The following is a 144179-nucleotide window of genomic DNA, read 5'->3' on the forward strand; positions in this document are numbered from 1 at the left end:
CCTTGGACCTCCAGAAAGTGCCCACAGCAGAGGTGATTGATAAGATTGTGGCCTAAGGTAGAAGCAGATAAGTTATACAGCTCTCGTTACATGCACATGCAGGTCAACCCTTTGAGTGATCATGCAGAAAGTTTGAAGTTAATAACTCATCTCCTTCTACCTTAGGCCACGAACATATCGATCACCCCTTGTAGTGTTCCCCACTCTTGATGTGGTCAAAAATAGAATTATTACTTCATGTCTTAGAACTGCAGCATTTTCCTCTTCCAAAGATGCTGACTGACTTGTTGTGTTTTCAGCACAACATTTTTATTTCATGGTTACAGCATCTGGAGTTTTTTTTTATTTTCATGACACATTCTCAACTAGAGGATAGATCAGTGTTGTGTCTAGGTGGAGCACCCAATCCAGTTAAGGAGTGGCAGGGCAGTCTGATCCAGAGCAGCCCTGTCTAGGTGAGGAGGGGGCAAGGGAGGGCAGTCTGATCCAGGGAAGATTTTTGCAGATGGAAAGTAGGACAGAACAGTGCCATCCAGGTAAAGGAAGGCAGGTGAGGGGAGTCTGATGCAGGTGAGGATGGGGTAGGACAGGGCTTTAGTACAATCAGCTTGTATTATAAAATAAATACAAAACTAGGATTTAAATGGGAAGTAAGGGTTCAGTGACATTATTTGGATAAGACCAACTATAGAATATAGAATTGGGTACAAAAATTACTTCTGAGTGGGCAGATATAAAAAATCACTAAATATTGTGTAGTTATTAAACTATGGTGATTCACTGACTGTGGATCTACAAAACCAAGTTTCACAAACATAAAATCACAAAATAACAAGAATCCAATCGGAGCATTTATACTGTGTGCTGCATTGTTCAAATTGACAGTTAACACCCACCAGTTTAATTTCACTGATAACATTTGGGTTACATTGTCTATTAAACTGTCAATGGCTTCTGCATCAGCATTGTGCACAGTATGTATGGATGAGCACAATGTTTATTTCATTTTTATTTCTGTTTCGTCATGATGCAAAAATCACTGGGTCTACATTCACTTTTATTCTTTAAGGATTGTTTTATGGTTAGCTGGAGAAAAGATTAGCAGAAACTACAGTGCTTAGGTAACTAATTCAGATGCTTATGAGACTGGAACGGAGCACAACCAGCCAACCATTAAAAGCTTTACATAACAACCTGATCCTTGTTTTACTTCCCCTAACCTAAAGCACTGGTTATTAATCAGGAGTGTGAGCTGTAACCCTGGTTATAATCACCTAATACCCTGGAGACTTTGATAGGAAGGTGATGCAGAGTCCATGTTCGGATGGAGCAGCTATGATCTGATTGAATGGCAGAGCAGGCTCAATGGGTTAGATGGACGACTCCTGATCCCGACTTCTTATACTTCTTATTGCTGAATTGAATTGAACTGAATCGACTTCATTTCTTACATCCTTTACGTACATGAGAAGTAAAAATCCTTACATTGCATCTCCGTCTAAATGAGCCATGTGCAATCTTAGGAATTTACAATAATTTATAATGAATAGAACAGTCAATGTAACATAGAAATACACTCAAATCGAGTGTGAGTTAATCAGTCTGATGGCCTAGTGGAAGAAGCTGTCCTGGACCCTATTGGTCCTGGCTTTTACGCTACGGTACTGTTTCCCGGATGGTAGCAGCTGGAGCAGTTTGTGGTTGGGATGACTTAGGTCCCCAGTGATCCTTTGGGCCCTTTTCACACACCTGTCTTTGTAAATGTCCTGAATAGTAGGAAGTTCACAATTACAGATACGCTGGGCTGTCTGCACCACTCTCTGCAGAGTCCTGCGATTAAGGGAGGTACAGTTCCCATATCAGGCAGTGATGCAGCCAGTCAGGATGCTCTCAGTTGTGCCCCTGTAGAAAGTTCTTAGGATTTGGGGGCCCATACCAAACTTCCTCAACCATCTGAGGTGTAAGAGGCAGTGTTGTGTGCACAGACCACGTGAGATCCTCGATGATGTGGATGCCGAAGAACATGAAGCTGTTTACCCTCTCAACCCCAGATCCATTGATATCAATCTCCATTCCTCCTGTAATCCACAACCAGCTCCTTTGACACTGAGGGAGGGGTTGTTTTTTTGACACCACTGTGTCAGAGAGAAGAATTCTTCCCTGTAGGCCACCTCGTTATTGTTTGAGATAAGGCCAATCAATGTAGTGTCATCAGCAAATTTAATTAGCAGATTGGAGCTCTGGGTGGCAACACAGTCATGGGTATACAGGGAGTAAAGGAGGGGACTTAGTACACAGTCCTGTGTGGCTCCTGTGTTGAGAGTCAGAGGGGTGGAGGTGAGGGAGCCCTCTCTTACCACCTGCCAGTGATGTGACAGGAAGTCCAGGATCCAGCTACTCAAGGCAGAGTCAAGGCCAAGGTCTCTGAGCTTCCAGTTGAGCCTGGATGGAATTATGGTGTTGAATGCTGAACTGTAGTCCAAGAACAGCATTCTCACATAAGCATCCTTCTCCAGATGTGTAAGGACAGTATGTAGAGCTGTGGCTATTGTGTCTGCCGATCAGTTGTGTCGGTGGGTGAATTGTAGGGGGTCCAGTGTGGGTGGTAGTAAGCTGCAGATGTACTCCTTGACCAGCCTCTCGAAGCAGTTGCTTATTATTGAGGTATGACAGGACGCCAGTCATTCAGGCATGTTACACCTTGGTCTTTTTTGGTACAGGGACAATGGTGGATAATTCGAAGCAGGAGGGCAGGTTGTAGCAGTGGCTTTCCTCGGAGGCTCAGAGTTAGCAACATTGAACCAAGTGTAAAAGCGATTGAGCTCATCTAGGAGAGAGGCCACGATGTTGGCGGCACCACTATGTTTGGCTTTGAAGTCGCAATGGTGTGCAACCCTTGCCACATGTCACGTGTGCTATTCGTTGTGAATCTTGACTCAATCTTGTCTCTGTATTGCATTTTGCAGCCTTGAGAGCTTTGCGCAGATCATAGCTGCTTTTCTTGAGCTCCAGCTGCTTGCTGTCAATGTAAGCTCTATGTCGTGCGGTAAGTGCTGCTCACACAGAACTATTGATCCAGGGTTTCTGGTTCGGGAAGACCCTGGCCAATTTCTGGGGGAAAACATCATCGATGCACTTCTAGATGAAGCACGTGACTCCATCCATCTAACTCCCCCTGGTTAGCCTCTTGCCCCTGATATATGTATACAATGTCTTGGGATTTGCTTTAATCCTTCTTGCCAAGGACATTCATTGCTTTCCTAATTCCCTTCTTGAGTTCTTTTCTGGTTTGTTTATTTTCCTCAAGGGCTCTGTTTAATTCTAGCTTCCAAAACTTACCATATTTAACTAAATTCATCACCTCTCTCAATATCCAAAGTTCTCTTGTTTTGTCATCCTTGCCCTTGCTTCTGACTGGAACAGTTACTGACTTATGCTGCTGGTGATTAGGGCAGCAATGAAAGTAATCCTTCTCTGTCTATCCTTGGTCACCTTCTCTATTGTGCAACAGGTGTGGTTCAGGGTCCTTATTTCTGCCTCCACTGTACGGCGCCAAGTTGGCTTTGGTGTTCCTCATTTCTTGCGCCCTTCAGGGGTCCAATGACGTGCTGCCTTGATGACAGAGTTGGCCTCTTCTCATCACATGTCCAGTCCACCTCTGTTTCCTCCTGATGATTGTGGCCATATCCTCTTGGTGACACTGAAGGAGTAGGGTGTGATTGGAGATCTTTCTTGGCCAGAAAATACGGAGGATCTTCTGAAGGCTCATGGTGTGGAATGACGACAGCTTGGCAAGTTCATTCTCTGTCACATGCCAGCATTCTGACACACACAAGAGTGTCGACAGAACACAGCTCTGGTACAGCTTCATCTTGGTATGGACGGTGTACTTGGTTGATTCCTATATGTTGCACATTGATCTGAAGAATTTTTAGCTTTGCTGAGCCTACACTGGATGTCATCCTTGGTCTCACTATCCTGCCGAATGATGCACCCAAGTAGATGAATTTGCTGGTGCTGGGTAAGTTGATGCTATGTTCCTTGATGGCAGGAGACTCAGCACTGAGGGTCATGGTCTCAGTCTTTCCCTGGCTGACTTTGAACCCACCCTGTCCACCAAAGGTACACAGGCACTGAGTTTTCTCTTGCATGTGCTGATATGTATGTAATAGTAGTGTAAGGTCGTCCGCAAAGTCACGGTCTACTAAAGTAGTGAATAGAGTCCACCTAATATCTCTCGGTTTACCTTTTGTTAACCCAGTCAATCACCAGGTTAAATAATATCACTGACATCACACTGCCTTGCCTGACTCCAGTCTTGACTTCAAAGCTCAGACTGCAGTCCCCAACTGTGCAGGTGAAGTTAGCGTAGAAACTTTGGATAAGCTGGACAATTTTGGAAGGGATTCTGTATGACCCGAGAAGTCGCCAGAGGGTCTCCCTGTGGATGCTATCAAAAGCCTTTTCAAAGTCCATGAAATTCACATGCAGCATCTCTGCCATTCTTGCACTGTTCTATAATGTTACGCCACATGAAGATCTGGTCAACACAGGCTCTGTTTCTCCTGAAGCCAACTTGCTGCTTCCTCAAATACACATCGACAGCATCTGTAATCCATTGGACAATGCCTTTGGTGAGAATCTTGCTGGGCACTGACAAAAGTGTGATGTCACCCCAGATGTTGCAATCACTTGGCACTTCCTTCTTCAGAATCCAAACAGCAACTCCCTTTGTCCAGATCTTGGGTACTTGTCCCTGTTCCCAGATTAAAGTAAACAGTGGTTGCAGAATGGCTGCTGCAACTTTTGGTATAGCTTTGAAGAGTTTGGCATTCAAATTGTCACGTCTTGGAGCTCTGCTGTTCTTCAATGATTTAACCGCAGCAAAAATCTCCTTTTTCTTGGGTGGATCTGTGTTTATGTCAAGATCCTCTGCTGCCTCTTGTTTGTCAGTTTCTTCATTTGGTGGTGATCTATTTAGTAATTTTCTGAAATACTCCATCCATCATGCTTCTTGCTCTTACTCAGTTGGCAAAAGCAAACTGTTCTTACCTCTCATGGGACCACTGGATCTGGTCGGGAACTTTCTACATACCAATTTTGAAATCTTGTATATACAGTATTTCCCTGATCTCCTCGATTGGCTGCTTTGGCCTCCTCTACAATGTCTTCCATGTAGACTCCCTTATCCTTTCTTACAAGTTTCTTCATTTTCTTATTAGCTTCAGTTTATGCTTTTGGAGTTCCTCCTTAATTTGTGTTGACTTTGCATCTAACACTTCCTTCTTTTTTTTATCTTTCTTCTAAGGCTGTCCATGTTTCTTGCTGTATTCATTCTTTGGTCTTCTTTCCAGCTCTGTATCTTAGGCAAGCCTTGCTGCTCTCCTTGAAGACTGAGGCAATCCGTTTCCACATTGTGTCAATCCTGTCTACTGACATGTTCACGTCAAGGTCTTGCAAGGCCTGGAATCTGTTCTTAAGCAGAATGGTGTAGGCAGATCTCACACTAGTCTCCTTGAGCTTTACAACTTCAAAATGTCTTTGTACATGTGTTCTGGTCCCAGTGCTCCTCAGCTCAAGTTTCATCACAGCTCTAACAAGATGGTGATCACTTCCTATATCTGCTTCTCTCTTCATCTTTATATCCTGCAAGGATCAACTCCAAATACCATTGATCATTAAATGGTCAATCTGGTTCTTGTCATGTCCATTGGGTAGCACCATATCAGCTTCTGGATTTCATGCTGTGGAAAGGACTGCTAACATTGCATTTAGCTTCCTCGCCACAGACTCAACCTGAAAATTAACCATTAAGGAATCCTGCACTAGGACTCCCAAGTTCCTTAGCACCTCAGATTTTTTAAATTTCTCTCCATTTACAAAAGAGTCTACCCCTTTATTTCTTCCACCAAAGTGCATTACCATACACTTCCCAACACTGTATTACATCTGCACCTTCTTTGCCTATTGTCCTAATCTGTCTAAGTCCTTCTGTAGTCTCTCTACTTCCTCAAAACTACCTGCCCTTCCACCTATCTTTATATTATCTGCAAACTTTGCAACAAAGCCATCAATTCCGTCATCCAAGTCATTGACATGTAGCGTAAAAGAAGTGGTCCCAACACAGACCCCTGTAGAACACCATTAATCACTGGAAGCCAAACAGAAAAGGCTCCTTTTATTCCCAATCTTTGCTTCCTGCCAACCAGTCACTACTTTATAGTATCTTTCCTATAACACCATGGGCTCTTAACTTGTGAGGCAGCCTCATGCGTGGCACCTTGTCAAAGACCTTCTGAAAATCCAAGTACACAACATCAACCAATTCTTCTTTATCTATTCTGCTTGTTATTTCTTCAAAGAATTCCAACAGATTTGTCAGGCAAGATTTTCCCTTGAGGAGATCATGTGCCTCCCAAGTACCCCAAAACCATATCCTTCACAATCCACTCTCAACATCTTCCCAACCACTGAGGTCAGAATAACTGGCCTATAATTTGCTTTCTTCTGCCTCTCTCCCTTCTTGAAGACTGGAGTGACATTTGCAATTTTCCAGTCTTCTGGAACCATTCCAGAATCCGGTGAATCTTGAAAGATCATTAAAAATGCCTCCACAATTTCCTCAGCCACCTCTTTCAGAACCCTGGGGTATACACCATCTGTTCCAAGTGACTTACCTGCCTTCAGACCTTTCAGTTTCCCAAGAACCTTCTCCCGAGTAATTTCAATTTCACACACTTCTGACCTCTGACACTCTTGAACTTCCACCACACCAGCAGTATGCAGGATACTTACTTTTGTTCACCATTTCCTTGTCCCCACATTATTACCTCCCCAGTATAGTTTGCCAGCGGTCTGATATCCACTCTCGCCTCTTTTACACTTAATGTATCTTAAACAACAGGAATTCTGCAGATGCTGGAAATTCAAGCAACACACATAAAAGTTGCTGGTGAACGCAGCAGGCCAGGCAGCATCTCTAGGAAAAGATGCAGTCGACGTTTCAGGCCGAGACCCTTCGTCAGGACTTTTTTTTTAGAAGTGTCACGAACATAGGTCGGAAGGGATTGAACAAGGGTGGATAAAACAGTGTCGAGGTATGCAGAAATGAGTTCGGTGGGGCAGGAGCAAGGTGAGACAATAGGTCTGCCAGGACAGGCAGGTTTGTGGATCTTGGATAGGAGGTAGAAACGGGAAGTGCGGGGTGTGGGAACTATAAGGTTGGTAGCAGTGGATGGGAGATCCCCTGAGCGGATAAAGTTGGTGATGGTGTGGGAGACAATGGCCTGGTGCTCCTTAGTGGGGTCACGATCGAGGGGTAAATAAGAGGAGGTATCCGCGAGTCGTCGCTGTGCCTGGGCAAGGTAGAGGTCAGTACGCCAGACTACAACAGCACCCCCTTTATCGGCGGGTTTAATAATGTTAGGATTAGTGCGGAGGGAGTGGAGAGCAGAGCGTTCCGAAGGAGTGATGTTGGAATGGGGACAAGGTGCGGTGAAGTCGAGACGGTTGATGTCCCGTCGGCAATTAGCGATAAAGAGATCCAGAGCAGGCAGAAGACCAGAGCGGGGTGTCCATGAAGAAGAGGAGGGTTGAAGACGGGAGAAGGGGTCATCGGTGGGGGTGGAAAAGTCCTTGCCGAAGAAGTAGGCTCGGAGACGGAGACGGCGGAAGAAGAGTTCCTCATCATGGCGAACACGGAACTCGCTGAGGTGTGGGCGATGGGGGACAAAGGTGAGGCCCTTACTGAGGACAGAGCGTTCTGCCTCCGACAGTTGAAGGTCGGAGGGGATGGTAAAGACCCGGCACGGATGAGAGCTGGGATCAGAGGGAGGAGGGGGGAGGCTGGGGGTGTCAGTGGAGAGGGGATGGTTGGGGTGAGAGGAAGTTGGAGCCTCTGAGGGCCCAGGAGCTGACGGTGGGATCTGAGGGAGACGGGGTTGCAGAGTATTGGTGGGGGAAGGGGAGACGGGAGTCACAATAGCAGCACATAAAGACCCGGCCTGGAGTTCAAGGCTGGAGTCGCAGTTGGTGGTTGCGCAATCACTTTGAATGTCTCCATGGTCGTTGCTGGAGTCCGGGTTTTGAATATGCCCTGAGGTGTTGGAGCCGGCGAGATCAATGGCAAGTACCGCAATCTGAAGTTCATGCCTGCTAGTTTCATGGCCAGCAGGCTCTGGAGTCCGTAGATGTAGGATCTTGCGATCTTTGCCTAACATGACAAAGTCAAAAAAACGGCGATTGCAGGCGTGAATCCGACGGAGGATGAAATAACGGGTAGGACCATTACAGACGGCGAAGAAAGTGTCCCGAAGGTGTGGAAGGGTCTGGGATAGGGACACCAAGTACCTCCTCATGGCGGAGAGAGTCGCCTTCAGAACTTGACGGGGGAAGCGGCGAGAGGCAGAGTCAATAAAATGTGAGTACCTGGGATCCTCAGAAGGTCCAAATTGAGAGGCTTGGAAACGAATCCTAAAGCCAACTGGAGTAAGTTGGCGACGGATGCACGCTCCAAGAAAGGATATATGGCTGTGATAGCGAGTCTGAGTCAAAATGTGGTCGAAAAGTTGAAGAGCCGAAGAAATTACAGATGGGGAGCAGTGAGAGATGGTTTCACTGAACTCCCGTCGAAGAGAGGATCTAAACTTCTTCGGTGTAGGCATCACCGGAAGAGGCTTCGCAATAGTGAATTTAAACGCAAACAACAGGAATTCTGCAGATGCTGGAAATTCAGGCAACACACATAAAAGTTGCTGGTGAACGCAGCAGGCCAGGCAGCATCTCTAGGAAGAGGTGTAGTCGACGTTTCAGGCCGACTACACCCTTGGTGGTCTCGGCCTGAAACGTCGACTACACCTCTTCCTAGAGATGCTGCCTGGCCTGCTGCGTTCACCAGCAACTTTTATGTGTGTTGTCATGTATCTTAAGAAACTTTTGGTATCCTCTTTAATATTATTAATTAGTTTACTTTTGTATTCTATTTTTACCTTCTTAATGGCTTCTTTAGTTGTCTTCATTTAATTTTTAAAAGCTTCCCTATCTCCTAATTTCCCAATATTTTTGCTCTATTATATACCCTCTTTGGCTTTTACTTCTCATTAGTCAGTTGTCATCTTGCCTTTCGAATACTTCTTCCTCCTTGAGATCTATACATCCTGTGGCTTCCAAATTGCTTTCAGAAATTCCAGCCATTGCTTATCTGCCATCATTCCTGTCAGCGTTTTTTCCCCCCCAATTTTGGCATTGGATGGAGCATAGCACTGGATCATTCATTTTCACTTACTTCCCTTTCAGCCTCTCATCTGCCTACTGTTGATTGTTTTCTACGCCAATAAGCACTTTTCAGTCCTTTTCCTCTAAATGACAGCTACACCATGATGCTATTTCCCTTCTGAAGTATAAAAATGTTTCACCATTTGCTGCCTTTGATTTGCCAGGCTCTGTCCATCTGCTTTCACTGAAGTCTAGTATACGTAGGCTGTAATGACACATTTCTGCAGTTATTGTGCCAGCTTGCCACTGTTGTACATGGTTAGTCCATTCCAGAAGACAATTTTGAACTTGATCTTGGCAGTGTTCAGGGCTTCCTTTGGTTTTACTATTGTCAGTCATGCAATTTCTGGGTGGGGACTCTGAAATACCATCACACACAGATATAGGACCATTCATTGTTGTTTCCTTAACAATTTATTTTGACCAGTCCTGAGCTAACCCCCAAACCCAGAGGACCATTCAGTCTGGCCTCTACCCTTTGACCTGTTTGGCATAGGTGAACCTACCAAGACTTAAAGCTCAAGGCCCTGACTCCAGCCAACATAGCTCTCCAGGTCATGGGGGTCCCTGTTCCCAATGAACTCTCCTTAGTTTCTGCCTAATGCTCTCATAATTTGCCCTGATTCAGTTTAATACTTTCTGACAAGGTCCATCCTCATCCCTATCTATAGCTGCCTTAGAACTTAAGTTGTGGTCACTGTTCCCAAACTGCTCACCCACTGGAAGATCAGTCACCTGGCCAGGCTCATTACCCAACACCAGATCCAGTACAGCCCCATATTTACACATTGATTTAAGAAACCCACTAGGATGCACAAATTCTGTTCAGTCCACTTGCATGAAGATCCCAGTTTATACGAGGCAAGTCCCCCATGACAACAATCCTAATGTTTTTATGCCTTTCTGCATATCTTTTATGTCAATGTCCCAGTGGCTTTTATTTTCTGGGGGGGGGGGGGGGTGGTGGTGCTGTAATACAATCCCGGAGTAATTGCACCTTTCCCATTTTGAGTTCTAGTTCAGTTCAACCATACATATGTATACTGCCAAATGAAAATGTTCCTCTGGATGAGGTGCACAACACAGTATTAACTCACACATAATACCTGAAGTACTATTACCACATGAAGTAAGAGAATAAGGTGCATTTATAACAAGTTAAGAAGTAGGCAGTATATAACACCGCTAGGGCTTCAAACACAATGAGACCTTGGTGGCAGTGAGTTTACTTACGGAAGAGACTATTTCCCATCCTAACAGTTCTTGTCATAATGCTACAGTACCTCCTGCCTGATAGTGACGAGAGGAAAATCAGGGATGTAAAGAGATGTTGCCTGGATGGGAGGGATCATTGACCCCTTTAACTTGAAACCATCACCAAATGTCAGTGATAAGGTAACCAGCTGAATCTATTGCTTTGCTTTCTTTGCCGTATTTTCCATTTAATTAAACCCAGTACAATATAGTTCCATTTATAAAATTTGAAAATTATTTAATTACTTCATTTAAATTCCTGTTATCAAATATGCCTACAGTTGCCACAAGAGGCCTTGGACAGCAACATCAACGGGCCTGGTCTCCAGCTAGTGTGCTCACGTGGTACTTGTACATCCATAAACTACAGGAACCCCCAGGTCATGTCGTTTGGAGTAGGTAGTTTCAGCATCGACTATGGACCAAAGGGCCCATTTCTGTACAGTACTTTTAACAACTAAGTTGCAGATCATCAGGAAATGGGCTTTTATTCTCCCACAATTACATAAATGTAGGTGTTCTAGCCCTTTGTTCCTGCACCCAATAATGACTGATTAAAATTTTTCATCTTAATTCATAAGAAGCCAGTTGGAAAATATACTAGAAAGCCGCCAGCAGTAACAGAGCCCCACTTGTAACCGGCCCAGCAAGGTGGAAAGGTGCTAATGAACACACAAAATTAATACAAAATGAGAGATAGACATTTATTCAAGTTTATAGCAATTATGCCATGAACTCATATGGAATAGGCTCCAGCAGCTGTGGCATGTTGGCCTTCGTTCGCACAAAGTGTGCCTTCCTGGGCTCAGCAGGCTGAAAAGTAGAAAAACAACATTGGTTTCCTGGAATTAATTTTATATTGAGAGTTTAGAATCTAATCCAAACTGAAATCATCACATTACCCATAACAAAATTAATATTCCAGGTCACACTGGATTGCTTCAGAAACATTTTCTACATAAGGTTATTATACACACGCAGCTCAAAAAAGTTATCCAACTCTGTTCCTTACCACCAAAAAATCATGGTATACAAGGTTTGAACATATGCAGGTGTTTCAGTATCAACTTAAACATAAAGCTGTGTGTCACTGGGCGTGGAGAATGCACTTGCATTTTGACAAAGTAAAATAAATGATGACCAAAACAAAATCTAATGTCCATTGTCGAAGGCCTAATGAAAATAAATTCCTAACCATCACCCCTTTCAAAGTAAAACCTTTTACTTAGTTTTACACTTTAGTTTAACCTTGCTGGATTGACCGCACAATTCAAAATATCTGTTACAGTGACAATTTATGCCTTGAAATAGCAGCGTTATCAATAAAATGAAGTGGCCACTTTATTAAGTACCTCCTGTATGTTCCTATATTCTCTGACCTCTCTCATTAACAAAGTATTTTTGCCCACAGAACTGCTGTTCAGTGGATTTTTTTTTTTGTTTTCTGCACCACTCTCTGCAAACTCAAGAAACTGCCATTCAAAACCACCCCTCTAGGCACCAAATTCGTTCCACGGTCAGTCACTTAGATCACATTTCTTTCCCATTCTGATGTTTGATCTGAACAACTGAATCTCTTGACCTTGTCTGCATTTAAGCTGCTGCCACACGATTGGCTTTTTTAAGTGCACTTGTGCATTAACAAGCAGATGCACAAGTGCACTTAATAAAGTGGCCACTGAGTGTAAATAAAACTAATTCCAACCATTCAAATATTGATATCCCACTTGTGCTTTGAATGGTCACCTAAAATTTAATTTGCACGGGCATCTTACCTTCCGCTTCAGATCAACCCAAGTCCCCTTTTCCTTTGCCTCTTTCTTTGCCAGTTCATTTGCTTTCACACGAAGCAGAAAACTGTCTCTGCTTTTTGAATGTTTAATATGCTCCACACGCACATTAATTCTTTTGGCAAGGATCTTGCCCCTAGGATACAAATCAAAGCAAATGAAACAGAGTGCCACTACAACCAAAACAATTTTAAGATGTGTACAATGTTATATGATTGAGCATATTATATACAAGAAACTCTTTAAAGATAAAAGCAACTGCTGGAAGAACAGAACAGTGCATTATAGCGGGGAAGTAAATGTAAACATTTCAGGTTGAGACATCAACTGAAAACATTGATAATTCTTTCCACCTCTGTAAATGCCGCTCTGATGAATTCTTTCATCAGTTTGCTTTTTTGCTCCACATTCCATCATCTGCACTCTTATATCTCATTTGTTTAACAGAAAGCTACTCCAAATTTTAACTAGTAGAATGCACTTCAATTATGCAAGTTGCTTCAACTCTTTAATGCTTTAAGCAATGGCTGTAGACTCAAGCCAGTTCTATCATAGGCACAACCCTGCTTGCCAGAGTACACCTTCAGGAGGTGGTGCACACATCATTAAAGACCCTCACCACCCGGGACATAACCTCGAGGTGGTACAGGAGCCACAAGACCCACACTCAATTTATTTATTTTTAAAAGAACAGCTTCTACCCCTCCACAAGTTTCTGAACAGTCAATGAACCCACAAACACTACTTCATTAGGTCTTCATACTACTTGCTTTTGTAAATTTTAACAATTTTGCCTTGCACCGTACTGCCGCCACAAAACAAATTTCATGACACATGATAGTGATAAGACTGATTCTGCAGAAACAATGAATAATAACCGATATTTTAGAACTCAATTTACAGCTACACAAAACAAGTACAATAGTACTAACTGGGCTTATGGCACAGAATTCTTTGCATGTTTTGGACACAACTTAAAATATATTGGGGAAAGCCGAATTTTGTTTATGTTTTCCCAAGGACAGACCAAAAAGTATCACACGATTCTTCCTGTCAACTTCATAAATGTCCCCTGTGGTAGAAACCAAGTAAAATACAGTATACTTGGGTTTTATAAAAGGATACTTTACTCTACCCCACTTGAATGACCAATGAAGACACATGTCTTATTGGCAAAGTGAAAGGGGCAACATGAAAGTTTACATTTATGCCACAAAATTTAAAATTTATATCTGCGGCAGTTCATCTGTTGAATTCTTCCAGATGCACCACTCACTCCCTTGCTGTCTACATCTTGTTTCTCACACTTCTCTCCACACACCCCACCTTCTCTCAAGGCTTCCTTTCCTGGGTTCACAATATGGATGACAACAGAGACCATACAACCCTCTCCACCAATCTGTCAAAGAACTTCACTGGGCACCCAACTGTTCAGATTCTGATGGAACAGCATTTGTCCCATTAGTTCAGAATGAGATCCTGGGGTGCAGGGTGCAAGCTGTTATGCAGCTAAAGCCCAGATGTGTGCTAAGTATGCAGCCAGAACTAGGGTAGGGATTCAGAGCACCAGTGCCAGGAACATGGGTAGATCTGTAGTTAGAGCCAGAGAATTTCTATTCCCAAAGCTGAACCGGGAAATTAAAAAAGTAAAAGCACATTTGGGTATTAACAGGAATAATACCCAATCCCAAAAACAATCCAGCAGTAAAACAAAGGATGCTGAACTACCACAAGTTTTGTTTATTTCCCACAGAACAGTCCACTATTTCTCCAGTCTTTCAGCAGTTTAAAAGAAAGACAGCACCAACTTTTACACTTAGCTGCATCTCAGCCAATCCCAATGCCATAATGGATTCGAACCAGTTGCATTATTTTTAAACACTAGGAAAGCCAATCTACTGCCTAGAAAATTTCAGTGTGACGTCAATATAACTATCACACTACCTCTTACTGAAAAAAAATTGTTTTCTATCTTGTATTCTACTTATTAATCCCAAACATCAAATCAAAATAATTTCCATCTTTATCAGAAAGACTAAAGTACACATTTACCTGGTTCTGCACCCATTAAAACCCACTTATAGCAGGCAGGAACCCTCAACAGATTTCCGTGTCCAGACTTGCATCATTCACTCATCCTTCACTAATCACTTCATCACTAGCCTTATTTTCCTCCCTGCTTTTACATCTCTTCATGGTCCCAATCTACTCTAACTCCAACACTTCCATCTATATCAAACCACATGCCTGAAAGGGATATACGAACACATGAGATCACAGCCAACTGGTTTCTCCACCCAACATGGTCCTTTAAGGAATGGCCACCCAATTCAGCAAACTTTCACATAGACTGCCAAGTAACTCATGACTTAATGTCAAATCTCTGATCAAACTTCTGTAATGTTGAAATGTCTTCCAACGTTGAAATAAAAACACTGAATTTTTAATACTCACTTGACTTGCTTGTTGATAATAATGCCCACAGCATGTTGTGTAACATTATAAACTCTTCCAGTCTTCCCGTGATAACATTTGTGAGGCATGCCCTTCTGAACAGTACCTGTGCCCTAAACAGCAAGGTAGTTTTTTGTTATTTCTGAAGATCTATGAAGCAAAATTCAATTAAGGTCCATACAGAAGACAGCTTATACAAATAAAATACATTGCTCAAATCTTTTCATCTGCTTTTCTACATTTAATGGGGGGGGGGGGCAAAAGATGCTTCTCCATTGTACAGATGAACTAATGTATAACTGTGCTGTAGAATTGGCTTGTAAACAGAATGAAGAGGAAGCAGGGAATAAGGAAAGAATTCCGGTTTGCGAGGTTTGTTTACGGGGTGGGGGGGGGGGGAAGAGAGGAGGGAGGGACAGGGGACGATCATCACTAACAGCAAGATTCAAGAATGCAGCAGCGCCCAGTATTGGTGGAACCCCAGAGCTTTCAGCTGCAGAACTCACAGGATTGGTGGTAAGGAGAATCAAACTTGCAATAAGCAAACAGCAGCTGCAAATTGAGCAATCCCGCTTAGTAACCCTCAAGGTTTATTTTGTGCAATTAGCCACATGGCCAATATATACATCACAAACCAAGTAAGAATTATTCATCTCAGAACCACGTCTCTGGAGACTGGGCTTATCACTGCCATTTGCAATATCTATTAATTTTTAGGAATTGTGACAATTAAAAAGTTGAAATGTGAACATTTAGAAAAAAAGGCACAATCTAAATGGAATTTTCAGCACAAAATCATTTAAAGATCATTAACAAGTAAACTCAAACCTCAGAGCAGCATCTGATACTTATTAAACTCAGACCTCAAAAACAATTAAGTACATTAATATTTCTTCAAAAATATTTTAAATGCCCTTTTTTCAGGTATAACTCCCAATTAAAAATGTAGAATTTCTGCACTGAACTAGCTTATTTTACCAGACCCTACCAAGATTCCACTTAACAGCAATAAAGACAATAAATACCTTGATGTCAACAATATCTCCCTTCTTGTATATACTGAAATAGGTAGACAGGGGGACAGGTCCTAAAAGACAGAATTTACAACAAATTAAATACACATAGAGGTTACTATAATAAACAATCCAATACAACGAAATAACAGTTTCATTTCACCATAGTTAAACGGAATTTCCTAGGTGTCCCCAAACAGCAGATGTAGGATATACTGGCCTGTGGCCATCAAACTTTACAACTCCTCCCTTGGAGGGTCAGACATCCTGAGCCAATAGGCTGCTCCTGGACTTATTTAATAATTTACTGGCATAATTTAACTATTTATGGTTCTATTACTATTTATTATTTATGGAGCAACTGTAACGAAAACCAATTTCCCCCAGGATTAATAAAGTATGACTATGACTATATTTCTGTAGGCATTTCAATGCCAGTCTTGCAGCACCAGGCGCTAAAACCCAATCTCATCTTCATGAAATTGCACGTTTGCTCTGCGTCCCTGGGTTTCTTGCAGGTGTCTAGTCTCCTCCCAGACCCCAAAAGGCATGCAGGTTGATGGGTTAATTGGCCCCCATGAATCACCCCTAGGGTATACAAGTGGTAAAATACAAGGACAGTTGATGGAAAACAGAAAATAGCATTAATGGTTGATTGTCAGTCTGGATTCTTGTGGGGCAAACAGCTTATTTTTGTCCTGTAATTCGCTCCAAGGCAAAATGATTACCGCAGCTTCCAATTATCAGAACATGTTTGAGAACTGTACACACGGTGTTGCTCAATCGTACTCCAACACAAGTCAGATATGCATAATCAGAATGAGCAAAGAGAGATACACTTCAAGCAAGAACTGAGAGAAAATAAATTTAATGTAGGTAGGTCATGTTTCACTTGAGGGCTAATGGGGAAGTGAAATTCCTACAAAGCATTTTGTATTTCAATTTTCTGGACAGCCAGTTGAAAAGAAACTTTTTTTTAAACCTTTAAATCACACCAATTCCACGACAGCAAATTTCATTCTGCATCTTAATATGTGCATAGCAATTTGTGAATTCTGTAACATTCAATTCCCATTACTAAATGATTAATACAGGACATCAGTGCAACTGCACCTGGAGTACTCCGAACAGTATTGGACTATGATTGCACTGGAAGCAGTTCAAAAGTGGTTTACTAGACTAGTACGTGGAATGAGCACTTTGACTCACGCGGAAAAGCTGAACACGGTAGGTTCACATTTGTTAGTGAGTTCATATACATGCCTCTCCGAAATGATATTGTATTTGTAAGTAGGATGCCGTGCACAATCCTGATTTGATGGAGACAGACATGAGAAGCACGGAGGAACATCTGGAGAAACTTCTGAGATGCCCGCTTTGCTGCTGCTGCTGCTACTGTGCGATCCAGAATCTCCAGAGGGGAAGGCCCCAAATCCTCGGCTTTGCCTATTGCCAGGGTTGAAGGGCTCAGCAGAGATGATGCTCGGTGTCGGAGGCTCGAAGTTTTTCGTCGGACTTAAGAGTCGACTGTGGTTGGGCGCTTCCAGGGTGCTGCATCGGCAAGTTTGCCGTGCTGGAAGCTCATGGCAGGGAGTTTTTCTTCTTCCTACCGTCTGCGGAGATAATGGGACTTTCGAGAGACTTTGAGACTTTTTTTTACCATGCCCATGGTCTATTCTTTATCAAATTACGGTATTGATTTGCATTGTTGTAACTATATGTTATAATTATGTGTTTTTTTGGTCAGTTTTTCAGTCTTGGTTTGTCTTGTGTTTCTGTGATATCATTCTGGAGGAACATTGTATCATTTCTTAATGCATGCATTACTAAATGACAATAAAAGAGGACTGTGTGTCCTCATAATCTAATCTAAGTGAGCTGGTATTTTATTGAAAAAAAAAGACCCCAAGAGTGGACATCGAGAGAATGCTTCCTATAGTGCAAGAATCTACAAATAGAATCACTATTTAAGAATAATTGACTGCCTATTTAAAAAACAATGCTAGGCCAACATTTTTTTTTGTAACAGCTGTGTCTCGGGAACACTTCTTCACACACCTGTGGATACAAAGTTTTTGAAAAGTAAGCCACAGGTAAACAGATACTTCATTAAAGGGGTGAAAGGCTAGTCCAAGTAGAATCAAACTAAAAATCTTCACAAATGGTGCAGCAGACACAAGGGCCTACTCCTAAATTCTGTGCACACGAATCATCTAATTTTCTATGAAATATTGAAGGGAATAAGATTTTATTAGTCAATTTCCAGAATATTCATTACCTTTAAACATTCCACTAGGTCGATTTTAAATCAAAATTAACCAAAAACTCTAAAATGCCAAATGTTCTAGTTGCTCTCAGTACCGGTGAAATAATTAGTTCAACTTGCCCCACAGGGCAATCAAAAGAGGTTAATCATCATCGAGCACTAGTTTTTTTTTGGAATCTACATAATGATATTGTCTACCAAATATAAAATAAAAAAGGGTAATGAATCAGGAATTATTTCATTGGTCTTGAATAAAAAAAATCTTCAAATGAGTGAAGGAACACCATGTGGTGTACTTTCGATTTATCTTCCTCTGTTCCCCAACAGTTGATTTCAACTTACAATTGATGTCAGTTTCTGTTTGTCATTGCATAGCACAAAATAAGAACCTCTGCAACTCAGGTTTTCTCACAAAGCGCTTGATAGAACGATCAGTGGTTGTTTAAAAGAAAACAAAGTTCTCACCATGCTTGCGGAAAGGCCTTGCGAACATGTATCGCGTTCCGCGCCTTTTACCCTTGGTGTTAGTCATCTTGAAGGTTCACTGAAAAATGAATGAACGAGATTTAATTCATTGAAACCCCTCGAGAGGTACTGACAAAAAAATACATTTTATACTGAATGGTTTCAACGAGCGAATAAATTAAACGAATCGAGGGAACGTAGTTAACCCTAATCAAGGCTAATCTCAGTACTCCATCCTTACCAGCCCGGGTCCCGATGTTTGGCCCGGACGACAGATACCCCCATCGTTACCTCTCCCAAGTTAACCCAGGATCGACCATCCCCCCCACCACCCGCCGCCACATGTCTGGGCCTCTGACCCAGTTCTCCAGCGCAGATACCAGCAATCAGGCCGAACCCCGATCACCATCAATAGTCCGTCAAATTATAATATTATAAAACTTCATCGAAGCCAAAACCCCCACTTCTTTGCTATTTTTCGACTACTTTATCCTCTTTCAAAGCCCAGCTCCTGCCGGCCACTACCTGCGAGATGGCGCCGCTCCGCGGAAAGGGCAGATGGGGACCTCATACTCCTTACATGGCAACTGGTGGCTGGCCATTCTCCGCCTGATCAGGAAACCCTATTCATTGGAGACCCTTTTGGTTTGAAATTTAATATTATGTGTGCAAATGCACATAAACCTTTGCTCGTATTTCAACACCACATGATTTTTTTAAAAAAACGTCGCAGGATGTGTTTTCAGAATCCAGCTAGTCGGGAGTCACATGACTCGTGGTTGGGGTGGGGTTTGCTTTACTTGTGCTGAGATGGCTCACTTGGAGATGGGAATACTCAAAGGATTGTGTTCAATATAAAATGCGACTTTTGTGGCCGTGAATAATCTCAGAGTCAGTCTAGGTGTTTCCTTAACAAGAAATATCTATGAATATTCTCGTTATAGAAGATTTATTTAGTATGAGTGGGCTTGGACTTTACAAAAAAAAACAAAAATCTGAGGTAATATTTAATTAATCTACGTGAAATGTACGAAATCAAACTAAATATGAATATAGAACATCCTGTTTCAAGTTCATATTGCAATAGTGAGAGTGCAATCGTGTGAGTTTTAATGTAACTGAATGATTTCATTGGTTCTTTAGAATCAAAATTCAACTCTGGGTGAGAGAAAGCCCAACTGAGTTCAATATGCTCTTGCAGCTGCTCACAATGACATACTGTATAACAAAAACAACTTAACTTACACAGACCCTCTGACGTTGAAAAATATCCCAAGGCACTCTGATGAAAGCTAATCAAGCTGAAATTTTAATTGTTGTTTCTCTCTCCAGAGCTGCTTCCTGGCCTGCTTTGTATTTTCAGCATTTTCTGTTTCATCCCAAGACTCTTAACAGGAATATTATCAAAAGTTCACAACCAGCCATATATTAGATCACATGCTAAAAATCTGTCAAAGAGATCGTTTCTTAGGGTATTCTTAAAGGAGGAAAGACAGGTAGATAGTGTTTGGAAGGAAATTACAGAGCTTGGTCAATTAGGACTTGACTTCTTAACATGAGAACAGTACAACACAGGAAAAGGGCCTTCAACCCACACTGTGTGATACAGAATTAATTTAACTAGTAATTAAATGCCCAGCTAAACTACTCCCTTATGCCTGTGCTTTGATCATCTCCTTACATTCTTTGCACATTTGTGTGCCTATCCAAGAATCTCTCAAATGCTTCTAACATATTTGTTTCCACTACCAACCCTGGCAGTACATTGCAGACAACGACCTCTCTGTTAAAAACTTGCCCTGCACATCTCCTTTGGACCTACCCCTCTCACTTTAAGTGCATGCGCTCTAGTAGACATCTTGATCCAGTGAAAAAGATACCATTTGTCCATTTTATCTATGCCTCTGATAATCTTATAAACTTCTGTCAGGTCATCACTCGGCCTCCTTCACTACAGAGAAAACAGCCCAAGTTTGTCCAATCTCTCCTTATAACATGTGCCCTCTGATCCAGGCAGCATCCAAGTAAACTTCTTCTGCACCCTCTCCAATACCTCCACATTCTTTCTATAATGGGAGTACCTCCTTTACCTAATGACACTTAGGGGACCTAAATCCTTCTGTTCGAGGCCTAGCCTGCAGATTTTGATAGAGCTCGTTTTATTTATAATGCCAGAGTCTCCAAATAGACATAATAAACTTACTGTCATACAAATAGTTTAAGTTCCTAGCTCTATTTTCCACCTAATGCTTTCAGTGAATCCATAAAAGATAGCAAACATATCAAGGATGTGTTCTGCTTTGTTATCAAGTACCCATAGAGTCAGAAAAAATGACAGCTACATTTATGCATACAGGAAAATGGTAAATACACCACTTTTCACAGACCTATGGCAGAATCTAATGCTGGATTTGGACAACTGTTTTTCAACTAAAGTAACAGCTTTCTCAAGAAGACAGTGTGATATATCTTTATTTCTTGCTGCAGGAAGCCTTGAAGATTTTCTGCTGCAAATGCCAGCCTCCAGAACGAGAAAGTTCCTCAGTTCAGTCTGGACCATGTCTGTTATTTGTAAATGATCCCAATGCCAGAAATACATTTGAGGTTATTTTAAATTTAGCCCCCATGGATTAAATTTAAAATAACTATTACTTCCAAACTCAAATTAACTGAGAGGGGTACATCTGCCCTACTCTATCAAAAGATTAGTCCATTCTCAAAGGAACTCCATTCTCAAAGGAAGCTGTGCCTGTTCTTTCTGAAAGCACCGAATCATGATATACCTGAAGCTACATAAAGGAAACCAGTATTTTGCAATTGCTCAGAAATTGTAGGATTGCATCAACCAGACCTATGAGGTATGATGCATTTCATTTGATTATGGCAAAACACCTTTACAGTACGCAATGCGTTCTTTTCTAATTTGAAGATAAAGTCTGGTTGACAGCTTTTCGGAACACCATTACTCAGCCCCTCAAGCCTGCACCAGCTTTTCAATATGATCATAGCTGATCTACCAGACGCCTCAAGTCTCCTTCACTTCTCCAAAGCCCTCAGTTCTCTGATCTTTCAAAAATTGATCTATCTTCTTAAATACTTCCAATAATCTAGTCTCTACAACCTTACGGGTGTAGAATTCCAAAGATTTACCACCCTCTGTAGCTATGGTTCCAAAAAGTGGGTGGTATCATTTCTAAGGTGGGAATAAAGATAAAGGGGGTGGTGGCGCTTGGTAGCAAGGTGGGCAGCTGAGGGATTGCAGGCTTAATTTAAGAAATTAATCACTTATTATAAGTGTTCGATCCTCCATGCCTCATAATTGATTACAATGATCACATAATCACCTCATATCTTTCTAACCCACCATTCACTTGGACTTTCCTCGAAGCATTAAAAGCAATGTGACACTTCTGACTTGGTATATCATGAGTAATCTGGATTGAAGAAATTGTGTTATTTCTGGGCCTAGCCCGCGCATTATTGCTGTTTACTACTGTAATATAGTGTTAACTAGTATGATTCACATTCTCTAACAACACAGTGATGTAATTCCTGTGAACTGGGGTATGGCATTGGATGGCTAATGTTCAGAATCTGCCCTTTTGAATGGCCTTGACCACATTTCTCTAGCCCATAGCCCAACTGAGATATTGCTACGCTTCTTTAGGTACCTTCCATCAGAGAGTCAGGCTTTGCCTGATATTTGATGACATTACAGACATCCCAGAAGTTCTGGGAGTTTCCCACATATCGATAGTGGCTCCCTGATGCTTGGAAATTATATACAATATTCTGGAAATCGATTTTTTGAGAAAGAAAGGGAGAGGGAGAGCAAGCATCCTGATTGGTCTCTCTTCGTGCTAAGAGTGGTCCCCAACCACCAGGCCGCAAGGAAACAATATGATTTGGCGATATGAAACAATATGAGTCAGCTGCACCTTTCCTCGTTCCCTGCCACGCCCACTGTTGAACGAGCGCACGCGAGGTCATTACCCACGCATCATCCATGTCAGCGTGGGAGGATCAACTCCTCGAGCTTGCAAATGACAGCAGGCTGAAAAGTATGTTTGACATAACGTCTCTGCCGGCATTCCAGATCAAAGTCAAGGCTGAATATCCTGAGGTAGCCACGAAAGCACTGAAAACGTTGCTTCCATTTCCAACATAGCTCTGCAATGAATGCAACGAAAACTAAATTGTGGAGTAGACTGGACATAAGGAACCCACTTCGAGTATCGCTGTCTCCCATCACCCCTCGATGGCACCGTCTTGTTGCAGGGAAACAAGCCCAGGCCTCCCACTGATTCAGCGATATTGGTGTGTTGCAATGATTTTATATGTTCAGACGGGGAAAATATGCGCTGTGTGTTTAATATCCAAACATAACTTAAAATGTGATGATGCTATTGACTTATAATTGACTTATCACTATATTCATGCGAGGAAAATATGCGCTGTGTGTTTAATATTAAATTCGTTAGATAAACCCTTTTAGAAACAAAATTGAGTGTATTAGCCACTTATAAATGACTCATAGTTGACTTATCACCTATATTCCGGTTGTGATTAACAACCCCCCCCCGGGTCAGCCGGTCTGCAAGAATATTGTCAATATTAAATCAGTACGCAGTGCAAAAAAGGTTGGGGACCCCTGTCCTACGTGATGAGGCCAAACTCCCTGTAGACTTGCTTAAAGTTGTAATAGAATAAACATGATAAAGTACATATTTTAATGTCACATTTTCTGCATATACCCAACTTGGTTTACAGATTAGACAAAATCACTAAACAAAGTATTACATACACCCTTGGAGGTAGACCGGGTGGGGGGGGAGAGTATGGAGTTCCAGGGGGCGGAGGTGCTACCTCCCTGAAATGAGTTTTTGCAGGGAGGGATTTCTGACATTATAACCTTCCCTTTATTGATTACAGTGCTTGAGGTTGGACTTAAACAACAGGCAATAGCCAATGTGTCTGTTGTGTGAAAAAGTTTTTTCAAATGAAGCAATGAAACTGTCCAAACCTTTCTCCTCAAACCTTTGAAGAGAATACACTCTGACAAAGAAAGCAAGAAACTTGCTTATTTTCAGTTACTTCGTGAACATTTCCAGAAATGGAAAACACTTCAAAACATGTTTGCCTGCACTTCACAACAAAACAGTGAATATTTGTGTGCTTCATATAACATTTCATTGCTCATTGCTAAATCTGGAAAGCCCCATACTATCGGAGAAGAACTGGTTCTGCCAGCAGTAAGGGAGGTTCTGAGTGCAATTTTGCATAAATCACCAGACCAAATGATTAAAGCGATTCCACTCTGCAATAACTCAGTTCAAAGAAGAATTGATGAAATGTCTGAGAATGTTGAAGACCCATTTTGCAACATACTTAGGACAACAGAATTTTCTCTGCAGTTGGGTGAGTCAACTTTGCCAGGCAACAAAGCTTTGCTTCTCGGTTATGTTCACTTCATAAAATATGAAAGCATGGTTCAAGAGCTGTTATTTGCAAGGGAACTAGAAACAGGTATGAACAGGGAGTCAATATTTCAGGTTGCTGAGCAATTTTTCAAAGAGGACATCCCACTCACCAACATTCCTGCTTGTGCAACAGATGGTCACTGTCAATGATAGGATGCCACCGTGGGTTTATTACTTACTGGAAAAAAAGCTGTCCTAATATATTTACAATTCAATGTGTAATTCATAGACAATATCTTGTCACAGAAAACCTAAGCAATTGGCTGCACAAATCATTAAATACTGTTAACACAGTGGTAAGTAAAATCAAGTCCCATGCTGTCAATTCTTGACTACTTCAAGAGTTTTGTACTGAGAATGATGAACAGTTTAAACACTTTCTGTTCAGATGGCTTTCAAAAGGAAACTGCCTGAGATGCTTTTACGCACTTTTTGAAACTGTGATAAAATTCTCTGAAGATTCAAAATCTTCATTCAGTAATCAACTCAAGAATATTAGGCACAACAATGCTTATTTGTCAGAATTATTTGCGGTGTTTAATGAAATCAACTTTCATTTGCAAGGAAATGATGTGAACCTCAAGTCAGTCATCTTCACATTTCTGTCCAAGTTAATCCTGTTTAAGTGCAACATTTTCCAATTTCCCCGCATCTGAGTAGGAACAGAGAGAAAGAATATCAGATGCTGTATACTGTGCCCACCTTGGTGAGCTGCAGAAAGACCTGAACCAGATTTCAGGATCTTCTCTTGATCCATATTCTAGACTGGGTAATAAATCCATTCCTGAAGACTTACAATGAGGAATTAACAGGAAGAATGAAGGAAAAACGTGTCTTGCTACAAAATGACTTTGAACTAAAACCGAGGTTAAAAAATTATGTCATCTTTTGGTTGCAGAAAGAAATCTCTGAATGCCATCCTGCACTGTGTCAAAATGTTCTTTATTGCCTTTCCAACATCATACTTAGCAAAGTATTGTTTCAGTGCAGTTGCCTAACTTCTTTCAAAGCAACAAAACAAACTGCAAATTATGGAACATGGGGGTCTGAGACTTCTTCTCGATCAGAGGCTCATTCAGCTTGATACTGAGAAGCTGATATCACTGCACAAAGCCCATGCATCTCATTGAAAGGTAAAAAAGCAATGAAGTAGTGAATAGTTGGACTGCTAATGTACGCTCTAAAAATTGTTAATGAAGATTGATTTACCGTGATGAAATAATGAAATAATTTTATTTGTAGCTTTAAAAACCACTCCACCTGGAAGTTGCATCCAAGCTACACTATGCTCTGTTATGCTCTAATATATCACTGTTTTGCTGAGTCAAAATCCTGGAAATTGCTCCATTACGGGCAATCCACCTCAAGGACTAATATCTCTCTGTTTTGTTTGACCAGTCAGGGTTGTTAGCCCTAAGCTGAACATCCAAACCTGGAGAACAGGTGGACCACTCTTAGTCTGGCCTCTACCCTTTGACCTGTTTGGCATGGATGACCCTACCAAAAACCAGAGCCTAAAGCCCTGAATCCAGCCAACATAGCCCTCTGGGTCATTGAGGCACACAAGCCTCCAAACCCTATGACAAGGTTGTGATCCTCTTGGAGGCCAAGGATTAATGTTGTCCACCAAATATAGAAATATGAAAGAGTCTTTGGGGTGACGTACTAAATCCTCTCAAACACCTTACAAACTAGAGCCACTAGTATGCATTCTTCATGATCGCATCAATGTGTTGGAGCCCAGGATAGATCCTCTGAGATGCCTGACACCCAGAAACTTAAAGCTTCTCACACTTTCCATAGCCTCAATAAGGTTCGGTGTGGGTTCTCCCGACTTTAACTTCCTGAAAGCCCCATTCATTTTCTCTGTCTTGCTGACACTGAGTGTGAGGCTGTTGTGACATCACTCAACCAGCAGATATATTTCATTGTATGCCTGCTCATAGGCATCTGAGATTTTACCAACAACAGTGGTGTCATCTCTGAAGTTATAGATGGTATTTGAATTAGCCACAAAATCAATAGTGTAGAGAGAGTAGAGCAGTGTGCTAAGCACACATCACTGAGGTGTGCCTGTGTTTATCACCATTGAGGAGGAGATATTATCACTGGTATCGCTGACTCTGATTCCCCAGTAGGAAAGTCAAGGATCCATGGCAAACTGAGGTTCAAATGCCCAGGTTTAGAAGCTTGGAGATTAATACTGAGGGGATGATAGTATTGAAGCTGAGCTGTAATCTATAAACAGCGGGCTGAGCTATATTTTACTGTTGTCCAAGTATTCCAAAGCAGAGTGGAGAGCCAGTGAGATTGTGTCCACTGTAGGCCTGTTGTGTCAGTAAACAAATTGCAGTGAGTCCAGGTTCTTGCTTAGGCAGGCGTTAATTATAAAATATCCACCTTCTCTAAGTACTTTATTGTGGGAGATATGAATACCACTGATCAATAGTTGTTGAAGCCGTACACCCTGCTCTTCTTGGGCATTGGTATGATTGCTGTCCTGGGAATCTTGGACTGCAGCACTGAGAGGTTGAGGATGTCCTTGAACACTCCAGTCAGTTGTTTGGCACAGGGTTACAATACCCAACCAGGTCACAATTGGGGTTGATGCCTTGTGAGAATTCATTCTCTTACAGGGTGCTCTAATTCAGTCTCTGAGACAGAGATCATAGGGTTGCCAGATGCTGTGTGGATTTACAAAGGCATCATGTCATTATCCCTTTCACAGCATGCATAAAAGGTGTTGAGCTCACCAGGGAATGAAGCAGCACTGTCATTTAAATTGTTAGATTTTGCCTTGTAGGAAGTAATGGCATGCAAAACCTATCTCAGCTATTGTCCATTTGAATTTGTCTCTAACTTCACATGGAATTGCCTTTTCACTCTCATAATGGTCTTTAGTAGATCGTAACTGGATTTCTTATAGTTTCCAGACTGCTGGTGTTAAATACCAGAAATCTAGCCCTCGGCCGACTGTGAATTTCCCGGTTCATCCAGCACTTCTGGTTTGGGAAAAGACGATATGTTCTCAGAGGCACACATTCATACAGTCAGGTCTTAATGAACTTGGTGATGGCCATGGCATTTAAGACCACTGATCCAGGATCCTACAAGAATTCCAGGTTTGTCCCTTGGAAGGTCACCAGGAGAGCGAAAAGGCAATTCTGTGTGAAATTAACACAAAGTCTACAGAAAGTAGTGGACACAGCCAAGTCCATTACAGGCAAAGCCCTCTACACCATTGAGCACATTTACATTGAGTGCTGGCACAAGAAAATAGCATCTATCATCATGGGCCCCACCATCTGTAGCTCTCTTCTCTCTACTACCATTGGGCAGGAGGTACAGGAGCCTTAGGTCCCACACTACCAGGTTCAGGAACAGTTATTACCCTACAACTATCAGGCTCCTGAACCAGTGTAAATCACTTGACTCACCACAACTCTCAACTGATTCCACATCCTACAGACTCACTTCCAAGGACTCTACAACTCATGTCTTCAGTAATTTTTTTATTTGCACTATTTGTCACCGGAGATCACAGAGAACGCTCTTTTTTCTCCTCTCATATATGGAAAATACTACATATATCAATATACTGCATATAGATTAAAATTTACTGTCAAACTTAATTTTCATGAGAATGTACGAGTAGGACACAGCGAATCCCTTGAAGTAAAACTGATCCATCAGTGTTAAAAAAACTTCCTTTTAACACATTTATTTTACAATTTGAGGTGATGGAATTCTGAAATGAGCTGGATGTTTGTAAATCAGTGGGTGGACCACATGACTCTTCAATCCACAGATCTGGACCATACATGACATTCAGACTGAATAGCAAGAGCTAATACTGTTGACTTTTTGATATCCTTACCTTTGCTTACAAACATATCTTGGAATGCTTTGGATAGCGCAATAGAACCCAGATCCAGTGAGGGATCTGTTAATGTTTAGGTAATAATGCATACTGAACGACAATATCTGTAAAGGTCAAATGCCAAGTAAAAAATACAGAATCAGAATCAGGTTATTATCACAGGCATATATTGTGAAATTTGTTAACTTTTTATATTGTGAATTTTTTAAAAAAGTAGTGAGATAGTGTTCATGTGTTCAATGTCCATTTAGAAATCGGATGGCAGAGGGGAAGAAGCTGTTCCTGAATCGCTGAGTGTGTTTCTGTACCTCCTTCCTGATGGTAACAATGAGAAGAGGGCATATCCTGGGTGGTGAGGATCCTTGATGATGGAAGCATTTTTCTGAGACACCACTCCTTCAAGATGTCTTGGACACGATGGAGGCTAGTGCCACATGATGGAGCTGACTAATTTTACAAGTTTCTGCAGTTTACTTTGTTCCTGTGCAGTAGCCCCCCCTTCCCCCCCATACCAGATGGTGATGCAGCCAGTCAGAATGTTCTCCACGATACATCTGTAGAAGTGTTTGAGCATTTTAGGTGACAAATCAAACCTCCTCCAAACTCCTATAGCCACTGTCTTCCCTTCTTTATAGCTGCATCAATATGTTGGGACCAGGTTAAGAACATAATAACATAAGAATGTCTTCAGAGCTTAGGAGGACAATGGCACCTAACAACAACTCCTTTGCTTGCATCTTCAGAAATAGCTCTATTTCTATCTTTGATATCTCTTTTTTTCCTTTTCAAGGTCCCTTTGAAGGCCCTGACCTGGAGTTACACGCTGACTTTGGCTCTTTGCAGAAATGGACCCGCTCTCGGGGCCTCACGACTGGCTGTTTCTTGATATGCCAAGGATGCGGCCTGGAAGACTAGGGCGCCTTCAAGGTGCTGGATTTTCGTGGTTCTAGAGACGGGTGGATTCAGGGCCGTGCCACCGCCTGATGTGTCGTGGGAGACGGAAGATCGTAAGCAGTGAGCTGGCTGCTGGCCGTGATCCCAGAGACCTGAGTTCTTTGGGCACAGAGCTCGGAAAAAGCGACGTAACAGATTTTTAACACCATAAATCAGTGAGTTGATTTGCTCTGTCTCCCCTGTCGCTGTGAAACGGGGACACCTCTTTTTCCCTTATTAGAGAGAGAGGGAGGGGGAGGGGGGGGAGAGAGAGAGAGAGAGAGAGAGAGAGAGCGCGCGCGCGCCTTTGGTATTTCGAATACCAGGTGAACGAGTAGTCTTTGGGGTACCACAAGTCTGTGGCTTTATTGATGTTTTGCTGCACGCTTAAGTGCCTGATGGGGGGGGGCGCCAATGTTGGGGAGGGGGTGTTGTTGCTTTGCTGCTGCTTATGCATGGGAGGGGCGAGCTGGGGGGGCCTTTGGGGTTCTACCATTCAACTATCATTAATTCTTTGGGGCACTCCTCTGTTTTCATGGGTGTTTGCAAAGAAGAAGAATTTCAGGATGTGTATTGTGTACATTTCTCTGACATTAAATGCACCTATTGAAATAGGAGCAGGAGTGGTCCATCTGGCCTGTCGAGCCTGCTCTGCCATTCAATGAGATCATGGCTGATCTGACCATGGACTCATCTCCATCTACCTGCCTTTTTCCCATAACCCTTAATTCCCCTACAATTTCCCTAAGAGATATTGACAACCAGGAACTTGAAATTGCTTATTCTCTCCAATTCTGATCCCTCTATGAGGATTGGTTCGTGTCCCCTCATCTTACCCTTCCTGAAGTTTACAATCAGCTCTTTGGTCTTACTAATATTGAGTACAAGGTTGTTGCTGTGACACCTCTCAACTAGATGGTATATCTTACTCCTGTACACCCTCTCATCACCATCTGAGATTCTACCAACAATGGCTGTAAATGCCAAATTTATAGATGGTATATGAGCTATGCCTAGTCACACAGTCATGGGTATAGGGAGAGTAGAGCAGTGGGCTAAGCACACATCCCTGAGGTGTGCCAGTGCTGATTGTCAGCAAGGTGGAGGTGTTATTACCAATGTGCAGAGATTGTGCTCTTCTGGTTAGGAAATTGAGGAACCAGTTGCAGAGGGAGGTACAGAGGCTCAGATTCTGTAGCTTTTCAATCAGGACTATAAGAATGATGGTGGTAATCGCTGAGCTGCATCCTGAGATAGGTATTTGTACTGTCTGGGTGATCCAAGGGCCTGTGGAGAGCCATTGAGATCACATGCGCTGTAGACCTATTGTGTCGATAGGCAAATTGCTGTGGGTCCAGGTCCTTGCTGAGGCAGGAGTTGACTCTAGCCATGACCAGGCCTCAGAATGTTCAAAAAATTTGCAGTGAGAAATTCCATCCACAAATCCGCATGTTTATCTTGATATCAATGAAGAACAGGATTGAGTGAGGATCTGAGAGACATCATAACCATAACCATCCTTGAGAAAGGTGACAAATCTCACTGTAGCAACTGCAGAGGGAGCTCCTTGCTGTATGCCACAGGGGAAGCCATGGACAACCAAGGTCATCTTCAGCTGTCACCTCCTAATGGCCGAAGAAATGCTCTTCAAATGACAGTGTGAATTCCATCTAACTTTAGGCATCGTGGAGATGATGTTCATATTGTGATGTTTCCAAGAGAATTGCAGACATCACCAACAACCAATTGGGCTTTACTTTGCCACATTAGATTAAATTCAATTCATTTATTGTCACATACACAGGGTGCAATGAAATGCCTTGTTCGCACGAAGCTCAGAGTAAACATTATACATGGTGATAATAAATACTAAAAATAAATCTGATAGCGAGTGCAAAACAGCAGAATGTAGACACTGCCCAGTCTAGCATAGGTTCATCACATCCTTCCTTCCATTCAGTACATACTCATCTGCAAAGTTGACAGCAGCTCTGAGGATGTCACCCACCCTTTTTCTCACCATTTATTTTTCTTTCTGTAACTTTCTAGGGGAAGATACAAGAGCTTGAAAGCTTGGATAAACAGACGCAACAGCAGCTTCTTCCCCACTGTTATTACCTTTTTGACCCAATCAGCTCTTTCACACCACCTTTCTGGTGTGGCTGCCGCTCCTCAAACCCTGAACATTGTCACTTTGCACTACTTCAGCTTTCACTGCTATATGTGTGTAGTGCACCATGCCATAGTTTTACACCCGTCCCTGTATTTATAGTTGTAGTTATTATTACCATGTATACCATTTACTCTCTGAGCTTTACGCATGCAAGGAATTTCGTTGCATTCTGGTGTATATGGCAGTAAACTAATCTGAATGGTGCAAAGTTCGTAATGAACTCTGAAGTGGTAAAAAAAGAAATGCTAAATTTAGAACAATAGAATGCTTGACAATAAATACTCACTGGAGCATTTCAACCATGAGAAAATCTGCTGGAGATCCAAAGCAGCACACACAAAATGCTGGAGGAACTCAGCAGGCCAGGTACCATCTATGGAAAAGAGTAAACAGTCAACGTTTCGAGCCGAGACCCTTCATCAGGACTGGAAAGGAAGTGAAGAAGTCGGAGCAAGAAGGTGGTGGGGAGGGGAGGAAGAAATATAGGGTGGCAAGTGACAGGCGAAACTGGGAGGGGGAGGGGTGAAGTAATTGGATGGGAAGTTGATTGGTGAAAGAGATAAAGGGCTGGAAAAGGGGAATCTGATAGGAGAGGAAAGAAGGCTATGAAAGAAAAGGAATGAGGAGCTGCACGAGAGGGAGATGATGGGTAGGTAAGGAGATAATGTGAGAGAGGGAAACTGGAATGGGGCATGGTGAAGGAAAAAGAGGTGCAATTATGGGAAGTTTGAGAAATCGATATTCATGCCATCAGGTTGGAGGCTACCCAGTTGGAATATAAGGTGCTACTCCTCCAACTTGAGTGTGGCCTCATCATGGCAGGAGAGGAAGCCATAGACTGACATGTCAGGATGGAATGGGAAGTAGAATTGAAATGGGTGGCCACAGGGTTGTCGCACTTTTTGAGGCGGGCAGAGTGAAGGTGCTGGATGAAGCAGTCTCCCAATCTATGTCAGGTCTCACCAATACACCCCACCGGATGCAGTAGATGACCAGATGATCCCAACAGACTCACAGATGAAGTTTCACCTCACTTGGAAAGACTGTTTGGGGCCCTGAATGTTAGTGAGGGAGAAGATGTAGGGGCAGGTATGGCATTTCTTCTGTTTGCAAGGATAATTACCATGAGGAAGATCAGTAGGGAGGGACAAGTGGATAACGGAGTTGCATAGGGAGCAATCCCAGCGGAAAGCAGAAAGTCGGGGGGGGGGGGTGGAATAGAAGGATGTGCTTGGTGGTGGGATCCTATTGGAGATGGCAGAAGTTACAGAGAATTATGTACTGGATGCAGAGGCTAGTAGGGTGGTAGGTGAGAAACCCTATCTCTGGTGTGGTGATGGAAGGGATGGAAAAGGCAGATGTGTGTGAAATGGAAGAGACACTGGTGAGGGCAGCATTGATGGTGGAGGAAGGGAAGCCCCTTTCTTTGAAGAAGGAGGACATCTCAGTTGGTCTGGAATGAAAAGCCTCACCCTGAGAGCAGATGCAGTGGAAACAGAAGAACTAAGAGAAGGGGGATGGCATTTTTACAAGTGGCATATGATGCCATTGACCAGGCGGGTCTGTGTAGCATCTTCTTCAAATCTACTACTCACAAGAATTCATCTTCAAGCCATGATCGTAACTAACTGATGCACAGTGGCACCAATCTCAGTACAGGCCAGTGTGATACAAAACTGCCATTGTCCTAAACTTCATTCCAATCTTTGATGTTGCACTGTTGCACTTTACTTCCCACTAGCTCATGCTGACGTGAAACTAATCTACAGAACCAAGAGGAAGCTTTCAGACTTTACTCCTTAAAGACACACACCTCAACTTCAGTAACTGAGCTGATGTACACTTGGAACATTTGAATTTACTCAGATTTGGAGGCTGAGCTCCAAATGATAAATGACTGAAGCAGAGACAGGTTGGCACCAACACTAATATCCACAAAGCAAAGATCCTCTACCAACCACTGTACAGCAATACTCTCTGTCATTAACGTCCTTTATCTTCAGAGCCAGTTCTCAGCGAGGAACATCTGTAATTAACTTTTACTTTCAGTATACAATCTTAGCCTTTTACTGTCTGAGAAAAAGGGTGTTTGAAGATCAAAACCTCTGACCTAGCACAAAACTCATATTTTTCTGGGCGTCTGTGATCTCTGCCAACCAAAACCAGAATCAGAACTAGGTTTAATATCACTGACATATGTCATGAAACTTTATTTTTTGCAGCAGCAGTACATTACATTACATAATAAAAAAGCTGTGAATTACAATAAATATATAAAAATTAAACGAGTAATGCTAAAAAAAAGCAAGAAAAAAGAAAAGAATGGGGTAGTGTACACATGTTCGTTGTCCATTCAGAAATCTGATGGCGACAGGGATGAAGCTGTTCCTAAAATGTTCAGTGTGTGTCTTCAGGCTCCCATGATGATAGCAATGGGAGGAGGGCATGTCCTGGGTGATAGGGGTCCTTAATGATGGATGCTGTTTTTACGAGGCATTGCCTTTTGAGGGTGTCCTCGATACTGGGGAGGCTAGTGCCATGATAGAGCTGGGCTTGACTTTGCATCTTTCTGCAGCTTTTTCCAATCTTTTTCAATGGCGCCTCCATTACAGATGGTGATGCAACCAATTAGAATGCTCTTAATGGTACATCTGTAGAAATTTGCGAGGGTTTTTGGTGACATGGCAAGCTAGATCCATCATGGGCACTAGCCTCCCCGATTCGAGAACACCTTCAAAAGGTGATGATTCAAAAAGCCAGCAGACAGCATCCATCATTAAGGATCCTCATCAGTCACAATAATGCCCTCTTTTCATTGCTACCATCAAGGAGAAGGTACAGAATCCTGAAGACATACATTCAACATTTTAGGAACAGCTTCTTCCCCTCCACTGTCAGATTTCTGAATTTCTGAATGGACAATAAACCCATGTACCCTACTTCACCACTTTATTCTTTTATTGCTCTCTTTTTGCACTATTTATTTAATTTAATTTTTACATATTTTTGTACTTTATAGCTTTTTTATTATCAAGTATTGCAATATACTTGCTGTAGCAAAACACCAAACTTCACCACATATGACAGTGATATTAAACCTGATTCTGAACCATTTGCCAGGCCTGGTTTAGCCACTAAAGTGTGTTATCCCTTGGGAAGCCAGCAAAGTGGAGCCACTTCAAACACAGGGTATATTCCCAGGAGAATTGCTAGAACAGAATCCAGTGCCAGAACTCCCCTGTTTATTATTGACTTCAATTTTTTTTGCAGGCTCTTTTAATTACATATTTGAACATATTTTGCCATGATATCAAAGGCAGTCACTTCAATTACTTCTTTGGAATTCACATCTATTTTTTGATAACAGCTGTAATGGAGTATGTTGTGAATTGAAGTTGAAGTTCTAGGTTGGCATGAATGAGAGAGTTATTTGTTAATAAGTGGTACTTAGTATCACTGTCAACAACTGCTCGTATCATTTTTCTGATAACCAAGAGTAGGCTGATGGGCATTCATTATTTATTTTGGATTTCTCTCTGCATTTCTTTGTTGTGAATTTCTATGAAGAACTTTTTCAAACATTATAAATCATTTTGAGTGATGTTATTTGAGAGATATGCATAGGTCAAGCGCTAGCGTATACTAACTCGTAATATCACTGAATCTTTTACGTCTGAGAGAAAAGAAGAGTGGTGATTTGATGTTTCATCTACCACCTTCGTTTTAGTTTAGATATCTGATTTCAAGTCTCCGAAATGGGGCATGGAACACATAATTTTCTGCCCCTGGCTATAGGCCACAGTCGACATTTTGGATTGAAACCCCTCATCTCAATAGTGAGTCTATATTTATTTAAAGGGCCTCAACCCAAAATGAAGACCAACCATTTCTCTCCATAGATGCTGCCTGACCTGCTGGGTTTCCCCCAGCATTTTGTGTATACCTCCAGCTTCCAGCACCCTCAGTCTCCTGTGTCCCTACTAACAAATGATGTGTGCCAATATAACACCATTGTGGCTAATTAGAGTCTGCTTTGATTTAGATAAACTAATTCCCCTGCTTTATTTACAACTGATTATTTTTTTCTTCATATCATGGCATGTGTCAGTGTGATAGTAAACTTGATTCTGATTCCAACATTTACCAAAATTCTTTCTTAGCTATTTGAAAGATACGTACTGCTCCTATATTTTGGAAACTAATGACCGGGGGGGGGGGGGGGGTGGTGGTGGAGGGGAACAAGTTGAATGTTTTTAAAACCTCCCTGGAGGACACATTATGTATCGTCCCCACTGACTACTGGGAGTCCCGTCTTTTGACCGCTCAAAGTAGAGAAGGAGCACTGGAAACGGCAGTAGGAACATCGAAGTCCACAGTAAATGACAGAAGGAGCGCACCGCCTCACGAAATACCCTCTCGTCTATCTCGATGGACACTTTCTGCCCCATCCATGGCAAAGTCTGTAGGTCCCACATCGGTTTCATCCGTGTGAACTTAACACCGATTTGGAAGGAGGTATCACGGCTCCCGAGGGACGACCTGAAGAAGAGCATGTGTATTGTCAGCCAATGAATCACAAGCCCGCATTTAATACTTACAGATGTCACTGAAATTGCTTACACTTGCTCTCTGTTGTTTATCTCTTTTATGAATGCATGTGCTTGAGGAATGCGTTTGCAGTGCATGGGGCGGGTGTTCAGCAGCACCACGGCCTCAGCGTCGTCCACACTGTCCCCGCCCATAATTGGAGCCGAGTGAGCGGATGAAACATGGCGCTGGACGGATGGAAATACTAATGACAGTCGGAAAACTCGCTTCCATTTGTACCATGGTAGGTGTCCTGCGGGGTTCACTCGCTTCTGGTTCTACAACAGCGGCGGCTTTGTCAGCGGTTTCCCGGTGTCGAGCAGGCCCCGGGGCCCAGCCGGCTGCTTGGCTGCCAGGTCACTGCTTCACTCCCAGTCCAGGGCTCCACTCCGGCCTGATGGCTGCTGACGGGCCAGGGAAGCAAACGAGATAGGCATAGTCATTAAGATACATGGAGGAAGGAGGCCTAGCCCCTTGCAGCCGGGGTCCTCAGTCCCGCAGTCTCTCCCCGTGTTCGATCTGGCCTTCCCGGAGCCAGGCGCTGCAGGAGTTTCAACCAAGGCCGGGAGGCAGGTGCAATGAACGGGCAGCCTAGCGCATCGTGTGTGGACCTTACCCGCCAATAGTCTGGCTGCAACCCTCGTGTTGGAAACTTGGCTGTTCTGTATTCAGTTTTATAAAGCTTGGGGACGCTTAGAAAGTACAAAACGTATTTCCCCGGGTCTGCCAAAGTGCAGGGTTGAATCTACAACAAGACTGGCACTTTCCTAATGGAACCACCCTGTCAAGCTCCTCCTGATAACCTTATTTTGGATTGTTCATGAAAGTTCTCAAATTCAATTGGAAACCATCTGTAATTGATTTAGTTTGCATTTTCGCAATAGAAAAAGCATATACCAGCAGTTTTATTTGTGTCTTGGGGTTTATAAATTAAACTCAATTTTACTGTTATAAGTTGCAGTATAATTTGTGGTTTTAGTCAAACAGGACCTTTTTAAAATTTTCCAACATCAGTGCTATCACTTTCAATTTTTGTAATAAAAATTGTCTAAATTTACTTCGTAAATAGAATATCACGTGGTTTGGTACCTTAAATTTTACTCCCCAAAGTAGTTGGTTGGTGTGAAAGGTTCAGCAAGTTCACTGCGCTATGTACACGTGACAAAGTACATTTGAAGATAATCTGATAAGCGATTTTACTAATGTACTGTGTCATTGATAGGACAAGTAATTGGCTGTTCAGGATTTAGGACACATCCTGAGGATTTCACACATGACATAGTAGTTCCTAATCAGTTTCTTTGTTCACTTCCACTTTAAATATCAGCATATATTTTGAGATGTGATTCTGTTCTCTCTTAAATGGAAACAATTTATAGTTGGTTATCATAGGGGACTGGCACATGCCACTAAGAACAGCACCACATTCAAATGTGGAACTTAAACTGTAAACTAGATACTCATGGAATGCATTGAAAATCAGGCATTTTAGCACAAACGTTGTCTTTTAAAGCACCAGAATAATATGCTTTGTAGTCATAGACTTTCAAACCATTTTTAAAAAAACAGTCACTTTCTCCATGGTGAGCTCAAATTGTTTCAAATTGATTGGAAGAATGGGCATTGTTGTGGGATAAATACTAAACTTACTTCGGTTACTGCATGATCCTACAAAATAACTCATTGGTTAGTTTAGTCCTTTAATATACTTGAAATAAATTTTTTTCTTTTTAATTATTTTTGAAAAAATATTTAAAAAAAATCCCCCCCCCCTTCCCTCGTTAGTTCCACACTCTGGCTCCCCTCTTATCTCTTCTCACCTGCCTATCACTTCCCCCGGTGCCCCTCCTTTCCTTTCACTTGTGGTCCACTCTCCTCTGCTATCAGATTACATCTTCTCCACCAATCATCTTACAGCTTGTTACTTATCTCCCTTCCCCCACCCACCTGGCTTCACCTATCATAAAAAGTGCTGGTGAACGCAGCAGGCCAGGCAGCATCTATAGGAAGAGGTACAGTCGACGTTTCGGGCCGAGACATGGCGTTCACCAGCATTTTTTATGTGTTTTGCTTGAATTTCCAGCATCTGCAGATTTCCTCGTGTTTGTGGCTTCACCTATCACCTTCTAGCTTGTACTCCTCCACCTTCTTATTCTGGCTTCTTTCCCCTTTTCCAGAACTGTTGAAGTGTTTCGGCCTGAAACGTTGACAATTTTTCATTTCAATAGCTGCTGCCTGATCTGAGTTCCTCCAGCATTTTGGTGTGTTGCTGTGGATTTCTAGCATTTGCAGAATCTTTAGTGTTTAAAAATATAACCTGTTCAAATACAGCAGTTCCATAGTAGCACTGTACCAAGCATGTTTGAATTCACAATATTTTGTCTTCGGTACAGGACTTGTTGAAAATGTTTATAGTTAATATATAGGATCTCTCCAAATTCCTGATATTTCTGTCATACTTTAAATTTTTACTGTCAAAATTAATTTCATCTCTGTCATTTTTTTCTCTGATTGTTGGTTGACAGTTTTACTTGCCCTCAAGGTACTTTCAGATGTGATGGAGGCCTGGTGCTGATGGATTCCCAATTTTTATTGCCATTTAGTATCTATTTTCTCCCCAATTTGTGGGTTAAATATATATCCACTTTGCATCTGTGTTTCTCTGAGCTGTATCCTAGTTGGTGTAACCAACTGGTGGTTTGAGGTTTCCTGAACTAAATATTCTAATTAAAAATGTGTTGTAAAAACCTGTCATAAATTTAAATGGTTTTATTTGCCTATGTTTCTGAAGATTTATAGATAATTGAAGGGTACAGTAGTGCCAGTGAATATTTTTTAGTTTTCAGCAGTACAGGTATCCCCCGCTTTTTGAACGTTCGCTTTACGAAACCTTACTGTTATGAAAGACCTACATTTGTACCCTATTTTCGCTTTCAGAAGGTGTTTTCACTTTTACGGAAAAAAAATTCAGCGCGCGATAAAAGGCAGTGCGCCCCGAGCAGCGCCTCTCCCCCAGATTCTCGCCGGCATTGCTTAAACACGAGTCTGTGAGCAGCCGTTTGCAAGATGAGTTCTATGGTATTGGAAAAGCTTGAAAGAGCTTGTAAGGGTACACTTACGGTAAAACTAGACATAATTAAGCATTTTGATCGTGGTGAACGAAGTAAGGACAACGTGAGTTTGGCTTGTGGAAGCTGACGAAGATGATGTTGAAGAGATTTTGGCATCCCATCACCAAGAACTGACAGATGAAGAGCTGATGCAATTGGAAGAGGAAAGGATAACAATCGAAACTGAATGAGTGATGATAAAGTACGACTTTAATTTTGAAAGGGTACGTTGGTTTAGGGGATATTTGCAGAATGTTTGAGTCCTTATTAAAGAACTGTGTGATAGAAAAATACGCGAGGCTCAGCAGTCAAGCAAGCCTTCCACATCAGCCACAGCAGACGACGAACCTCGACCTTCGACATCGAGGCGGGCAGTCATAGGAGAAGATGAGCTGCCTGCTCTAATGGAAACAGATGACACCCCAGTGTCCCACCACCCCAACCCCCAGGCCACAGACAGATACCGATTCGCGAAGAATGCAAAGGTAGCCGGGAGGCACACAGTACATCTTTAAGAAAAAAGCCGAAATAAACATGCTAATTAATTACGTGCTGCCGACAATTACGGGCGGCACCTAATTAATTAGCATGTTTGTTTCGGCTTTTTTCTTAAAGATGGGCTGTGTACTTCCTGGCTACCGCTGGACCCCTGCATTCTTCGCGGCAATGTATCGCTCAGCGGCCTGGAAGGTGGGGGGGCCGCTGCACCACCCAAACTGCAACGACTCAGTCTAACGCACCAACATCAGTGTGCTCGGTGCTGTCCTGATTCCCATAAGTGATACTACACTGTACATACATTATTTCTACTTTATATCGGAGGTGTATTTTTACGTGTTATTTGGTAGATTTGGCAGCTTCATAGTTTAAAGGTCACTGGAGAGCGCTTGCGCGTGTTTTTGCCAACAGCGCTTGCGTGAGATTTTCTGCCGACGGCGCTTGCGTGAGATGTTTGCTCCGGAGACCAGTTCAGTAATGATTGTGGGAAAGTATTTCTACTTTATATAGGCTGTGTATTTATCATATCATTCCTGCTTTTACTATATGTTACTGCTATTTTAGCTTTTATGTGTTATTTGACATGATTTAGTAGGTTATTTTTGGGTCTGTGAACGGCTCACAAAATTTTCCCATATAAATAAATGGTAATTGCTTTTTCGCTTTATGACATTTTGGCTTACGAACCATTTCATAGGAATGCTCTACCTTCGGATGGTGGGGGAAACCTGTGTTAATCTGGAGAAACTGGTGTTATATTTAACATAAATTTCTTAACTAAGTTTGAGTTATTTCATGTATCACCACGTAATTTCTGCAATAACACGAGAAAACTAGCCAGTTCTTAGTGCTCATAGTCTTGGTCACCTCCCACCTTCCCTTACTGGCCACCAAAACTTTACCCAGCTGTTGTCACAAACAAGAGAAAATCTGCAGATGCTGGAGAGTGCTGCCGAGCTGTTGTCATATGCTTTTCTTAGTAATGTCATAGTGTCTTTCATGTATACTCAAGTGTGGAAGTTCTCCCATTCCAATGTTTCTGGACACCATATTATCAAAATGCTCTAATTGCAGCTAAGCCCCCTCTCCCAGTATTCTGGGCTTTCCTCCCTTCTGCTAAATCCTTGCACGGTTTTTCCATTTACTAAACAGATGACAATTCTTATCATTTTTTGTGTATATTACAAGATTTTATAGCCTCAACTCATACATCTCGTAGACCTTCATGCTCCAAAACCTCATGGCACCTTTCCTAGTGTTGCAAGCCCTCGGGTACCTGCAAAATAAAAAGAGCTAATGTAACAAACAATGTTTTTGAAGGAACTCAGCAAACTAAGCAGCATCTGTTGTAAGGAATGCAATTGTTGACACTTTGGTTTGAAGCCCTGCATCAGGACTAATAACCATTATAAAGAGGAGAGGGGGAGTGTGCAAGAGGAACAGGTGATAGGCGAACTGAAGGGAGTTGAAGGATGGTGGGCAATTTGAACCAGGTGGAGATTGTGTTGAGAGATGTGAATTTGTCTCTCTGTATCTCTTCCATTGATATGGTATTTTGGAAGGTTTTTTGTCATTAAGGTAGTAGAGCACCTATGTGGGATTTTCATTTATTTATTCAGTTTTTTGGGATTGTGCATTTTGCTGGTAAGGCCATTGTTCTTACTATCCTTAATTGCCTTTGTGCTGATGACAATAAGCTACCTTTAAATGCTGCTGTTGTATTGAGGTTTTCCCAGAATGCTATTGGTGGGGTGTTGATGAGCTTGCATCTAGTACCAATGAAGACATTATTATTTATTTCTAGGTTTGAATGGATTGCATTTTGCAGGTAGTGATCGCAAATGCCTTTTGCAGAGGTTGCAGGTTTGGGCCGTAGCCTGGATGAGTAACAGCAGTACATTTGTAGATGGTACAGATCTCAACCATGCTGCAACAACGATGGAGAGAATAAATGTTTAGGATGGTGTATGGTATATCGCTCAATCTGGCTGCTTTATTCTGGGTGGTGTTGAACTTCCTGAGTGTTAGAGTTGCACTCTTCCATGCAAGTGAAGAGTGTTCTATCACAGTCTTTCTTGCGTCTTTTAGATGGCAGAAGGGCTTTGGAGTGTCAGGAAGGGAGTCGTGCAAACCTTTGAGCTATCTCTAGTGTAATTTTGTGGCAGGTCCAGTTGTAGTTCTGGTCAATAGTCTCCCCTTGGTGGTACACTGTGTGTTGGAGATGATTTATCTGGCACTCCTGTGGCATGCGTACGATTTTTCTGTAATCACCCATACCTGTATGTTGTCTAGATATAGCTGCATGAAGGTACAGGCGGCTTCATTTACTGAGGAGTTGTGAAAGTAAACCATTGTGCAAACATCCCCATTTAAGACCTTTTCAAGGAAGGAATGTCATCGATTAAGGGACTGAAGATGTTGGGACTTTCGATTCTGTCAGTGACTTCTGCAATGATGTTCTAGGGTTGGGATAACTGACCTCTGACAGCCATGACCATCTTTGTCCATGGCGTCATTACAACCATTAAAATGATTACTTACACTTTTGCCAAGGTTCCCAGATGCCTCTTTCTATTAGGTACAGCCTGATGTCGAGGGCAGTGGCTCTCATCTCACATCTAGAATTCATTTCTTATTTGGACCAAAGGTGAGATAATGTCTGGAAATGGTGATCCTGACTGAACAAAAACTGGACATTGGTGGGCAGGTAATTGTGGAGCAGCTAGTGTCAATAACATCTTCCATTATTTTGATAATTGTGGAACAGTCTGATTAGGTGATCTTTAGCAGGATTTGATTGTCCTGTCTTTTTGCAAACAGGGCATAACATAGGCAGTTTTCCACTTGTTGGGTAGATGTCAGCTTGGTAAATGTACAGGAGCAGCTTGGTTTGAGGCACAGCTGCTTCTGCAGCATGCCTTCAGTATTTTAGCCAATTTATTTTGTGGTTCTATATTTTAGTTTATTTTTGTTATATCCGGGTCTCTCAGTTATGCGTGATGTCACATTGAATCACCTTGTTTGAGGATGAGCTTATGTGTTAGTGGGGAGCTCCAGCGAGGCTGAGTGAAAAAATCCTCTTGATACTTCTGAACATAGTTATGAATGATTTAGTTTCACCTTCACAGTCACGTACTGCACCCCATCATCGCTGAGGTTGCAATGTGCTTGGAGCTGCTTCCTCCTGTTAGTTCGGTGGTTGTCCACCACCTCTCTTGACTCGGCGTAACAACACTACAAGCTTTGGTTGTGAGATTGCAATTGCTGATTTGCATACTGTTTAGCCTGCACATAGTCTTGTGCCTGCAGCTTCATCAGAGGGACACATTACAGTATCTTGCTGTTACTGCTGATGTGCCATTCCATACATGTTGAACCAGCACTGATCCTCTTGCACCATAAAACATGGGAGTAGGATTTGGCCATTTGGCCGATCAAGTCTGCTGATTGTAATGGTGGGATAACAGATACACTAGGATGTAGTATGTTGTGATGTATTTATTTTTAATCATTGGATTCCTAAATTTGGACTGCCTGTTCTGTTCTGCCACAGAACAGAACTGCTCTTGGTATGAAGACAGCATTTTATCTCCATAAAGGTGGCACAATGATCACTTTTATCAGTGCTGATATGGATTCACAGTTGGGTTTAGGAGGAAGTCCAGTTGATGGAATCATAGAGAAGTACATTACAGACACTGGTCCTTGCTCACCTTATCATGCCAACTCTGATCTCTTTCTACACTAATTCTGACTTCCCGCATTGATCTTGTAATCCTAAACTCCTTTTCCATTTAAGTACCCGTCCAAAATACCTTTTAAATATTGTAATCATCCCTGTCTCCACTTCCTCCTCCAGCAGCTTAGTCCAAATATTCATCACCTCTACATTGAAAAGATCTCTAAACCTCTCTGTCCTCACTATAAACCTGTGGAAGCTGGATGGTGCAGATCATACCGCTGCCTGCATGAGAGGCATTGGAGGGGGTGAGAGATGGAGGTATGCAGTTGAACAGTGAGTGATCGTCTCAGTCATTTGTAATCGCAAGACATGTTAATGTGGAATGCTGCAAGTGTGATTCACCGGTTTATTGGCGTGGTGGTGGGGGGAGTGCTGCGTAGCCTCAGACATAGTGAGGACTAGGCCTCAGGCCTGGGTGTTGCCTGTTTGCAGCTGCCCGAGAGAGACACCAGAGTCGGTGCACTCCACCAGAGTGACGGAGGCAGTGTGGCACAGCATACATGCTGGAATTGGTGCTGTCTTCCAGTGTTCACTTGGCAGAAGACAAGATGTATTATGTTCGACTACAGACTGCTGCAACATTCATGGACTCAGGGACAAGGACTATATATATTTTTTGCGATTGTATCTGCTAACTGTGCCTTGTGTAGTGTATGACATTTGGAAATGTGTTTTGCACCCTGGACCTGGAGTAAAGCTGTTTCATTTGGTGGTATTCATGCATGAATGATAATTAAATTTGAACTAGGGCTCAGTAAGCTCTGTCATTGGTGATACTACCAATCCATTTTAGGTGATGTTGTTTGATTATGGTTTTTCCAGGAGCACTAGTGTTTCAGCTGAAGAAGAATAATGGGTGGCCTCATGCTATAAAACCTCATGCAGTTTGAAGTAAATACTGAGAATTCTCAAGGCAAGTCTATCCCACCTATGGAGTGTTGTCTTCTCTTCTGGCAGTGGGATAGGACATGTATAAAGTTTAAGCTAGAGCAGGAAAAGACAGCAGATGCTGGAAATCCTGAAACAAAACAGAAAATGTTGGAGGTAGCATCTGTAGACAGAGAAACAGAGTTAGTACTGAGATTAGATTAGATTATGAGGACACGCAGTCCTCCCTTATTGTCATTTAGTAATGCATGCATTAAGAAATGATAATGTTTTTCCAGAATGATATCACAGAAACACATGACAAACCGATTTAAAACTGACAAAAACCACATAATTATAACATATAGTTACAACAGTGTTAAGGAATACTGTAATTTGATAAGAACAGACCATGGGCACGGTAAAGGTCTCAAAGTCTCTCGAAAGTCCCATCATCTTACGCAGACGGTGAACCTCCAGCGCCGCAAACTTGCATCCTGGAAGCATCCGACCATAGTCTGACTCCGAGTCCATCCGAAAACTCCCAGCCTCCGACCAGCTCTCCGACGCCGAGCACTTCGACCCCGGCCCCGGCAACAGGCAATAGGCAAAGCTGAGGATTTGGGGCCTTCCCCTCCGGAGATTCTCAATCGCACAGCAGCAGCAAAGCGGGCATTGCAGAAGTTTCTCCAGGTGTTCCTTCGTGCTTTTCACGGCTGTCTCCATCAAATCAGGATTGTGCACAGCCCCCTAGTTAACACATATCGATATCAATTTGGAACGGCCGCGCGCGCTGTGTTGCGCCGCCATCTTCTCCTCCCTCTTCATGAGATCAGTGAAGTCATGAAAGCTCAAATTGCTTCTGTCTGACTTGCTGATTGTCAACAGTATTTTCTATTCCTTGACTAATCCATTGGGCAAATCTAGACATGACATTCAAATGTTTATGATAGTAACTTTTGCTGAGCTGGAAGTGACTGTGTCTGAATTTGATAATTTAAACTGATGTTGGCGATCATTACAGATTTATTCTTCCAATTCGGCTTTCGTACTTTTACTGCATTTGAGTAATTTGCATTTCAGTCAATCACGTAACTTATAGATCTGAAGTCGCATATAGGCCAAGTAAGGATGACAGATTTTCTTTCTGAAAGAACTTCAGTCAACCAGATATTTTTTTATGACAGTCTAATTTAGTGATCATCATTGCTTTTTTTTAAGTTCGAGTTTTAACTGAGTTTAAATTCCATAGTCAGAATAAAAGATAAATCCCTTGTTAATTGTTCATCTAGGTCTCTGAGATACTAGTCTGGTATTTTAGAGCATGTCACCACTTTTCCACTAATGAAAGGGAAATATTGATAGCATTCCAACTGTTCCAGTACTATTATTTGCTGGCTACTTGAGACTTTGCAAAAATTCAGAATATTTTTGTTCATTTCAGTTCAGTCTTAATAAAGTAGATTAAATCAGTGAAGTCTGAACCGGTGAAACAAAATTCTTTATAAACGGGGTTTAAATAAGAGTTTTAAAAACATTTCAGTTATCTTAATATCTTATTAATATGATTACAATATTTAATAGAAATAAGGAATTTGTATTTCTTTTGAACAAGGGTGGAAATATTTTCCTGCTAAGGCAATCCTATGAAGGATGAGATCCATGGAAACTTGGATGTGTGGAATTGGAATTGGTTTGCCCACAGAAGGCAGAGGGAGGTAATAGATGGAGCATATTCTGCCTAGAGGTGTTCCACAAGGATCTGATCTGTGACCCTTGCTCCTTGTGATTTTTATAATGGCTTGGATGAGTAAGTGGAGGGGTTGGTTAATAAGTTTGCAGAAAACAAGAAAGTTGGAAGTGTTGTGGACAGTGCAGAAAGTTGTTGTAAGTTACATGCAGATATTGGCTGGATGCAGAGTTAGGTGGGGAAGAGACAGCTGGAGTTTTAATCCAGAAGATCAAACTTGAAGGCAGGATTTTTAGTATCAGAATCAGGTTTATTACCACCAGCATGTGACGTGAAATTTGTTAACTTAGCGGCAGCAGTTCAATGCAATAAATAATCTAGCAGAGAGAGAGAGAGAAAAAAAATAATAATAAATAAATAAATCAATTATGGTATACATGTATTGAAGAGATTTTTAAAAAGTGCTAAAACTGAAATGCTGTATATTTTAAAAAGAAAGTGAGGTAGTGTTGGAAGATTCAATGTCCATTTAGGAATCGGATGGCAGAGGGGAAGAAGCTGTTCCTGAAATGCTGAGTGTGTGCCTTCAGGCTTCTGTACCTCCTATCTGATGGTAACAGTGAGAAAAGGGCATGCCCTGGTTGCTGGAGGTCCGTAATAATGGATGCTGCCTTTCTGAGACACCACTCCCTGAAGATGACCTGGGTACTTTGTAGGCTAGTACCCAAGATGGAACTGACTAGATTTACAGCCTTCTGCAGCTTCTTTCTGTCCTGTGCAGTAGCCCCTCCATTCCGGACAGTGATGCAGCCTGTCAGAATGCTCTCCATGGTACAACTATAGAAGTTCTTGAGTGTATTTGTTGACATGCCAAATCTCTTCAAAATCCAAATGAAGTATAACAGCTGTCTTGCCTTCTTTATAACCACATCGATATGTTGGGACCAGGTTAGATCCTCAGAGACCTTGACACCCAGGACCTTGAAATTGCTCACTCTCTCTATTTCTGATTCCTCTATGAGGATTGGTATTTGTTTCTTTGTCTTACCCTCGCTGAAGTCCACAATTAGCTCTTTCGTCTTACTGACGTTGAGTGCCAGGTTGTTGTTGCGACACCACACCACTAGTTGACATATCTCACTCCTGTATGCCCTCTCATAATCACCTGAGATTCTACCAACAATGGTTGTATCATCAGCAAATTTATAGATGGTATTTGAGCTATGCCTAGCCACACAGTCATGTGTATATAGAGAGTAGAGCAGTGGGCTAAGCACACACCCCTGAGGTACGCCAGTGTTAATCATCAGCGAAGAGGATATTTTATCACTAATCCTCGCAGATTGTGGTCTTCCGGTTAGGAAGTCGAGGATCCATCTGCAGAGGGAGGTACAGAGGCTCAAGCTCTGCAACTTCTCAATCAGTATTGTGGGAATGATGGTATTAAATGCTGACCTACAGTAGTGTGGAGGAATGGGGATTTTCGGGTCCAAGTCCATAAATCCCTGAAAGTTGCTGTGCAGGTTGATAGGATGCTTAAGGTGTATGGTGTGCTGCCTTTCATTAGACCGGGGATTGAGTTCAAGAGCCTCAAGGTAATATTTCAGTCTACAAGACTCTGGTTGGACCACAGTTATGATCAAAATGGTGCCAGTGAACTACGGGGATGTTCTGAGGGTTATGTACGATACTTTTAAATATATCTCTTTTGAATTGCTCTCACTGAAATCTGCAGCATGTAATTTTCCTCCAAGCAATGTATTTTAAAATCAACTTAATGATCGACTGATTTCATGGTCATCTGAAGGACTTGGCAGACCAAGCAAGTACAGTACCTTTAAGCACACAAAAGCTCATTGTCATGGCCAGAAGCAAGGCAGGAAGGGTGGGGTGGGGGGGAGCTCCAGGCCAGGCTGAAACGTAGAGGGAAGAGGCCCCCTCTACCCAGCATCTTGTTAGAAATGTGCAGTCACTGGAGAATAAAATTGAGGACCTGAAGGCAAAGTTGCTGTATTGGAGGGAAATGAAGGATTGTTGAGCGAGTGTAGCTATGGTCTGAGTGAAAGCTATGCCTGAGTGAGATGTGGCTTTCTCCCAGCATGCCAGATACAGGAATCAAACTGGAAGGCTTCTCAGAACGGATTGAACTGTTGATTCGGAAAAAGCGAGGTTTGTGTTTTGTGATAAACTCTTGGTGGTGCTCCGATGTGCAGATTGTCGAACTCGTGCTTCCCCAACTTTGATCACCTCATGGTCAAATGCCCGTCCTTTCTACTTACCCTGAGTTCTCCTCCATAATCCTGTGCACAATTTACATACCACCAGTAGCCAACTATAATCAATCACTTGAGATAGAACATAGAATAGTACAGCACAGTACAGGCCCTTCGGCCCACAATGTTGTGCCGACCCTCAAATCCTGCCTCCCATATAAGCCCCCCACCTTAAATTCCTCCATATACCTGTCTAGTAGTCTCTTAAATTTCACTAGTGTATCTGCCTCCACCACTGACTCAGGCAGTGCATTCCACGCACCAACCACTCTCTGAGTAAAAAACCTTCCTCTCATATCCCCCTTGAACTTCCCACCCCTTACCTTAAAGCCATGTCCTCTTGTATTGAGCAGTGGTGCCCTGGGGAAGAGGTGCTGGCTATCCACTCTATCTATTCCTCTTATTATCTTGTACACCTCTATCATGTCTCCTCTCATCCTCCTTCTCTCCAAAGGGTAAAGCCCTAGCTCCCTTAATCTCTGATCATAATGTATACTCTCTAAACCAGGCAGCATCCTGGTAAATCTCCTCTGTACCCTTTCAAATGCTTCCATATCCTTCCTATAGTGAGGCGACCAGAACTGGACACACGTACTCCACAAGTGTGGCCTAACCAGAGTTTTATAGAGCTGCATCATTACATCGCCACTGTTAAACTCTATCCCTCGACTTATGAAAGCTAACACCCCATAAGCTTTCTTAACTACCCTATCCACCTGTGAGGCAACTTTCAGGGATCTGTGGACATGTACCCCCAGATCCCTCTGCTCCTCCACACTTCCAAGTATCCTGCCATTTACTTTGTACTCTGCCTTGGAGTTTGTCCTTCCAAAAAGTACCACTTCACACTTCTCCGGGTTGAACTCCATCTGCCACTTCTCAGCCCACTTCTGCATCCTATCAATGTCTCTCTGCAATCTTTGACAATCCTCTACATTATCTACAACACAACCAACTTATGTGTCATCTGCAAACTTGCCAACCCACCCTTCTACCCTCACATCCAGGTCGTTAATAAAAATCACGAAAAGTAGAGGTCCCAGAACAGATCCTTGTGGGACACCGCTAGTCACAATCCTCCAATCTGAATGTACTCCCTCCACCATGACCCTCTGCCTTCTGCAGCCAAGCCAATTCTGAATCCACCTGGCCAAACTTCCCTGGATCCCATGCCTTCTGACTTTCTGAATAAGCCTACCTTGTGGAACCTTGTCAAATGCCTTACTAAAATCCATATAGATCACATCCACTGCACTACCCTCATCTATATGCCTGGTCATCTCCTCAAAGAACTCTATCAGGCTTGTTAGACACGATCTGCCCTTCACAAAGCCATGCTGACTGTCCCTGATCAGACCATGATTCTCTAAATGCCCAGAGATCCTATCTCTACGAATCTTTTCCAACAACTTTCCCACCACAGACGTAAGGCTCACTGGTCTATAATTACCCGAACTATCCCTACTACCTTTTTTGAACAAGGGGACAACATTTGCCTCCCTCCAATCCTCTGGTACCATTCCCGTAGACAACGAGGACATAAAGATCCTAGCCAGAGGCTCAGCAATCTCTTCCCTCGCCTCGTGGAGCAGCCTGGGGAATATTTCGTCAGGCCCCGGGGACTTATCCATCCTAATGTATTTTAACAACTCCAACACCTCCTCTCCATTAATATCAACATGCTCCAGAACATCAACCTCACTCATATTGTCCTCATCATTATCAAGTTCCCTCTCATTGGTGAATACTGTAGAGAAGTATTCATTGAGGACCTCGCTCACTTCCACAGCCTCCAGGTACATCTTCCCACCTTTATCTCTAATCTGTCCTACCTTCACTCCTGTCATCCTTTTGTTCTTCACATAATTGAAGAATGCCTTGGGGTTTTCCTTTACCCTACTCACCAAGGCCTTCTCATGCCCCCTTCTTGCTCTTCTCAGCCCCTTCTTAAGCTCCTTTCTTGCTTCCCTATATTCCTCAATAGACCTATCTGATCCTTGCTTCCTAAACCTCATGTATGCTGCCTTCTTCCACCTGACTAGATTTTCTACCTCACTTGTCACCCATGGTGCCTTCACCCTACCATTCTTTATCTTCCTCACCGGGACAAATTTATCCTTAACATCCTGCAAGAGATCTCTAAACATCGACCACATGTCCATAGTACATTTCCCTGCAAAAACATCATCCCAATTAACACCCTCAATTTCTAGCCTTAATAACCTCATAAATTGCCCTTCCCCAATTAAAAATTTTCCTGTCATAGAGATGCTGCATGATATCTCCAAACAAGAAACAGTCCATCACAATGCATTTCAAATTGTATTCGGGGACTTCAACCTGGCTTGTTTGAAGAAAGCCCTTCCCAATTACCATCAGCCTGTAATCAGTAGCACAGGAGGTCCCAACTCACTAGACCACTGTTATATCTATCATTCCATGCCCAGACAGTAGTTCAGTAAATCAGATCACTTGGCTGTCCGTCTCCTAGGTGCGTTCAGGCAGAGACTAAAGAGCAAAGCTCCAGAGATTAGGACAAGGAGGTGGTCGCAGGAGACAGGAGCAGCTATGAAATTGCTTCAAGTCGGTGGGCTGAGCCGTGTTCAAAGACTCATCTGTGGATCTGAAAGAGTACACCATGTTTGTCACAGACTTTATTAAAACAGTTGTGGACGAGTGTCCCCCCACAAAGTCATTCATTCTTCCCCAACTGAAAGCCCTGGATGAACCATGAGATCCACAATCTGCTGAGGGCCAGATCAGAGGCATTCAAGTCTGGTGTGGCTAAGAAAGGTCCAGGTACGACCTCCGGAAAGCCATCTCATGGGCGAAGTGGCAATTCTAGACTAAACTTGAATCAATAAAGGATGCTCGACAATCGTGGCAGTGCTTGAATACTATTACCTTATAAGGTTAAAACAAGCTGTATACAACAACAGAGCTTTGCTTCCAGATGAGCTCAGTGTCTCCTTTGCTCACATTGATTGTAAAATCATGGAGGAACCATCACAAACTCCTACACCTTGGGACCAGAGGGCATAGCCTCAGAATAGAGGGATGCCCATTTCGAGCAGAGTTGAGCAATTTGTTTAGCCAGAAAATGGTGAATATGTGGAATTTGTTGCCATAGGTGGCTGTGGAGGCTCTGTCATTGGGTATATTTAAGGCAGAAGTTAATAAATTCTTGATTAGTCAGGGCATGAAGGGTTACGGGAAAAGGTTGGAGATTGGGGTGAGAGGAAAATAGATCAGCCAGGATGAAATGGCGGAGCAGGCTCAATGGGCCAAATGGCTGCATTCTGCTCCATATTTATTAGTCTTATGGTCTCAGAGATGCAAATATCAGGATGCTCTTCATTGATGATAGCTCATCATCCCCTCAAAACCAATCAATAAACTTCAAAACCTTGGACTCAGTACCTCCTTGTGTAATTGGATCCTTGATTTCCATGCTTGCAGACTCCAGTCAGTTTGAATTGACAACATCTCCATGTTCTCCCTCAGCACAGGTGTGCTTTGTCCCCTGCTCTACTCAATTTATACTTGTGGCTGTGTGGCTAAGCACAGCTCCAATGCCATATTCAAGTTTACTGATGACACCACTGTCATAGGATGAATCAGCATATAGGAGGGAGATTGAGAATCTGGTGCCTCTACTTCCGTAAGAGTTTATGTATATTTGAGATGACATCTAAAACTTTGACACTTCTATCGGTGTGTGCTGGAGAGTATTTTGATTGGCTGCATCATGGCCTGGTATGGAAGCACCAATGCCCTGAACGGAAAATCCTACAAAAAGTAGCAGATACGGCCCAGTCCATCTCACTGGTGAAGCCCTCCCCACCATTGAGCCCATCCACATGAAATGTTGTCACAGGAAAGCAGCATCCATCGTCAGGGACCCTCACTACCCAGGACATGCTCTGTTCTTGTTGCTGCCATCAGGAAGAAGCTCCAGGAGCCTCAGGACTCTTACTACCAGGTTCAGGAACAGTTAATACTCCTCAGCCATCAGGCTGTTGAACTAAAGGGGATAACTTCACTCAACTTCACTTCATCATTGAAATATTTCCATAACCTATGGACTGACTTCAAGGACTCTTCATCTTACGTTCTCGAAATTTCTTGCTTATTTATTATTATATCTATCTTACTGTATTTGTATAGTTTGTCTTTTGCACACTGGTTGAATGCCCACGTTTGTGCAGCCTTTCATTGATTCTGTTGTGGTTATTATGGATTTATCAAGTCTGTCCACAAGGAAATGAATCTCAGCATTGTATATGATGACATAAATGTACTTTGATAATAAATTTACTTTGAACTAAGAGGATTGTGTTCGGCCCTAGTCGTTACATTATAGAAAAGATATGGAAGTTTAAAGAGGGGTGCAGAAGAGATTTACCAGAATATTGCCTGGATTAGAGAAAGTTTTTAAAAGAAATGTTGGGTGAGGTAGGATTTTTCTTTTTGGAGCAACAGTGGATGGAAGGTTATTTGATAGAGGTTTATAAGAGAGTGGACAGCCAGTACCTTTTTTCCAGTGCAGCAATGGTCATACCAGAGGGCATCTATTTAAAGTGAATGGAGGAAAGTTTAGGTGAGATGTAGAAGGTAAAATGCAAAAGTGTGGTGTGTTCCTGGAACGCACAGCCCAGGATGGTGGTAGAGGCTGATACAATAGGGACATTTAAAAGATTCTTAGATAGGCACATGGATATTTAAGGAAAATAGAGGGTCATATGCTGCGTCGGAGGAAAGAGACTGATTGTGAAGTAGGTTAACGCAAACAACAGGAATTCTGCAGATGCTGGAAATTCAAGCAACACACATCAAAGTTGCTGGTGAACGCAGCAGGCCAGGCAGCATCTCTAGGAAGAGGTACAGTCGACGTTTCAGGCCGAGACCCTTCGTCAGGACTAACTGAAGGAAGAGTTAGTAAGAGATTTGAAAGTGGGAGGGGGAGGGGGAGATCCAAAATGATAGGAGAAGACAGGAGGGGGAGCGATGGAGCCAAGAGCTGGACAGGTGATTGGCAAAGGGGATACGAGAGGATCATGGGACAGGGGGTCCGGGGAGAAAGACGGGGGGGGGGGGACCAGAGGATGGGCAAGGGGTATAGTCAGAGGGACAGAGGGAGAAAAAGGAGAGTGAGAGAAAGAATGTGTGTATAAAAATAAATAACAGATGGGGTACGAGGGGGAGGTGGGGCGTTAGCGGAAGTTAGAGAAGTCGATGTTCATGCCATCAGGTTGGAGGCTACCCAGACGGAATATAAGGTGTTGTTCCTCCAACCTGAGTGTGGCTTCATCTTTACAGTAGAGGAGGCCGTGGATAGACATGTCAGAATGGGAATGGGACGTGGAATTAAAATGCGTGGCCACTGGGAGATCCTGCCCCCTCTGGCGGACAGAGCGTAGGTGTTCAGCAAAGCAGTCTCCCAGGATGAGGCTTTTCATTCCAGGACGAGGGAGATGTCCTCCTTTTTTAAAGAAAGGGGCTTCCCTTCCTCCACTATCAACTCTGCTCTCAAACGCATCTCCCCCATTTCATGCACATCTGCTCTCACTCCATCCTCCCGCCACCCCACTAGGAATAGGGTTCCCCTTGTCCTCACCTACCACCCCACCAGCCTCCGGGTCCAACATATTATTCTCCGTAACTTCCACCACCTCCAACGGGATCCCACCACTAAGCACATCTTTCCCTCCCCGCCCCTCTGCTTTCCGCAGGGATCGCTCCCTACGCGACTCTCTTGTCCATTCGTCCCTCCCATCCCTCCCCACTGATCTCTCTCCTGGCACTTATCCATGTAAGCGGAACAAGTGCTACACATGTCCTTACACTTCCTCTCTTACCACCATTCAGGGCCCCAAACAGTCCTTCCAGGTGAGGCGACACTTCACCTGTGAGTCGGCTGGGGTGGTATACTGCATCCGGTGCTCCCAATGGGGCCTTCTATGTGTTGGTGAGACCCGATGCAGACTGGGAGACTGCTTTGCTGAACACCTACGCTCTGTCCGCCAGAGAGGGCAGGATCTCCCAGTGGCCACGCATTTTAATTCCACGTCCCAGTCCCATTCTGACATGTCTATCCACTGCCTCCTCTACTGTAAAGATGAAGCCACACTCAGGTTGGAGGAACAACACCTTATATTCCGTCTGGTTAGCCTCCAACCTGATGGCATGAACATCGACTTCTCTAACTTCCACTAATGCCCCACCTCTCCCTCGTACCCCATCTGTTACTTATTTTTATGCACACATTCTTTCTCTCACTCTCCTTTTTCTCCCTCTGTCCCTCTGACTATACCCCTTGCCCATCCTCTGGTTCCACCTCCCCCTTGTCTTTCTCCCCGGACCGCCTGTCCCATGATCCTCTCGTATCCCCTTTGCCAATCACCTGTCCAGCTCTTGGCTCCATCCCTTCCCCTCCTGTCTTCTCCTATCATTTTGGATCTCCCCCTCCCCCTCCCACTTTCAAATCTCTTACTAACTCTTCCTTCAGTTAGTCCTGACGAAGGGTCTTGGCCTGAAACGTTGACTGTACCTCTTCCTAGAGATGCTGCCTGGCCTGCTGTGTTCACCAGCAACTTTGATGTGTGTTGCATGAAGTAGGTTAATGTTGGTTAGCACGACATGGTGGGCCGAAGGGCCCATACTGTACTGTTCTGTGTTCTAAACTGATGGTGTCATACGCCAGTAAGCTAAGTTAACGGGTGCCTTCTGATGTACTTGCAGCTGTATAATCTATCAGTGTTGCTCAAGCATTATATTTATTGTACTATTGTCTTTCAGCTTCAAGTTAAATACATAATCAAATTGCTTTTCTCTCTTCCTCATGGCTGCACCGGGGTAAATTAACATTTGTACTGATCTTTCATGCAAGGAAATTCTTATTTTAAGTAACTTTTTTGCCGAAAATATTTTATCCCATGGAATTCTGAAAGACTTTTACCAGAGAATATTTGTGAAATGCTCTTCAGAGATCAGCAAACAGAACATTTTGATTGAAATATTATTGTATTGCTGTAAGTTAAAACCTGATCATCAGCTTTGCTGCTGTAAATTGTCCTTTCTTTTAAAATTTAATAATGCTGCATCTTAAGGCACAACTTGTCCATCTATGTAAATTCAAGCTTTCAGACTTAACAGTTTCAAGTAACCGCATTTCTGTTGGTCCACAGAAGAGACTGTGCCTTTTTCTGTTTCAGTTTGTATCTTTTGTTCTTTTGTCACCATCTCGTTTGTAAAGTAGTTGTTGATTTTCACCCTAGCACAGACATTCCAATTGTTCTGTTCCTTTCAGGCCGTGCTTATTTTCTCAATTTTCCAGTTCTGACTCTTCTGGCCTTGACTCTTCCCGGTTTTTAAAGTAATTGTTGCCCTGGCAACTTTGCTCTGCAAATTATTGCAAGCATTCCCTTTGATTTCTCTCTTTTTCTCTTTTATTGTTCTCTACTTCTTCACCTACTCTGCTGAGTGCTTCCAATATTTTATATTGTCTTCTGGGATCTCTTTGCCTATTCATATGATGTGCCCATGCCCTTTTGTTTCACTTTGACTGAGAACGTGTTTCAGACTTTTCAAAATGAAACCTGATATGGGTTTGGTGGTTCATCTTTTCATGGCTTAGTTCTGATTCTTGCTAAATTCCTTTGATTTATCAACATAAATGTTGATATAAAATTGACCATTCCATTGTTTGACTTTTGAGAATATGTAGGCATATGTCCAGATGATGTGATTTTTCCCCATCTGTGTGTCAGTCCAGTAGGCAGGTAACAATCTTCTTTTGTTGATGCCTACACTATGTGTAAGAGAGAGCAAGCATAATTCTTTTCCTTAAAAATGCGGAAAACAGCCTGATTTCTGTTCAATAATTCCCCCTAGAGTAGTGACCTGATTGGCAAGATTTTGAATTTTAATCTAAGTTTCATAAGGTGTTTATTTCCAATAAAAGAAGCTAGGTTATTTACCATTTGAATAGAACAAAGAAAGACTAAGATAGAATCATTGCAGTGCAGACAAGAGGTCTGTATGATTAAGTAGAACACCATTTTCCTGCATCTTACAAGCAAGGCCAAACCGTTTTTGTACTTGGTTTTCTTTGAGATAGAGATAACTATAATTCAAAAAGGGCTGGTGCCTGTAAAAGTGACCATTAAACTGTTTTGTAGTAAAGCTCCAGCAGGTAATGTACCCTTTAGAAATTGCTGCCTGTTGATCTTGTCCGATGCAGTTCCAAGGTGACTTAATTTCCTCATCTTAGTTGGTTTAACTGTCCACACGAAATATCAAAAGATCTGATCTAGATAATTGAAGTAGACAGTCAAATGGAAAGGATTAACAGGGTTTAATTCAACATGTGGTGACCTGGCTTTTGTGTGGATGGGAGAAACGTAATCACATCCTCTGAGTGGCTTGGAAGTCACATTTAAAAAAAAGGTTGAAAATAGGATATTATTTGGGAAGTGAGGCAATATCCCTTATAGAGAACAGAACAAAGGAAAACCAAGTGGGAAAGAACAGAGAAACAATAGGAAAACAAAATTTAAAAATCATTACTAATGAACAAGGCTTTCAATGTATCTGAAACTTTATTAGTGTGTACTAATAGAAGAATTAGTCATACTAATAGAAGAAAGAAAATGGAAACATACCTACATCACAAACATGAGAATATTTGCAGATGCTCGATTCCAAAGCAACACACAAAAATGCTGGAGGAACTCAGCAGGCCAGGTAGTATCTATGGGGAAAAACGTACAGGTGACGTTTCGGGCCGAAACCCTTCAGCAGGACTGGAGGAAAATAATGTTGAGGAGTAGTTTTGAAAGGTGGGGGGAGGGGAGAGAGAAACGCCAGGTGATAAGTGAAGGCCATGGAAGAAAGGAGGAGGAGCACCAGACGGAGGTGATGGGTGGGCAGTTACTTAACAAGGGGATGGGAAATGGTGAAGGAAGGGGAGGGGTGAGGGGCATTACTGGAAGTTTGAGAAATCAAAAGTTCATGCCATCAAGTTGGAGGCTACTCAAATGGAATACAAGGTGTTGTTCTCCAACCTAAGTGTGGCCTCATCACAACAGTGGCGGAGGCCATGGATGGACATATAGGAATGGGAAGTGGAATTAAAATGAGTAGCCTCTGGGAGATTCCGCTTGTTCTGGCAGATGGAGTGTAGATGCTCGGCGAAGCAGTCTCCCAGTCTATGCCGGGTATCACTGATATACAAGAGGCTACACCGGGAACGCAGTATATGACCCCATCAGACTCACAGGTGAAGTGTTGTCTCACTTGGAAGGACTGTTTGGGACCCCGAGTGGTAGTGAGGGAGGAGGGGTAGGGGCAGGTGAAGTACTTGTTCGGTTTGCAAGGGTTAGTGCCAGGGGGGAGATCAGTGAGGAGGGACGAATGGTCAAGGGAGATGCATAAGGAACGATCCCTGTGGAAAGTGGGGGAGGGGCAAGGAAAGATGTGTTTGGTGGTGGGATCCCCTGTCCCCCTCTGATGTTATTTCCTTGTCTGCCCATCGCCTTCCTCTGGTGTTCCTCCCTCCCCACCTTCTTTCTTCCATGGCCTTCACCTATTGCCCGCCGTTTCTCTCTCTTGCCCCCCCCCCCACCTTTCGAATCTACTCCTCAGCTTTTTTTTTAACTAGTCCTGCTGAAGGGGTTTCGGCCTGAAATTTCGACTGTACTCTTATCCATAGATGCTAGCTGGCCTGCTGAGTTCCTCCAGCATTTTGTGTGTGTGGTTCGGATTTCCAGCATCTGCAGATTTTCTCTTGTTTGAGGAGCCTACCTATGTGGCCAGCAAATTTCTGAACTAATAAAGGAGGATGAACTGGATATTGAAGTCCAGTTTTAAAGGTTTGGTTACTGAGAAATTACCCTAAGCTGGTTTCTCCTTTAAGTCAGAGACATATCACCCATATAGCTACCCATATCACATTGTTCTATGTACACTATGATTTTTATTAATTGAATATTCACACTAATGCTATCCAAAATCACATTGGAACATAGACAAGCCTTTTGGCCCGTGTTGTTGTGCCAACCTTTTAACTTTGTTTAATCTAATTCTTCCCTTCCATGTAGCCCTCTATTTTTTTCACCCCTGTGCTGATTTAAGTCTCTTAAATGTCCCTAATGTATCTGCGTCCACCACCACCATCAGGAGTGCATTCATTCCATGCACTTACCACTGCCTTCTTATCAAAACAAACTTACCTCTCCCTCCCCCATAAACTTTCCGAAATCACCTTAAAATTATTCCCTCTCGTATCAGCCATTGCTACATTGGGGGGGGGGGAGAGGGGGAGAAGCGGGTGAAAGGCATTGGCTGTCTACTCTATCAATGCCTCTTACCTTGTACACCTCTATCAAGTTACCTCCCATCCTCTCACCCAGAAGAGAAAAGCCCTAGCTCACTCAATCTTTCCGCTCAAGACACTACCTCTAATCCAGGCAGCATCCTGGTAAATCTCCTCTGCACCCCCTTTAAAGCATCCACTGTTTTCCAATAATGAGGCAACCAGAACTAATTGCCGCCCCACCTCCTTGTGGTATACCAAAGTTCTATATTACCTTGTGGCTCAATTAATAGGTTTAGACCGACGTGAGACAGTCTAGTTTTACCATACTGATAATGTGTTGTTGCAACAGTAATCCTGCTCAGTACGAGAGGAATCGCAGGTTCGGACATTTGCTGAGGAGCCAATGGTGCGAAGCTACCATCCGCAGGATTATGACTGAATGCTTCTAAGTCAGAATCCTACCTAAATGCAGTGATATCCTAGCGCCAGGGATCACTGGTTGGCCTCAGGTAACTGGCCCCCTCGTGCGGCCGGCGAGAAGTGCCATTGCTACTGGCCTGGAGCGCTGACAGATGGGCGCCACCTCTAAGCCTGTTTAGCACACCCAATGTTCATGGGGAACCCGGTGCTAAAATACTAGCAGACAACCTAATTCGGGCTCAGGGTTTCGTAAGTAGCAGAGCAGCTACCTTACTACGATCTATTTGAAAGTCATCCCTCGAACCAGACTTTTGTTTTTTGTGCGTGGAATGGACTCCTGGCAGCGGTGGTGGAAGAGGAAACAATAGGGTCTTTTAAGAGACTCCTGGATAGGTACATGGAGCTTTGAAAAATTGTGGGCTATGGGTAAGCCTAGGTAGTTTTAAGGTAAGGACATGTTCAGCACAGCTTTGTGGGCCAAAGGGCCTGTATTGTGCTGTAGATTTTCTGTTTCTAATACATACAGTAAATTAATAGAATATATACAGTATCTAATGAATATTGTGATTGTACATAGTTCATATTGCAGGCATAACTCTCCCCACACTTCACCTACGAGACTTGCGTAATCTGCTATATATTGATGAGACTGCTCCACCGAGCACTTCTGCTCTGTACGCCAGAAAAAGTGGGATTTTCCGATGCCCTTCCGTTTCAGTTCTACTTCCCATTACCATTCCGACATCTCAGTCTACGGCCTGCTCTACTGCTACAATGAGGCAACAGTCAGATTGGAGGAGCTATACCTTGCATCCTGTCTGGGTAGCCTCCAACCTGATAGTATGAACATCGGTTTCTCAAACTTGCAGTAATTGCCTCCCCACCCCTTTCACTATTCCCCATTCCTATTTCCCTCTTTCACTTTACCACCTTACATGCTTATCATCTCCTTCTGGTGCTCATCCCCTCTCCTTTCTTCCATTGTCTTGTATCCTCTCCAGCCCTTTATCTCTTTCATCAATCAACATCCCAGCTCTTTACGGGGATGTTGTATATTTGGACTTTCAGAAGGCCTTTGACAAGGTGCCACACATGAGGCTGCTTAATAAATTAGAGCCCATGGTATTACAGGAAAGTTACTGGCACCTGGTCAGACCCCACTTGGAGTACCGTGCTCAGTTCTGGTCACTTCACTACAGGAAGGGTGCAGAGGAGATTTATAAGGATGTTGCCTGGATTGGGGAGTATGCAGTATGAGAATAGGTTGAGAGAACTTGGCCTTTTCTCCTTGGAGCGATGGAGGATGAGAGGTGACCTGATAGAGGTGTATAAGATGATGAGAGGCATCGATTGTGTGGATAGTCAGAGGCTTTTTCCCAGGGCTGAAATGGCTGCCACAAAAGGACACAGGTTTAAGGTGCTGAGGAGTAGGTACAGAGGAGATGTCAGGGGTAAGTTTTTTACTCAGAGAGTGGTGAGTGCCTGGAATGGGCTGCCGGCAACTGTGGTGGAGGCGGATACAATAGGGTCTTTTAAGAGTCTTTTGGATAGGTACATGGAGCTTAGAAAAATAGAGGGCTGTAGGTTAAGCCTAGTAATTTCTAAGGTGGGGACATGTTCGGCACAACTTTGTGGGCCGAATGGCCTGTATTGTGCTGTAGGTTTTCGCTGTTTCTATGGTTAGTGCATTGGCTAATTGGTAAGAGACAGCGAGTGGAATATAAGTATCCTTGTCTGGTTGGCTGCCAGTGACTAGTGGTGTTCCGCAGGGGTCAGTGTTGGGACAGCTTTTTATGCTGTATATCAGTGACTTAGATGATGGAATAGATGGCTTTGTTGCCAAGTTTGTAGACAATATAAAGATTGGTGGAGGGGCAGGTAGTGTTGAGGAAACAGGAAGGCTGCAGAATTAGGAGAATGAGCTCGAAAGTGGCAAATGAAATACAATGCTGGAAAATGCGTGGTCATGCACTTTGGTAGTAGGAATAAATGTGTAGACTATTTTCTAACCAGGGAGAAAGTCCAAAAGTCTGAGATGCACAAGGACTTGGGAGTCCTTGTGCAGAACACCCTGAAGGCTAACTTGCAGGATTGCAGGCTGAGTCAGTGGAGAGGACGGCAAATGCAATGTTAGCATTCATTTCAGGAGGTCTAGAACACAAGGCCTCCTTGTGTTGGCGTGTGGCCAAGTGGTTAAGGTGTCGGTCTAGTGATTTGAAAGTCATTAGTTTGAGCCTCAGCTGAGGCAGCGTGTTGTGTCCTTGAGCAAGGCACTTAGCCACATATTGCTCTGCAACGACACCAGTGCCAAGCTGTATCACGCCCTGATGCCCTTCCCTTGGACAACATCGATGGCGTGGAGAGGGGAGACTTGCAGCATGGGTAACAGCTGGTCTTCCATACAACCTTGCCCAGGCCTGTGCCCTGGAAACCTTCCAAGGTTGCAAATCCATGGTCTCACGAGACTAACAGATGCCTATATAAAGAACACAAGCAGGGATGTGATACTGAGGCTTTATGAGGCACTGGTGAGTGAGTCCTCACCTTGAGTGTTGTGTACATTTTTGGGCTCCTTGTCTAAGAAAAGAGGTGCTGGCATTGGAGAGGGTTCAGAGGAGGTTCACAAGGATGATTTCAGGAATGAAAGGGTTATCATATGAGGAACATTTGATGGCTCTGGTCTGTACTTACTGGAATTTGGAAGGATTGGGGAGGGGATCTCAATGAAACCTTTTGAATATTGAAAGGCCTAGACAGAATAGACGTGGAAAGGATGTTTCCCATGGTGTGGGAGTCTAGGACGAGAGGGCACAGCCTTAGGATAGAAGGGCGTACATTTAAAACAGAGATGCAGAGAAATTTCTTTAGCCAGAGGGTGGTGAATTTGTAGAATTTATTTCATTCCTCCCCCTCCCGTTTTCACCCACCACCTACTAATTTATACGTTTTCCTCCCCTCCCCCCACCTTACTCTGGCTTCTCTTCCATTCCAGTCCTGAAAAAGGCACTCAGCCTGACATGTCGGCTATTTACTCGTTTTCCATAAATGCTGCCTGGCCTGCTGAGTTCCTCCAGCATTTTGTGTGTTGCTTTGGAATTGAGCATTTGCAAATGTTACACAAAAAATGCTGGTGGAACGCAGCAGGCCAAGCAGCATCTATAGGAAGAGGTACAGTCGACGTTTTGAAGGGTTCCAGCCGGAAGCATCGACTGTACCTCTTCCTATAGATGCTGCCTGGCCTGCTGCATTCCACCAGCATTTTTTGTGTGTGTTGCTTGAATTTCCAACATCTGCAGATTTCCTCGTGTTTGCAAATGTTCTCGTGTTTGTGATGTAGCATGCTGTCTGTACACGAAAGGGAATTGTCCTGAATGAGCCTTGGTGTCAGTGGATGAGGAGTTGTTGGGAATGTGAGAGAGAATAGTTTAAGGTAAATTAATGGTGAAATGGAATCAACAGGATTGCTTTAAGATCCAGCATGGAAGAATTGTTCAGCCCAATAAGTATGTGCTGTAAGGAAGTATGAGTCCTATTGTTTCAGGAAAAAAATAGCCAAGTTACTTCTCTTGCGTTTGTGATCGTTAATATGATAGTCAGACTGAGTGAATAGAAAATCAACTGTATCTAGTAGAATAGCTGTTACTACATATGATCTAAATGGAACTTATGGATAAAATCTGTAAATTTATTTGTTACTCCACACCAAGCATAGTAAACAAGGATTTCCTGGCCTCTCAAAACCAGCTTTTTCATCAGGCAATTCAAACAAGTTTTCAGCTGAAACTTCAGAAGCTACTTCCAGCTAAAGTAAAGGTAGTTTGTCCAGGAAATTGCAATGCTTAGAGGATTATAGAAGCACATTAAGCAGTAGGTCTGACATCTGTAGCTATGCAGCCATCAAGTTTATTTGACAGAAAAATTTCCCTAGCAAGGTTTCAACAGTTCTTTTAAACTCCCCTCCTCCCATTTCTCTTCCTCTTAACCACCCCCCTCCAGATGTTGCTTGATCTGGTGATTTTTCTCCAGCAGATTGTTTGTAGCTCCTGATACCAGAATCTGCAGTCTCTTGTGTCTCCAATTCCCCAATCATCTCCATTCTGGTTGCAGTTAGCCTTGTCACCATACATAGCCTTATTGCAAGCAGGTATTGGCTATACCAATAAAATACCTGGTACTTTATTCCCTCTAGTATGATTTGAACTGCTTATCTGAATTTATAAAGTTATTGAGAATGAAAATTGTTCTTTTTTCCCCTACCACATCCACATTGATTATGCTATATACCGGAACTCTGTTTTCCTTCTATGTCTCTATAAACTCCAACTCACTCACCTGTACTAAGGAAATTTACAGAGGCCACATACCCTTCTAATTAGCAAGTCTTTGGCAGGTGGGAGGAATCCAGAGCATCGAAACAAAATGCATGCAGTTACAGGAATAACATGCAAACTCCACACAGACAGCACCCCAGGTCAAGGCCAAACCCTAGTCTCTAGAGCTCTGAGGCACCAGTGCTAACTAACTGTGTCACTATACTGCCTGGTTTTAGATTTGGTTTACTAATGATATAGCACGCTTAAAAGGTTTTTTTTATGTTGCTGGATGAAGAAAAAGAAAAGCTACTAAAAATCTAACTTTGTTTATTGAAAGCTTGAATTCAGAATGGACTGAGAATCTTGATTTTAGATAAAACAGTGGAAAGATTGCTTGGGGAAGCAAGGATGAAAATGTCAGAAAGCTAGTAAGTCTTTGGCAGATAGAGGACAAAATACTTTCAGAAGATACAGGGTGGTCCAAGGATACTGAGTATATTTTTGGTTAAGTCACAAATAAAATATGGTGACTTGTTATAGACACCCTACTTTGGGAAAGGTATAAGGATAATGAAGAAAATAAATTCTTGCCAGATCTGCAAGGCTTTATTAATAAGAATAAACAAGGATCAGGGAAAATCTAGTCCTCAAAAATGATTGGTTTCGATAATGTAACTACTTATGAACAATTTCCAGTATAGGTATCCCCCGCTTTTCGAACGTTCGCTTTACGAAACCTCGCTGTTACGAAAGACCTACATTAGTACCCTGTTTTCGCTTTCAGAAGGTGTTTTCACTGTTACAAAGAAAGGCAGCGCACGATAAAAAATCAGCACGTGATAAAAGGCAGTGCGCGCCCCGAGCTGCCACTCTGCCCCGGATTCGGAACGGCATTGCTCAACGGTATTGAGCAGCCATTAGCAAGGTGAGTTCTAAGGTGTCGGAAAAGCCTGAAAGAGTGAGGGTGTTACACTTAGCGTAAAACTAGACATAATTAAGCGTTTCGATCGTGGTGAACGAAGCAAGGACGAAGTGAGTTTGGCTTGTGGAAGTTGACGAAAATGATGTTGAAGAGGTTTTGGCATCCCATGACCAAGAACTGATAGATGAAGAGCTGATGCAATTGGAAGAGGAAAGGATAACAATCGAAACTGAATGCAGAAAGTAAAGCAACTGCGAGAGATTTTCACTGCAATGATAAAGTACGACTTTAATTTTGAAAGGGTACATAGGTTTAGGGGATATTTGCAGGGTGGTTTCAGTGCTTACAAACAACTCTATGATAGAAAAATGCGCGAGGCTCAGCAGTCAAGCAAGCCTTCCACAGCAGACGACGAACCTCGACCTTCGACATCGAGGCGGGCAGTCATAGGAGAAGATGAGCTGCCTGCCCTGATCGACGATGAGATGACACCCCTGTGTCCCACCACCCCAACACCCGGGCCCCGGACAGACACTGTACCGATTCGCGAAGAACGCAGCGGTAGCCGGGAGGCACACGGCACATCTTTAAGAAAACAGCCGAAATAAACATGGGCAGCACCTAATTAATTAGCATGTTTATTTCGGCTTTTTTCTTAACGATGTGCTGTGTACCTCCCGACTACTGCTGCGTTCTTCGCGGCAATGTATCAGGTCGGCGGCCCAGAGGGTGGGGACCACTATACCACCCAGCCTGCGACGACTCAGTCTAACACACCACCATCAGTGTGCTTGGCGCTGTCTTCCCAATTCCCATAAGTGATACTACACTGTATGTACATTATTTCTACTTTATATAGGCTGTGTATTTTTATGTGTTGTTTGGTAGATTTGGCAGCTTCATAGTTTAAAGGTTACTGGAGAGCGCGTTTATGCCAACAGCACTTGCGTGAGATTTTCTGCCGAGAGCGCTTGCGTGAGATTTTCACTACGGAGGTCTGTGCAGGCAAACGTTGTAGAGAAGTATTTCTACTTTATATAGGTTGTGTATTTATCATATGATTCCTGCTTTTACTATATGTTACTGTTATTTTAGGTTTTATGTGTTATTTGGCATGATTTGGTAGGTTATCTTTGGGTCTGCGAACGCTCACAAAATTTTCCCATATAAATAAATGGTAATTGCTTCTTCGCTTTATGACATTTTGGCTTAGGAACCGTTTCACAGGAACGCTCTTCCTTCGGATGGCGGGGGAAACCTGTAATTAGTAAGTTATTAGCTGGGAGTCGTAAAAATAGTTTCCTGACTAATAAATACAACACCTACAAGAAGTTTTTATAGGTTTCCCCCGCCATCCGAAGGTAGAGTGTTCCTGTGAAATGGTTCGTAAGCCGAAATGTCGTAAAGCGAAGAAGCAATTACCATTTATTTATATGGGAAAATTTTGTGAGCGTTCGCAGACCCAAAAATAACCTACTAAATCATGCCAAATAACACATAAAACCAAAAATAACAGTAACATATAGTAAAAGCAGGAATCATATGATTAATACACAGCCTATATAAAGTAGAAATACTTTTCCACAATCATTACTGCAGTGTTCGCCGAAGCGAAAATCTCACGCAAGCACTCTCGGCAAAAACACGGAGCAAACGCTCTCCAGTAACCTTTAAGCTATGAAGCTGCCAAATCATACCAAGTAACACGTAAAAATACACAGCCTATATAAAGTAGAAATAATGTATGTACAATGTAGTATCACTTACCGTAATCGGGAACATAGCTTGCCGAACACACTGATGGTGTGTTAGACTGAGTCGTCGGAGGTTGGGTGGTGCAGTGGCCCCCACCCTCCAGGCTGCCAACAGATACATTGCCGCGAAGCACGCAGGGGTCCAGCGGTAGCCGGGAGGCACACAGCACATCTTTAAGAAAAAAGCCGAAATAAACATGCTAATTAATTAGGTGCCGCCCAATACGTAATTGTCGGCCCAGATCATTGCCGATTGCATCGCCTCTGATCTGGGCCGACATTTAAGTGTGGGGCGGCACCTAATTAATTAGCACGTTTATTTCGGCTTTTTTCTTAAAGATGTGCTGTGTGTCTCCCAGCTACCGTTGCATTCTCTGCGAATCGGTATCTGTCCGTGGGCCGGGGGTTGGGGTGATGGGACACCGGGGTGTCATCTCGTCGTCTGTTTCCATGAAGGTAGGCAGGTCATCTTCTCCTATGACTGCCCGCCCCGATGTCGAAAGTCAAGGTTCGTCGTCTGCTGTGGCTGATGTGGAAGGCTTGCTTGACTGCTGAGCCTCGCGCATTTTTCTATCATACAGTTCTTTGTAAGGACTCAAACCATCTTGCAAATATCCACTAAACTGACGTAACCTTTCAAAATTAAAGTTGTACTTTATCATTGCAGTGAAAATCTCACGCAGTGGCTTCACGTTCATTTCGCTACTGCATTCGGTTTCGATTGTTATCCTTTCCTCTTCCAATTGCATCAGCTCTTCATCTATCAGTTCTCGGTCATGGGATGCCAAAACCTCCTCAACATCATCTTCGTCAGTTTCCACAAGTCAAACTCACTTAGTCCTTACTTCGTTCACCACAATCGAAATGCTTCATTATGTCTAGTTTTATGCTAAGTGTAACACCCTTACGAGCTCTTTCGGGCTTTTCCAATACCTCAGAACTCATCTTGCAAACGGCTGCTCACAGGCACGTGTTAAAGCAATGCTGTTCCGAATCCGGGGGACAGCGGCTGCTCGGGGCGTGCGCTGCCTTTTATCGCTTGCTGATTTTTTTCGTAACAGTGAAAACACCTGAAAGCGAAAGCAGGGTACTAATGTAGGTCTTTCGTAACAGTGAGGTTTTGTAAAGCGAACGTTCGAAAAGCGGGGGACACCTGTACTTGCAGAGGTCAATCATCCAGTAGAAACCCTTCTGTAAGTACTGTGAATGAAGCTTGCCAGGCAGCATCTATAGGAAGAGGTACAGTCGACGTTTCGGGCTGGGACCCTTCGTCAGGACCCAGTCCAAAACGTTGACTGTACCTCTTCCTATAGATGCTGCCTGGCCTGCTGCGTTCATCAGCATTTTCTGTGTGTGTTGCTTGAATTTCCAGTATCTGCAGATTTCCTCGTGTTTGCGTTTTGAAATCCTTCTGTAAAGGCTTGTAAAGAGAAAGTGGATAAATATTTGGAAAAAAGAAAAAAAACATGACTTTTTTTTATAATTCTGTGCAATGTGCAAGTAAGCTACTACATATAGGTGGAGGAAAGGGAAATGGACAAACTTTGAAACAAATTAACTCAGTACAATAGTAATTAATTGATGGTTTCACTTGAGCATGGCGCAACGTGACATAAATTTCAGGAATGAGACAACATCAAGAGGTGAAGGGAAAATGAAAACATTTTTTCACAGGTCCTGGCAAGTAAAAATTGAGTTGTGTAAATTAGAGAGCAATTTGGTAACGGGAGTGCGGGTGCGAATTAGGTTGAGGATAACAGAACCTGAATAAACTGTGGCTTTTGTAGGATTGAAGATTCAGTTCAAAGATTCAAGTCCTAAAACGCCCAAAAAATATTAAAAGACATATGAATAGGGAGTTACGGTTTAACGTTTTTAACATGGCTTACTCTGGTGACTATAACAGTATATTGGGTCTTGTAGTTGCTCAGTAATATCTGAAAAAAATTCCGGAGTTTTGGTTGAGGAAACAGTTAACACTTAATTAGTTTGTTCATTCATCATCAGAAGCATTCTTCAGCTGAGTTTTGAAGTGGTGTAAATAAGTAATCCCTTGCCATTTATCCTTGTGGAACTGTAAGTAGCTCTGTGCTTATTAAAGTCCTGTGCAGTAATGAGATACAATTCACATAAATGCAAACCTAGCACTTTAATGGACCATCTTGTGTCTCAGGAAAATCTGAAAGTTATACTTGCACTGAACTTTGAACCTTAGATACTGTGTGAAAATATCACAAATTGCAAATTCTGCCTCGGATGTTCCAGAAACGTAGTCTGCTTGTACTTTGATTTCTTTGTTTACAGTCAATCAAAACAATTATTTTTCTTTCTTTTTCCTAGGGCATCAATGCCTCTGCTCTGGAGAAAGAGATTGGGCCTGAACAGTTTCCAGTCAATGAGCATTATTTTGGTTTAGTCAACGTAAGTATCTGAAATTTCAAAATGGCACCAACAGATCAATGCTAATTATATCATTGTGATTGAAGTATTTTTAAAGAGATTCTTAACTAGAATTTATAAATGGATCAATAATAAAGTTTGATTTCATTCTGGGTGATATTTCAAACTTTTGAACTTTCATTTGGCAGAAAGGGTAAATGTAATTTAGTCGTACCTCCAATGTGGAAAAGAATACTGTAGATTGGCACTCCTGAACCTTCAATAGTACATCCAGTATTTTGCAAAAATAAACTGTTTGAAAGGAGCATGCACCTCATGTAGAGTGAGAAAAAAGATAAAGTACTTGGGAAAAGAGAGCAGACCTCAAACGGGTTTCCAGGAGATCAAAAATAGAGTATAAATGAGACTATCCACTTAGTGGATATCCACTTAAGCCTCAACACCATCGACCCCTTTGAAAGCAGTCATGCTATGCTATACCTCAGTGTGTTTGTTCAGTCCTCCAAGAGCTTCCCCAAGTGCCTGCTTTTCCATGAGCAAAATGGAAAGTTAAAGATTAAGCTGGTATATTAATGGAACCTGTTATGAACTTTCTTGATAGTCAACACTATACTTTCATCATTAATCACACAAGTTAAATTCCAGCAAGATTGCTATTGGCTGACTAATGATTTTCCATCATCAGTATAATTAGGACAAGTGCAAACTAGATGTCAAAGGTGACTCTTGCCTGTTAGAGCAGTTAAGACTAGGACAAATTAATGTATTTACCTATTGAACCATCAAGAAATCTTGTTAAATTTTGGTTATAGTTTCTGGTAAATTGTGCTATTGTTTTGATGCAGTCCATGCAAAATCAGCAGAACTAATTTGATGTGGCTCCAAAATTATCCCCATTCTCATTGATAGTAGACCCTACTACCCTGTATTTAAGTGCAAAGGATATGTCTGAAGAAACAATCTTCAGTAAGAGGTAGTGGATGGATAATCCATCTCAGTGATCAGTATTAGTTTTCAGCCATTTAATTCGCTCCAACTGCACAAAGAAAACACGGAGTCTATGGGACAAATTCCAGGCTTGTGACAACTTGTGCCCCAGAGTTGGCCATTCTGGGCTGTAAAGGACTGTTACTAATATGCAAAACTGTCCAGCGATGCCTTGACCATTAGAAAAGGAAGAGGATAAATTCAATCCAGTTAGTTTCTTGCCCATCAGTTTGCTCTGAATTAAGAGGGGTGGGGGGAAGAGATGCTGGCACTGGCAATGCCATCCAGTAGCAGAAACCCATACACCTATTTGGATTAGTAATTGTCACCAAACCTCCTTAGCCATGGTACGAACATGGATAAAAGAACTACATTCTTTCTGTGAGGGTGACTGTGATGACATAACAGTAACATTTGAACATATTTGGCATCCTGGAGCTCAGGTAAAACTAATATCAGTCCGAACTGAGAGAAAATTTCTAGATTTAGTGGAGATGTTCATCTCACAAAAAGATGATTGTAGTTGGAAGCCAGTCACCTCAACTCCAGGATATCAGGAAAATGGACAAACCTTAAACATTTTCAACTGCTTAAAATCAAAGAGATTCTGCAGAAACTGGAAATTTTGAGCAATACATAACTCAGCAAGTCAGGCAACATCTATGGAGAGGAATCAGTTGTTGACATTTTGGGTTTCGATCCTTCATCAGGATTGGAAAGGGAGGGGAACAAGCATCAGATTGAGAAGGTGGAGGAGGGGATGGACTACAAGGTGGCAGGTGACAGGTGAGACTGGGTGGGTGGGGGCTGGATGAAACAAGAAGCTGGGAGAGGGATTTGAAGTAAGAAGCTGAAAGGGATAGGTGAAAATGGTAAAAGGCTGAATAAAGAGGCCTCTCAGAGAGGAGGACTGTGGATCATGGATGAAAAGAAAAGAGTTTTGTTGCTTAAATGGAAAGATGCCACTCCGCCTACTCACGCCCATTGGTTGATTGGTGTTACGTCATGTTTAAATCTAGAGAAGATTAGGTGTTCTATTTCTATACTTAGACAAGATTTTTCACATCATGGGGACCTTTTTGGAACTACTTTCACAATTTTTGATTTGGTCAGCAATGATGGTGGCTATTATATGTTTGAATTTACGACTATATGTTAGAGATTTTTTTTCTTTAACAAAACAGCTGTTTTTCCCCCTCGTTCTGTTTTGTTTTGGAGTTTTGATTTTGCTTTAGATTACAATAAAATATACCTTTTCAATATTATGGTTATTGTAATATACATAGTTATGGGGCAATTCAATCTTGTTTCTGTTTCCATAATATCATAATGTATTTTGTATTCGTCTATGCAAGTAATTGATAAAACTATTGAAAAAGAAAGAAAGGAGGAGGGGATCCAAAGGCAGGTGATGAACAGATGAGAAAATAAGGGGTAAGAAGGTCAGAATTGGAAATGGAAAAAGAGAAAAAGGAGGAGGAAATACTCAAAGTTAAAGAAATCAATATTCATGCCATCAGGTTGGAGGCTACCCAGACGGAAAATCAACCTTGAACCTGAGATTGGACGTAATATGAGATATTTCTCCTCCAACCTGAGACCTAGACATCGATTATTTATTCCCTTCCATAGATGCTGCCCAACTTGCTAAAGTTCCTCCAGCATTTTCTGTGTTGCTTAAAATGAGGAAATTTGCTGATGAGTTGAGCAATTTTGGCAACTGTAGGCAGTGAGGAAACCTGGGCACAACTTGGGCATGGGTTGATACACGGTAAATAGTCATGCCACATGAGGGAAAGGCACTGACCATCCCCAACAGAGGATTTAACCACATCTTTAGTTTAATGACAGTTTCATGACTGAGATTCCTATGAACTTCTTGAGCTTTAGTATTGACCTAACTGGAATAGCCACATAAACACTGCGGCTAAAAGAAAAGCTGGGAGGGTAGGTTTTTTTTGGCACCTGAGTCACTGCTGAGTCCCCTGATCATTTCCATTATATACAAGGTAAAGCTGTGAAAGAATACTTTCAACTTGTTTGAGTGCAATTTCAGTAACACTAGAAAAAGCTTGAATCCACCTACCACAAAGCTTCTCACTCAGCACCCAGTCTACAGTATGTTCCATTTGTAAAATACACCATGGCAACATGCCAGCTTATCGTTTTACAGCATTTCCTGAACCTGCTGCAAATACGCATTGCTCTGTACCACGCTGACTTGAAGAAACATTGCTTTATATTGTCTAAATATTAGAATTTTGAGGACTATCAGATTACCTCAGCACATGGGCTGTAACAAATCCGGTGGTTAATGATAACAGCATAATATGTACTTTTAGTTAGTGTCAGTCTAGAACCTCAAGAGGAGTGCTGAATAGTTAGGGATGTCATCGAGCAATTTGGCATTATTATAGCTTAAGAGAAGAGTTGCCCTACTTGAAAGAAATTTTGCCTGACTAATTTGTGCCGGTCTGAGGGAGACAATTTCCTGTGTGATTCATGATTAAGTTCTTGCTCCCATGATGCACTGCTAAAGTCTTCTGCCTTTACTTACACATGCCTAATGCAAAAATCACCACCTAGAAAGTCATGCATGTACACAAAAGATGCATTCGCATGAATTCAACATGACCAAGTCTACCCAATACTGCATCACCTAACTGTGATTTAAAGAATATATTTATTAAAACATTCTTACTGAATTAAGAGGAGTAGTGGAATATTTATCCAAAGGTCAACCTCTTCCTACTTGAAATTCTTCAGCACCTGGTCCCAATTCCACTACATACTCTGATAAACTTGGATCTATTCCAATCGCATTGGGCAGATTCAAGTTTAGCATGTTAATTGCAGAGGACAAGGCACAGTGGAAGCAAGAAGCTCTGAGAATGAAGTGTGTTAGTAGGCTGATATACATTTCTTGATTGTAGCTCTATTAAGTTTATGCATTTATCTTAACATTTGTAATTTGTACGTGGCTTACATGAAGCATTTAGAAAATTGACCAAATATTTTTAAACAACTTAAGAAAAATATCTTGTGCACAATGTTAGTTGTACATGTATACATAATAAGTAACAGTAGCTTGGGCCCAGCAGGTAAGTGCTATTATGAAGGAAGCATGGCAGCCCCTCTACACGTTAGGAGTTTGCGGTGATTTGGCATGACATCTAAAACATTAACAAATGTCTACATTGACTGACTGCATCATAGTTTCGTATGGAAACACCAATGTCCTTGAACAGAAAATCCAACAAAAAGTAGTGACTATGGACCAGTCCACTGTGGATAAAGCCCTCCCAAGCATTGAGCACATCTACATGGAATGCTGTCGCAGGTAAGCAGCATCTGTCATCAGCAGCTCCAACACTCAGGTCCGTGCTAGGCTAAAAACAAACCCTAGCCGGCCAGCTCTCCCATCCATTCTGCTCTCCAGTGTCCGCTCCCTGGACAATAAATTGGACTACATCCGATCCAGTGGACTACTTGGCGGGAGTACAGAGTCTGCTATGCTTTCGTTTTCACGGAAACGTGGCTTTGCGACAGAGTTCCGGACGCCGCCACTCAGCTAGAAGGGCTTGCTTTGTTTCGGGCTGACAGAGATGCAACTCTGTGCAGTAAGACTCGCGGTGGGGACGTGTGTGTTTACATCAACACGGAATGGTGCAAGAACTCTGTGCTGGTCTCTAGTTACTGCTCATCGCTGGTGGAGTTTGTGACTGTTAGATGCAGATCATTTTATTTACCACGGGAATTCACCACTGTCCTTATAGTCAGTGTGTACATTCCCCCCAGCGCTAATGCTAAGGAGGCACTCTGTGAACTGTATGAGACTATTAGTGAACTGCAGGACGCACACCCTGATGGATTGTTTACTGTCGCTGGAGATTTTAACCACGCGAACCTCAAGTCAGTGCTCCCCAAATTTCATCAGTATGTAGACTTTGCAACGAGAGGGGCAAACATGTTGGACCTTGTTTACATGAACATTCCCAACCCATACCGGGCAGAGCCCTGCCTCCATCTCGGTTACTCAGACCACATCTCTATTATGCTAATCCCAGCATACAGACTGCTCCAGACCAGTTCAGAAGCAGGTGAAAACCTGGCCAGCAGGAGCCATCTCTGTTCTTCAAGACTGCTTTGAGCACACTGACTGGCACATGTTCAGGGAGGCTGCAACCGATGGTGACTCTACCAACTTAGAGGAGTACACAGCATCAGTGACTAGCTACATCAGCAAGTGCATCGATGATGTCATTGTGTCCCAGACCATCACTACACGCTCTAACCAGAAGCCATCAGACCAGAAGGCGGAGGAGAAGAGTTCGCGCTGATGCAGGGGTGGATCCTAATGCTGATTGGCCTCCAATCTAACACCCCATACCAGCGATGATAGCAGTGAGGAAGAAGATGGCAGCAGCGAGCAGTGCATCGGCTCGAGGCCCGGGTATCAAGAACACTGTCAGGTTGACAGTGCGAGACCGGAACGGGGGCACCGGCTTCACCCGAGAGACCTTCATTCGGAAGGTCTTGATGGAATGCTGCGGATTTACGCCCGACGACATCTACTGCGTCCAGGACTTCGCAGGTTTCTTCGATGTCACTTTCCGGCAGGCTGCAGGGTGGCAGAAGCTGTACCAGCAGCTTCAGCTGAAGGGGACAGAGGCGCCGCTGTCGCTGCTGAAAGCGCAGGCCCTCTTTGCAACGGCTACCCAACAGGAACGGACAATCACGGTACACATGTTCAACCCGCACATGCCAGTGGTAGATGTCCTTACATTCCTCGCTCGGTATGTGGAGAGCGTAGGAACACCAACGGATGTGAAGGACGGACTAGGAATCTGGACCAGCAAACGGCAGGTCAAGGTGAAGCTGAGGTTGGATTCCAACGGCGGCGTCATCCACCCCCCCTCCGTCTTTGCAATCGGAGGGAACCGAGGGTACACGGTGTACGCGGGGCAACCCAGGGTGTGCTGAAACTGCGGCAAGGCAGGGCACATCGCAGCCCAGTGCAGGGTGGTGATGTGCAAGAACTGTAAAACCGAAGGCCACCTGACCAAAGACTGCACGCAGGCCAAGTCCTGCAACCTTTGCGGACAGGCTGGCCACCTGTACAGAGCCTGCCCGAGGAGTGGGGGCACCTACGCACAGGCGACCAGGGGAGGTGCTGGCCCTGAAAGGGCCCAGGCAGTTGCGGATGTACCCGCCAGCGCTGCAGACGAGGCACCCGACAGGACGGATGACGAGACCAGGGAGCAAGGTGCAAGCACCCCAAGACCTGCCACCCCACTGCAGACCCTCCAGGACCAGGCAAACGACGAGCAGGAGTCCATGGAGGAAGGGGAGAGCTGAGGTGGAAACTGAATGGAAGGTCGTGAAACGCAAAAAGACCCAAAAGGCGGCGGCCAAGCGACAGAAGGCGGAGCAACACAAGAAAAGGGCAGGGAACCACACAGCCTCTGGTACCCTGTCCTCTTCAGAGGAGGAAGGAGTTGGGGGAGGCCAGCAGCTCCGGCGGAAGAAGCGGCTGGCAGAACAGGTGGAGAGGAGGAGGGAGAAAGTCTGCTGGCCACCCCCCAAGTACAGGAGGCGGAGAGCAGCAGACACACAGAGCTCCGGGAATCCGGGAGCAGAGCCATGGCTGGCACCCAGCAGCCGGAAGGGGAAGCAGCCCAGGAAGTCAACAACCCCCCAGGCCCAGAACCAGAACGGCCACACATGGAGGAGTACTACGAGCAGTACCTGAGCCCACAGGAGGGGGAAAACTTCACAAAGGCGGTGGGAATGAAGGCTCAGGATGGCAAGGGTGAGGACGGAGAGCAGCCAAAATAAAAGACTTAAATGATGGCAGACCTTAAATTGGCGTGCTTGAATGTGCGAAGTTTGAAAAGTACTGGGCGATGCGTCAGCACGCTCCAGTACCTGGACACTGTAAAGACCGACGTGACCTTCCTCCAGGAGTGCGGACTACCACACCTCCGGAACTACCGGAGGTGGTCACGGTGGTGGAAAAAAGGTTTGTCTGTGTGGTCGGGGGGCAACGATTGTCGTGCTTCCGGCCTGGGGATTCTGCTGCGGGGAGGCAACTTCTCAATCGCTCAAGTTAAAGAGGTGGTTGCGGGGCGCCTCCTGGTAGCAGACGTCAAGTACCGGGGCACCCCGCTCCGGCTGATCAACGTGTACGCCTCCCCCGTGCGGAGCGAGCGGCTGGCCGTCTTCGAGCAGCTCCCACAGCTGCTGGTGACGTCCCAGCCGGTCGTTCTGGCCGGAGACTTCAACTGCACCGTTGATGCGGCTGGAGGACCCGGCAGCGCCGACGGCAGGCTGGACAGTACCTCCAGACTCCTGAGGGAAACGGTGAAGACAGCCAAGCTGCGCGACGCCTTTGGCACCCCCACAGGTGGAGCACAGCCGCAAGCCACCTGGACACGATCGGACGGCTCAGCCCGCTCCCGGATCGACTTCCTCTTCCTGTCTGAGTCCCTCACGGTCAGGTCCACCGACGTCACGCTGGTGTTCTTCTCTGACCACTGCCTTCTGAGAGCCACCTGTCACTTACGGGAGGACCAGAAGGCAGGCAGGGGGACTTGGAAGCTGAACGTAAAGCTGCTGACCCCAGAGAACATCGAGGAACTAGAGAGGGAGTACACAGGTTGGAGAACCTTGAAAGCCTTCTTTGATTCCCCAGTTCACTGGTGGGAAGCCACCAAGGAGAACATTAAGAGGTTCTTCATCCGCAAGGGTATCCAGAATGCAAGGCAGGAGCAGAGGGAACTGCGTAAACTCCAGACAGAGTTGCAGCAACTTCTCCTTCTGCAGTCGAAGGGGGTGGATGTCAGGGAGGAATTGCGAGAGGTGAAGGGCCGGCAAGCCCAGCACCTCGCTGCTGAATCCTCCAAGATCATCTTCCGATCAAGGGTCCAAACCGTGGAGCAGGACGAGACGTGCTCACGCTTCTTCTTCCAAAAGGTGCACAGGGGGAGCTCTGTGATCCACAACCTTAGGGAAGAAGACGGCTCAGTCGCATCCTCGCAGACCGACATACTGAGGATCTGCAAGTCCTTCTATGCCGGTCTGTACGACGAAAAGGCCACAGAATCCACAGCCTCCTGCAACTTCCTGTCATCTATCACGCAGGTCTTAGACAACGGCAAGCGGGAGAGTCTGGATCAGCCACTGACCCTGGACGAGCTGACAGGCTCCATCCGTTCCTTTGGGTTGGGTAAGAGTCCCGGAAGCGACGGCTTACCGGCTGAGTTGTACTCGGCTCTGTGGAACTGGATGGGCCCAGACCTGCTGGAAGTGTACAACGCTATGCTTCTGGCCAGCAGTATGTCTGAGTCCATGAGGAAGGGCATCATCACCCTCATCTACAAGCAGAAGGGGGAAAGGGAGGGCATTAGGAATTGGAGACCCATCTCTCTCCTGAATGTGGACTACAAGATCCTGTCCAAGGCTATCGCCAACAGGGTCAAGTCTGCTCTGGGACAGGTGATCCACCCGGACCAAACCTGTGCTGTACCAGGCAGGAAGATCTCAGACAGCCTCGCGCTGCTGAGGGACACCATCGCCTACGTGCAGGACAGGGGGGTGGACGCCTGCCTGGTCAGCTTGGACCAGGAGAAAGCCTTCAACAGGATATCGCACACGTACATGGCGGACGTGCTCTCCAAAATGGGATTTGGGGAGGGAATCCGGAATTGGATTAGACTGCTCTACACAGACATCCGTAGTGCAGTCCAGGTCAACGGGTGGGAAACAGACAGCTTCCCCATCAGGTCTGGAGTCAGGCAGGGCTGTCCCCTCTCCCCTGTCTTGTTTGTCTGCTGCATAGAACCCTTTGCAGAAGCCATCAGGAGGGATGAGGGCATAGGAGGGGTGACGCTGCCAGGCAGTGGAGGGACCCAAGTGAAAACCTCCCTGTACATGGACGACGTCATCGTCGTCTTCTGCTCTGATCCGAGGTCAGTTCGCAGGTTGATTGGCACCTGCGAACAGTTCGAGCTAGCGTTGGGGGCCAGGGTCAACCGCACGAAGAGCGAAGCCATGCTCTTCGGCAACTGGCCCGACCGATCCAGCGTCCCCTTCACCATCAGGTCTGACCACGTGAAGGTGTTGGGGATCTGGTTCGGAGGGGCTGAGGCGTGCAACAAGAACTGGCAGGAGGGGACTGCCAAGGTGAAACAGAAACTGGGACTGTGGGGAGGGCACTCCCTGTCGATAACGGGCAAGAACCTGGTCATCAGGTGTGAGGTGCTCTCAGGGCTGCTGTACTTGGCGCAGGTCTGGCCCGTCGCCCGCTCCTACAGCTCGGAAATCACCCGGGCTGTCTTCAGATTCGTCTGGGGGATCCAAGATGGAGCGGGTGAGACGGACCGTCATGCACAAGTCCCTGGACAACGGGGGCAAGAATGTCCCCAATGTCGCCCTCACCCTGATGGCCAGCTTCGTATGTGGTTGCATCAGGTTGTGTGTAGAGCCCAGGTATGTGGGCACCAAGTACCACTATGTGCCCAGGTTCTACTTGTCGCTCTGGCTACGAAGGATGGGTTTGGCCCCACTCCCGCGCAACGCCCCAGTCAGCTGGTCATTGCCGGCATACCTGTCCTACGTAGCAAAGTTCTTCCAGGAGAACGCCTTTGACCACAGGGCCATCAGGCAGTGGTCGGCACGTAGTGTCCTGCAGGCACTGCAGGAGAAGGACGTGATGGACACAGTGGGGTGGTTCCCTGAGCAGACTGCCCAGTTCATCTGGCAAAATGCCTCATCGCCAGATCTCACCAACAGGCACCAAGACCTCGCCTGGCTGGCGGTGAGAGGGGCCCTCCCAGTCAGAGCCCTCCTGTACGCCCGGAATGTCATCTCCGCACCCCACTGCCCACGGGAGGACTGCAGTGAGGAGGAGTCTGTGACCCACCTCTTTGCACACTGCCAGTTCGCAAAGAGGGTGTGGAGGAGGATGGACGGGCTAGTGTCACGTTTTATCCCCAGCAGCTGCATAGCAGAGGACTCTCTGATCTACGGGCTGTTCCCGGGGACGCACACGGAGACCAACATCCGGTGCTGCTGGCAGATCATCAACTCGGTGAAAGACGCTCTTTGGTCAGCCCGAAACTTGATGATCTGCCAGCACATGGAGATGTCCGTGGGAGAATGCTGCCGACTGGCACATTCTTGGCTGCAGGAGTACGTGCTGAGGGACGCACTGAAACTCGGTGCAGCCACCGCAAGGGGCCGGTGGAGAAGGACCACAGTATAGGTTTCTCCACCAGTGGGAGTGGGAGGGGTCGGTGGGTGGGGAGTATACCCCTCAACAATGATATGCTAAGCTGAACTACTGGAGTGCCACATGGGTAGCTATAAATACGGATATGTACTGAGTATAATGGAAACGTATGTAAAGGATGAAAAGTTATTGAATGGTTTATTGTATATATTTATTTTTGAATAAAGTATATTTTGAAATAATAAAAAAAAAACCAGAAGCCATGGTTGACCGCAGAGGTGCATGTGCTGCTGAGGACCCGTAACTCCACCTTCAGAGCAGGCGACAAGGCAGCCCTAACAACAGTGAGGGCCAAACTGTCCTGGGCCATCAGAGAGGTAAAACGTGCACATGCCCAGCAAATCCACAGCCACTTCCAGGACAGTGGCGACACGCGGTGCATGTGGAAGGGCATTCAGGACATCACCAACTAGAGGACAACATCACCTGTCTGTGCTGGTGATGCCTCCCTCCCAGATGCGTTGAACAACTTCTATGCTCGTTTCGAGGCGGAAAATGACGTGGTGGCGAGGAAGACCACTCCTCCTCCCAATGATCAGGTGCTGTGTCTTACCATGGGCGATGTGAGGAAAACTCTATGCAGGGTCAACCCACGGAAGGCTGCTGGACCAGACAATATTCCTGGCAGAGTGCTCAGAGGATGTGCAGACCAGCTGGCAGATGTTCTCACTGACATCTTCAACATCTCCCTGAGCAGTGCCGTCGTTCCAACATGCTTCAAGGCCGCCACCATCGTCCCCGTGCCGAAGAAGTCTTCAGTGTCCTGTCTCAACGACTACCGTCCTGTTGCTCTCATGTCCATCATCATGAAATGTTTTGAGAGGCTTGTCATGAGGCACATCAAGACCCTGCTGCCCCCCTCATTGGACCCCCTGCAGTTCGCGTATTGTCCCAACCGCTCAACAGACGACACCGTGACCACCACCCTCCACCTGGCCCTAACCCACCTGGACAAAAAAGACATGTATGTTTGAATGCTGTTCATAGACTTCAGTTCAGCATTCAACACAATCATTCCTCAGCACCTGATTGGAAAGCTGAAACTGCTGGGCCTGAACACCTCCTTCTGCAACTGGATCCTAGACTTCCTGACTGGGAGACCTCAATCAGTCCGGATCAGGAGCAGTATCTCCAACACCATCACACTGAGCACGGGGGCCCCCCAGGGCTGTGTGCTCAGTCCACTGCCGTTCACTCTGCTGACCCACGACTGTGCAGCAATACACAGCTTGAATCACTTCATCAAGTTTGCTGATGACACGATCGTGGTGGGTTTCATCAGCAAGAACGACGAGTCAGCATACAGAGAGGAAATGTGGCGGCTAACAGACTGGTGCAGAGCCAACAACCTGTCTCTGAATGTGAACAAAACAAAAGAGATGGTTGTTGACTTCAGGAGAGCATGGAGCGACCACTCTCCGCTGAACATTGAACTTCTCCATTAAGAGCACCAAATTTCTTGGTGTTCACCTGGCGGAGAATCTCACCTGGTCCCTCAACACCAGCTCCATAGCCAAGAAAGCCCAGCGGTGTCTCTACTTTCTGCGAAGGCTGAGAAAAATCCATCTCCCACCCCCCATCTTCACCACATTCTACAGAGGATGTATCGAGAGCATCCTGAACAGCTGTATCACTGCCTGGTTCGGGAATTGCACCGTCTCTGATTGCAAGACCCTGCAGCAGATAGTGAGGTCAGCTGAGAAGATCATTGGGGTCTCTCTTTCTGCTATTATAGACATTTACACCACACGCTACACCCGCAAAGCTAGCAGTATTGTGAAGGACCCCAGGCACCCCTCACACAAACTCTTCTCCCTCCTGCCATCTGGCAAAAGGTACCGAAGCATTCGGGCTCTCACAATCAGACTGTGCAACAGTTTCTTCCCCCAAGCCATCAGACTCCTCAATACTCAGAGTCTAGACTGACATCTACATCATTTATTATTATATTGTAATTTGTCCTCTACTGTGCCTATTGTCTTATTTATTAATTATTGTACTGCCCTGCACTGTTTTGTACACTTAATGTAGACCTGTGCAGGTCTGTAGTCTGGTGCAGTTTTTATGTTGTTTTACGTAGTCTAGTGTAGCCTTGTGCTGTCTCACATAGTCTAGTGTAGTTTTGTGTTGTTTCATGTAGCACCAGGATCCTGGAGGAACGTTGTTTCGTTTTTCCTGTGTACTGTATCAGAAGTTTATGGTCGAAATGACAATAAACTTGACTTGATTCTCTCTTCATGCTGCTGCCATTAGGAAGAAGGTATAGGAGCCTCAAGACTTGCACCACCAGCTTCAGGAACAGTTACTACCCCTCAATTATCAGGCTCTTGAATCAAATCAATAACTCAACTTCACTTACCCCATCACTGAAACGTTCCCGCACCAACAGATTCGCTTTCAAGGACTCTTCATCTCTTGTTTTCAATATTTATTATTATTATTTCTTTTTGTATTTACACAGTTTGTGGACTTCACACTGGGTGTACACCCTAGTTGAGTGGTCTTTCATTGATTCCGTTATGGTTATTATTCCATAGAATTATTGAATATATCCAGAAAAAAATTAATCTCAGGGTTGTATATTGTACTTTGGTAATAAATTTACTTTGAATTTTGAATCCTTTTTACTCTTCCTGGATTGGAAAGAAAAATTAAAAATGATGTTTCACTTAATAATTGATTACAATATTCATAATTTCTGGATGCCTGAAATATGAACATATTCTTGTGCAACTTTGTGAAGACGTATTTTAAGTAACAAGCTTTTGGCACTACATTGTGATAGATTTCAACTAGTTTTGTCCTCTCGTTTCAGTTTGGGAACACCTGCTACTGTAATTCAGTCCTCCAGGCACTTTATTTTTGTCGACCATTTCGAGAGAAAGTTCTAGCCTACAAGAATCAGCCAAGGAGAAAGGAAAATCTCCTCACGTGCTTGGCAGATCTCTTCCATAACATAGCCACACAAAAGAAGAAAGTTGGTGTAATACCTCCCAAGAAATTCATAACAAGACTACGAAAAGAAAATGGTAATTTTTTTTTAAAAAAAGAGGAAATTGTATCTTTTCAAATTGATTACCATTACCAGGTATACACTCAATATAAATGATCAATAATTTAAAATTAAACATTAAAGCTACTGACAATATAAGTGGGGATGATTGATTGTTGGGCAGGTCATTGAGGAAAATAATTTCTCTATCTTTGGTGTTGCAGTAATTTCTTGATTTTAATATTTGGATGCACAATAATTAATAAATCAGAGGAGTACAGATTGCCTGAATATCCCAGTCTCTGAGTAAAAAAACTAATAAATGGTACTGATTGTTTGTAAATAATGATGTTAATGATGTTTTGGTATCTAGGTCAGGGGGACCATGGAGAATTTATTATACTTTGCAATATGTGGAAAAATAAATCTGTTTGCAGGTATTGATAGGAGTTATATCTCCTAATACATAACCACTAAAGTCCTGAGTTTTTAAGGAAGAGTATTGTTTTCCTTCCTATTTTGTTTTCTTTCCACCACCTGTCCGAAATGTTTTCACCTTATTTTCCTATTCAAACTCGGTCTGAGACACTTTGCATATCCTTTCCTTCTCAAAAATGGCCTGCTTCCATTTCCAAGACAATGTTAGGTTTCACCTCTATTTCCTGTTGAGCACAGCTGAAATATTTATCCACACCTTTGTAATCCTTAGACTTGACTGTTCGTAAGTATTGGCTGATCTACCATCCTTGAGCATCTGTACCTGTTAGCTTACTCAAAACTTCTCTGAGATTTCCACCCAGGCAAAGTCATGTTCACAAATCAAAGTAATCTTTGAATTTTACTGGATCTGATTTTCCTAATGCCATGGTTATTCTAGTGTCGGAAGGAACAAATGCTTAAAATAGTGGATGTAGGCTTTTTTTGGTCCTGGGTGAGTGCTTTGAGTTTTCATTGAGCTGCATTTGGGTAGATGGATAGTATATTGTTATATTCTTGATTTGTGCCTATGGTGGTGCCTGATGGTGGAAAAAGCTTTGGTGTTATAGGAGCTGAGGAACATACTGTACGGTAATGACTCTGACCTGTCTTTCAACTACAGAATAAATGTGACCAATCCAGTAGGGTTTCTGGTTAATTCTGAACCAAGGGTGTTGATTCTGCAATTTGGTGATGGTAGAGCTTTTGATGTCAATGATAGGTGATTAGATTATTTATGTTAGAGGCAGTTATTACCTGGCAATTTCAAGATATAAAATATTTGTTTCTATTAATCAGCCCATGTTTAGGTGTGCTAAGATAAAAAAACAGAAAGTTCTGGAAAAAAACTCAGCATGCCAGACCACATCTGTGGGAAGAGAAACAAGTTAACATTCTGGGTTGAAGACCAGTTCTGACAAAAGGTCTTTTGTCTGAAATGTTAACTCTGTTTCCTTTCCCGCAGATGCAGCGTGGTTCACTGAATATTGTCAGCATCTTTTGTTTTTAATTTTTGTGACTTGACTGTTAAAGATCATAGATGGTAGTATAAATTGAGTAGTTTAAATTAAGTTTTATTGCGTCATGTTAATCTCCCTATTCATACAGTCCAACGTCTTCATCACTCAACTTTTTTATTGTTTCAGAACTTTTTGATAATTACATGCAGCAGGATGCTCATGAGTTCCTGAACTATCTGTTAAACACTATTGCCGATATACTGCAGGAAGAGAAAAAGCAAGAGAAGCAAAACGGACAGCTACATAATGGTTGTATTAATGATGACAATGGCAATGACGTACTGGAACCAACTTGGGTACATGAGATGTTTCAAGGAACGTTGACTAATGAAACCAGGTGTCTTAACTGTGAAACTGTAAGTTTGATGTTCAGTGAACTGAAGTTTTAAAATTGATTAAACTTTATTATTTGCAAGTTGTTGTTTTTGAATGTTGATTTAGTTCAAAGAATGAGGAAGTAACAGGTGGAGTGAATGACTAACTTGTCAGATAATTGTCAAAAGCTTATATTTGCACCCTATTCATTGGCTATAGTAGCATGAATTCCAGTGGATATTACTTGTTCAGTTGTGCCAGTCCCAGCTCCACATCAGAGTATCTAACGTAATCCCATGTCCCTGCACTTTTCACATTTTCTTTTTCTTGAATTCCCTTTTTGATGTATGTTTGAATAATGGTTTATTTTGTTTTGCTTTAAACACAGAACTCAATTTCCATTCATTTAACCAACCACTGAACACTGGGAAATTTCTATTATGTATTGTATTTCAATAATTTCAGACTATTGCATTATTGCTTACTGCTATTAGTAATTAAATTGTCCCTACTTCACAGGTAAGTAGCAAAGATGAAGACTTTTTAGACCTATCTGTTGATGTGGAGCAGAACACTTCAATTACGCATTGCTTGAGGTATGCTAAGTAAAATGTTTAAATAGCTTTGTAGTTTTTTTTAAAGAATGCAGCATATAATTGTTACAAATATTGCATGTTAAATAGTTAGACCAGAGCTTTATAAACAGCTTCTAAAAATTATAGTTAATCTTCACCTTTTTTTAAAAAAAATTATATTCTTAAATATTTCAGATTATTACAGAGATTTGTGTTTTTTTGCACAGGGGGTTTAGTAATACAGAGACATTGTGTAGTGAATATAAATACTACTGTGAGGTGTGCTGCAGTAAACAAGAAGCTCAGAAAAGGTAAGATTGCAATGAGCCATAAATGTGCTGTAAATAATGTTATTATTTATTAACATATTATGCAGTGAGTCAATTTCAATTCTCAGAGGAAGAAGTAGTCATAAACTGTAAACTACAGAGTTTCAAATCTTGCGGTTTTCCAAGGATTCTGTATATTTTTTCAGATTTAATTTAAATCAGTTATTGTTCTAAAGTATTAGAAATCGGGTAAGACCATAAGACATGGGAGCAGAACTAGACGTGTGGGCCATCGTGTCTTCTCCACCAGTCTGTTATGGCTGATTTATTATCTCTCTCAACCACATTCTCTGCCTTGTCCGATATGTAAATAAAGGACAACTTTAACTGAACTTTTGGAATAGTGACTCTAAAATTGAATGCATACAATTACAGAATTTTTATTTAGCCCAGTTTAATCAGTTTTGTAAATTGCTGTCTTTATTTTTAGATAAGGAATTTATATTCATAAGTGCATGCACAAGATGTCTTCCCTCTTTCTGGTTCTGGCAAAGATAATGTTTTTCTTATCCAAACTACGTGATTATATTTGACAGATCTTCAGATAAAAATGTCCAGTTAGGTTTTCCTGCTTTTAAAAAATAATTTCCTCTCAGGTCCTCAAAGGAAACACATTATGTGACACAAAAGTACTCATTTTACTGATTCCCAGTTTTTTTTTTGAGATTCTCGCACCTTGCAAGCAAGGGAGGTCTTAGTTTTACTTGGTTTCTGCAGATTTTTAAAATTGCTTTGTTGTCACCATGTTGGTGATGTGGAACTGAATACATTGCAAACTGTAATACAAAAAAAAAGCTGGTGTATTAAATATTCATTGGTAGCTGTACAATTTACAGCAAATAGTTTTTTGGAAACCACCTTCTAGGAAACTGACTTGTTTTTCATTTAATTTCATTTAACTGTATTTTCTTTTGATGTAAGTATTCTATCTATTCAAAAATATTTTTGAAGGATTTAATTTCCATATCGATCTTTATTCAAGACTCATCTGAAGTAATCTTTGTCTCAGAACTAATTTTTAAAGTTCATCATCATGATGTGGGTGATCATTGTCTTCAATCTATAATCTGATTCTTTTCTTTATTCATGACTATGATTTTTTTTGGTGTGTGCCAGCGTGCGTGTGAGTCTGTGCGTCTGCGTGTGCGTCCGTAATGATGTCTTTTTCATGGCTTTTACAAGGCGTGGAGTGAGAGAGAGACTGTGTGGTGCGCCACTCCTCACACAGACATTTTCGCAGTATTTTTCCCTTTATTTTACGAGGTCGAGTTGCGATCTCGACACTCAACCCGGCACAGATGGAACGCATACTCGGGAGCGGACCTGACTGGTCTCGAACCCGGGAACCTCCACTTCCGGGTCCGGCGCCAATATCATTGCGCCACCAGCCGGCTGACTATGATTGTTCTAGGTATATTTTTCTACAGAAGTGGTTTGCCCATTTAGCCTTCGGGGTAGTGTCTTTACAAGACAGGTGACTCCAGTCAGTATCAATATTCCTCAGGCTGTCTGCCAGGCGAAGCGCTCCCACCATTGAGTACATCTGCATGGAGAGCTGTCACAAGAAAGTAGCATCCATCATCGAAAATCCCACCATTAAGGCCATGCACTGTACTCACTTCTACCATTGGGTCCGAAGTACAGAAGCCTTGGGTCCGATACCACTGGGTTCAGGAACAGTTATTACCCTTGAATCATTGGGCTTCTGACGTGGTGTGGATAACTTTGTTCAGCTCTACTCTGAATTGATTCTCCGATCTACAAGCTCACTTTCGCAGACTCTTTACAACTCCATGTTCTCAGTATTATTTTTATTTGTAGTTTGTCATCGTTTGCACATTGGCGTTTGTCACTTTTTGTCTGTTTATATAGTTTTTTTTTTGAAAACTTCTATTTTATATCTTTGTAAATGCCTCCAAGAAAATAAATCCTCCATTAGTATTTGATAACATATATGTGCTTTGATAATAAATTTACTCTGAACTTTGAAGATGGGAAGAAGTATAATCAGGATAGCTGTAGGAGTCTGTGGGCTGGGCTATGGCTTCAGATAGAGGCAGAGAGGTCCAGAAGGGGAAGAAAACAGAGATAGTGTGTAAAAAAAAAAAAAGAGCCAAGTGGAAATTGGCAGTGAATGCACTGAAATTTTCAAATTCTGTATGCCTGCAGAAGCAGCACCAATGTACTGGATAAAATAGTTAATCTGCATTGTCTTGGGTTCAATGTTATCTCATATTAACAAGTTCTTCCTAAAATACGTAACTCTGGTTACCATCTTAAACTAGTGTTTTTTTTCAAATTTAGTGTACTGTGTTTGATTTAAAATTATACTCTGAATCATTGACTTTAATTTGAGAGCTTAGCCACTTCCAGAGAGGGACATTCTTTCAGTTATCTTTACACTGAGGAAATAGTCAGCATAAAAGTAGTGATTTTGATGACAAACACTTTTTTTCTGATCTGATCACTCTACAAATATACTTTGTGAGGTCAATGATTTACCCTTAACATTTGCTGATGCTGAGCAAATTTTAGGAATTTGTAGTTTTGTGCCTCTGATTCTCCACCACCTTGTAAGAAATATAATTGAATGTAAATGAGTTTGAAAATTTTAGAGTGGAGGATCAAGGATAATTTCCTCTGTAGTGTTTTCTTAAAGTTGAGATTCTGCTAAGTTGGGTCGCTCCATCAATACAAATAGAATGCAAGTGTACCCTTAAGGTTCAAAGTAAATTTATTATTAAAATACATATATGTCACCATATGCTACCTAGAGAAGCATTTTCTTGCAGGCATTCACAGTAGAAAAACAACAGAATCAATGAAAAACTGCACACATACAAGACTGACAAACAATCAATATGCAAAAGAATGAAAACTGCAAGTACAAAAACACAAATAACAAATAAATAAACAAATTATGTTGAGAAGGAGGTGTATAGTCCTGGAAAGTGAGCCCACAGGTTGTGGAATCAGTTCAGTGTTAGGTGAGTGAAGTCATCCAGGCTGGTTCAGGAGCCTGATGGCTGAAGGGTAATAACTGTTCCTGAACCTGGTGGTGTTCCTGTACCTCAATGGTAGCAATGAGAAGTGTGTTTGGCCTGGATGGTGGGGGTCGATGATAAATGCCGCTTTCTTGTGGCAGCACTCCTTGTAGATGTGCTTAACTAAGGAGGGCTTTTCCTGTGATGGACTGGGGTGTATCCACTACTATAAACTACACACAATAATCATTTCACTTGTGTGCATAGTTAAGTTAATGTTGAGTCTTGCGAAACCATGGATCTGCACCTGGAAAGTCTTCACTCTCCAGGGCGCAGGCCTGGGCAAGGTTGTATGGAAGACCAGCAGTTGCCCATGCTGCAAGTCTTCCCTCTCCACAACACCAATGTTGTCCAAGGGAAGGGCATTAGGACCCATACGGCTTGGCACCAGTGTCGTCGCAGAGCAATGTGTGATTAAGTGCCTTGCTCAAGGACACAACACGTTCCCTTGGCTGGGGCTCGAACTCACAACCTTCAGGTCACTAGTCCAGTGCCTTAACCACTTGGCCACGTGCCCAATGTTGAGTATACTTTCAATTTAACAACTAATTGCTACTTGCTGAATACATAAAACTTGTTTCCTGGTAAAAGAGGAAATGGAAATTATTCTATTAAAATACTGTGTTAAATAATTTTAGAGAAGGAAATTAAGTTCCTTTTATTGAAGTTGAACTTTAAAAATGATGTTTATCTGTTAGATGTAGAAGGAAGTATCCTTAGCTCCTCCTATGTGAATGAAAGTTGTGCCATACAGATCTGTTCACAACATCAGTATTGGCTATATTTTAAGCAAAGGTTGATAGATTCTTGATTAATAAAGGTGTCAAAAGTTGTGGGGAGAAGTCGGGAGAATATGGTTGAGAGGGATAATAAATCAGCCATGATCGAATGGCAGAGAAGACTCAGTAGGCTGAATGGCCTGATTCTACTCGTGTCTAATGGTCATAGCTTTAGATTGGCAACATGCACCTTGAACCTTGGTACTAGCATATGCTACTTGAATAGAGAGGATGAAAGCGGAGACCCCATAATTGTCAGTGGTTAAGCAATTTAGGTGTATAATATAAACATAGAAAACATTTTGTGCCTAAGCTGATGACTCGAACACAGACATTGAGATTATGTTAAAATGTTAGCTTTTTGTATTGTAGCATTTGTCACTTTTCCTTCTTTGTCATTTTGCAGGATGAAAGTAAAAAAGCTTCCTATGATTTTAGCTCTTCATCTGAAAAGATTTAAATATATGGATCAATTACATCGATACACAAAGTTATCTTACAGAGTAGTCTTTCCTTTGGAACTCCGATTATTCAACACATCAGGGGATGCTACGAATCCAGATAGAATGTATGACCTGGTTGCTGTAGTAGTGCACTGTGGAAGGTAAGAACACAGCAAATCATGTAATGATCTCCTTTCCAGTCCAAGCTTAAATTTAATCTTTCTGTAATTCTGCTCCTGCACATTTCCCCCTTGATCCCTTTCTCACTATACTTGCCCCTCAAGCTTGTATTCTTGGTCCACTTGTAAGCTGACACTTAGGCATTGTCCCTCAAGATATTCCTTGGTCACTTTTCTCAATAGAAATCTTAACTCATTCAGTTTTGTGCAAAAAAATTCCATCTCTAACCTACATTTCACTACTAAGCATAGCTTTAAATATTTGCACAGTTTTTGATTTTTTTTTGAATTAGTGCTGTTGTATTCCTGCTTTATCACAGAATCAAACTTATAATTTCAAGTATTTCATAAGTGACTAATAAGGATAATATAGCTCAGCATTCCATTCCCATCCCATACTTCTCATTCATTTGCAGCTTTAGGCACAATTTGCGGTGTCTTTCCACTATTTGTCATTCTCAGTTGAATTGTCTTCACTTACCTGGTTCTGTTCATATCTTCCACCTCTCAAGGTCATTACTTTTGGTGTTCCCCAATGAATGATCAGTATGTCGTCCTTTTCCTCATTTACTTGGAGACCTTCGCAACCTCATGCAAAAATACTGCTAGTTTTCATATGTACCAGCAAAAGGCATTTGATAAGGTGCCACACATGAGGCTGCTTAACAAGTACAGGAAAGATACTGGCGTGGATAAAGGAATGAATGGTTGACAGGCAGGAGGCAGCGAGTGGGAATAAAGTGGGACCTTTCTGGTTGGCTGCCCGTGACTAATGGTGTTCCTCAGGAGTCAGTATTTGGACCACTACTTTTCACATTGTTTGTCAATGATTTAGATAATGGAATTGATGGCTTTGTGGCAAAGTTAGCGGATGATACAAAGATGAGTGGAGGGGTAGGTAGTAGCGAGGAAGCAATACGATTGCAGCAAGGCTTAGATAAATTGGAAGAATGGGCAAAAAAGTGACAGATGGAATACAGTGTTGGGGTATGTATGATGCATTTTGGTAAAAGGAACAGTAGCGCAGCCTATGATCTAAATGGAGAGAAAGTTCAAACATCAGGGGTGCAAAGGGACTTGGGAGGCCTTGTGCAAGACTCCTAGAAGGTTAATTTACAGGTTGGGGAATAGAATATAAAAGCAAGGAGATAATGCTGAGGCTTTATAAGACACTAGTCAGGCTGCACTGGGAGTATTGTCAACAGTTTTGGGCCCCATAAATGTATTGATATATTGTTATTGGAGAGAGTCCAGTGGAGGTTCACGAGGATGATTCTGAGAATGAAGGGGTTAACATATGAGGAGCATTTGGCAGCTTTGGGCCTATACTCTCTGGAATTTGGAAGAATGTGTGGGAATCTCATTGAAACCTGCTGAATGTTGAAAGGGCTAGTTGGGGTGGATGTGAAGAGGATGTTTCCTTTAGTGGGGACATCCAGAACTGGAGGACACAGCCTCAAAATTGAGGGGTAACCTGTTAGAAGAAAGGTAAGGAGGAATCTTTTTTAGACAGAGAGTAGTGAATCTGTAGAATGCTCTGCCACAGACTGTGGTGGAGTCAAGTCCATGGGTATAGTTAAAGCAGAAGTTGATAGTTTCCTGATTGGTCAGGGAATTAATTGAATTGAATTGACTTTATTACTTACATCCTTCATATATATGAGGAGTAAAAATCTTTATATTACGTTTCTGTCTCAATGTGCAATTATAGTAATTTATAATAAATATTATATATAACAGTATAACATGGAAATATAGTTGCGTCAGCATGAATTAATCAGTCTGATGGCCTGGTGGAAGAAGCTGTCCCAGATCCTGTTGTTCCTGGCTTTAATGCTGCAGTATCATTTCCCAGATGGAAGTAGCTGGAACATCTTGTGGTTTGCAGTGACTGGTCCCCAATGATCCTTCAGGCCCTTTTTCGCACTTGTCTTTGTAAATGTCCCGAATAGTGGGAAGTTCACATCTACAGATGAGCTGGGCTGTCTGCACCACTCTTTGCAGAGTCCTGTGATTGAGGGAAGTACAGTTTCCATATCAGACAGTGATGCAGCCAGTCAGGATGCTCTCAATTGTGCCCCTGTAGAAAGTTCTTAGGATTTGGGGGCCCATACCAAACTTCTTCAACCGTCTGAGGTGAAAGAGATGCTGTTGTGCCTTTTTCACCGCACAGCTGGTACGTACAGACCATGTGAGATCCTCGGTGATGCTTATGCCAAGGAGCCTAAAGCTATTCACCCTCTCAATCCCAGATCCTTTGATGTCAATAGGGGCTAGCCTGTCACCATTCCTCCTGTAGTCCACAACCAGCTCCTTTGTTTTTGCGACATTGAGGGAGAGGTTGTTTTCTTGACACCACTGTGTCAGGTTGATGACTTCCTCTCTGTCGGCTGCCTCATTATTTGTGATTAGGCCAATCAGTGTAGTGTTATTTGCAAATTTAATTAGATTGGAGCTGTGAGTGGTGACACAGTCATGGGTATATAAAGAATAAAGGAGGGGACTTCATACACAGCCCTGAAGGGCAACTGTGTTGAGGGTCAGAGGGGCAGAGGTGAAGGAGCCCACTCTTACCACCTGCCGGTCATCTGACAGGAAGTCCAGGATCCAGCTACACAAGACAGGGTGAAGGCCGAGGTCTCTGAGCTTCTTGTCGAGCCTGGAGGGAATGATGGTGTTTAATGCTGAACTGTAGAAAAAAGAACAGCATTCTCACATAAGCATCCCTCTTCTCCAAATCAAAGAATATGGCGAGAAGGCTGGTCTATGGGTTGAGTGGGATCCAGGACCAGCCATGATGGAATGGTGGAGCAGACTTGATGGGCAGATTGGCCTAATTCTGCTCCAATGTCTTACGGTCTAAAACCAGACAACAATCCATCACAATCTTTCTCAATCCTTTTGTTGTTTAGAGATTGCTATTTTAGTATTCTATCAAGGATGAATAAATATTGCTTCCAGCTGAGTTTTGAAAAGACTGAAGCCATTGCTCTCAAGCTGCTGACTCCATCCCTTCTAATAGCTGCTGGAAAAGCATCAGACTATTCACAATCTTGTTTGTTTAATCCTGAGATGGGTATTAGTCATGTATGTAGGCCAATACTAAGGTTTTCTAATTTCTGTAATGTTCTAATTTACCGCTGTTCTAAATTGCTGATATAGCACTTATTTATGTCTTTCTCTTCTATTATGATGAACTGCATATGATTGTTGTTAAAGTTGAGATCATCTAAGGCTCTGCTGCCAGAAGCCTAACATGAATTAAATCTTGGCTTTGCATTAATCCCATTGTTTTCCAGTTAAACAACACATTTGTTTTCAGATCCCTCAATAGCTTTTCCTCTTCCTATGTAACTTTCACAAACCTATAATCTTCAAAATTCTAAGTAAATTTATTATAGTACATATTTGTCACCATAGACAACACTAAGATTCATTTTCTTGCAGGCATAATCAATAAATCCATAATGGAATAATAATCATAGTAGAATCAATGAAAGAACGCACCGACGTGGGAGTTCAACCAGTGTAAGGAAGACAACAAACTGTGCAAATACAAAAATAAATAAATATTAAATTTAAAGAACATGAGATGAAGAGTCCTTGAAAGTGAGTCCATAGGTTGTGGGAACATTTCAATGATAGGGCAAGTGAAGTTATCCCCCTTTGGTTCAAGAGCAGATGATTGAGAGGCGATAACTGTCCTGAACCTGGTGTTGAGAGTCCTGAGATTTTTGTACCACTTTTCTGATGGCAGCAGTGGCCTGGGTTGTGAGGGTCCCTAATGATGGAACCTTCTCATTACCTCTGGTTTCTCCCAAGAAACTCTCTATTGGTAGTTACTCATATTTCTCATAATGACTTTTACAACTTCATCCAAGTCGTAATTTAGTTTTCACATGGCCATTGGAATGTGAAGCAGAATGTCACCATGGCCTTTCTGTTCTATTCTATTGCTTAGACATTGCTATATACAAAGTCAATGCTGCTCCACTTTTGGCCTCATGATCATGCTTGATTTTAATCTCTGAATCATTGGTGCCAGTGTTTTAAGCTGTTAAAATTGCTCACAACTCTAACTCTCTATTGACCTTCCAGCCACTCCTTAAACCATATTCTAGATATTTAAGTTAATATTTCCTTTAACCTGACAATAAGGCTCTTAGAAAAAGTTTTGAGAAGATTAGAGGCACAAATGCAGACCATTGTTGCCATGCCATTTGTATTTAAGAATACAAAGAAAAAACATTTACTCTTTATTTGCAAAATTCTGCTGTATCTTCCAGTTTGTCTGCAGCATTTTATCTCTAGCAGCAATCTCCCACTTCACCTCTTTTATGCCCCGCCTAAGTGAAGCAAGAATAAAGTAATATTCTGTGACGAGGATGGGAGAGAGAAGACATAATGCAGCTGGATTGAGAGGATTGGAGACGGCAGTGGTAGTAGAAAGGTTGGGGAGAAGGAATATATTGAAATTGGGAGGGGAAATGCAAGGGAGTGATGATCAAGAAACTAATGTACCATAAGTAGTAGTGAATCTGCTCTGAACCAAGATTCAAAAGTTCCTATGACTAACATGTTACAAATACTCGACAGTCTCTGCTTTTATGTGATTGTACATGCACCAACTTTGTTTTATAATGCTGAGATAGGGGAGTGAATATTTTGTTAAATGCAAAGAACATTCACATTTCACTCATTTTAAATTTGCATCTAATATATAAATAAGGACAATAGACTACTATCTATTGATTGTCACCAATTACGGCATGGTAGTGTAACTTTAGTGTAACGCTTTACAGCACTAGAGACCTGGGTTCATTCTTGGCTGTTGTCTGTGAGGAGTGTATATGTTCTCCCCGTTACTGTGGGTTTCCTTGGGAGCTGCGGTTTCCTCCCACATTCCAAAGATATGCGGGTTAGTAGGTTAAATATTCACATGGATGTAATTAGATGGCGCAGGCTCACTGGGTCAGAAGGGTCTGTTACAGTGCAGTATCTCTAAATAATTAAAAATACCACAGTGATCTAGGTGAGCTATAATCTGCTCATCACAGCAGAATCTCACAGGCAAGACACATACTCAGTTGCAAAGGTTTCCTATTTGGTAAATGCTGGAAAGCATAATAGAATCATAGTGCGTGGTTCTAACCTGCACTCGTGACCAGGGCAGACTGTACACAGAATTCATCTTACCTGCTGATTATCATGATCTCCACTTCCAGCTATGACAAATTGTACCTTTAATTGTCTTAGTACATCATCCCAAAGGGACTTATTGTTGTGCAGTTTAAGATGGCTTGTGCTGATCAAATCCAGTGTACAACTCTTAAAGAGCATGGGCACTTGAAGGGAGCAGATGGTGGAAAGTATTCCAAGGTCTTTACAGATTACTAAAGGAATGGTGAAAAACTGGTGAGAGTTATACCAGCCTGGATTTCAGTGTGGCATTTGAGGCCTTGGTTGACAAGTTAGGAAGTAGCTTTTCTATTGGGGACCCAAGAACCTTCAGTCAAATGTTGAAAAAGAAGTGAAGGAGACATCTGTGGAAGTAGATGTAAGGTGTGCTGTAAACCTGGATGCAAAATATGATAACTTCTTAGTAAATATTTCCTCAAATCCAATGTGCTACTCATTGCAATACAGCTCTTAGCACTCCGGTGAATCACCTTGCCACCAATCACCTGCTGATAATCTCTATGGGTCAGGGACAAACACTTTCACATTACTGCTGTTCCACTGATATTCCCAGTTTCCACAAAGTGCCTGCTTTCAAGTTTCGTCCACTTATGGGACAAGTTGATAAAACTTGGGCCAGTGACATCTAATTAGTGGGGCTAAAACGGCTTGACCTGCTTTTAAGTGAGAGTATGTGGGTCAAAATTGGAACAGTTATGACTGCATCAGGGGCCAAGGAAGGATATGAAGTCTTCACAAATAATCTTACTCAATGCTTCTGGTGTACTGCACCCACTGATCTAACAGCCATCTTTTTTAGCCATTATACCTTTTAACATTTGTGAGGCCCTCCACATGTTGCACTGTTGCCACTACTAGAGACCTTACACACACTCAGCTATTCAACTTTAATAGGTAGTTCATCCAGATCTGTTGTTAATGAATGTTTTTCATATTTGCTGACTAGTGAGATACACTTCTGTGGCTTAGAATAGGCTTTATCACATTCAAAAAAACTTGGTGTATACCTGTCGTAACTGGAATGTAACCGTGCTAGTCAAGAGACAGGTCGTTGAAGACAATGATATACTTGTACCTATTCCTTTAATTCTGCTTTGTCTTCATCACTTGGCTTCTTGTGGCAGCACAGTAGTGTAGTGGTTAACATAACGTTTTACAGTACCGGTGACCTGGGTTCAATTCCTGCTGCTGCCTGTAAGGGGTTTGTATGTTTGCCCCTTGATCACATGGGTTTCCTCCTGATGCTCTGGTTTCCTCCCACAGTCCAAAGACGTACTGGTTAGTACATAGTAGTTAGTTTAACTACCAGTTAGTAGCTTCATTGGTCATCGTAAATTATCCCATGATTAGGCTAGAGTAAACATAAGAACATAAGAAATAGGAGCAGGAGTAGGCCATCCGGCCCATCGAACCTGCCCCGCCACTCAGTAAGATCATGGTTGATCTGTCCGTAAACTCAGCTCCAACTACCTGCCTTTTCCCCATAACCTTTAATTTCCCTACTATGTAAAAATCTATCTTAACTGTATCTTAAATATATTTAGTGAAGAAGCCTCATCTGCTTCCCTGGACAGAGAATTCCACAGATTCACCACTCTCTGGGAAAAATAGTTTCTCCTCATCTCCGTCCTAAATCTTCTCCCCTGAATCTTGAGGCAATGCCCCCTAGTTCTAATCTCACTTATCAATGGAAACAACTTTCCTACTTCTATCTTATCTACCCCTTTCAAAATTTTGTATGTTTCTATAAGATCCCCTCTCATTCTTCTGAATTCCAGAGAGTATAGTCCCAGGCCACTCAATCTCTCCTCATAGGTTAACTCCTTCATCCCTAGAATTAACCTGGTGAACCTCCTCTGCACTGCCTCCAAAGTCAGTATATCCTTCCTCAAGTATGGAGACCAGAACTGCATACAGTACCCCAGGTGCGGCCTCACCAGTACCCTGTATAGTTGCAGCATGACCTCCCTGCTCTTGAATTCAGTCCTTCTAGCAATGAAGGCCAACATTGCGTTTGCCTTCTTAATAACCTGTTGTACCTGCAGGCCAACTTTATGTGATTCATGCACAAGCAGTCCCAAGTCCAGCTGCACAACAGCATGCTGCAATCTTTCACCATTTAAATAATAATCTGCTGTTCTGTTATTCTTTCCAAAGTGGATGATCTCGCATTTACCAGCATTGTATTCCATCTGCCAGACCTTGGCCCACTCACTTAACCTATCTATATCCCTCTGCAGACTCTCCACATCCTCTGTACAATTTGCTTTTCCACTTAGTTTAGTGTCTTCAGCAAATTTTGCTACGCTACACTCTGTCCCCTCTTCCAAATCATCAATGTAAATAGTAAACAGCTGCGGGCCCAGCACCAACCCCTGCAGCACCCCACTCACCGCTAACTGCCAACCTGAGAAACACCCATTTATACCAACACTCTGCCTTCTATTGGTTAACCAATCCACTTCCTCCAACTCCATGCATCCATATCTTATTTATAAGTCTCTTGTGCAGCACCTTATCGAACGCCTTCAGAAAATCCAAGTATATGCCATCCACCTGTTCCCCTCTATCCACTGCACTCATTATGTCCTCAAAGAACTCCAGTAAGCTTGTCAAACAGGACCTGCCCTTTCTGAATCCATGCTGCGTCTGTCTAATGGAACCACTCCTTTCTAAATGTTTCACTATTTCTTCCTTAATGACAGCTTCAAGCATTTTCCCGACTACAGATGTTAAGCTAACTGGCCTATAGTTGCTAACTGGCCTATAGTTGCCCGTCGTTTGCCTGCATCCTTTTTTAAAAAAGTGGTGTGACATTTGCTGTCTTCCAATCCGCTGGGACCTGTCAGAGTCTAGATAATTTTGGTAAATGATTACCACTGCTTAAAATCTGGGGGGGTTGCTGGGCAGCATGCCTTAAAGGGCCGGAAGGGCCTATTCCATGCTGTATCTCAATAAATAAATAAAATTAATTTGTAAACAGTAATGGTATAGGAGATGTCTCTCATTCCATTCACCCCTTCACACCGCCGTGCTTACTCTCAGCATAACGCTTTTTCTGTTTTCAGGCATCTAGTGAGTACAGTCTGGTTATTAAGTAATGGAGACGAAGTCATACTGTGATTTAATATGTAGCTCATAAGTTCCAGCTCAAATATTGTTATTTTCTGCACATGAAGTTGGGTTAGAGGTAGGAAAACCATACAGTGAATCACTGGCAATAAGTGCTGTGAAAAACGTAGCTGAGGGGATGAGATACAAGGAACTCTACTGTTAGAGAACTTGGATGAGGACTTCATTTGGACAGCTGGAAAGTGGATATAACAATTTTGCACACTTTAAAAACTGGTCATCAGAAAACTGGTTTGCTTTGTTGAATATGACTCACTACCCAACACCTATTTATTCCAATCCTACGTGAATTTTATTTGTCTGGTCCTCTCACATTCCCAGTTCCACCCCACCACCTCCAGATTATATTTGACTCCTACACACTAAGGGCAGTTAACAGTGCCTAATTAACCTACCAAACCATGCATCTCTTTGGGATGTGGGACGAAATCAGAGCACCTAATCTCAGGAATAACATGCAGAGCTGTACTAGCTTTGCTGCACAAAAACATGGTAGCGTAGTCCCTCAGTTATTGGGCTAATAGTCAAAAGTAAGGGCTATTGATCTGATCGTGATCTCTAGACTCAAGGTCAAATGCCATTGTATCCAGGGAATTAAACTACAAATAATGGAGGGGAAAAAAACTGCAATCAAAAGGATGACTCTGAAACTGCTTAAAATCTATTGGGTTCATGAATGGCGTTCAGGAAGCCAAATCTTCTACTACTAACTCCCAACTAATCTAGGCAAGTTGTTTCAAATAAAATCAAATTCAAATTTAATTGTTATTCAACCATACGCGAGTACAACAGAATGAAACAGCGTTCCTCTGGGGCCAAAGTGCAAAACATACACATTAGCGAACCAAATGCATAGTCATGGGAAAAAATATATATATAGCTCAGGTCTCAGAATATGATAAAGTAATGTGGTTGACTCTTTTCTGTCCTCTGAATTGACTTAATAGAGTCAGCTATAATTAGGGATTGTGTTGGGGGGGGGGGGTGGCAGGTAGAAAATCAGTGGCAGCACCAGAGATTTTTTCTTGCTGGTGCTACGGAGGGGCAAAGTGATTTAGTGATGGTGCTGAGGGATGCACTGTATGGTAATATGTATTTGCAAGGCCAGACGCGAGGTGTTAAAAAGTCAGTTTCAAGCATTATGTGCCTACTATAAATGCCTCTGTTGATTCACAAGCAACAGCAATTGATAGATCTAATATAGAAGTGAACTGTTACAGTGTCAACGGCATTGAAGACAACCTGGGCTACATGGAGCATAAACAAAAAGAACAAACAGAGCATCCGAGCAACAGTGGACAATGTGAATCACGCACCAATCCCGCAATCGGTGTCAAATGCGTGCTTTTCAACTGAAAAACACAAAACGAACCCACTGCTGTTCGCATTACATAGACAGCAATGCCAAAGGATACACCGTTATTAAAGTCAAATAAGGCAAACAACAGATGCGAGGCTTTACCAGGAGTTGGACAAATCGTACTCTGACCATGCAATACCTCAATTAATTCGCCTACTGAATTTAAAACAAAAATCAACAGAATCACCGCTTGGAAGTCTAAGCAAAACCAGTAGGCTTAATAGCAGTAAATGTAATATTTTAGGATTTGCAGGAAACATAAGGACTATGGGGTATCCACCACAAAATAATAATAACAATAATCAGCATTAGTCTTGGCCCAAATTTTTAAAAAATCAACTGCACTCACCATTAATGTTTTCAGAGAAGCACAATCCATTTGTTGTTGTGATTGGTGGCGAAAGAATCAATGATTTTCTGGAAGTCAAGTGCCTTGGTCCTCAGGCTGTTTATGGCCAACAGAGCCAAGTTGCTGTTCCGAGCATCGCCGCTGCTATTCCTTAAGTAGTTTTTGACTTGTCTGAGGCAAGAGAAACTCCGTTCGCATGAGGACCGATACTGACCTATACAGGTGTTCTTATCAATAACACACTGGGCGAATGTCTGTTCAATGCTCTTAAGAAGCGACTCTATGTCCAACCCTTCGGCTGGAGTGAAGTGCAAGAATTCTTCAAGCACTGTTTCGTTATTCAAAGACGGCACCACCACTGATATTTGCTCCTTTTTACTCAAGTCTTTACTTTCATCCACCGTGATGGCAAAATATCCAGCCTCCTTGATTTCTGCACTTATTTGACATCTGACCATATCTGCCATAATACCCATAATTTCATTTTGGATATCGTGGTGGGTGTTTTTTGCATTTCCAGGATTGTCCCCTTTTTTTTTTTAGCTACAGTCTTATCAAACTTCCCAATTACACTGAGCAACTCAACAAAGTTTCCCCTATTGCCAGATCCATCATTCTCCTGGAGTTCTTGCTGGGCAATGCCTTGGCACGCAGTATAGCGAAGAGACTCAACCACTGCTCTCATGTACTCACAATTTTCTTGGACTATCTTTGCATGCCCTTTATCAAGCATATTTCCCAATCTTGAACCATCTTGTTTTCTCAATCTGAATTCGGCCCATGCCTCCGTCGCAAACTTATGAGCTGCACTTACATAGACAACAGGAATTCTGCAGATGCTGGAAATTCAAGCAACACACATAAAAGTTGCTGGTGAACGCAGCAGGCCAGGCAGCATCTCTAGGAAGAGGTGCAGTCGACGTTTCAGGCCGAGACCTTTCGTCAGGACTAACTGAAGGAAGAGTGAGTAAGGGATTTGAAAGCTTTCCGCCAGTTGCGATAACTGGTGACAGTGAAGATAGACTCAGAATGGAACCCACGTCCTCCACACAGGAAATGCCTGCAGGCGAAGCAGAATGTAGCATCTTTTGTGATTGAATATTCCAGCAAGGAGTACAGGTCAAACCAGCCACGAATAAAACTCCTTTGCTGATTGCCAAACTGCTGCAAAGGGTACTTTTTCAATGCTGGCCAGCAGTTTCCCTCCTCAGGCTGCTAGCTAACATTGCTAACAGTATTCCCACTCGCACTAGGAGCAGCTTCATCCACGTTCTCTTCCGAATCCGGCTCCATTTCTTGTTCCTCTACTTCGCCTTCACACTCCGGTGAACTGCTGTCGTCCTCATCCCCACTTACTTCTTTCTGTATGTCACTTTCAGTTAAGACAGGCTCAGGCTGAGACACCACTGATTCCTCTGGATGAGGTCGTTTTCTGTCTAAAAATCGATCCATTTTCCACGCCGGCCAAAATAATGCACGTGTGAGGTCGACGCTGGCTTGTAAAAGTACAATGTGCCAGTGTGGCATCCGTTAGTCTCGCGAGACCACAGATCTGCGCCTGGATGTATACTATCAATCTCTCGTGTGAGTGAGAGACATCACCACCTTAAGTGATCTTAGATCAGCTTAATTGATCTGAGGACAGCAACGGCAAGACATTGACAACGAACGAATAAGCAGCAGTGTAGGGTGGATCTGACAGAGTTTATAACTTTATTGCTGCGTGGGTGCTATGGTAATTGGGGGCGCTGTTTCACTAGATCAACTGGAGAAACAAACTGTATTCAAAACTATACAGAGAAAGCAAAGCAGCTGCAGTTAATTTCTTGGTGGTGCTATGGTGGGGCTATTGCAATTTCTGCTATAGCCCCAGCTAGCACCACATTAGCACAACCCTTGGAGAAAATCTTACCTTAGAGATATCTGCATTTCTTGAATCAATAAAATCAATCTGTAGTTTCTGAATCACATAGGTTGGCTATAAGTGTTGTGGCATTCTTGCTCTCCAGTATATTGCTATTTAGGCATTGTCTTTGTAGAGAATGTATTTACTTCATTCTTTCAGGGTATTAGTATTCATGGTCTTACCAGTGCCCTTGACTGTTTGTTAGTCAGCCAAGGCAAAAGGTGCTTGCTGCTTCATGGTCGGTTTTCAAGGCCTCTGTACCCTTCTCCATTATAAGTCACTGACCAATTCACAATCACACGAGAATGCATTGTGTCAGTCAAGAGGAAAGCCAAAGCACAGGAAAAACTGGCACCTAAAGGAATACATGAGGGTGATTAGTTGATGTTGAATGCTTAAATTTGCTTTTGAATTTTGGTTTAAATGGCTTCAGTAATTTATCTTAACTTTAACACTGTTTTTGTTAATGATCTCTATCCTTTAATCCAATCTCTGTTTACCACCATTAATTGTTTTTATTCCTCAGGGGTTGTGGAGGATACTAATAAAACCAAAATTTTATGCTCCTCCCTAATTGCCCTCAAAGGTGGTGCTGAGCCTTATTACTGAACCCCTGTAGTAATTGTTCCAGGATTTTGATTTAGTGAAGATGAAGGAATAGTACTACAGGGTATATTCAAAATCAGGATGTGCGTGACTTGGGGAATTACAGATAATATATGCCTGCTGTTGACATTTACTACATGGAAGGGTTGATTTTGAGGAAAGTTGTCAGTAATGGTCTGTTAAATTTTGTAAATACCATACTGAATTCACAGGTAGTCTGGAATGGTGTTTATCTCCTTGAATGCGGATATAGCTGCATTCATGCATGCCGTGGAGAGTATTCAATCATGCTTCCGCCTTGTGCCTTGTAGATGGTGAAATTATAATCTGAGTTGTTTTTGCTGCAGAATACTAAATCTGTATAGTAATACTCATGTGATTGATCCAGTTGAATTTCTGGTCAGTGGTGATATTGATAATGGAGTCAACAATGGTAATACCATTGAATGTCATGAGTAGGTAGTTTGACTCTGGCATTGAAGAAGGCAGTGTGGTAGAAAATATTAACTATCACAGTTTTCAGCCGTGCCACCGTGATAAATCTCTCTACATACAAGCAAGCACTAACATTAAACTGAAGAACTGTGAATGGAATTGAACAATTTGTAATCACCAATGAATATTCCAACATCTAACCTGCTCTTAGAGTGCAGACAACCGATGAAGCATCTGAAGGTGGCTGTGCTTAGAATGCTGCAATGAAGAAATTCTACAAGTGCATCTTTCTTTGCAGTGGTTATGACCTGTGGAAAATGTTCCCCTTAATTTCACTTTTACTGGTACTGCCTTGATGTGAAGAACAGACACGCTTACTTTGCCTCTGGAATACAGCTCTTTTACGTTGATGTGGCAATTAGCTCTACTGGATTTCTTTTGACTGTGATTCAGGCATTTCAAAAAAAGTTTCCAGAATCTTGCAGCTATGCTGAACCGACTAGAAACATCTGGTTAGAAGTGTAATTAGTTTCTTGGGCACACTTTTAACAGAGCTGTGTTGGTGATGTCCCATGGCTCCACAGTGCTCTCAGATGGATGTTGCTCTTGTGTTGAGTGAATTAAATTATTCTTAAAACTTTGTTTGCATCTGTAGAGAACATTTTCATCTTTGAATGCCTCTGTTAACTGTGTTTTGACTGTAGTTCATGAGGTAACCTGCCAGATTTTCAAAATGTGAATGGAATTGGAGATAAATTGGACCGATTAACATTTAAAGGCAATTTCATTATCACTTGATGTGGTTTTGCTGCAAATTTTAATAATTGTTAGCTAATTTATGTGAAGTTATGAGAATTTTGAAGTGCATTTTTCCCCACTAATAATGTCAATTATTTCTTTTGATCAGTGGTCCTAACAGAGGACACTACATTGCAATAGTGAAGAGCCATGATTTCTGGTTGCTGTTCGATGATGATATTGTAGAGGTATGTTTATTGCAGTTATTACTGAATATGATTGAAGTTTGTTTTCTGAAACTATTATTAATCCAGTTCTGAACAATGAGTTTCACAAATATTAAAGTTATTCCAAACATTACTTTTGCTATGTAGTTGAAATTTGGATTAAAACTGTTTTGTATCAGGATTTGCAGACACTTAATGCTAATTAACTATTGCATTCAGGATCAGAAACAGTACTTTCGTTAAATTATAAAGTATCAATTTCTATATTTTTTTCAAAGAAACCTGAGCAAGGGGAAAATGAGGTAAAGAAAAAAATAGTCTAACATGCAGAATGCATGTGCCCTGTCAAAAATGATTTAAACGATGCATGCAGAATAAAAAGAGACTTCTTAATAGTTTAAGAAACAGAACTTTGGGGTCATAAAAGCTATCCCTATTTTATGTTGAAGTAATTTATATTCAACGATTGTTATTCTTATGAGAGCAACAGAATACATACCTGTCATAGCATGTTGAGGCAAACGTCTAAACTAGAGCATAAAAATTCTTAGGAACTGCTTAAGAACTGTTCAGGGGCTTGGTTATGAATAGCAGAGGAAATTCTGAAGTATCATAGTGGTGTATTATCATGCTACCAGAATTTGTAAATACAAGTACAGACTATCCACCAGTTGATCAACAGATCCATAAAGATAAAGGTGACAATAACTCAAATAATCACATGTTACAACAGTGGTGTACAGATGAGCATTTCTTCTGCCTCCCCCTCACCTGTTTCCCCACAACACCCAGCAACACCCCATTTCCTCTCCTGGCCAGCCAACCCCCCACCTGTTACCTCTTCTGGCCAGCCAACCTCCCCCTCCCCCTCCACCCCTGACTTTTCCTCTCCTGGCCACTCCCCCTCCCCTCATTTCACTTCCCTCTGCTGGCCACCACTCCCCTCCCTTTGCTTCCCTCTGCTGGTTTAGTCCCTCCCTGCTCCCCCCTTCCCACTGCTGACTTGGCCTCCTCCCCCTCCCCCTCCCCCTCCCCTCTCCTGGTCTGGCCACCTCTCCCCACTCCCCCCACTCCGCCGGCAACTCCCAGCTCCAATTTCATTTGAGAAATGCCAAGGGTCCAGCTTTTAGCTCTTTCAGAGTTGGCGCAGTTATGGTGTGCAGAATGGTTCCCTCTGTACAGCTCCAATCCACGTGGCCCTGCAGCTTTGGAAAAAGTTTTGTTTCAAAGTGGTCTGGCAAATATTCAAAGTATAGTTCTAAACCTGAAAGTTAAAGATGAAGCAGTAAACATCTTGTTATTATTTCGCATTTCTGGTAGTAATTCACGTAGTGCAATTGGAAGTCACCCCTTACATGCGTAGGTAATAATATTTTGTTTATTCTGAAGAAAAGTACACGAGATATCTAGCATGACATTTATATAGGGATATGCTTCATTGTTTTAAAATTTAAACATCTGTGTTTTGATATCTTTTAAAATTCTGTTTTTAAGTTTTTTTTAACCTTTTGGAGAAACGTCACTGCAGAATGCACACTTGAGCTGCACGCTGTCATGTGGGAGCAACAATTTAATAACACAGAATAGCAAGGCCAAATAGGAACTAGTAGAAGAGTGTTACTGTAGTGATTTTTATTGCAATACATTAATATGCTTTTAATTTGTAAGGAGTAATTAATATGCAAATATCATATTTCTGATATTGAAATGGAGATCCTATGGACAGTAATAGTTCTTGTATTGCGTAATATTTTTAGTCTTGTTTTGAAAGTTTGCTGTTCTGTTATTAATGGTTGTGGGCTATAGATTTGCATGGTTTAGTGGGGATCTAGTAGTTTCGCCAAAGATTCTTTGAGAGCATCTTCTGAATAGGGAGAATGGTGCTGGCTTGTGAATGATATGGTCTTTCCATTGTAGCTTAAAGTGTTATTGAGACCTCTGCTGATTTTGGCCTGGCAAATAATTCTGGCATTGGTTTACTTGTCCTGCTAGTAGATTTGGAAGACTTTATGAAGACAGTGTTGGTTTAGTGAGCTTTGAGATACTTTCTATAGGTAGTCACTGACTTGGAAGTGTACAGAAATGCAGGTTTCCTTTCTGCCACATAGACTGAGCTTATTGTAGGGTTTGGTGTTTTGGTGTACGAAACACTCTTTCAAAGACAGGTTGCAGGCAATAATGAGTTTTATTTATCTGTCTTCACTGCAGATGACTTGTGAGATATAGGAAGTGCTCCATGCTTTCCCAGGGCCTTGCCAGTCTCGTACAGTATTGGCAGATAGGTAGAGGTGCTTTGTTTTGTGGATACAAGAGTCATTTGCTTGAATGCTTCAGTGAATGAATTAATAATGACTTGAAGTTCCATCATAGGTGTGCATTCATGCATATGTTTTGCAACTTGATGTCTAAAATTTGGTTCTGAAGTGGAGGCAAAGTAGGTTGAATAGCTTCTCATTTGTCCTGCAGAGTGCCTGACTTGCTGGAACTGGGATGAAGTATTGCTGTAACAACGATTTGGAAATATGTTGGTGGGGTGGAGGGGTGCAATAATGTATCTTGGTATCACTCAGCATAGGGACTGGCTTTTAAAGTCTGGACCAGATTGGAATGATATCATGATGTATAAGATGCATCATGATATAAGATGGAGACAAACTTCTTGGACAGCCAAATTTGAGGAGATGCATTCTTGAATGATGAAGTTAATCTTTGAGGTTGGTAAAAGACGCATTCGTTGTTGATGCTGATCTCTGAATATATCATTAGTAGAAAACTCGTTGGGTTGGAATTTTTCCTGAGCAGTTTTGCAAACTTGTAAATCGGCATACTTTCCAATGTCCTGTTTTGCTTGCCAGTCGCCCGTTCCTGTTCTCGTGGATTTTTTAAAAAATTCCCCAGTAGGTTGTTAATTTGAGGACTTTTAATAAAAAGAAATGCAGATTATCTATGCCTTAGATAAAAGCCTTTCTGTGATTCATTCTTACACCAACTGTGTTTAGGATTAATCATTTATGACTATTTTGGTAGACTGAGCTATTAGGGTTAAACATAGCTCCTCTGTTGCACTTTCTCCATTAATATAATTTGCTATCTATCCAACAGAAAATAGATGCACAAGCCATCGAGGAGTTCTATGGATTGACTTCTGATATCTCAAAGACCTCTGAATCTGGTTATATCCTTTTCTACCAGTCCAGGGATTAAATGAGTGCAAGAGAACAGTTCCATCTCACTCACTTCCAAATGCTGACCCTTGCAGATCAAGGCACTGGGATCATTCAGAAGAAGCATAAGATGGAAGAACATTGCATCTTGCTTATGGAGTTTCAGTTACACTAGAGTCATACTGATTTTAATGGCAAATCAAAAATATCCTTTGTGATGAAAGCAGTTTTACTCATGTAAAAATTTGCACATTGCAATGAGTAGCAGCAATGTTGCTTGTGTGAGTGGGCCACTGAGCTGGTGCTAACATGTTGGTTCCAGAGCTCAAGTCTGACATAATTGAAGGTGATGCATGCTAAATGCATATGAATGAAACCAAAGTGAACTGATATTTGACCTGATTAATCTTCCCTGGTTTCATCCAGTTGGCATTTTACGTTAGGCAATTTTTACATCCTCAAATTTTGGAACTACTGAAATTATTTTTTTTTTAAAAATTGACCAAAAATGATGACAGTTGATCATAATGAGTTTGCGCAAAAATTGTCACCAAAGACTAACATGATATTGTGGATTTTTGTAAGGCTTCTGAATCTCTTTCTTACAAAACAAAATACTTGACCAACATCTAGTCTTGCAGTTGTCTCTTTTCAATTTCCACAAGTTGAATATGTAATATTCTGGAAGTCTTGGTGTTAAGTTGCATTAAATTTTAGTATTTTTAAAAAATTTTGCCATCTAATCATACATCTGAACTTTTTGTTAACAAAAATCTGGTGCTGATTACTGAGTTGTCTAATGTGCAAGAAGCATCCTATATGTGTAGATGTTAAATACAGGGCAAGAGCAATGGCAGAGTTATAGGGCCTTGTAAATACAACATAAAGACAATTTTGTAGTGTCAACAAATTAAAATACTTTTTTAATAGCTTTTCGTATCCCAGAGAAATTGTAAAGTGGCGAAGTGTTATAAAGATAATTCCAATTGTTTTTGTCTCCATGCAATATATAATGAAAAAGTAAATAAGATCATATTTTAAATGCCTTAGTAGAATGAAATCTCCCTACTGTTCTGTTATATTGGAGTGAGCACTAATTATTTTCAGTTGTATATAATATATAAATAATGTGATTAATCATTTTAAGATTCATTGGTTTCTATTTACTATTTCAGTTCCTGTAAATCTTTGCTCACTATTTTGTAAAATTATTCTTTGTCATCTTAAAATTTCTCCTACTCTATGTTCTTCAATGTGGTGATTGAAGTAACTGACTATTTTGCCTGGAATATATGGTTTGTGCTCCCATGCACTTATTGAACTCACAGTCACAGATGAATGTAATATTTGAAGACCCTGTTTACACAGCATATATAGGTTTGGAACTGTTTTGCATTTCTGTTTATGGGAATTGATGCACACTGTTTATACAATTCCTATAAATCAGGGGTCCCCAACCTTTTGCGCACCGCGGACCGGTTTAATATTGACGATATTCTTGCAGACCGGCCGACCCGGGGGAGGGGGGGTGTTCAAGTTTAACAGTGCATGACAGGGAATGAGGAAAGGTGCAGCTGACTCATATCATTTCATATCGCCAAATCATATTGTTTCCTCGTGGCCCGGTGCTTGGGGACCACTGCTATAAATGACTGGCAGGTTTTCTTTGTAAAACTATCCCCTTCCCTTTATTAGTTTCAAATTGAGTAAGTTTAATCAAACTTGATTGTACGAGGGGTGATTGATAAGTTCGTGGCCTAAGGTAGAAGGAGTCAATTTTAGAAAACTTAGCACATTTATTTTTCAACATAGTCCCCTCCTACATTTACATACTTAGTTCAGCGGTTGTGGAGCATGCAGATCTTGGACCTCCAGAAAGTGTCCACAGCAGGGGTGATTGATAAGTTCGTGGCCTGAGGTAGAAGGAGATGAGTTATTAACTTCAGACTTCCTGCATAATCACTCAAAGCATTGAACTGCATGTGCATGTAACTCATCTGCTGGACTAAGTGTGTAAATGTAGGAGGGAACTATGTTGAAAAATAAATGTGCTAGGTTTTCTAAAATTGACTCCTTCTACCTTCGGCCATGAACTTATCAATCACCCCTGGTAAATCGCTGCCTGGCTACTCTTAATGATGCACACCAGCCCATGTTTCTGAATCAAGGTTTGATGCTGTCTGATTAGATGTCCGAAGCATGCCTATAATTTGAAGATAGATTTGTTACCCTTTAATTTAACAGGATCCAAGCATTTATGATTGATATGAGAGCATACTATACGCACCCTAAAATGTATTTTAAAGTGGCCTGCAAAAACATTAACCTAGGGTTTAAGACCAGAATCACTGTTTTGAATAATCTAGGTGGAGGACTTTACCACCTTTCTCTTGTACAGTATTTCATATTGATACTTTGAAATCCAATGAAGAATGTCTATCTGCTGCTAAAAAAACTTTAATTCATCAGAGAACATCTAGCTGTTAGAATAATGCTTGTTGCCTCAGGAAATGCTGTGGTCTTTACGATTGATGCCATTTAGCCCTTAGCATTTTTGTTTAGGTTTCTTCAGAAAGGTATGGTATCATGTTATTGTGGCAAGATGTTAAGTTGGGGACAGGGCCTGTTCAGACTGATTGGCTTCTAAGTAGATAAAGTAGTAGCTGAAGTCTCAATTAGCTTTTTTCTTTAAAAATGTTATTTTTCGTTTAAGTCTGTTGGACTTAACAGTACTTCAATTTCCTTTTATCCCTGCATTAAAACACATTTTTGGGATTCAGGAATAGAGAAGCCATGACATTCTATTGAATGCATTTTGCTTCCTCCTCTCTGCCTCCCCACTTTTAACTTTGGTAGGATTGTACACTTAATAGTCACTCTCTTGTTTTTAAAATAAAGGAATGCTTCAATTAAATAAAAGAAAAACAAAATCATTGGTAGAATGAGATATCTTTAGAATATTGCAGCATTATGCATTTGTTCCTGTGTTTGCTCGGGTTTTGTGAAACAAAATGTTTTGGATGTAGATTTTAGTGACTTTGAACTAATTTGGCTATTGTATTGCAGTCAGATGGTGCATAGTTTGGTAAAGTACTACAACATTGCATATTAGCCATCAGAAATCAGGGTGATAGGGAAATGTAACCGGTGAATAATGGAACTGATTTGTGTCTTTAAGTCATGAAGTTCTTCGGGGCACAGCTGAATATTTTGTATATTGCATAAAAAAAAAGAAAAAAATTTCTACAGAAAAATGTATGTTCTTTGATAGCATAATATTGTATGTATATATTGAAAAATTACTCTAAATTATAAATTGTTGCACTTTTGATACTGATTTTTAGGTGTATTTAAGGGGTTACTTGAGACAGACTGTTTAATTATGTTTTTGTCTTAAATAAAAAAAATATAATTTACAAGTCTAAGGACAGCTTGAATTTTATATTATCTTTGGTAATTGCACAGATGCATCAAATTAATTGTCATGTCCAATTACATTTTATTTCATCAGAAAATACATTAGGCCCTGTACAAGTAAGGCTCAAAACTATAATATTTACAGTGGTTATCAAAGAGAATTAAACACACAAAAAATGCTGGTGAACACAGCAGGCCAGGCAGCATCTATAGGAAGAGGTACAGTTGACGTTTTGGGCCGAGACCCTTCGTCAGGACTTTTGAATGACTTGTTGAGACTAATAGGACTGTGCACTTGAAAGATCCTTATGATTCAACAATCAGTGAGGGTAAAGCACCTGACATGGTATTGGTTGTGAAAGTATACAGTCATTGAAAGCAAGCATGCAGGTACAGCAGGCAGTGAAGAAAGCTAATGGCATGCTGGTCTTCATAACAAGGGGAATTGAGTTATAGGAGCAAAGAAGTCCTTCTGCAGCTGTACAGGGCCCTGGTGAGACCATACTTGGAGTATTGTGTGCAGTTTTGGTCTCCAAATTTGAGGAAGGACATTCTTGCTATTGAGGGATTGCAGCGTAGGTTCACAAGTTTAATTTCCGGGATGGCAGGACTGTCATATATTGAAAGATTGGAGCGACTGGGCTTGTATACACTGGAATTTAGAAGGATGAGAGGGAATCTGATAGAGACATATAAGATTATTAAGGGATTGGACATGCTGGAGGCAGGAAGCATGTTCCCATTGATGGGTGAGTCCAGAACCAGAGGCCACAGTTTTAGAATAAGGGGTAGGCCATTTAGAATGGAGTTGAGGAAAAACTTTTTCACCCAGAGAGTGGTGGACATGTGGAATGCTCTGCCCCAGAAGGCAGTGGAGGCCAAATCTCTGGATGCTTTCAAGAAAGAGGTGGATAGAGCTCTTAAAAGATAGTGGAATCAAAGGTAATGGGGATAAGGCAGGAACTGGATACTGATTACGGATGATCAGCCATGATCACAGTGAATGGCGGTGCTGGCTCGAAGGGCAGAATGGCCTACTCCTGCACCTATTGTCTATACGGCATACACATGCTCATAGCCTACATCACCTCCCTCACCATCATACAGGGAGGGCCCCAAACTATTTTTCTAGTTGAGGCAACACCACCTGCAAGTCTGTCAGTGTCATCTATTTTATTCAGTGTTCCCAGTGCAGCCTCACTCAGGTTGGAAGAGCAACCCCTCAAATTCTGACTAGGTAGCCTCCAACCTGACGGCATGAACATCAATTTCTCTAACTTCCAGTGATTCCTCCTCCTTCTTCCTTCTCTCCTTTTCTATTCCTCGTCATTTCTTCTTCTCACCCCTTCTCCTCAACTGCCTATCACTTCCCTCTGGAGGCCCTCCTTTTCCTTTCTTCCATGGTCCACCATCCTATCAGATTCCTTCTTCAGCCCTTTACTACTTCCACCTACCACCTCCCAAATTCTTACTTCATCCCCCTCATCTGGTTTCACCAATCACCTGCCTGCGTGTACTCCTTCCCCCCCCCCCGCATCGTATTCTGACTTTTGCCCCTTCCTTTCCAGTCCCAATGAAAGGTCTTGGCTCAGAATGCTTTGACATGTAATGACAGTTTTAATATGATGTTTCTGACAGTGCATTAAACACAAATGTAACAAGCTATTGTATCTAATGCCCATCGTTGTTCTCACATATTACCTAATGCAACAAGGCCTAATTTGACGTGAATGCACAGTGTGAGTTTGTCCCCATTTTGAAGTAATAGTAATGTCAATTTTTGTATCTGATTCCATTGTGTCTCCATGTTTTTTAATGGAACTATTTATCTAAATTTGTACTATACTTCAACACTATTGCCAATGGTGGTGTTGCAGTGCATAAACTTGAATGCTTTGGTAACAGAATGATCATTAAAGTATATCAAGTTATGTTGGCAGATATCATTATAAATGTAAACATTAGAAATTAACATGGAAAATTGTCAATGCTTTCAACAAATCATGGGTTAATCTTAACAACACAGAGCCAGTCAGAATATCAACGCTGGCCTTCCTGTAGTTTATATTCCAGTATAGTGACCATTAGATAAAGTATATAATATACTGTAATTTGAGAATAATGCACTTGGAAAAATTGAATTAAATAGCCATTTACTATGCTTTATTGGGTAGAATGAAAAGCTTTGCACCAACTTGCCTGCTCACAAGTATTTTTACTCTCAAGCTGTAAATTTGAATACTTATGCTTGGTATAATCCATACGATCAAACAAAATGTATGCTGAGTCTGGCACAGATCTGACGGGATAAATCTGACGTGGACATTCATTGACTAGATATGACTTCTTCCATCGTCTCAGTGCTTTCTCTTAAAACAATTTTTTTTTTTGCTAGCTACAAATAATAGAAGCTTGTTAAATTACTTGTGATGTAAGTTGACAGTTGCTGTTTCAAAAGGACCTCAGTATTGGTATTTCACAATTCTTGGCAAGAGGCAAGATAAATGATTCACTTTGTTTGAATTATCTTGGCATATTTGGATTTTAGGGCCTTTCAATTATTTAACAAACTGGATCAGTCAGTTAGAATTAATTAAGTTGCTTCGGTGTGCTAGGTCATTAGAATCAAATAGATCTGAGTTTGGGCCACAAAATTTTTCTAATAACTTAGTTTTATAATGAGTCATTTAACCTGACCCAAGAGGAATTTCTAATATGCCGTACAAAGATTTGGAGCTTTAACGATTTTCAAATTATTTGATTTGAATACTGCACTTAGAGACAAGCTAGTAGTTCCTATTCTTTAAACCATTAAAGTTAACTGTTAACATTTAAAAGTTAGCATTAACTGTTCAAGTTAGTGTTACAAATCTGACGGAAGCTTTGCCTAAATAATCCATTTATGGCAACCATATTGTGAAGTTACAATATTGTTCTCTCAAAGGTGCTGATTTCTATAGGGATTCAGTTTCATTAACTATTTGTAAAGCTGCTCTGAGTTGATCCTGAGAAGTTGTTTTAAGAGCTATATTCCAGGAAGCTCCTCACATGTTATGATAAATCTGACAAGGGTAGATAATGACAAGCAGTCTTTTTGTCTCACAAATTTGGAGGTTTTGATAGTTTTACCAGAATGTCAATTTTGCAATAAAGCTGAAAGTTAGCACTTTCCATGAAAATGATTCAATTTTACAATCATTAAGTTAACAATTTCTGTTCCCATTTCATTTGACCCTCCAATATCAATAAGTGTATTTACTTTCATATGTAACATACAGCATATCTTTATTTGAAGTTGTGCTTCAGTGATGACTGATTTTGTAAAATCCTTGACCCTATTTCTTTGGAAGGACCAAATTTATTTTTAAATATGTTAATTTGTACATCGTATCTTTTAGGTATGTATAATATTGAACTCAGCTGCTCAGTGTTTCAACATTACTTCTTTGTCACTGACTGAAATTACTCTTTCTCTTTGAAGTGTAAGGATTGTTTCCACCATAGTTCCCAATTTGGTGCCATTCAATTGGACAACACAAAATAGGAACTTCTCACACAACCACACTATGGTAAGAACTTTTAAAGAATGAAAAGATGGGAGAGTGCAGCCCCACAAATCAATGGGCTTTCACCCCAAGAAAAAGGGCAGCATTGACCATTGGCAGGAGGGGCTGCCAGGCACCAGTAGCAACATTTTCCAGGGTTTAGATGTTTCAATAGAGACAGGAAGGGATGTAAAAGAAATGGGGGGATTGGCTTCACTGCAACTTCTGCCATCTGCAGTGGGATCCTACCACCAAGCAAATCTTTCCCTCCACCCCCACACCCCCAACCACACATTTCAGAGATGGTGATTATAACTCCCCATCCTTTAACATAGCCGTGGACAAGGATAGGAACAGACAATATGGGAAAGTCTTTAATTGGGAAGGGCTAATTACAGTGGTTTTAGGCAGGAATGTGGGCATGTAATTTGGGAACAAATCTCAGGGAAAGGTACCACAGAAATGTGGAGGTTGTTAGGGAGCCCTTGTATTGAGTTCTGGACAGGTTTGTCCTGCTGAGACAAGAAAGGGTAGCAGGGTGAGGGAACCATAGTTTATAAGAAATGTAGAACATTTATTTAGTCGAGAGGAAGAAAGAAGCATACTTAAGATTTAGGAAGCAAAATTCAGACAGGAGTCTTGAGAATTATAAGGTAGTCAGGAAGGACCTCAGGAAAGAACTTAGGAGAGCTAGAAAGTGGCATGAGAAGGCCTTGGTGAGTAGGATTAAGAAAACCCCAAGGTGTTCCACATGAGTATGTGAAGAAAAAGAGGATTGCCAGAGTGAGAGTAGGACCAATCAGGAATTGTAGAGGAAATGCATGGAGTTGGACGAGATAGGGGAGGTCCTTAATGAATTCTTTGCTCCAGTGTTCACCAGTGAGAGGGAACTTAGCCAACGTGAGGTCAGCACAGAACAGGGAAAAGTGTTGGAGCATGTTGAGGTTAAGAAAAGCAGTCTTGGATCTCTGAAAAACATTTAGATAAATAAGTTTCTGTGACGAGACGGGATATACTCCAGGTTACCATTGTTCGAAAGGGAAGAGATTGAAGATGATAATATCAGAGGATCAGAGGCGGCAAATGTTGTTCTAGTGTTCAAGAAAGGTAATGGGGATAATCCTAGTAATTATGGACCAGTAAGTCTTAAGAGATGGGCAGCTAATGGAGAGGATTGTTAAGGACAGGATTTATGAGCTTGTGGGGAAGCATAACCTTATTAGGGATAGGCATAGATTTCTGAGGGGGTGTCATGCCTCACGTGCCTGTCTATCAGATTATAAAGTTTTTTGAGGAGGTGACAGAATAAATTGAAGGTAGACTAGTGGAGGTGGTGTGCATGGACTTTAGTAAAGGATTTGATAAGATGGTAAACCCATCCAGAAAGGCATGAAGCATGGGATCCTGGCTACATTGATTCAGAATTGGCTTGCCCACAGAAGGCAAATAGTGGTGGTCGATTCAGCATATTCTGTCTGGAGTTCCTTGACTAGTGATGTTCTGCAGGAATCCTGTTCTGGGACCCCTACTCTTGAGATTTTTATAAATAACTTGGATGATGAAGTGGAAGAGTGGGTTAGTAAGTTTGCAGATGACATGAGGTTTGGTGGTGTTGTGGAAGGTTGTCCTAGGTGTTACAGCAGAATGAAGAGCTGGATGGAGAAGTGGCAGACAGAGTTCAATCCGGAAAAAGTGTCATCTGATACACCTTGGAGGATCAAACATAAAGGTGGAGTAATGATTAAAAGCAGGATTTAAGCAACTCTAAGATAGGGACTTGGATGTAGGAAATTTTGGAGGGTTATGGGCTGTGTAGGAGGGAAGGTCCATGCACACCACCTCCACTAGTCTACCTTCAATTTATTCTGTCACCTCCTCGAAAAACTTTATAATCTGATAGGCACGTGAGGCATGACACCCCCTCAGAAACCTATGCCTATCCCTAATAAGGTTATGTAGGAGGATTGTATGGATCCTCACTTCCTTTGTCTTTGAGTAAATTAACTGATAATCTGGTAGTTAGTCACACTATGAGGATTTGGATACAATTCCAAAAGTATTTTGGCTTACTGAGATTTTCTCTTTCGAGTCCCATTTTTTTCTACAAACGTAATTATTTTTAAACCCTCTATGATTGATGTGGCTCTTAAAGAATGGGATAGATTAGGTATTAAATGCTTTCAGGACTTGTTTGTAGAGGGAAGTCTTTTTTCATTTGAACAATTGTCAACTAAATATAGTTTGCCCAAAATGCATTTTTTTCGATATCTACAAATAAGAGATTTTTCACAGTCTCAAATAAGTACATTTCCTAAAAGTCCTGATAAGAATCTACTAGGTGTAATCTTTAATCTGAAACCTTTTTATAATGGATCTATATCTAATATTTATAATATGCTGTTGGGAATGAGAAGTGTTCCTTTAGATAAAATTAAAGATCTTTGGGAACAAGATTTACAGACTTCAATTTCTGAGGAAACTTGGAATCAAAATTTTTAATTGGTCAACACTTCATCGTTATGTGCCCATCACTCTCTCCTTCAATTTAAAGTGGTCCATAGGGCCCATATGACTAAGGGTAAATTGTCTCGTTTTTATTTAGATATATCTCCGTATTGTGATAAATGTAATAATGGAGAAGCTTCACTCATTCATATGTTTTGGACATGTTCGAGTCTTGGAAAATATTGGAAAGAAGTATTTCAAACCTTTTCAATACTTTTTAAAGTAAATTTCAAGCCTAATCCTTTGACTACTTTATTTGGTGTTGTTGGAGGAAAGGATATTATTCTGGAGCCATCTGATTTGCACATTTTGGCTTTTATGTCTCTTATGGCCAGAAGGATGCTTTTACTTAAATGGAAAGACGTGGCCCCTCCTATTCACGCCCAATGGTTACGTGATGTGATGTCATGTTTAAAATTAGAGAAGATTTGACGTTCAATCTTTGAATCTAATCAAGACTTTCAAACATTGTGGGAACCTTTTCTGAATTATTTTCAAAACCTTTGATTTGCTGTTACAGCACCAATGATGACTAACAATCTTTTTTCCACTAATCAGCTTCGGTCTTGGTAGTGGGTTAGATTTTTTTTATATAATAAAATTATTATTTTTCAATGTTATGAACTAATTGACTTGTATGAATATAGGGTAAGGAGTCTTTATATGCGATTTAGTCTAATGTATTGACATTTTTTTCCTGTACTCTGTATTCTTATATATAAGTTAATAAAAATATTGGAAAAAGAAAGATATAGGTCTGCACAACATCATGGGCTGAATGGCCCATACTGTGCTGTATTGTTTAATGTTCAATTTTCAGGTTCAATTGCTGTAGTTTTATTTATAAGACAACATTTTATCAACAACCTGCCAGAATTGTGCAACTGTGATCAATATATGCAGCTGGGATATTAGGCATTGCTGAGGTGCTATCGGATTGACATAAACCTATTCATGTAAAAAATTACCTTTTCTTTCCTGGCATTTGTAGAACAATCATTAGTGAGAAGCGCATGATTTAACACTGGTGTTTGTGGTCAATGTCTTTGGTTGCAAAAGATACTTAATTATATAAAAAAAGAAAACTCTACAATTTCCTGCTTGACAAGAACACGTCCATTTGCAAAAGCTGAGAAGGTGATGTGGAAATAGTATTGAAAGCTGCCGGTTTTCTGATGTTCAACAGTTGCTAGTGAGCAGACCTTACTATCAGTAATTTATTCCTTTTTCTTAACAATGTGTTGGACTTACCTTTTCTGAAATTTTCCTAATCATCAGGTTTACTAAGTACAAAGTATTTCCCTGGCTCTCAGCTTCCCTCTTGTTAGCTATAATTTGGCCAAATCTCCTGTTAGGTTTTCAAATCTTCACTAAGTTGTATATTTTTACCATTTTCCCTACTCTGACTCTATTTAGAAGTAGCCTTTTGTTTTTGTGTGACATTACGGAGACATTAGCTTTCAGTGTCTTTGTCTCTATCAGATCAAAAATGGAAATCTGAGAGACAAAAGAATACAGAAGTGAATAGTCTGATGTCATTGAAGGAAGACACAAATGTTGAATATGACTACAAAACAATGAAAGCTGGCCGGTGGTGTAGTGGGATCAGCCCCAGACTTTGAGGCGAATGGTCCCGAGTTCGAATTCAGCTGGCTCCTTCCACAGTTTCCATTCGTGCTGGGTGCTGAGCTTGCAACAAAACAGTTACGCTTATGGAAACAGCAAAAATGCAGCCCGATGCAAACAATGAACCCATATTCCCTAGGAAGAGGTGCAGTCGACGTTTCAGGGCGAGACCTGAGGCTAGTCCTGACGAAGGGTCTCGTCCTGAAACGTCGACTGCACCTCTTCCTAGAGGTGCTGCCTGGCCTGCTGTGTTCACCAGCAACTTTTATGTGTGTTGCTTGAATTTCCAGCATCTGCAGATTTCCTGTTGTTAACCCATATTCCCTTTGAGTACCAGTAGTGGCAACATAACCTAATACTTCTAAAGGCTGAGTGATCGGTAGCTGTGTGCTCTTGAGGATGGTGGTCAATTGTCTTAAAATTAAAATGGGGGTCAGATTCACGTGTAATCCAGGTGGTTAATGCAATGCACAAAATGAAAATAAGCTATAAAGGTAAGTAAAATTCCAAATCCATAAAGTCAATGATCTCCTCAGGATAGCAACTGGAATACTCCAATGTATTATGTCACCACTTAATGGGCTTTAATTAGCCAGTGCTGCTTCTTCTGGTAATAGTCATTAAACCTGGTCAGAAAACTTGATTATCTTTAATAATAGTACATTCCATTGGTGCTTAGTGATTTTATCAAACTAGGTTGTCTCTGGTAGTTAGTTACAGTGTATTTTCATTCCCACATCCTTCACATTTATATGCTCTGAGTTTTAATGCTTCTATTAGGCAGGAACTGGGGACCATACTTTGGGACCAGATATACTCAGGGAAATGTTCAATAGAAATGTGGAGGTTGTTTAGGGAGCACTTGATGGGGATTGTGGATAGGTTTGCCCCATTGAGACAGAGAAAAGATGATTGGTTCCTTTACCCTGAGTTGACAAGAGAAGCAGAACATCTAGTCAAGAGGAAGAAAGAAGCACATTTAAGGTTTAGGAAGCAAGGATCAAAGAGGGCTGTGGAAAGATGAGGAATGGACTTAGGAAAGCCAGAATGGGGCATGAGAAGGCCTTGGCCAGTAGGATTAAGGAAAACCCCAAAGCATTCTATATGTATGTAAAGAACAGGAAGATGGCCAAAGTGAGAGGAGGACTGATCAGGAATTGACGAGGAAATATGCTCCTGGAGTTGGAGGAGGTAGGGAAGGTCCTTAATGAATACCGTGCTTCAGTATTCACCAGTGACGGAGACTTCGACGATTCAGCGTAGAACAAGTTGATATGCTGGAACATGTATTTATTAAGAAAGAGAACGTGCTACAACTTTAGGGAAAAGGAAACGTTAGGATAGATAAATTCTGGGGCCAGACACAATATAACTAAGTTACTACGGAAAGCAGTGGAAAAGATTGTTGCGCCCTTGGAAATGATCTTTGCACCCTCACTGGCTACAGTAGTACCAGGTGATTAGAGAGTGGCAAGTATTATTCCTTTCTTGAAGAAAGGGAATAGGGATAACCCTGGGAATTATAGATCAGTGAGTCTTATTGGAGAGGATTCTTAGAGACAGTATTTATGAGTACTTAGAGAAGTGTAGTCTGATTAGGGATAGTCAGCATGGCTTTGTGAGGGGCAGGTCATGCCTCAGGAGCCTGATTGCATTCTTAGATATTGTGATAAGACCATTGATGAAGGTAAAGCAATGGATATGGTTTATGTGCATTTCAGTAAGGTGTTTGATTCAGAAAGTCAGGAGGCATGGGATCCAGGAAAATAACTGTATGGATACAGAATTGGCTTGCCCAAGGAGGGCAAAGGATGTTAGTAGATGGAGAATATTTTGCCTGGAGGACAGTAACCAATATTGTTCTGGAGGGATCTGTTCTGGGCCCCTGCTGTTTGTGATTTTTATAAATGGCTTGGATGTGGAAGTGGAAGGGTGGGTTAGTAAGTCTGCAGGTAACACGAAGGTTAGTGAAGTTGTGGATAGTGTGGAGAATTGTTGTAGGTTACAACAGGACATAGACAGGATGCAGAACTGGGCTGAGAAGTGGCAGATGGAGTTCAACCTGGAGAAGTGTGAAGTGATTCACTTTGGAAGGTTGAACTTGAAGGCAGAGCACAGGGTTAATGACAGGATTCTTAGCAGTGTAGAGCCACAGGGGGATCTTGGGGTCCATGTCCTTGGATCCCTCAAAGGTGCTGTGTAAGTTGATAGGGTTATTAAGAATGTGTATGCTGTGTTGGGCTTCATTAATATGGGACTGAGTTCAAGGTAATGTTGCAGCTCCATAAAACCCTGGTTAGACACACTTGGAATAGCATGCACAGTCTGCCTCATTATATGAAGGATGTGGAAGCTTCAGAGAGGGTGCAAGAAATTTTTTACTGGGATGTTGCTTGGACTAGAGGGCATGTCTTATGAAGGTAGGTTGAGTAAGCTAGGGCTTTTGTCTTTGCAGTGAAAAAGAATGAGAGGTAACATGATAGAGGTGTATATGATGTTGAGAGGTGTTGTTATTCCCGGGGTGGAAATGGCAAGGGGGCATAACTTTAAGATGATCGGAGGGAAGTATGGGGGGATGTCAGAGTTGGGTGTTTGTGTGGATGCGTGGAGAGCGGTGGGTACATGGAACGTCCTGCCAGGGTGGTGATTGAGGCAGATAAGATTATAAGGTTGACACTACATCGTGGGCCAAAAGGCCTGTGCTGTGCTGTACTGTACTATGTTAATAAGGGTCACTTTCGTCAAATGGTCGGTGATACTGGACCTGGGAACATCCAGTGCAAATCTCAAGGCAGCTGCCCATGTACAAGATTCCCTCATTTGTCCATGTTGAAAGTAATTTAAAAGCTCAATTAAAAATAAATTATTGTTTTCAAGTTGATTTAGTTGGCTTCTTTACCACTCTGGTACTGACTTAGATATTGAAAGATAAATGTGGATAAGGTCCTCTTATCAAATCAATTGTGAGCTCTAGCCAAGGCCGCCTTATGTTGCTGTGTATGTAAGTTCCAACTGGGGAAGCAACAATTCGCGATGCAGATAGTGAGGGAAGTGTACTCTTTCCTAGAGATGAGCATGGCACAATTCTGTGAGGATAACTCAGCTAGCTAGCTTCTCTCTCTCCCAGCAGTGCCCTTCTGAGTGATTCCAGCAATTTCTCACGTGGTTTCAGTATTTTGCTTTCCAGTAAGATGGCCAGTGTTCAGTTTATGTAGTAACCGTATTATCCAAGCAAAACAAAAAGATATTTGTCCTATGATACAGTTAATGGTAACTTACTGTTAGTGACCTGTATTTTGTTATCATTGTGTAATGTTGAAGTCAGCCTTTAATAACATGCATCACAGAGCTTATCACTGACACCACTCTTTTCGGAACACAATGCAAGTTCCAGTTCATTTATGGCTCTTAAGGGGTTTGATGCCAAAGTGTATAGTGATGACGATTCCTTTACTTTATGCCAATTGATGTTATCATAGCTGAGGCTTAGATGGTTGCTTGAGGCTGAAGACAATCTCGTTCAATGCCAGCTTGTTACGCCACGAGAAAGAAATGATTAGAAGTTAGCTGATTTCTCACTTCCCAAAATTTCCTCAGATAACTCATTCAAATTGCTCTCAAAAGCTGTTGCTGACTCTGTACCCCTCACACTAACAGGCAGCAAGTCCCATATTCTAAACACTTCCTGTCTACTTTGATTCCTCACTTTGCATCTAGTGTTTTGCCAGTCATTTTATATTTGTGCCCTGTGATTATTGATCCCTCAATATATTAAAGATTTATTCTCTACCTTTATCTAAACCCATTTCTGTGAGATCTGATCTCATTCCCTTTTGATTTAAAGTGAACAAATTGTCTAGATTAATTTTGTAGCCTGGGGAAAAGTACACACTCAGGACAACAAATACTTTTTCGGGTTTTAATTCCTTTATCTGTTTTAGATGTTTAAGTGCCAGAAGAGGATTGCAAGACAAAACGGACAAATTTACAACCAGTTCTTGCCGTTACAATCTCAGTTTAACTTCGATCCCCACCCTTGTGTGTGGACAGAATTGTGTATGCAGTATAAAAAAATACCAGAACTAATACAGTACTAATACGGTAATGGCAATTCTGAAGGAACGCAATACAAACAACATTAAAATCCCACCCACCCTGCATCTTATACATAACAGTGAAAAATGTAAGCGAATACATCTCACCTAAGACATACACACGTGCTGAACTTCCGAACAGAGACTAACCATTCACGTTACGCGGTTACATGCACAGTCAGTCCTGATACAATAAAGTTAGACAAAAGGTACACCTTGGCACAACTTTTACAGGGTATTGCCTGGTAGTTAAGTTACAGGAAGACTGACCTACTTGGATGGTGAGGAACTTTGCATAAGCCACGCGATCCAGCGTCGATGCCTTTACTCGTGAAAATCTAAAGCATCCACATGTAAAACATGCCAAATTATCGATATTCTCGATTCGCCAACAAGCATAAACGAATTCACATGGATATCATCAATTAATGCTCACCTTTCCTCACCATGCCCAGTCTCGGGGAGGAAATCAATTCCAACACCCCACCAGCGTCTTCAGCAGAAAACAAAATGGTCTCCCCACAATCTCGCGCGTGTGTAATGACATCACCGTTTCCCTTAAAGGCACAGACAACTATTCTAGCATTACCTGGGTGGATGCCTAAGTACACTTTTAACGATACTGAATAAGATCCGACGGTCACCCAGTTATATTCTCCCCTGCATTCAAGTAATCGTCCTCAATTACTCACTCACTACAAGGGTACTTTTAACCTTCTTAACTGCTTCTCTAAAGAGAACTGAACTGAGACTAGCCAGTATCTCAGACACTGCTGCCGGACTTATGGAGACCTCATCAAGGACTGACCTTGGTTCGCGATTTGGGTTAGGGTGCTGTCCAGCATTTACTTGTTTACTCCTGCGGGGTGCTGCTACAAGAAGGCTACCGACCTCTGACCCTGCATTAGCCATCGTTGGCTCCCCAGACTCAGTTCCAGAAGGTGTCATATTTTCAGAAGATGTGCTGTCTAGACTGGGGTCAAGACTCTCTACACCCTGTTCTGACATATCTTCTACCACTATCACACCATTCTCTGAGTCCTCAGAATCTGATTCATGCCCCAGGGGTGAGCTGGCCTGAATTACTGGAGTTTGCAATCTCCTTCGGGTAGCAGGAGTTCGATGGTTCTCATAGGGCCTGATGTCTACCCTGTTCACCCTCTTGCTAGGTCTACCCTCCCAAGGTTCCACCGTGTAGGTGTTGCCCAGTACCTCTACCACCCTGGAGATGGCTGAGTTCCAAGCATCCTGGATCTTATTATGGCCTAATGGTCTGTTCCTCAGGTAACCAGCGCATCTACATCAACTTTGGGACAGTACACTTTGACCTCCTGCCAGCCATGGGCTCTGCCGCCTTCTGTTCAGAGTATTCTTTTGCTTTGGCATGTGCATCCCTCAGTCGGCTCTGGTGTACAGCTAGCCAGTCATGTTTCCGGTCCACCATCTGTTCTTGCCCCAACAGAGCATCCACGGGCAAGTGGGGATCCACCCCAAACAACAGACAGTAAGGTGAATACCCGGTGGTTGCGTGAAGTGTTGCATTATATGCATCCACCAACTCAGGTAGATGTTCTAGCCGCCTGCGCTTCTTTTCTGGAGGCAACGTACGCAACAAATCATGCACCGTCCTGTTGAAACGCTCGCGCGTTGCTAGTAGAATGATGAGGTGTGATACGGCTTTTCTTTACCCCATATAGTTTGCCAAGTTCAGCTACGACCTCACTTCTGAAGTTACGGCCCTGGTCAGAATGCAATCTCTCAGGAACAGCGTACCTCACGAACCATTTCCTCAAGAGCGCCTTTGCTGTGGTATCTGCCTTTTGATCCCGAGTCGGAAATGCTTGGGTGAATTTAGTGAAAACGTCCGTGACCACTAAGACATTCTCACGCCTGTCAGTTGCTGGCTCCAACACAGTGAAATCTACCGCTACAACTTCAAGCGGCCTAGAAGCCAGAAGTGACTTCATGGTGGGGGTGGATCCTAGGCTGCGGCATCTTAGTTAGCACACGTGGACAATTTTTGATCCACCATACCACATCCTCGTGTATACCCACTTAAAAATATCGGCTTCTCAACAACTGCAGAGTATGTTCTATGCCTTGATGGCCCATAGAGTCATGTACATACTCTAAAACTTTGCTCCTCAAGCTGTTAGGTACCAGAAGCTGGTAACACTCCCCAAGCTTCTCATCCTCAACTACTCTATACAGTAACCCTTTATGCTCCCAGATTCTGTCCCAGTGCTTTAACAGAGACAGAACAGGTTTAGGCAGGGTTTTACGCACCTGGCCACTCAGCTTTCTTTTCTGATCCCATAAATCTCTTGGGACACTTAACACAGGGTCTTGCTGCTGAGAAGTACGCAAGTCCCCATTAGAATAACCTGGGAGGGTTGGAGTGTTCCCTTGCGTCGGATCACTTACCTCACTAGTACTAGCTTCAAAGGCTCAAATTTGATTAACCCTACAGCTGTTAAGACCAGCGGTAACCAGTGCCGGGTCAAGGGCAGCGCCACAATTGATCAAACTACAGATCGCCACAGCCCCATCAAACTCCGCATCCTCGGAGGCAGGCTCAGGCTCCCCTGCAAATGGCTGCCTAGAGAGTGCATAAGCCACGGTATTGCTCCGACCCGGACGATACTGGACATTGAAGTCAAACACTGGCAGTTGTGAGATCCATCTCTGCTCCACTGCTCCCAACTTGGCAGTTTTCAAGTGGGATAGGAGGTTATTGTCAGTGATTACAGTGAATTTGGAACCCAACAAGTATCCACGAAACTTCTCTACTACAGCCCACTTTTGTGCAAGCAGCTCCAATTTCATGCTGCTATAATTCCTATCATTCTTTTCAGCATTCCTTAATTGCCGGCTTGCATATGCGATAACCCTCTTCCCCCCTCCCTGCTGTTGGTGTAACACAGCTCCTAGCCCATGATTGCTGGCATCGGTCTCCACTATAAAGGGCTGGGAGGAATCGGCAAAGCCAAGGATGGGGGAACTGGCCAGTTTCTCTTTGAGCAAGTCAAAGGTAGTCTGGCATTCTTCCGTCCAAGACTGTTGTAACAGCCGACTTGTTTTACTTGGACTCCCTACATTAGTACACAAATTCACTGCGTCATGCAGTGGACCTGCAATCTTTGAGAATTCCTGAGTGAATCATCGATAATAACTGCAAAAGCCAAGAAACAATCTTAAGTCCTTGACTTTTGATGGCACTGGCCACTGCTGAGCAGGATCGGTGCCTGTCCCCTTGGCTGATATCTGGTGTGCTAAGAACTTGACCTCTGACTGCAGAAGATGACACTTCTCCAGTTTTACCTTCAGACCAGTCTCCTTGAGGTGCTTAAGCAGAGTGTCGAGCCTCTCCAAGTGTTCCTGGAAAGTCTGTGAATACACCACAATATCATCCAAGTACACAAGCATGATTTGGAAGACTAAGCCATTCCTGGTTGCCTGCATGAGCCTTTGAAAAGTTGCCAACCCATTACAGGCCCCAAACGGCATATGAAGATATTCATACAGACCAAACGGGGTCGAAAAAGCATTCTTATGCCTATCATTCTCCTCTACCGCCACTTGGTGGTAACCACTCGCAAGGTCTATTGTCGAGAAAAATTGTCCACTCCTGGTATCAAATTTTGCAGCCTGGGGAAAAGTACACACTCAGGACAACAAATACTTTTTCGGGTTTTAATTCCTTTATCTGTTTTAGATGTTTAAGTGCCAGAAGAAGATTGCAAAACAAAACAAACAAATTTACAACCCGGTTCTTGCCGTTACAATCTCAGTTTAACTTTCGATCCCCACACTTGTGTGTGGACAGAATTGCGTATGCAGTGTAAAAATACCAGAACTAATACGGTAATGGCAATTCTGAAGGAACACAATACAAACAGCATTAGAATCCCACCCACCCTGCATCTTATACATAACAGCGAAAAATGTAAGCGAATACATCTCATCTCAGACGTACACACGTGCTGAACTTCCAAACAGAGACTAAACATTCAGGTTACGCGGTACATGGACAATCAGCCCTGATACAATAAAGTTAGACAAAAGGTACACCTTGGCACAACTACCAGGCAATACCTTGTAAAGATTAAATTACAGGAAAACTGATCTACTTGGATGGTGAGGAACTTTGCATAAGCCACGTGATTTAGCATCGATGCCTTTGCTCGTGAAAATCTAAAGCATCCACATTATCGATATTCTCGATTCGCCAACAAGCATAAACGAATTCACATGGATATCGTCAATTAACGCTCAGCTTTCCTCACCATGCCCAGTCTCAGGGAGGAACTCAATTCCAACGCCCCACCAGCGTCTTCAGCAGAAAACAAGATGGTCTCCCCACTATCCCGCGCATGTGTGATGACATCACCGTCTCCCTTAAAGGCACAGACAACTATTCTAGCATTACCCGGATGGATGCCTAAGTACACTTTTAACAATACTGAATAAGATCCGACGGTCACCCGGTTACATTAAACTGACTCCATCTATTTCACCATTCACTTGACAACGTTATCTTCCTCGCTATTGAATACTGTGTCAGGTTTTACTGGACGGGGTAGGTACTGAGGATGGAACAGATGTTTGTATGTGGGAGTTCCTAGGTGTCACCCTCCATGTATCACTGAAAGAAATTTTTAGGGTGCAGCAATTATTTGGTAAAGCAAATAGCACGTTGGCCTTAGTTGCAAGAGGACTTGAGTACAGGAGCAAGGACGTCTTGAGTAGCTGTGAAGGGCCTTGACAGGACAACTTCAGGAAACTTGTGTACACTTTTGATCTCCAAATATGAAAGAGGATATTCATGCCTTTGGAAGGAGTCAAATAATGGTTCACAAGACTGCTTTTGGGATGTCAAGACTGAGAGATTGTGTTGATTAAACCTATGTTTACTGGGACACCAGAATCAGGTTTATTATCACTGAGAGATGTCATGAAACTTGTTCTATGGCAGCAGTCCAGTACAAGACATAAAATTGCAATAAGTTACTATCACTTATAAATCTGTTTTAAAATGGTGCGGGTGCTGCTTTACTGGTAACAACAAAACTACAAGCTACTTCATGAATTACACTTCCTCTGGAAAATAATCAGCCTGCAACTTCTCTTCCGGAGCTGAGCTTTATGACCTGGCATTTTTGCGTTGTGAACTGAAGTCTCGAGGGTGCAGGACAGTTGCGACATGGCGCGAATGAGCCGAATCGAGGTGGCAGGGCCTAGGCCCGAGAGCGGGAAACAAGCTGGTGTTTGGCCATTGCTGGAGCAGATTTGGAGCCTCAGCTCTGAGGCAAAGCAGGGCCCAGGCCTGAGAGCAACGAATGAGCCGATGCTTGAGTGACTGAGGTGCCAGGCTGGTGTTGAAAAGATCAGGGTATCTGAGCTGGAGGCGAAGGACAGGCTGGTGTTCAGCTTGTTGCTCAGTGAGGTTTTCTTGTCTCTGGACTGAAATGAGGCTGTGGCCTGCAACTAATGGGCCCCTGGACCAGCTGTGGTGATGACTGGCTGTGTGGCTGTAAACTCTTTTCCCTGAACTTTAGTTCTGAATGATAATTGCTTACTTTTTATTGTTTGCACCTTTTGTTCTTTTTTTTTTTGCACATTGGGTGTTTGACAGCTTTCTTTTGTAATGGGTTCTATTGGGTTTCTTTTCTGGTGGTTGCTCTCAAGGTTGTATATACTTTGAACTTGAATAAATAAATGATGCAAAAGGGGAATAGAGAGGTGGTGTTCGTGGGGCATTTAGAACACTACCTTGCTATTCCTCTTCTGCAATATTTACTTATCTGTTATTGTAATGTATTGTGATTTACTATAGAAGAAAGAGAATAAATCTCATAGAAGCCAATACAGTTCCGGTAAATAGAAACATAGAAAATAGGTGCAGGAGTAGGCCATTTGGCTCTTTGAGTCTGCACCGCCATTCAGTACAATCATGGCTGATCATCATCGGTAGGGAGAACATTGCTGGTGGCTGGGAATTCCGGAATTCCTGAATTCCCGAAACAAGGCACAGCATGTGCCGCTTAGAGCTAAGAGCAGGAGAGTTCCCTTCACCCAGAAGGTCATCAATGTGTGGAATTTTCCACCACAGAAAGCAGTGGAGTCCAAGTCTTAAATATATTCAAGAAGGAGAGTGCCGTATTTCATATTCCGGGAGGGAATCAACAGTACAGGGAAGAAATGTGGGAACATGCCATTGTAATACACGATCAGCCATGGGCATATTGATTGATGGAGCAGCCTTGAAAGACCGGGCTGTCTACAACTGCTCCTGTGACGAATGCTCCTTTTCTCTGTTTCCTCTTTAAATCATCCATAACATCAAAAGAAAAACTGACCACCAAAGAATGCTTACTTGCTTCAGTGGAAAGCAAAGGAATTCAGGGTAAGGAGATTACAATTTGTAGCATCATCCTCTGATAGCAGTTGGAAGAAGGCCTGGGCCTGCAGTATTTTATGTGTCAGTCTCCCACTTGTGAATGTGTTATCAGGGAGCTGCTGGTGTTGGGGGTGATGTTTGCCGTAACAGATGCAGATTTTTGGCCTGATTACTGCTTAGTATGAATGAATATCTGTAAATATTTTTTTTTTGTTTTGTGTATTTATTGAAAATCATAACAGCATACAAATTTGATTAAAATATTATTAGTTTATGGTTCAGTTCAAATAGGAACATTCTCAGTGAATAACATGGGGAGCCCTCCTAAGCTCAAAGGATTGTTTATATCTTAAGTTCCTGAGAGATTTGTAATAATTTCCTAATGGCAATGCCTCCAGAGTTGCATGTAAATCATCAGAAAGAGCACACTTATTCCCAGTCAGCCCGAGATGTCGCATACGTAGGTAATGTCACTGTGTCAGCATTTTGATATTTACTTTTGCAGTCTACACTACGTTGAAAGTGATTAAGCTCATTAATCATTTTGCTCATGTTTTCACAGCCGTCTTAATGTCAGCAGTTAATAAGTCTATCTGACAAATTTGAGTCATGCCGAAATGTTCACAGTTGTTTGCCACAAATTTACGAAATAAATTCAGATAAATGTCTACATGTCGTATTTCAGTTGGATGCTTACCATTCTGGTATGGGAGTACAAATTAATTCATATGCGTTACGTGGCAGACTGGAGCTTGCCAGGAAATTTAGAAAACTGTAATACGGGAGGCCTGTATCCATCAACAACTGTAGAGTAAAGCAGAGGAGCCCTAAACGTAAATCATAAATGGGTGTCCATTATTGTATAGGAAACCTATTCAGTATTGGAAATCCTTGAATGAATTGTAACAATGATATAATAGCTGAAGAATAATTGCATTTTAAAATTGCAAACAGGACTATAAAACTAAACTTCATTGACTGAATTTACTAATGTGTACCATGATGCAGCAAGAAGTGATTGACCTTAATGACCTTGCTTCCTAAAGAATATGTAATATTGGCTTGTGAAGAGCCAATTGGTTAGATGTCCTCTGTTTCATTTTTCTCTTCAGCCATATTTGTTCATGGCCAACATTCACTGACCATCCGGAATTTCCCCTGTACCAAGTCGCTTGGGCATTGAAGAGAATGGTTCTAATTCAACCGCAAAGCTGTGGCTTTAGAGCTTCTGTCCCTGATCAATGCAAATAAACCATCTGGTTTTGTGACTGTAGTTGCTATTTATTCAATTATTTTCGAATGAAATAATTATCGTGAATGAACAAAGGTGCAGAGAACAATTGTTTTTGTTAGCTTTTCCAGTTGTTATGTCGGAACTTGAAGTTGACTTCTGATCAAGAGGGTGGGTTGCCCTTGGAGAGCAGAACATGACAACAATGCATTCCACTGCATCATAATTTCTGACAACATAGAAGGAGGCTGCTGGAGGAATTCAGCAGGCTATGCAATGTCTGAGTGTGGGATGGGGTTGCGGTTGGGGCTGAAGGAATTACCAATGTTTTGAATGAAAGCCCAGCATCAGGACTGAGATGAGATCCTCCGTCTCTACTCTTTGTCCTGAAGACATGAGGTTGCCTTGGCAGTTAAAGTGAAGGATAATCCAAAGAGCTTTTACAAGTATATTAAGAGCAAAAGGATTGTAAGGGATAAAATTGGTCCTCTTGAAGATCAGAGTGGTCGGCTTTGAGCGGAACCAAAGGAAATGGGGGAGATCTTAAATAGGTTTTTTGCGTCTATATTTACTAAGGAAGCTGGCATGAAATCTATGGAATTGCGGGAATCAAGTAGTGAGACCATGGAAACTGTACTGATTGAAAAGGAGGAGGTGCTTGCTGTCTTGAGGAAAATTAAAGTGGATAAATCCCCGGGACCTGACAGAGTGTTCCCTCGGACCTTGAAGGAGACTAGTGTTGAAATTGCGGGGGCCCTGGCAGAAATATTTAAAATGTCGCTGTCTACGGGTGAAGTGCTGGAGGATTGGAGAGTGGCTCGTGTTGTTCCGTTGTTTAAAAAAGGATCGAAAAGTAATCCAGGAAATTATAGGCCGGTGAGTTTAACGTCAGTAGTAGGTAAGTTATTGGAGGGAGTACTAAGAGACAGAATCTACAAGCATTTGGATAGACAGGGACTTATTAGGGAGAGTCAACATGGCTTTGTGCGTGGTAGGTCATGTTTGACCAATCTATTGGAGAATTTCGAGGAGGTTACCAGGAAAGTGGATGAAGGGAAGGCAGTGGATATTGTCTACATGGACTTCAGTAAGGCCTTTGACAAGGTCCCGCATGGGAGGTTAGTTAGGAAAATTCAGTCGCTAGGTATACATGGAGAGGTGGTAAATTGGATTAGACATTGGCTCGATGGAAGAAGCCAGAGAGTGGTGGTAGAGAATTGCTTCTCTGAGTGGAGGCCTGTGACTAGTGGTGTGCCACAGGGATCAGTGCTGGGTCCATTGTTATTTGTCATCTATATCAATGATCTGGATGATAATGTGGTAAATTGGATCAGCAAGTTTGCTGATGATACAAAGATTGGAGGTGTAGTAGACAGTGAGGAAGGTTTTCAGAGCCTGCAGAGGGACTTGGACCAGCTGGAAAAATGGGCTGAAAAATGGCAGATGGAGTTTAATACTGACAAGTGCGAGGTATTGACAAACCAATGTAGAACATACAGGGTTAATGGTAAGGCATTGAGCAGTGCAGTGGAACAGAGGGATCTGGGAATACAGATACAAAATTCCCTAAAAGTGTTGTCACAGGTAGATAGGGTCGTAAAGAGAGCTTTTGGTACATTGGCCTTTATTAATCGAAGTATTGAGTATAAGAGCTGGAATGTTATGATGAGGTTGTATAAGGCATTGGTGAGGCCGAATCTGGAGTATTGTGTTCAGTTTTGGTCACCAAATTACAGGAAGGATATAAATAAGGTTGAAAGAGTGCAGAGAAGGTTTACAAGGATGTTGCCGGGACTTGAAAAACTCAGTTACAGAGAAAGGTTGAATAGGTTAGGACTTTATTCCCTGGAGCATAGAAGAATGAGGGGAGATTTGATAGAGGTATATAAAATTATGATGGGTATAGATAGAGTGAATGCAAGCAGGCTTTTTCCACTGAGGCAAGGGGAGAAAAAAAACCAGAGGACATGGGTTAAGGGTGAGGGGGGAAAAGTTTAAAGGGAACATTAGGGGGGGCTTCTTCACACAGAGAGTGGTGGGAGTATGGAATGAGCTGCCAGACGAGGTGGTAAATGCGGGTTCTTTTTTAACATTTAAGAATAAATTGGACAGATACATGGATGGGAGGTGTATGGAGGGATATGGTCCGTGTGCAGGTCAGTGGGACTAGGCAGAAAATGGTTCGGCACAGCCAAAAAGGGCCAAAGGGCCTGTTTCTGTGCTGTAGTTTCTATGGTTCTATGGTTCTATGCAGCATTTCAATCCAAAATGTTGACATTTCCTTCAACCCCCCCTCCCCGCACACACACACAGATGCTCAGCAGGTGAAGCAGTTCCTCCAGCAGAATGCTTGTTCCAAATTCCAGTACCTGCAGTCTCTTGTATCTTCATAGAAGGGAGCTCTTTCTGTAACTTATTGCTATATAGACTCCTATAAACTCTCCCCAGATTCTACCTCCCACTTACACACTAAGGGCAATTTGCAAGGGCCAAATAGTCGACCTTGTGCCTGTCTTTGGGCTGTGGAAGGAAACCTATGGAGTCACATGGAGTGTGTGCACGTCTCTGCACACAGCGCCAGAGGTCAGGGTTGAACCAAGGTTGCAGGAGTCGTGAGGCAGCAGCTCTACTCAATGTGCCACTGTATAGACTGGAGACAGTCACAGTATCAAATTGCACATCTTTTCTTTTTAATCCTCAGCTATTCTGGGTTCCAATACAATTTCTAGGCGGTTCCTTAACAATGTCCTATGTCCAAGGATGTCTTGAACTATCTATTATGTTTGAGGGCGATATGATTTAGTTGCAGACAAATGGATGGAGTAATGCCTTCAATTAGGCTCATGGTCTCACACCTTCATATTACCTCACCTCTGTTATTTCAGTTACCATATGTTCCATGGTTGTTATCCTCTCCTCATTTCCTTATCTCTTTCCAAAACAGAGAGCAATAAAAAATTTTAAAAAACATTTCTCTGTTTCAGAAACCTGTGTTGAGAGCATATACAGCACAACACAGTCACGCAGTAAATGGAGACCACCCCCTCCCTCCAAAGAGATTGTTAATGGTTCTAGCAATAAACTTGGAAAATGCTGAACATGTTCTGCAGTTTAGATGTACAGTTTCAGTGGGGAGACAGTTTATATTTCAGGTCAATAACCTTCCATTTCATCTCAAAACTGATACTATTTGTCCATTGAACATTTTCAAGCATTTTCTCTTTTTTCTTTTGTCCTGGATCTGCTGTATTTTGCATTTGTATAATGGATCTAGAAAGTTCAAAGGCTAGTCTTTTATCAAAAACACAAGTTGAATGTGGCGCTTGAATTAGAATATCAGCTGTGGCTCAGGTTTTGTTTGGTTAGTGATGTATCTGATTTTCGAAGAGCAAAGGTCGGGTTGTTAACAGTAATCACTCAACTAATGGCAGTGCTTAGAATAACGTTGTATCAAAATTCATACCATATTCTACACTTAAGAATAGTACAACTGGGAGAAACAAGTACAAGGATTTAAGCTGAACATCTGTGCAGTAGTGAGGTCCTGTTTTTCAGATGAGATGTTAACTGAAGACCTGTCTGTTCTCTTGGTATTCCACAGCACTGTGTTGAGGAATCACAGGTTAGTCCGTCCTCTGGATGAGACTCAGGCTTATTATCATCGACTTACTGTGTATTGTGAAATTTGTTTTTTGGGGGAGCAGCAGTACAGTGCAAGGCATAAAAAAGTTACCGTAAGTTACAGTTAAAAATAAGTCATGCAAAAGAGGACGTAGTGTTCAGAATCAGAGTTGGGTTTATCATCACTGACATATGTCGTGAAATTTGTTGTTTTGCAGCAGCACATTGCAATATATAAAATATATATGCTGCAAAGAGTGCTATATGCAGTCATTCTTACCCTCGGCCACTAGGTTCTATAATGAGTCAACCTCATGTGATGCCCCCCTCCTGTTAGACTGTTTGAGGTAACTTTTTAAATTCTTTCTTACTTCTAATATTTGTGTGGGCACGTGGCCAAGTGGTTAAGGCATTGGACTAGTGACCTGAAGGTCATGAGTTCGAGCCCCAGCCGAGGCAACGTGTTGTGTCCTTGAGCAAGGCACTTAATCACACATTGCTCTGCGACGACACTGGTGCCAAGCCGTATGGGTCCTAATGCCCTTCCCTTGGACAACATTGGTGTCATGGAGAGGGGAGACCTGCAGCATGGGCAACTGCTGGTCTTCCATACAACCTTGCCCAGGCCTGCGCCCTGGAGAGTGAAGACTTTCCAGGTGCAGATCCATGGTCTCATAAGACTAACGGAAGCTTTAAAATATTTGTATATCTGTGCACTTGTAGTGCTGCTGTGACACTGTAATTTCCTTTGGGATCAATAAAGTATCTATATTAATATAAGTTACAATAAAAAATTGAAAAAAAAAAGCAGTGCAAAATGGGGGGCAAAGCATTGAAGTAGTGTTCGTAGGTTCATGAACCATTCAGATATCTGATGGCGGAAGGGAAGAATGTCCTCCTCCCTGATAGAGGTATTGAGAAGAGGGCATGTATCAGACAGTGAGGGTCCTTAATGATGGCTGCCGCCTGCTTGAGGCACCATTGTTTGGAGATGTCCTCGATAGTGAAGGGGCTTGTGTATTGGATGGAGCTGGCTGAATCTCCAGTCCTCTGCAGCCTCTTGCCATCCTGAGCATTGGAGCCTCCATTGCAGCCGGTGATACAGCCAATCAGATTACGCTCCACTGTACCTCTGCAGAAATTTCCTAGAGTCCTTGGTGACATAATGGATCTCCTCAAGCCCCTAATGAAGAATAGCTGGCATACCTTCTTTGTGTTTGAATCAATGTGCGGGGCACAGGATAGGTCCTCTGATAAGTTGACGCCCAGCAGCATGAAGCTGCTCGCTCTTTCCATTACTGATTCCCCAAATGAGGGCTGGTGCGTGTTTCCCCTGACTTTCCCTTCCTGAGTTCCACAATCAGCTCCTTGTGATTGCGAATGCTGAGCACAAGGCTGTTGATGAAACATCTCCGAACGACCAATCCCAGTGACCTGATCAATGTTCGTAATTCAATCAGTATTGCTGATTGTTTGAAGCATAATGTGCACATTTGCTGCTGTATTTCCTGTGACTAAACACAGTTTAATTGGCTGTAAAGTACTTAATGCCAGACTGAAAGGCACCTGAAAGGCATTATATATACGATAGCAGGTTTGTTTGAGTCTGCTGCTCAAAGCAGCTAACATGGTTGACCATAGTGTCAAAATGGTATTTAGAAACAACACACACATACATACTCAATTATGTGGAAACAGCATTGTGAGCTGGTGTATCGAAGTAGGTATGAGAATATACACTCAACAAATCAGATTCCAAAAAAGCCAGCAGCGGCTACTGGAATACCCTGCCTGGCCTGATCAATGCAAGGCCAGTGGTGCATGCTTTATGTCATTTCTAAGGAGCTCCATAGATCTAGATAGAGTGGACATGAAGAGGATGTTTCCATTCGTGGAGGAGTCTAGGACCAGAGGATGCAGCCCCAGAATACTAGGACATCCTCTTTAGAACTGAGGTGAGGGGGAATTCCTTTTGTCAGAGGGTGGTGAATCTGTGGAATTCTTTGCCACAGATGGCTGTGGAGGCCAAGTCATCGGGTATAATGAAGTGGAAATGGATAGGTTCTTGATTAGTAAGGGTGTCAAAGATTACGGGGAGAAGGCAGGAGAATGGGGCTGAGAAGGGTAATAATCAACCATAATGAAATAGCGGAGTAGACTTGATGGGCCAAATAGCTTAATTCTGCTCCTATATTTTAGGGTCATACCTCCAACAAAAGTGTGCCAGTTTTAGAGTGATTTATCTCAGTTTAGGGGTGTTGTTGGAGGGAGAATCCTGGGGGCAAGAATGTGATGATGGAAGCAGGTGTTTGGAACTGAGCTGAAGAGTTAACTCCAAGGTGACACACCTATAAAGAGGAAAGTTTTAACCTGTATCAATTCAACTTGCTTTCTGTCCTCTAGGTTCATTGCCCTGGCAGAAAAGATAAAACAAAATCGCCAGTGTACTTTGACTTTCAGAGAACATTTGTTAACAAGAGGTTACTAGATAAAATCGCAGCATACGTTACTGAGGTAATTCACAGACCCGCACTGAATATCTGTTAACAGATAACACACAGCAAGAAAGGTTACATGAGTCATTCTCAGCTGGGGGGCTATAACCATGGGGTAGATGTTTGCTGAGTTGCATGTGTAATATGTCCAAGTTTGCTGATGGTTCAGAGCTAAGTGGCAATGTGGCCTGTGAGGAAATTGCAGGGAGGCTCTGGTGGGAGATTGGGAGGCTAATTGATTGGCAGGTTTATTTTAAATTCATTTTTTTGGTCGAGGCTTTGCTGCAAGGTCAACATTTAACGTCCATCCATAATTGTCACCGAGGAGGTGATGGTGAGTTGTCTCAAAGCACTTCAGTTCTTCTGGTAAAGGTACTCCCAAAGCACTGTCGCTGAGCCATTTCCAATACTTGGGCTATATGATGACGATGAAGTTACGCTTACACAAGGTTAACGTGGAGCTTGGAGTGGTCCTGCAGACGGCAGCGGTACCGTGCGCCCGCCATCCTTGTCCTCCGTGACGATGTGAGTGTGAGGTGAGGAAGGTGCAGATGGATTGTCCTCCGTGACGATGTGAGTGTGAGGTGAGGAAGGTGCAGGTGGGGTAGCTCTGGTGTGTAGAACTGCAGTGCAATTTGTAGATGGTACGCTCTGTAGTCACTGTGAGTGGTGATGGAGGGAATGAATGTTTGCGGTTGTTTGATGGGATGTCGGTTCAATGGACTGCTTTCTCCCGGAGCTGCAAGCAGAGCCACAGAGTATTCCATCGGACTCCTGGCTGTTGCCTTCCACCTGGTGGGAAAGCTGTGGAATGTCTGGAGGTGAACCTTTTGCTTGGGGAACCCACTTTCTGAGGCAGATTCAATGAATTTTTGTTCCGTGCTGATCCTGCAGAATACTGACTGCAGAGGACAGAGTGATAAAAACTACTTTAAGAGTCAAAGGTGAGAGGTTAGACCCTCCTTCAGGTGGCCTTTTGTGGCCAAATGCTATAAGCACAAACCTTTCATTCGCTGGGTCTTGCTGCACACAGGTGTGGACCAGTTCATCAGCTGAAGGGTTACTACAGATATGGACTAATTGGTCAGCTGAAGGGTTGCTACAGGTATGGACCAGTTGGTCAGCTGAAGGGTTGCTGCAGGTGTGGACCAGTCGGTCAGCTGAAGGGTTGCTGCAGGTGTGGACCAGTTCATCGGCTGAAGGGTTGCTGCAGGTGTGGACCAGTCGGTCAACTGAAGGGTTGCTGCAGGTGTGGACCAGTCGGTCAGCTGAAGGGTTGCTGCAGGTTTGGACCAGTCGGTCAGCTGAAGGGTTGCTGCAGGTGTGGACCAGTTGGTCAGCTGAAGGGTTGCTGCGGGTATGGACCAGTTCATCGCTGAAGGGTTGCTGCAGGTATGGACTGTTAGAGTGGATTTGTTTTGGGTAGATGATTTGTTTACACTTAAATGACTTTGGCCACCAGACTTCTATTTTAACTGTTTGACAAAGGACTGTGGATTGAGTCCACCACAATGAGCTTCCTAAAAGGTGTAAATACCAGATGCTTCTGATGCCTGATGCTGTAGTTTCGAAGACAGTCTTATCTATACATTATAAATATTAATTGTCTTCTATGTGAGCACGTAAAATGCCAAATAAATGTATTGTGGATTGAACTAAAGGCTGTGGATACCAACCCAGACATGTTGGCGTCGGAAGGAAAGGATGAAATCTGAAGGTGTGATGTTTGTATGTAACTTCAAAAGGAAGCATTGACTGTAACTTTTTAAGTAGCGATTGCCTTTGTGTTTAGCATATAAATATCGAGCCCACATTTAGCTAGCAGACCTTTCTGCGGAAAGCGTCTCCATACGTAGATACCTGCTGTACCTCGTTATGTCGAATAAAGAAGCTGCTTTGTATCTACAAGTGACTCTGTCTCTCCGGTAATTTCGTCCACATTACAACATGGACCAGTTCATCAGCTGAAGGGTAGTAATAGGATGGAACATTGTGCAAACAGCAAGCATTTGATAGACGGCTTCGAACACTGCCTGGAGTGAAGACATGGGACTGCGATGACAGTTGTTCCGTAGTCATGGAGCAAGAATGACAATTGGGTGGTAGGATTAAATATTTTTACTGAGTCATGTCAGTAACGGTACCCGTTGGGGATCTTACAGTGTGGGAGATATGAACTGAGCCCAATGAGACCAAACGTGCACATTCGAAAGCCCGTGAGAAAAGAGAGAGCCTTCTGCACATGTGAGGCCCAATCGATTCACTGCACCATCAGACAACTGCATGCTGACTTGCCAATTCTTGCAATTGATCGGATATGGTTCATCACTTAGACCATAAAGCATAGGAGCAGAATTAGACCATCTGACCCATCGAGCCTGCTCCGCCATTCAATCATGGCTGATTCTTCTTTTTCTCCTCCTCAACCCCAGTTCCCGGCCTTCTCCCCGTAACCTTTGATGCCATGTCCAATCAAGAAGTTATCAATCTCTGCCTGAAGTATACCCAACGACGTGGCCTTCACACCTGCATGTGGCAACAAGTTCCACAAATTCACCACCCTTTGGCTAAAGAAATTTCTCTGCATCTCTTTTTTGAGAGGGTGCCCCTCAATCCTGAGGCTGTGTCCTCTTGTCCTAGACCCTCCCACCATGGGAAACATCCTTTCCACATCTACTCTGTCTAGGCCTTTCAACGTTCGAAAGGTTTCAATGAGATCCCCACTCAACATTCTGAAATCCAGCGAGTACAGACACAGTTTCATCAAACATTCCTCGTATGATAACACTTTCATTCCTAGAATCAACCTTGTGAACCTCCTCTGGACCCTTTCCAATGCCAGCACATTGATCTGAGCTGAGGAGCCAAAAACTGTTCACAATACTCAAGGTGAGGCCTCACTGGTGCCTTATGAAGTCTCAGCTTCACATCCCTGCTCTTGTATTCTAGATCTCTTGAAATGAATGTTAACATAGCATTTGCCTTCCTCACCACCAATTCGATCTGCAAGTTAATCTTCAGGGTGTTCTGCACAAGGACTCCCAAATCCCTTTGCATCTCTGATTTTTCAATTTTCTCCCTGCTTAGAAAATAGTCTGCACATTTATTTCTACTACCAAAGTGCATGACCACACACTTTCCAACATTGTATTTCATTTGCCACTTTCATGCCTATTCTCCTAATCTATCTAAGTCCTGCTGCATCCTACCAGTTTCCTCAACACTACCTGTCCCTCCAACAATCTTTGTATCATCTGCAAACTTGGCAACAAAGCCACCCATTCTATCATCTAAATCATTTATATTCAGCATAAAAAGAAGTGGTCTCAACACCGACACCTGTGGAACACCACTAGTCACTGGCAGCCAACCAGAAAAGGATCCTTTTATTTCTAGTGGCTGCCTCCTACCAATCAGTCAATGCTCTAACCATGTTAGTAACTTTCCTGTAATACCATGGGTTCTTATCTTGGTAAACAGTCTTATGCTTGGCACTTTGTCAAAGGCCTTCTGAAAGTCCAAATATACAACATCCACTGCATCCCCTTCATCTATCCTACTTGTAATCTCGTCAAAGCATTCCAACAGGTTCGTCAGGCAGGATTTTCCCTGAAGGAAACCATGCTGACTTTTATACTATCTTGTCCTGTGTCACAAAGTACTCCACCACCTCATCCTTAACAATTGACTCTAACATCTTCCTAAGCACTGAGGTCAGGCTAACTGGTCTATAATTTCCTTTTTGCTGTCTTCCTCCTTTCTTCCCCTAAAGCTGGGAACCACAGAAGAAGGGAGTATGTGAGGTAACCTGAGAAAAATTATAAAATGTCTATCCTGCTAGATAATGGTCAACCGGCTAGCACACCCTTGTGGATTGCCACAGGGAGGCCAGCTTCTCACTCTGCCCTCCTGATCAGCTGACGTCGACGGCAGTGGGCTGTGAATTTCTTCTCTTGATGAAGGTCCATGGGTTCATCTGTGGAATACTGTTTTCATCAGCAGAGGTCACTTCTGTAGCTTCCCTGGGACACTGTCAGTTCGTTGGCTATATGATCCAAATGTTACCTAACAATTCGTTCGTGTGTCAGCTCAAGTTCTGCTACTTAACCGTGACCTTTCTGGTTGATAGCCGCTAGCCAGTTTTCTTTCATTGAGATGCACGTGTAGACTTTGCCTCTGGCACCAAATATTTGCTGCCTGGTGTAATATTGTTTCATGGCCTCTGGCTTGCTGCAAATTTGCTCCTGGACGGCTGGCTCCAAGAGATCTGTTCTCTGTGATTGATCCAATTGTACCTTCTGCCTTTGGGCCCAACTCATATGGCAGTGGATGGGCCTTGTAAAACTCTGTCTCACAGTTCTTCGTAAATTTGAATTTAGCTGCTGGGTCAAAGTATTGACCCGAAACATCAGCTTGGAAAACCCACTGGTGCTCTTGTAATAGAGAATTCAAAGGGGGTGATACGATTGACGCAGGACACCACTGATGGCATCTTTTTAATCCAATTTCTGCCCAGTAAATTAGGCTGTTGATATCTCCTAACTACCTGCACGAATGAGTAAAACAGGTCCCCCTGTGAACCACTTCTGCTGTAAAGGCATCCACGCTATCTCCAGTGTAAATGAGGAACACTGAGTCTGATGTTCATAACTTTGGAATCTGGGGATATTAAGGATAATTTGCTTACCAAGGTGACAGTTGACATGGTAGCCAGCTCAAATTTCATGGGCCAGTTGTCCACTGTGAGTGGAACCAAGTAAGGAGGCTGGTTTCGATGGCCCTTCTCATGGGTTTGGAAAATAGTGCCCACTTCTTCACTCCGGCCGTCTCCTTGCGGGGAGTTGATGGTTGATTTCTGCCACAGGCTCACAGCGCCTTGCTTAAGGAAGCACAACTTCTTGAGGTGCCCGACTTTCTGACAGAACTGTCAGGCTGTCTTTTGATGCTTGCAATTGGACCATTCAGCAGAACTTCCCCCACAGCAATGGCAACTCTGTGGAGGCTTACGTCTGTGTGGATCAGTATCCGCTGGCCAGCATTGACATTTTAGGGAGGGGCAATTGGTCCACTACTGCCTTAATCAATGGTGATGGGGGTTGGGGGTGGCTGAATCTGTGTAGTTTGACTTTGTGGAGCATGCTTTGTCCCAGAACAAGTCGTACTTTTTGGATAGGAGGATCACCTGCATTCTCCTATTTCGAACTCTAACAATCAAAGTTTAGATAAGTATCATTCCTTTGAATTTTCTGAGGAGAATATCTTTGTACTTGCACTCTTGTGCCACTAGAGTCAGTCTTGTGATGAAATCATCTACATTCCCATCAGGGGAGGGGTGGGAGATGGTCTGAAGTATGGTGTAAAGACATTGTCCTGCGTCCTCCAAACGTTGCTCAATGCTTCAAGCCTGTCTGAGAGTTCAGATTCGATCTGTAGGTGCAGAGTATTGAAATATAATGGATTCCAGTTAACCAGGCCAGCTGCTTATTTGGGACAACTCTTAAAGAACAAAAACTAATTGAGAAAATAGACTAGATTCCCTTTGTTTGTATGGGACATTACACTGCTTAGTTGGGGCAGGAGACTGTTACTGAGTAGTTTCTAATTAGCTTCAGACACGTGCACTTGTGTGGACGTTATACACTATGCTGTGCTTAGAGCAAACAGTTTTTAAATAGCGTCAGCTGCATGTACTTGTGTTCAAAAAGCAGAGATTTTTGGTCACTGATAGTTGACAAGAAATAAGCAGTAAGACAAATCAGAACCGTTTTGCTCACTGTGGTTTCAAGCATTCAGGCGCTCAGCCTTGGAGATGCTAGAAATGGCCTGGAGTGAAAATGAAACAATTTCACTGCTTCAACAACTTAAGAACTATGAAAAAAATTGAAGGTATCAACAATCATTTTGAATGTTACAATTAAAGTGAAGATTTGCAGGATGCAATCTTTCATAGCATAGTATGAAGGCAGTCCACTATCTACACCAGGTGTCTGTACTGATTTCGTTCATGACAGTCAGTCAAAACAATGCAGCGGCATACAGTGGATTAATTCCTTCGTCAATAACTATTAGAAACTAATACACAGTTTTATAGTATTGTGTAGTATTGATAGTGTTCTAATTTGTTCTGAATTTCATTTAAGTGCATAATTTGTTACTCAGTTTGCTTGCTTGTTACATACATCTGTTAGGGTGCATTCTCCAATTACTTTGTCCTTTTTTTGTACCTTTTTAACTATTTCCATTAGATTTCAGCTAATTGTTGCGGCCCCTTAATTGAGCCAAAAGGTACTGATCCTGATGTGTCCCAATTAACCAGAATCCACTGCACTCTTGCCTGTTTCATTGCTTCCTCCAGCTTTGCTGTTGGTGTTAAAAATGGTAGGAGTTCGACGTAGTCAGGGAAGCTTATGCCTCTCTCCATGTAAACCTCCCGATCGGCATTTATGGTCCTCCCCTTGAACTTAACAGGCTATTTTTATGAACTTAAAGCTGAAGTTACAGGCTATTTATTGATTGCAGTGATTATTGTCTAGAAAAAAAAGTGTGATCAATAGAACTCATTTACTTAAAGATCCACTTGCAAAGACCCAGCTGCCTTGCTCTTGGTGGCCACCTTCTTATTTTGGTTTCTTCTCCCTGACTTTCCAGTCCTGATGAAGGGTCTCGGCCCAAAGCGTCAACTTAATTTCTTTTCCATAGGTGCTGCCCGATCTGCTTCAGCACTTTGTATGTGTTGCTCTGGATTTCCGATATTTGTAGAATCACTTGCTTAGGAATTATCGAAGAGTTGTCTCGTATTGCCATCTAGTGGCGTGTGTGTATGTGTGTGTGTGTGTGTGTGTGTGTGTGTGTGTGTGTGTGTGGGGGGGGGGGGCAAAGGCCTTGTTTCTATTGTTTTTCTAGATTTAACAAGAAAGTTAAGGACGTAATTAATGGAACATGCACAATATGAATAATTTTCAGATAAAAAAATCATGCAGATGAGGCAAAACATAGCAAGGTTACAGTGAGAAGGAAAGGATTAGCATCTACAAGGAGCAATGCCACAAGAAAGCAGCATCCATCTTCAAGGACCCCTACCTTCTAGGCCATGCTCTCATCTTGCAGCTGCCACTGAGGAAGAGGTACATGAGCACACCACCAGGTTCAGGAACAGTTATTACCCTTCAACCATAAGGCTCCTGAAGCAGCGTGGATAACCTCAATCACCTCAACCCTGACGGATTTACAACTTGTAGGCTCACTTTCAAGAAATCTACAACTCATGTTCTCAATATTTAGTTATTTATCTTTCTGGCTATCCAGTCTGTCTGTCTGTCTGTCTATCTATCTATCTAATTATTTATTGCACAGTTTGTCTTATTTTACACATTGGTTGTTTGTCAGTCTTTGTTTTTGCATCATTTTCCTTTTATTCTATTGTATTTCGTTGTTCTACTGTGAATGCCTGCAAGAAAATTAACATGACTATTAATTAATAGTGACATATTCTGCATGTACTTTGACAATCAATTTACTTTAAACTTTGAAGATTGAAGGATGATATTAGTGGTCTGCTGATTGGGCAGAACAGTGATGATTGAGAAGTGGGAGGAACTGTATTTGGGAGTTGCATCAATAAGTGGCATGATATTGAGTGGTGCGGAGGAGGAGAGATATTGGAATGTGGGTGCTTGGATCACTAAAGGTAGCAGGCAAGTCATTAAGTGAAAATTCTTGTAGAAAAGCCTTATTAGTTGTGATGCACAAGGGCAGAGAGGCTGTAGTAGAATTCAAAACAACTCTAGTAAGGTAATTGATGACAGGAAAGGTGTGAAGGACAGATTTCTTAAGAAAAGGGGCTGTACACCAAAGGTGTTAAGATTCACATTAATAGTTAGGACTGAAGGGAGATGAAGAAAAATGTTTCATACACAGTCTGCTTTGTAAAGCTAGAAATCAGTACCTTTGAGCCCCTTTTTGTAGTTTCATTTCCATTTACCTTGCCATGTGTGCAAATGCTATGTAAAAGTAAACAGTACTACAGTAATTAACTTAGTAAAACTGTAAGCACTTACTGACCAGGTGCAGAAGTATTTTACTGAGGAAGCTGACAGCCAGCAGAGGAGCAAGTTACAATACGATGAGCCTGTGTTTAAAATGTTGCTCCAGAGATGAAATTAATGCTGGGGGCCAATGCACATAGCTATTGTTCCAAATTTATCATACAGCGTAGAATACTTTTTCATCTTTTACTATTATTTGCCTTTGCTATTATCATTATTAATTCAACAGTCAATAAATGTCCATTTCTGAAAAACTCCACTGATTATCTTTGACAATGGCATTGCTCTTGCTGCTAAAATGAAAAGTATAATGTTAACCAAACAGTATTAAAAACAGATCTTTAAAATCAGATGATTTTATTCACTTATTTTTCCCATTTTTTTTTAGATGTACAGTAAAAAGTTTTCTTCCCATATCATGGCTTGCATGGCAACTGCTTTGACCGAGACTACAAGAAACTGCAGTCATTGTGGACATAGCTCAGCACATCACAGGGACCAGCCTCCCCTCATTGGACTCTGTCTGCACTTCACACTGTCCCAGTAAAGCAGCCAGCAGAATCAAAAGAGCCCCAGCCTGCCTTGGACCTTTTCTCTTCTTATTAAATGATGGAGCAAGTTTGTGGGAGCTAAGTGATGTGTGCTCACGTAACAACAGTGCTGGGATCAACAATGCTGTTTGAAGAAAATCCTGTCTAAATTGAAACATGACAATTATGTGGTTTTCAAAGGTAAAATTGACAGACAATGGGCTTATAAAAACATTGCATCTCTGCAGGATTTAAAATTTAATAATAAATAGAACTGTTAGCGGTTAGCAAACTTTTAATAGAAAGAAAAGATAGGAGTTTGTGTCAAAAACATCAGTAATTGCATTCACTAAATAATTAAGTTATTTATACTGCAGTGGTGCTTCAAATTAATGATATATAATTATTTTTCATTCTATCTGATACAATATCTGCTGTATCACCATCTGATAAATTTTGTAGTATCTGGAAACAGGTCGGTCAGACTGAGTGATTAATTACACACAGTCTGGGACTGGGTGGCGCCAGAATATATCATAACTATTTTGATGATTGTATTTCCTCAGACTGCCTACAACTTTTCTTTGTTCAATCGATATTTTACACATTAATATCACTATGGTGAATAGAAAGTGAATGAGAGATGTGGCATGCAGAATAAGTGATTCTTGGCTTACTTCTGCATTTACTAAATGTGAAGCTAAGAAAACCCACATGTAAAAATAGAATGAAGGTACTAATCGTGTAATTTTGGATGCTACTCTTGCAGATTTTCTCCAAAACTTTTCTGTAAGACTTCTTGTGACTTTACTGACTGCCCATAATTCAATTGCCTAGACTGACAGTACTTTCCAAAACAAAACTCCGCGTATATAGAGAATATGAAAACAGGAGAAAGGACAGGATGCAAAACATAAGTCATTCAGTACACTAAAGCTGAAGTTCTTAGTATTCTAAATTTTCATCATTGGACATGCTCATCACACATGCAAAACAGGCATGGATTAATTTCCATGGTTGTACCACTGCATTAATGATGGACTTACAGTAGGTCAGAACAATATTTAATTATTTTACTTTATTGTCACCAAGCAATTGATACTGGAGTGTAAATCATCACAGCAATATTTGATGCTGCGCTTCGCGCACCCTGGATTACAAATCAATAGTAAATATTAAAAATTTAAATTATAAATCATAAATAGAAAATAGAAAAGGGAAAGTAAGGTAGTGCAAAAAAAAAACCGA

General features: G+C 42.4%; 2 protein-coding genes, 1 long non-coding RNA gene and 1 other non-coding gene across 5 annotated transcripts; 1 reads left to right on the plus strand and 3 right to left on the minus strand.

The window, feature by feature from the left end:
- Positions 1 to 11217: 11217 nt before the first annotated feature.
- On the minus strand, positions 11218 to 19135 carry rpl21 (ribosomal protein L21). The gene is made up of 6 exons (XM_072262986.1): positions 19041 to 19135; positions 18516 to 18594; positions 15797 to 15858; positions 14772 to 14884; positions 12303 to 12453; positions 11218 to 11340 (listed from the first exon to the last, which is right to left on the minus strand). The coding sequence occupies exons 2-6, from the start codon at positions 18580 to 18582 to the stop codon at positions 11251 to 11253; spliced, it is 483 nt and encodes a 160-aa protein (XP_072119087.1). The 5' UTR covers positions 18583 to 18594; positions 19041 to 19135; the 3' UTR covers positions 11218 to 11250.
- LOC140201043 (small nucleolar RNA SNORA27) lies at positions 13381 to 13508 on the minus strand. Its single transcript, XR_011886770.1, has one exon. It is a non-coding gene; the product is annotated as a small nucleolar RNA SNORA27 (small nucleolar RNA).
- A 5416-nt stretch (positions 19136 to 24551) lies between the features above and the next one.
- LOC140200146 (uncharacterized) lies at positions 24552 to 36080 on the minus strand. Its single transcript, XR_011886569.1, has 4 exons — positions 35602 to 36080; positions 35379 to 35520; positions 31268 to 31354; positions 24552 to 24647 (listed from the first exon to the last, which is right to left on the minus strand). It is a non-coding gene; the product is annotated as an uncharacterized lncRNA (long non-coding RNA).
- On the plus strand, positions 35515 to 108817 carry usp12a (ubiquitin specific peptidase 12a). Of its 2 annotated transcripts, XM_072262988.1 has the most exons (10): positions 35734 to 35812; positions 43036 to 43176; positions 67816 to 67896; positions 80970 to 81183; positions 82769 to 82998; positions 83477 to 83553; positions 83760 to 83843; positions 88091 to 88288; positions 102201 to 102279; positions 105361 to 108817. In XM_072262988.1, the coding sequence occupies exons 2-10, from the start codon at positions 43171 to 43173 to the stop codon at positions 105460 to 105462; spliced, it is 1071 nt and encodes a 356-aa protein (XP_072119089.1). In that variant the 5' UTR covers positions 35734 to 35812; positions 43036 to 43170; the 3' UTR covers positions 105463 to 108817. The 2 variants fall into 2 exon arrangements, with proteins under 2 accessions (XP_072119088.1, XP_072119089.1); XM_072262987.1 differs by lacking the exon at positions 43036 to 43176 and having other exon boundaries at positions 35515 to 35812.
- The last annotated feature ends 35362 nt before the right edge of the window (positions 108818 to 144179 follow it).

The sequence above is a fragment of the Mobula birostris genome, chromosome 7 (genome assembly GCF_030028105.1).
Source record: "Mobula birostris isolate sMobBir1 chromosome 7, sMobBir1.hap1, whole genome shotgun sequence".
Classification (NCBI taxonomy): domain Eukaryota; kingdom Metazoa; phylum Chordata; class Chondrichthyes; order Myliobatiformes; family Myliobatidae; genus Mobula; species Mobula birostris.

Bases quoted from the DNA above. Each gene is read 5' to 3' on its own strand.
- rpl21 (XM_072262986.1), bottom strand. From the start codon at position 18,582: ATGACTAACACCAAGGGTAAAAGGCGCGGAACGCGATACATGTTCGCA. The intron at 15,859-18,515 runs GTGAGAACTTTG...TCTGTCTTTTAG, and splicing joins AAGGCCTTTCCGCAAGCATG to GACCTGTCCCCCTGTCTACC. The intron at 12,454-14,771 runs GTGAGTATTAAA...TTTGTATCCTAG, and splicing joins ATTATCAACAAGCAAGTCAA to GGGCAAGATCCTTGCCAAAA.
- usp12a (XM_072262987.1), top strand. From the start codon at position 35,744: ATGAAACATGGCGCTGGACGGATGGAAATACTAATGACAGTCGGAAAA. The intron at 35,813-67,815 runs GTAGGTGTCCTG...TCTTTTTCCTAG, and splicing joins TCGCTTCCATTTGTACCATG to GGCATCAATGCCTCTGCTCT. The intron at 88,289-102,200 runs GTAAGAACACAG...TCTTTTGATCAG, and splicing joins GTAGTAGTGCACTGTGGAAG to TGGTCCTAACAGAGGACACT.